Source organism: Micromys minutus (assembly GCF_963924665.1).
Source record: "Micromys minutus genome assembly, chromosome: 25".
NCBI classification, from domain to species: Eukaryota; Metazoa; Chordata; class Mammalia; order Rodentia; family Muridae; genus Micromys; species Micromys minutus.
The window spans coordinates 35,643,319-35,787,497 of record NC_137960.1 but is presented as its reverse complement, the minus strand read 5'-3'; the positions used below and the strand labels follow the sequence as shown (position 1 = coordinate 35,787,497).

The 144,179-nt window shown below is 39.4% G+C and overlaps 1 protein-coding gene and 2 pseudogenes across 4 annotated transcripts; 2 read left to right on the top strand and 1 right to left on the bottom strand.

The window, feature by feature from the left end:
* Positions 1 to 32,836: 32,836 nt before the first annotated feature.
* On the top strand, positions 32,837 to 140,136 carry HACE1 (HECT domain and ankyrin repeat containing E3 ubiquitin protein ligase 1). Of its 2 annotated transcripts, none has more exons than XM_080937617.1 (24): positions 32,837 to 33,140; positions 40,134 to 40,188; positions 40,398 to 40,487; positions 41,139 to 41,243; positions 53,521 to 53,596; positions 63,141 to 63,272; positions 80,817 to 80,899; positions 88,111 to 88,207; positions 88,371 to 88,472; positions 89,396 to 89,502; positions 91,735 to 91,885; positions 102,299 to 102,633; positions 103,076 to 103,144; positions 103,390 to 103,477; positions 105,812 to 105,923; positions 106,013 to 106,110; positions 106,257 to 106,344; positions 108,743 to 108,892; positions 109,438 to 109,634; positions 114,814 to 114,945; positions 122,967 to 123,065; positions 123,344 to 123,414; positions 137,892 to 138,005; positions 139,374 to 140,136. In XM_080937617.1, exons 1-24 carry the CDS (start codon positions 33,065 to 33,067, stop codon positions 139,474 to 139,476), a joined length of 2,730 nt encoding a protein of 909 aa, XP_080793743.1. In that variant the 5' UTR covers positions 32,837 to 33,064; the 3' UTR covers positions 139,477 to 140,136. The 2 variants fall into 2 exon arrangements, with proteins under 2 accessions (XP_080793743.1, XP_080793744.1); XM_080937618.1 differs by lacking the exon at positions 139,374 to 140,136 and adding an exon at positions 138,277 to 138,391.
* Positions 45,977 to 46,400, top strand: LOC308436693 (ubiquitin-conjugating enzyme E2 D3-like; annotated as a pseudogene). Its single transcript has one exon. The product of its transcript is annotated as a ubiquitin-conjugating enzyme E2 D3-like (transcript).
* Positions 48,226 to 49,253, bottom strand: LOC308437109 (hsc70-interacting protein-like; annotated as a pseudogene). Its single transcript has one exon. The product of its transcript is annotated as a hsc70-interacting protein-like (transcript).
* Positions 140,137 to 144,179: the final 4,043 nt, after the last annotated feature.

The following is a 144,179-nucleotide window of genomic DNA, read 5'->3' as shown; positions in this document are numbered from 1 at the left end:
GGAGAGGGAGAGAGAGACTGGGCTACCTTACTCAGGATGATATTTTCTAGATCCATCTATTTGCCTAAGAATTTCATGAAGTCATTTTAAATAGCTGAGTAGTACTCCACTGTGTTAATGTAACACATTTTCTGTATCCATTCCTCTGTTGAAGGACATCTGGGTTCTTTCCAGCTTATGGCTATTGTAAATAAGGCTGCTATGAACATAGTGAAGCATGTGTCCTTGTTGTATGTTTGAGTAACTTTTGGGCATATGCCCAGGAGTTATATAGTCCTCATGTAGTACTATGTCCAGTTTTCTGAAGAACCACCAGACTGATTTCCAGAGTGGTCATATCAACTTCCAATTCCACCAACAATGGATGAGTGTTTCTCTTTCTCCAAATCTTCGCCAGAATCTGTGGTTTCCTGAGTTTTTGAACTTGGCCATTCTGACTGGTGTGAGGTAGAATCTCAGGGTTCCTTTGATTTGCATTTCCTTGATGACTAGGGATGTTGAATATTTCTTTAGGTCCTTCTTGGCCATTCAGTATTCCTCAGTTGAAAATTTTTTTGTTTAGCTCTGTCCTCCATTTTTCAATAGAATTATTTGATTCTCTTGGGTCTAACTTTGTGAGTTCTTTGTATATATTGGATATTAGTCCTCTATCAGACATAGGATTGGCAAAGATCCTTTCTCGATCTGTTGGTTGCTATTTTGTCCTAATAACAATTTTTTTTTTTTTTTTACAAAAGCTTTGCTTTTACATAAGCTTTGCAATTTTATAAGGTCTTATTTGGTGATTCTCGATCTTAGAGCATAAGCCATTGTTCTCTTCAGGAAAATTTCCCCTGTGCCCATGTGCTCAAGGCTTTTCCCCACTTTCTCTTCTATTAGATTCTGTGTATCTGGTTTGCTGTGCAGGTGTTTGATTTATTTGGACTTGAGTTCTGTACAAGGAGATAAAGATAGATCAATTTGCATTCTTCTACATGCAGACTGACAGTTGGACCAGCACCATTTGTTGAAAATGCTGTCTTTTTTTTTAACTGGATGGTTTTAGCTTCTTTGTCAAATATCAGGTGACCATAGGTATATGAGTTCATTTCTGGATCTTCAATTCTATTTTATTGATTTACCTTCCTGTTCCTGTACCAATACCATACAATTTCTATCACTATTTCTTTGTAGTACAGCTGGAGGTCAGGGATCACGATTCTCCCAGAAGTTCTTTTTTTTTTTTTTTTTTTTTTTTTTTTTTTTTTTTTTTTTCTTAACGACTTTATTTTGCAAAACAAAGATACATGTAAAGATTTTAAACATTTTTTGCTTAAAATTATACATTTTTGTCAGTACTGTTTTTTCAGACATTAAAATAAATTTTACATAAAACCATGTGAATATGTTTTTTAGTCAGTACTTGATTTTTTTCAAGGGCTTGACAGTATGCATTGAAAACGTACTAGTTGCAATAAGCGTAAAGTACATGCAAAACAAAACGCAACATGGAAATAGTCAAAGTCTTCTTGTTTTGTGAATATATGTATATTTTTTTGTTTTCTTTATTTCTTGGACTTCATACAGTCTGAGAGTTGTTTCTGGGGGAGTGCAAGCCTCTGGGGTTAGCATCCCACTATCAGTGACTGCATATTATGTCTGTTCTTTTGTGACTGGGTTATCTCACTCAGGATGATCTTCTCTAGATGCAGCCATTTTCTTAAGAATTTGGTTAAGTCATTGTTTCTGGTGGCTGAGTAGTATTCCATTGTGTATATGTACCACAATTTTTGTATCCATTCGTCTTCTGAAGGACATCTGGGTTCCTTCCAGCTTCTGGCTATTATAAATAGAGCCGCTATGAACATTGTGGTGCATATATCCTTGTTGTGTATTAAAGTGTCTCTGGGGTATATGCCCAGAAGTGGAATAGCTGGGTCTTCAGGTAGTACTATATCCAATTTTCTGAGGTATTACCAGACAGATTTCCAGAGTGGTTGTATTAGCTTGCAACCCCACCAACAGTGGAGAAGTGTTCCTATTTCTCCGCAGCCTCGCCAGCATCTGCTGTCATCTGAGTTTTGGATCTTGGCCAATCTGACTGGTGTGAGGTGGAATCTTAGGGTTGTTTTGATTTGCATTTCCCTGATGGCTAAGGATGTCGAGCACTTCCTGAGATGTTTTTCGGCCATTCGGTGTTCCTCAACTGAAAATGATTTGTTTAGCTCTGTACCCCATTTTTTAATAGGGTTATTTGATTCTCTGGTGTCTAGCTTTTTGAGTTCTTTGTACACCTTGGATATTAGGCCTCTATCTGATGTGGTGTTGGTAAAGATCTTTTCCCATTCTGTTGGTTGCCGTTTTGTTTTCTTGACGATGTCCTTAGCCTTACAGAAACTTTGCAATCTCATTAAGTGCCATTTGTTAATCTTTGACCTTAGAGCTTGAGCCATTGGTGTTTTGTTCAGGAAATTTTCTCCTGTGCCTATGTGTTCTAAGGTTTTCCCTACTATCTCATCTAATAGTTCCAGTGTATCTGGTTTAATGTGGAGATCTTTAATCCACTTACACTTGAGCTTTGTACAAGGAGATAAGAACGGGTCTATTTTCATTCTTTTGCATGTTGAGTGCCAGTTGGACCAGCACCATTTGTTGAATAGGCTGTCCTTTTTCCATTGAATGTTTACTGCTCCTTTGTCAAAAATCAGGTGACCATATACATGAGGGCTCATTTCTGGATCTTCTATTCTATTCCATTGATCCACTTGCCTATTTCTGTACCAGTACCATGCAGTTTTCAGCACAATTGCCTTGTAATATAGCTTGAGGTCAGGGATAGTGATTCCCGCAGATGTTTTTTTGTTGTTGAGGATGGATTTCGCTATTCTAGGTCTTTTGTTATTCCATATGAAATTGCACATTGATCTTTCCAATTCCATGAAGAACTGGGTTGGAATTTTGATGGGGATTGCATTGAATCTGTAGATTGCTTTTGGTAATATGGCCATTTTTAAGATGTTGATCTTTCCAATCCATGAGCATGGGAGATCTTTTTATTTTCTGAGATCCTCCTCAATTTCTTTCTTTAGAGGTTTGAAGTTCTTGTCATACAGGTCCTTCACTTCCTTAGTTAGAGTCACACCAAGGTATTTCATAGTTTTTGTAACGATTGTGAAGGGTACCTTTTCCCTAATTTCTTTCTCCACATGTTTGTCCTTTGAGTATAGGAAGGCTACTGATTTGTTTGAGTTAATTTTGTATCCGGCCACTTTGCTGAACTTGTTTATCAGCTGTAGGAGTTCTCTGGTGGAATTTTTGGGGTCACTCAAGTACACTATCATGTCATCGGCAAAGAGTGATGTTTTTATCTCTTCCTTTCCGATTTGTATCCCCTTGATCTCCTTTTGCTGTCTAATTGCTCCAGCCAGGACTTCCAGTACTATGTTGAATAGGTAGGGAGAGAGTGGGCAGCCTTGTCGAGTCCCTGATTTTAGTAGGATTGCTTCAAGTTTTTCGCCATTAAGTTTGATGTTGGCTGTTGGTTTGCTGTATATTGCTTTTATTATGTTTAAATATGGGCCTTGGATTCCTGTTCTTTCCAGGACTTTTAACATGAAGGGGTGTTGGATTTTGTTGAATGCTTTCTCAGCGTCTAGTGAGATGACCATATGAGTTTGGTCTTTAAGTTTGTTTATATGGTGGATTACATTGATGGATTTCCTTATGTTAAACCATCCCTGCATCCCAGGGATGAAGCCTACTTGGTCATGATGAATGATGGTTTTGATGTGTTCTTGGATTCGGTTTGCAAGGATTTTGTTGAGTATTTTTGCATCAATGTTCATAAGTGAGATTGGTCTGAAGTTCTCTTTCCTTGTAGGGTCTTTGTGTGGCTTAGGTACGAGGGTTATTGTAGCCTCAAAAAATGAGTTGGGTAATATTCCATCTGATTCTATCTTTTGGAATAGTTTGGCGAATATTGGTGTTATATCCCCAATAAATGTCTGATAAAATTCTGCACTGAACCCCTCTGGACCTGGGCTTTTTTTGGTTGGGAGGCTTTTGATGACTTCTTCTATTTCTTTAGGTGTTATAGGGTTATTTAGATGGTTTACTTGGTCCTGGTTAAACTTTGGGACCTTGTATCTGTCTAGGAATTCGTCCATTTCCTCCAGATTTTCCAATTTTGTGGAGTATAAGTTTTTGTAGTAGGATCTGATGATTTCTTGAATTTCCTTAGTTTCAGTTGTTATGTCACCACTTTCCTTTCTGATTTTGTTAATTTGGATACTCTCTCTTTGCCCTTTAGTTAGTCTGGCTAGGGGTTTATCAATCTTGTTGATTTTCTCAAAGAACCAACTCTTTGTTTTGTTGATTTTTTCAATGTTTTTTTTGGTTTCTATTTGGTCTATTTCTGCCCTAATTTTGATTATTTCTTGCTGTCTACTCTTTTTGGGTATATCTGCTTCCTTTTGTTCTAGGGCTTTTAGCTGTGCTGTCAGGTTGCTGATGTGAGCTCTCTCCAGTTTCTTCTTGGAAGCACTTAGGGCAATGAGTTTTCCTCTCAATACTGCTTTCATTGCATCCCATAGGTTTGGGTATGTTGTGTTATTATTTTCGTTGAATTCTAGAAAGTCCTTAATTTCTTTCTTTATTTCTTCTTTGACCCTGCTATCCTTTAACAGAGCGTTGTTTAGTTTTCATGTGTATGTGGGCATTTTGTTGTCTTTGTTGTTGTTAAAGACCAGCCGTAGACCATGGTGATCTGAGAGGATGCACGGGAGTATTTCAATCTTCTTATATCGATGAAGGCTCGTTCTGTGTCCAATTATGTGGTCAATTTTCGAGAAGGTGCCATGGGGTGGTGAGAAGAAGGTGTATTCTTTTACTTTAGGATAGTATGTTCTGTATATATCTATTAATTCTAGTTGGTTCAAAGTCTCTGTTAGTTTTGCAGTGTCCTTGTTCAGTTTCTGTTTCCCTGATCTGTCCATTGGTGAGAGTGGGGTGTTAAAGTCTCCCACTATTATTGTGTGGGGTGAAATGTATTTTTTGAGCTTTCGTAGAGTTTCTTTTATGAATGTGGGTGATTTTTTATTTGGAGCATATATGTTAAGGATTGAGAGTTCCTCCTGACAGATTTCCCCGGTAATGAGTAAAAAGTGTCCTTCTTTATCTTTTTTGATAACTTTTGGTTGGAAGTTTACTTTATTCGATATTAGAATAGCCACTCCAGCTTGTTTTTTGGAGCTGTTTGCTTGGAAGTTTTTTTCCCACCCTTTTACTCTGAGATAGTGTCTGTCTCTGTCTCTGAGATGAGTTTCCTGTATGCAGCAAAAGGCTGGATTTTGTTTATGTATCCAGTCTGATAGTCTATGTCTCTTTATTGGGGAGTTGAGACCATTTATGTTAATAGATATCAAGGAATAATTGTTTCTGTTTCCTGCCATTTTTGCTTTTTTGGGTTGAGTTGTGTCTGTGTTTTTTTCTTCTTTTAGTTTTCTTGTTTAGGAGTTTTCTTGTTTTTACTAGGCTGTATTTTCCCTCCTTGTATTGGGTTTTCCACCTATAATTCGTTGTAGTGCTGGGTTTGTGGTCAGATATTGTGTGAATTTTGATTTGTCTTGAAATATCTTTGTCTCTCCATCGATGGTGATTGATAGTTTTGCTGGGTATAGCAGCTTGGGCTGGCACTTGTGCTCTCTTAAGGAGTGCATGATGTCTGTCCAGGCTCTTCTAGCTTTCATAGTCTCTGTTGAGAAATCGGGTGTGAGTCTGATTGGTCTGCCTTTATATGTTACCTGACCTTTTTCCCTTACTGCTTTTAGTATTCTTTCTTTACTTTGGGCACTTGATGTTTTTACTATTATGTGTCGGGAGGTATTTCTTTTCTGGTCCAACCTATTTGGAGTTCTGAAGGCTTCTTTTATGCTCGTGGTCATCTCATTCTTGAGGGTAGGCAAGTTTTCTTCTATGATTTTGTTGAAGATATTTACTGTGCCTCTTAGTTGATACTCTTCTCCCTCTTCTATTCCTATTATCCTTAGTTTCAGTCTTCTCATTGTGTCTTGTATTTCCTGGAGATTTTGGGTTAGGAGCTTTTTGTTTTTTGCATCTTCTCTGGCTGTTTTGTCTGTGTTTGCAATGTTGTCTTCTGCCCCCGAGATTCTCTCCTCGATCTCTTGTAATCTGTTGGAAATGCTTGCTTCTGTGACTCCTGATTTATTTTTTTGGTGTTCTGAGTCTAGGGTTATCTCCTTTAGCACTTTCTTTATTGTGTCAATTTCTGTTTTAATTTCCCTCTTCCATTCCTTTATTTTTTTGGTTCTGTTTTCGTCTCGTTCTTTGAGTTCTTTGAGTGTTTTTCTTGTTTCTTCTTTAAAAGCTTCTGAATCTTTTTGCTTTTCCTCCCTTTCTTGTTTAAGTAACTCTATCAGCGTCTTGAGGCATGATTTCAGGTCTGTGTCTTCTTTCTCTGGAGTGTTTGGAATTCCGATGTTTGCTACTATCGAAGAGCTGGTTTGTGGTGTTGCTAGATTGTCTTCGTTTCCTTGGGATATACTCTTTCTCTTTCCTCTTGCCATTTTGTTGTCAGTGATATGTTCTTGCCTTTCCCTTGTATCTGGTCTGTGTCCCTGGTACACTTTCCGTGTGCACTCCGCAGAGATCTCTCTACTCCCCAGCAGCCCAGGTTCCGGGTGGCAGCTGGGCCAGGCTCCGCTCTGCGTCCTGAAGTCACCTCCGGGTGGGAACAGACGTTCCCAAGATCTGTTCCTGGTCACAGATGCTCAGCCTCTTCGAGCCACCTTTCCGGCTGGCAGGTGGGCCAGGCTCTGCTCTGTGTCCTGAAGTCGTCTCCGGGTGGGAACAGAAGTTCCTAAGATCTGTTCCCGGTCACTGGATCGGGGAGTACAGGGCAGGTCAGGGTAGGGGGTGCCCTTTCCGTGTGCACTCCGCAGAGATCCCTCTGCTCCCCCGCAGCCTAGGTCTCCCACTCACCAGTTGCTCAGCCTGTTCGAGCCGCCTTTCCGGCTGGCTGTTGGGCCAGGCTCTGCTCTGTGTCCTGAAGTCGTCTCCGGGTGGGAACAGAAGTTCCTAAGATCTGTTCCCAGTCACAGTTGCTCAGTCTGTTCGAGCTGCCTTTCCGGCTGGCAGTTGGGCCAGGCTCTGCTCTGCGTCCTGAAGTCGTCTCCGGGTGGGAACAGAAGTTCCTAAAATCTGTTCCAGGTCGCAGTTTCTCAGCCTGTACGAGCCGCCTTTCCGGCTGGCAGTTGGGCCAGGCTCTGCTCTGCGTCCTGAAGTCGTCTCCGGGTGGGAACAGAAGTTCCTAAGATCTGTTCCAGGTCGCAGTTTCTCACCCTGTTCGAGCCGCCTTTCCGGCTGGCTGTTGGGCCAGGCTCTGCTCTGTGTCCTGAAGTCGTCTCAGGGTGGGAACAGAAGTTCCTAAGATCTGTTCTCAGTCACTGGATCGGGGAGGACAGGGCAGGTCAGGGCAGGGGGTGCCCTTTCTGTGTGCACTCCGCAGAGATCCCTCTGCTCCCCCGCAGCCTAGGTCTCCCACCCACCAGTTGCTCAGCCTGTTCGAGCCGCCTTTCTGGCTGGCTGTCCAGAAGTTCTTTTATTGTTGAGAATTGTTTTCGCTATCCTGGGGTTTTGGCATTGATCCTTCTGACAGCGTTTCCGAGCACATTTTCTTTTATTTTTTGTTTTTGCACTCACAACCTACAGACAGCTGCTGTTTAGGTTTCCTGAACATTCCAACTATACTATGAGATAATTACAAATTCTATCTTTTCTACCAAAAACACTTTTCATCTTCATCCTGCTACATATTTAGACATTATTTTGGATGATTTTACTGTGTACACTGCAAGAAACAAGTTTTACACAGAGTTACTAGATTAGTGCCTGCCTCATGTTTTGCTGTATGATGGGAAAGTCTTTCTTGATATTCTCTTTTGGTTACAGAATGCTTTTCTATCATTGAGCATTCATTTTTAACTTTAATGATATAAGTTTAATTATTTTGAAATGTTTAAGAAATCTTTGTGGTTGCTGGAGGTGTTGCTACATACATGTGATCCCATGATCCCAGCCCTGGGGAGGCAGAGACAAGGGGGTTACATAGGAAGTTCATGTCAGCACTCACTGCAAAGCAAGACCCATGTCCAAAACTAAAAAATATGAGGCTAGAGCAATAGCCAAATGGTTAAGAGCCCTTCAGAGGACGCAGGTTTGAGTTCCAGCACCCACATGACAACTCATTCACAATCTTCCAGTCCTAGGGGATCCAGTATTCTCTTCTGTTCTCCAAGGACACTGTACACATGTGGTGTACAGACACACTGCAAAGAAAACAGTCATCAACATACAGTAGTAATGAAGGCTAAACAGACACTAAAAAAATCTAGAGGAAAGACAGAAATAGATAGACATTCATTATCTGTCTATCAGAATCTCTGAGCCAAATGCCCAGTCAGGAAATGAAAGGGCTTTAAAAGCTTAGCAATCATTCTAATGATTTTTCAATAGATCTGTCGACCAGGCAGGTAGCTCAGTTTGTAGAATGGTTGCCTAATATGCACAAAGCTCTGGGTTCAACTTTTAGCACTTAATAAACTGTGACTAGTGGCACGAGCCTTTAATCTTAGCACTCAAAACTCTGAGCAAAAATATTAGAAGTTCAAGGTCATTTGGAAGTTTAAGTGAGTTTGAAGCCAGCCCTCATTATAAAAGACCCCCGTTACAAACAGATGAAGAATATCAATTGGTGATTGGAACTGGACCTCGGGGACTCTGATAATGAGTCAGTGTTACCTAGGGAAATACTTAGGTAATTTAAACAACGATTCCAAAACTACCCATTTTGATGATTTTTTCCCCTCTTGGTTTACCTTTTCCAGAACTATTACTGTTAACATTGTGCTGGATATTTAACCACAAACCCTGAGCATTTTAAGCATGTGCTGTGCTCCTCATCTCTGTTTTAGTTCTTTAACCCGACTCATGTTTCTACTTAGAGAAGGAGTTTGTTAAAGCTGCCCAGATACCCAGCACAGACAGATCACAAATATCTACTCAATTCACGGATTCCAGCGATCTCATGTTTTAGTATAGTGGCTTTGAGATTTAAAGCAGCACTCCAAAAATACAAATAAAGAATCCCAAACTCTGCTGCTCAGAGAAAACTTGGCCACGGAGTTGAGTGAGAGCTGTGGCTGCCTCTCTTGTCTCAGGGTTTCTCCTGGTCGCAGTGTACCCTACCTGACTTGTAGTTTACAAGCCCATAGACTGCCTTGGTTTCTTTTGATAGCTGCCTTTGTGCAGGGTCCCTCATACCCTTATCTATTTTTGGCTGTTTGCCTTCTCACTGAAGCTGTTCATAAGAGAACTATCATCCTGTACATTCCTATAAACATAAGCTATATCCACTTTATTAAGTGAAGTAGGTGTGCACTTATACTCTTGGATGAGGTCTGCTGTTGACTAGTTTGAATGTTGTCTTTTTCTGCTAGGTTTATCAGTTTCAGATCGAAAAGTGTAAAAATTCTCCATGGTGGAGATATAAAATTTCTTCCTGTAATTTACCTAGTGAAGTTTTATTTTTACTCTTTGTTGTTAGTTACAGGTTCATATTATCAACTCCTTAGTGATTATCTAATAAACACTTTTCGCTTTAAAGTTTAATTTGTTCATACTGATATTATTTGTGGTAGTTAATGTTATGTGTCAACTGGTTTGTTTTTGGTTTTGCTTTTTTTTTTGTTTGTTTTTGCAATCAGTTAACATTGAAAATTTTGTTCTCATGTTTAGTTTTTGCGTATGTGCACTTAAGAAAACATGAGTGGATACATTCATGCCACAACATGTTTATAAAAGACAAAACACAATTTGTGGAAGGGAATGGGTTTTCCTCTACCATCATATGTGTCTTGGAGGTCAAATTCAGGCTTTAGGATGGGTGGGAAGTGTCCCAGCTTGCTGACCCAAAGTTATCATTTAAATGTGTGAAACACTGGCAAAGTGGTTGAGTTCCACAGTGTAGAACTTGTCTAGGTAGTTGAAGACCGGAGTAAAACTACAAGACCAGGGCAAGAAGATATTCTTCGGTGACCTACTTCCAACTCGATCTGTAGCAGAAGCTGTCCTGGGACTCCAGCTTTTGATTTGGAACTGTCATCATAGACACTGGAATCATAAACTTCCATAATCATGTGGGCCAATTTCTTGTATAAATCTCCTATGAAATAAACTTGTATACACATATTGTATTGGTTGTTTTTCTGGACATATTGCGATAATATGTGACTGTCTTTGCTAATATTTCTCAGGCTTTTTTTTTTTTTTTAATTTTCTCTTGAAAACAATGGGAACAGAAAGACTCTAAGGAACAGTTCATTGAGACAGGCTGGGCTGATTCCATGACAGGCTTCACATTTGCACTTCAGGAGAGACTAGATGTAAATCTGTTTCCAAGAACTGGACAAGCCCAGGCAAGCCCAGGCAAGTTAGTTACTCAAAAAATCCCCAGGCTTTAGGCAGCTAGTCAGAGTGCCCTGATCTCAGAAGCTGCCCTGCCATCTGGCCTGAGGCAAGGGCAATGGGTCAGCAACAGTTTCCAGACTTCCTCAGCAATAGTTTTCAGAGGTTCCTAGAAACAATTTCCAGCCCCCACACCTCAGTAAATATTCTGGAATTTTCTTGAGATAAAGCCAACAGATAAAGATAGAGGTCACCTACCCCTCACCCCTGAAATTTACTTAATGTGCCTTAAATTGGGCCTGTGAGCTCACTTGGGCATCTCCATTTTAGTAATGGAGATCCCAGGGTGCTGAACTTTTGCAAAATAAAACATTCCTTATTTTTACATATTATTTGAGTTTGGGGTATCATTCTTTAGCAAACCATGAACCCTTACATTTAGCTGTTTTGTTTTTATATTTTTGTGCATAAAATAAAATTTTATTATATGTATATTTTATATGCTGATCTTGAACCAGTAGGCAAAGAATCTCTCACTAAGTTACAGAAAACTATGAAGAAGAATTATATATATATATATATATATATATATATATATATATATATATATATGTACACTTTGTGTGATGGGCTGCTATTTTTTTAGGGCAGTTATTTAAGCCTGTGTTTCTGTAGCAAATTGGTTTAATTTCATTCGTAAGAATGTAAGGCTGAAGGAAGCAGGTAGGCTCAGTGCAATCTTCACCTTTTCCTCCTCTCTTCAAGGACCAATTCCTCAGTTTTATCCTCAGCCCTGTAGCAGATCACCTGCAGCAGCCTCCCTTCCCCCATCCTGCCCTCATCTCCAGTCAGTCATCTGGTCTACCCTTCTAAACTTCTTTCCCTCACCCATTGTTTTACCCCAACTCTAACTCTGCAGCAGATCGCCTGCTCTGGCCTTTCCTCACTCTGCCCCCATTCTCACAGGACTAAGCAGATCCTGGTGGAATACCCTGCTTTCCTCCCTCCTATGTACACCCTCACCCTCTTCTCCTAGCCCATCCCCATTCTTAAGTGTCAGCCCCCAATACCTAGAAACACATTTATCCTGGAAATGTCCACTCCTTTTGGCCACACCTATCAGGATCCCGGAAGAATTTCCTACCAGGCAACACACAGCACTTAGAATTACTCTCTTTCCAAACCCAGATGCTTAAACTTCAGTATGAAAACATAATCAAAAACAGCCCGGACAATATGTCTTTACCTCCACCCCAGAATCTGCGAAAAGAATAACAGCCTAAATAGAAAACCATCAAAGAGAACTCTTAAAAAGTGTGATAAGGATGTTGAAATGTAGCTTTTCACAACTGACTTCTGGCAGGGAGGGGAAGGACTCAGTTTATTTAAGAGGCAGACCACAGAGAGTTTGAGTGTGTTCCAGGGAGTAAATAGATAACACAAATTGGATTTACTTTTAATTTTATTCTAATCTTAAAATTGTTTTGAGGGAAGATCACAAGGATTTGTAAGACCCAAAGTGAGTCTTATCTATTTGATGCTCTTATGAATGATACGAGTGATCAGGGATTGATGCAAAAGCAAGAAGTTTATTTGTGCAGTGCACTGGGATGGCCTACATCTAGAGGAGAGGTGACCCTGAAAGGCTGTTACAAGCAGTTTTTATACTCTTTAGGGGTACAGGTAACATTAGCAAGGTTAAAATTTAAATTCATTGGCTAAGTATATTAATTAGCCTTTGAATCTATTGGCTAGCAAGCATGTGACAGGCCATGGGATCAGAAGGTAGGTGACTCTCAATCAGTACGTTCTGTGGGTTTTCAAGAATGTTCCTGCTCCTCAAGAACTGTGGGTGGAGAATGGAACTTGGCTTAGCCTTGACCTGAGGCAGTGGGTGTAAGGCTGTTGAAAGCCCCTAGGGTTCTTCAGGTTGGGGGGCAGACATGAAAGGATTGAGAAGTGAATGAGATTGGGGTGCATATGTGAAATTCCCAAAGAATACATAAAAATATTATGTAAAAGAAAATGACTCTTATCAATTTGCCGAGAGTGCCATTATTGGAGTTGTGGACTTTTTGGAGTAGGTGAGGCCTTGTCGGGAGGAAGTGTGTTGCTGGGTAGACTTTGAGAAGCTCGTGTCTGGTCCAGTGTCACTTTCTCTTCCTGCCACTCTGTATGTAGAACTCTCAGATACTTCTCTATAACCATGTCTGCTGACATGCTGCCGTACTTCCTGCCATGAGGATGGCTAAACCACTGAACTATAAGCCAACCTAAATTAAACAGTTTTCTTTGTAAGATTTATGGTGGTCATGATGTCTCTTCACAGCAATAAAAGCCCTAACTAACATAGGCAAGGATGTTGAACATTTCTTCAAATGTTTTTCAGGCATTTGAGATTCCTCTGTCCAGAATTTTCTGATTAGACTTGTGCCCCATTTTTAAATTATATTAATTTTGGGGTTTTTGACATCTAGTTTTTTGAGTTCTATATATGTTTTGGGTATTAAACTTCTATTAGATATAATATTTGTAAAAGAATTTTCTCATTCTCTAGGCTGCTGCTCTGGTTGACTAATGGTCTTCACTTTACAGAAACATTTCAGCTTCATGAGCTTCCATTTATTAGTTATTGATCTTAGTGCCTGTGATATTGGTGTGCTGTTCAGAAAGTTGTTTCCTGTGCCAATGTTTCAATGTTATTCCGTAGTTTCTCTTCTATTAGATTAAAAAAAAAAAAAAAAAGAAAAGAAAAGAAGAAGAAGTACTCGTACCCAAAAGGAGTAGCAACAAGAAATAATCAAATTCTGGGCTGAAAACAATAAAGTAGAAACAGACAAACAAAAACAACACAAAAAGTTTATTCTTTTATGCAGTCACTGATAATGGGATTCTAACCCCAGAAAGCTCTGAACACCCCAGAAACAACTCACAGACTGCGTGAAGTTCAAGAAAAAAAAATTATGCTCAATTCGTACACACCAAGAAAACTTTGACTAGTTTCGGGTACATCCTGTTTTACATGTACTTTTTGCTCATTGTAATTAGTAAGATCTTAATGCATACTATCAAACCTTTTGGAAAAAAAAAAGCCAAGCACTAACAAAAATGTATTCGTATACTTTTTTGTTATGCAAAAATGCTTAAAATTTGTTCATTTATCTTTGTTTTTTTTAAAATAAAGTTGTTCAAAATTTTTTTAAAGTTTATTCTTTGAGAATATCAACAAGATAAACAAACCTTTGTATAAAGAACAAACAAATAGAGAATATTCAAACTAACAGAAACAAACAAACAAAAAAGGTACATAACAAGAGCTGTCAAAGAAATCTGGAGAATTATAAAGACATAATTTTAAAACCTGTACTCCACCAAATTTCACAATCTAAAAGGAAATGAACACCTTTCTTAGGAGGTAACACCAAAGTCCAATCAAGATTAGATAAACAATTTTAATACTTCTATAACCCTCAGTGAAATAGAAGTAGCCATTAAAAATTCCCCCACACCCCTCACCCAAAAGCCTGGGGTCACATACTTTTAGTGTAGAATTCTACCAGACTTTCTTTGAAGAGCTAATACCAAGAGTCCTTCAATTATTTCACAAAATAGAAACAGAAGGAACATCACCTAATTCATTGAATGAGGCCAAAGTCACCCTATTACATAAAGATCCAACAAAGAAAGAGAATTACAGACTAATTGTCCTTATGAACATAGACACAAACATGCTAAATAAAATACTTGCATACCAAATTCAACAACAAAAAATATCATCCATCATAATGTAGGCTTTATTCTAGTGATGAAAGAATGGTTTAACAAATAAAAATCAGTAAATGTAATCCACAACATAAGTAAACTGAAAGAAAACACACACACACACACACACACACACACACACACACACACACACACACTCACACACACACACATACACACACACACACACACACACACACACCACATGCACACTCATGATCACCTCATTAGCTGCCAAAAAGGTCTTTGATAAGAAAATACAATATCCCTTCATGATAGATAGAAAATACAAAGGACATAGCTAAAGATAATACAGGCAATTTTCAGCAAGCCTATAGCTAACATCAAATTAAATAAAGAAAAAAAAAAAAGCAAGGAATCCCAGTAAATTGGGAATAAAGCAAGGTTGTTCATTTTCTTTATATATATTCAACATTGTACTTCAAGTTTTAGCTAGAGTAACAAAATAACTGAAGCAGATAGAGGGGATATAAACAGAAAGGAAGAAGTAAAATTATTATTTGCAGATGATATGATAATGTATCTGGTGGTTTAAATAAAAATGACCCCACTTGTCCATAGGGAGAGGCACTGTTAGGAGGTGTAGCCTTGTTGGAGTAGACAAGGCTTTTTTGAAGGAGTTGGGTCATTGAGGGTGGTCTTTGAGGTCTCAGAAGCTCATTTCAGGCCCAATGGCTTACTGTCTCTTCTGGAAGCCTACAGGTCCAGATGTAGAACTCTCAGCTACCTTTCAAGCACCACATCTGCCTGTATAATATACTTCCCTCCATAATGATAATAGACTAAACCTCTAAACTTCAAGACAGCTCCAAGTAATTTTTTTCTTTTTATAAGAGTTGCTGAAAGAGTCCCTATTTTCAGTTATACTACAGAGCTATAGTAAAAAGAACTACATGATTTTGCAGAAACCTAGACATGTTGATCAAGACAATCAAGACCAAGCAAAAACCCACACTCCCACTAACACCTAATTTTTGGTAAATAATCTAGAATTATGTAGTAGATTAAAGAAAGCATCTTCATTAAATAGTATTGGCTGGATCCACACAGAAGAGTGTAAATAGATTCATATTCATCACCCTGCACAAAAAAAAAAAAAAAAAAAAAAAAAAAAGCAAACCTTGAAATGAATCAAAGACCTCAACATAAAAGCAAATACACTGGCCCTGATAGAGTAGAGAGGAGGAATCAGCCTTGAACTCATTGATACAGAAAAGGGGTTTCTGAATAGAATAAAGTTGTGGGTCTGCATTCTGCCTCACTGCTGGGATGTGTGAAGGCCACTTGGGTAGATGAAATGAGAAGTTTTAGGTTACTTACATAGCTTAAGATGGGGGCCCCAGCATGGGTAAGAAACAAGGCAGAATGAAGCTAAAGAGGCAGGGGTTCTCAAACTCTCAGGAATCCAGGCTGCTACTGAGAACCTCATGGGAACTTTGGGTTAGCTCAGGGAGTGAGTATAGAAGTCCAGAGGGCAGAAGGAACTTCTGTGGGAAACTTAGGCATGTGCAGCTCTGTATGACAAAGGCTTCCCCCGTGGTGGTTCTTGTTTATCCATACTGTTTATTCATTGCTTATCACAGAAAATGGGTACATATACCTAATTCAGGGTGAACCAGAGATTAAATACCTTTTACAGGAAGGAATGACCAGGAAGGGAAGCTTATGGCTAAACTCGTGGGACTGGCCCATCTAGATACCTCATTAGCATGGAGAACTCTGTTCTTGGCGACTAGTGGTCATGATCATCATGTGGGATGTCATGGTCACATGTTCCAGGATAGGAACACGATCAAGAGTAGATGAAACTCCTACCATTCTCAAATATGAGAAACACCAGGGTTTCTGAATCCACTCAACCTTTCCAGTTTTTGTTTGGTGACATAGTTCCACTTGCCCCACATAAGGTTAGGGCAGAAACTAACACAATCTCTTAATAAATGGGACCTCACAATACTGAGAAGCTCCTGAACAGCAAAGGACACCATCGTTCAGACAAAGAGGCAGCCTACAGAATAATAACAGATTTTTTTTATCACCCATTTACCCTAAAGAAGGCTAATAGCCTATATATATCTCAAAACACTATATGTCAGGAAAACAAAGAATCTAATTAAAATATGGAGTGCAGATGTAAAAAAGAGAATTCTCGAAAGAGGAAGCTCCAATGGCTGAGAAAACTCAAGTTGCTGAAGTAGCATCTATACAACTTATTGATCATGAGGAAGTTGAGATGATGCCTACATAGAGCATTCACACCTTTGTTCTATGGTCTTTGGTTCCAGAAGGTTCTGTACATGATGCCAAAAGACAAATGTATTCTCTGACCTACAGTGGTGTCCAGGCAGGATACACTAGTGTAAAGGCAACAGAAAGCTTGTAGGACTTTCTGACCTATGGTCTGTCTGACCTATGGTCTGTCTGACCTATGGTCTGACTTGACTTAAGGCCCACTTCATGAGACGACACTCATACTTTACATTGCTTTGGTGACCAAGAACCTGAAACTAGGTAGCCCAGAGTCCTAAGGAAAACAAAGCCCTACACCTCAAAAAAAAAAAAAAAAAAGCAAATAAAAAATATAGGAATACAATAATTTCTAATAACATTCTGCTATACTCATAGATCAGTGCCTTGCTCAGCCCTCGTCAGAGAAGCTTTCTTCTGCAGCAGATGGGAATGCACACACAGACCCACAGCCAGGCATTATGCAAAGAAGGAGAACCTCTGAACACATAGCCTGGGATGTCTCCATGAAGTTCCTTCCCCCAGAGCTTAAGGAGCCACATGGTAGAGGAGGTGGAAAGAATCTAAGAGCCAGAGGAGATGTAGAACACTGAGGTAGCTCAGCACTTAAGAGCACGGGCTGCTCTTCCTGAGATCTTCAGCTCAATTTTCAGCAACCACATTGATAGCTCTGAACTATTTTGTAGTACTTTTCTTTAGTGAGAGACAGAAAAGGAGTGGATTTAGTTGGAAGGGGCGGTATGGAGTAATGGGAGAAGTACAGAGATGGGAAATCATAATCAGGATATATTGTGTGTGGAAAAATGTATTTTCAATAAAAGGAAAAGTTAAATAGCAATAGTCTCCAAGAAAGAATGTAAAACTCATTTTTTATGCTTACAATTAGAGATCACCTTTCTACTAAGGAAGATGGTGTAGAGTTCTAATACAGGGTAACAGGTAGCCTTGGATACATCTAAATGGGACCGCCATCTCAATTTCTTTTTCTTTCATACATGTAATCTAAGACTTCTTTGTTTATTTACTTGTTTGTTTAAAAATAGGGTCTCATTTAACCCAGGTTGGCCTGGGCTCCCTGTGTAGACAAAAATGACTGGCCTTCTGGTCTTTCTGCCATCACGATCTGAGATTTCAGAATTACAGCATTCTGCTTTCTCTACATTCTGTGAATTGCATGGCATCTCTATATACTGTGTTCTAATCGTCGAGTTTACTCAATGGAGTTTGAATACATTTGGATGAATTCATACTATCTTAATTTGGAATTTATTTTACAATTCTTTTGGTCTTTGTTGAACTGACTACTTTCCTCTTATTTTAGGAGAAATTTAAGCTTGAGTCCTTCTAATATAGCAAATTTCAGGGTGGTAGGGAAAGAAGGTGAAACCAGAAACAAGAAAAAGATGTTCAAATCTGCTGAACCACAGAAGAACGTGGATTTTTAAAAATTCTTTTTAAATATATGATTTTTGTTTAATTTTTCATGTGTAAGAGTGTGATGGTTTGTATATGCTTGGCTCAGGGAGTGGCAAAATTTGGAAGGGTGGTCTTGTTAGAGCAGATATGTCCTTGTTGGAGTAGGAGTATCACTCTGGGCATAATAAGAATATCAAAATACTCCCATGCATCCTATCAGATCACCATGGACTAAGGCTGGTCTTTAATGACAACAAAAGCAAAAACAAAACAAAACAAAACAAAACAAACAAACAAACAAACAAACAAAAAAAAAAACTCCACATACACATGGAAGCTGAACAATGCTCTACTCAATGATAACATGGTCAAGGAAGAAATAAAGAAAGAAATTAATGTTTGTTTGTTTGTTTTTTTTTAGAATTTAATGAAGATAAAAGCACAACATACCCAAACCAATGGGATGCAATGAAAACAGTACTAAGAGGGAACTCATAGTTCTGAGTGCTTCCAAAAAAGAAACTGGAGAGAGCATATACTACCAGCTTGACAGCACAGTTGAAAGCTCTAGAACAAAAGGAAGCAGATACACCCAAGATGAGTAGACAGCAGGAAATAGTCAAACTCAGAGCAGAAATCAACCAAGTACCATATAAAGAATTAACAAAACCAGGAGCTGGTTCTTTGAGAAAATTAACAAGATCGACAAACCCTTGGCCAGACTAATGAGAGGGCACAGAGAGTATCCAAATTAACAAAATCAGAAATGAAAGGGAGACATAACAACAGAAACTGAGGATATTCAAAAACATCAGATCCTACTACAAAAACCTATATTCAATAAAACTAGAAAATCTATAGGAAATGGACAAATTTCTAGACAGATACCAGGTATCAAAGTTAAGTCAGGATCAGATAAACCATCTAAACCGTCTCACAACATCTAAAGAAACAGAAGCAGTCATCAAAAGCCTCCCAAACAATAAAAACCCAGGACCAGATTTATATCTGGTTTCAGTGCAGAATTATATCAGACTTTTATACAAGACCTAATACCAATACTCTCCAAGCTATTCCACAAACTAGAAACAGAAAAAACACTACCCACCACATTCTTCAAAGCCACAGTTATGCTCATACCTAAAACAACACAAAGAACCTACAAAAAAAGAGAAGTTCAGACCAATTTCCCTCATGAACATTGAACAAAAATACTCAATAAAATTCTTGCAAACTGAATCCAAGAATACATCAAAATAATCATTCACCATGATCAAGTAGGCTTCATCCCCATGATGAAGTGATGGTTTAATAATATACAGAAATCCATCAACATAATCCACCATATAAGCACACTCAAAGGAAAAACAAAACACATGATCATATCACTAGATGATAAGAAAGCATTTGACAAAATTCAACACCCCTTCATGTTAAAAGTCTTGGAAAGAGCAGGAATCCAAGGCCCATACCTAAACATAATAAAAGCAATATACAGCAAACCAATAGCCAACATCAAACTTAATGGTGGGAAACTTGAAGCAATCCCACTAAAATCAGGGACTAGACAAGGCTGCCCACTCTCCCCCTACCTATTCAACATAGTACTGGAAGTCCTAGCCAGAGCCATTAGACAGCAAAAGGAAATCAAAGGGATACAAATTGGAAAGGAAGAAGTAAAAACATCATGGTTTGCAGATAACATGATAGTGTACTTAAGTGACCCCAAAAATTCCACCAGAAAAATCCTACAGATGATAAACAAGTTCAGCAAAGTGGCTGCTTATAAAATCAACTCAAACAAATTAGTAGCCTTCCTCTACTCAAAGGATAAACATGCCGGAAAAGAAATTAGGGAAAAGATACCCTTCACAATAGTCACAAAAACTATAAAATACCTTGGTGTGACTCTAACTAAGCAAGTGAAGGACCTGTATGACAAGAACTTCAAATCCCTGAAGAAGAAAACTGAATCTTAGAAGATGGAAAGATCTCCCATGCTCATGGATTGGAAAGATCAACATTGTAAAAATGGTCATCTTTCCAAAAGCAATCTACAGATTCAATGCAATCCTCATCAAAATTTCAACTCAATTCTTCATAGAGTTAGAAAGAGCAATTTGCAAATTCATCTGGAATAATAAAAACACTTAGGACAGGAAAATCTATTTTCAACAACAAAAAAACTTCCACAGGAATCACTATCCCTGACCTCAAGCTATATTACAAAGCAATCATGATAAAAATCGCACGGTATTGGTACAGACATAGGCAGGTACATAAATGGAACATAATTGAAGACTCAGAAATGAATTCTCACACCTATGGTCACTTGATCTTTGTCAAAGGAGCTGAAAACATTCAATGAAAAACAGACAGCTTCTTCAACAAATGGTGCTGGTTCAACTGGCAGTCAGCATGCAGAAGAATGCAAATTGGCCCTTTCTTATCTCCTTCAACAAAGCTCGAGTCCAAGTGAACCAGAGACCTTCAAATAAAACCAGGTACACTGAAACTATTAGAAGAGAAAGTGGGGAAGAGCTTAGATCACATAGGTATAGGGGAAAATTTTCTGAACAGAACACCAATGGCCTATGCCCTAAGATCAAGACTAGCAAATGGGACAAAGAACTCAAGTAGTTAGACTCTAGAGATTAAAATAATCCTAGAAAAATGGGGTACAGAGCTAAATAAAGAATTCTCAACTGGAGGATACCGAATGGCTGAGAAACATCTAAGGAAGTGCTCAACATACTTAGTCATCAGGGAAATGCAAATCAAAGCAACCCTGAGATTCCACCTCACACCAGTCACAATGGCTAAGATAAAAAACTCAGATGACATTGCCAGCCCTTGGGACAAGGAGACCGTGGTCACAGACAAGGTGGCTCTGTTTCAGCCATGCCTTCTGGGTTTTCTTCCAGCTGATGACAGGGCACTTAAGGAGTCACAGAGCAGAGTGTGTGTGTGTTTATTTTTTAATTCCTCGTTCCATTCTGATCAACTAATGGAAAATAGACTAAGGCGTCCACCTCGAATAAGCAGTGACCTCAGGGTCAGAGAGGCAGGAAAGTGCTGTCCTGCCCTGGTCCCCGGGACAGGCTTGGACACTGGTGCCGGCAAGGGTCCGGTTGCTGCCTGCCTGGACACAGGGGCGCAGCCAGGACTCTCCGATAGTGTTTTTAATGGAGTCAAATCCACATGGTTTGTATATTTTTCCTTTAATCTTGGGCATTTTGTTTCTCTTTCTGAGAACGTAACTTGAAACACTACAGAGCCAATAATCCTATAGAGTGTATCCACAAACTTGTAAGTTTTATATACATTCACAATGTACTTTTGCTGCCTTCTAGATAATTTATTTTGCAACACATTACTGCACAGTTGTAAATAACTTATGTACTGTAACATCACTTTCAGTTATGTATTAATTAATTAATTAATTAATTAATCAAAATGTTAAAAAAAATCTCAGATGACAGCAGATGCTGGTGAGGATGTGAAGAAAGAGAAACACTCCTCCACTGCTGGTGGAGTTGTAAGCCACTCTGGAAATCAGTCTGGCAGTTCCTCAGAAAATTGGACATAGTACTACTTGAATACCCAGCTATTCTACTTCTGGGCATATACCCTAAAGATGTTCCAACATATAACAAGGACACACTCCACAATGTTCATAGCAGCCTTATTTATAATAGCCAGAAGCTGGAAAAAACCTAGATGCCCTTTAACAGAGGGATGGATTCAGAAAATGTGGTACATTTACAAAATGGACTACCACTCAGCTATTAGAAACAATAACTTTATGAAATTCCTAGGCAAATAAATGGAACTAGGGAATATCATCCCAAGTGAGGTAACCCAGTCACAAAAGAACACACATGGTATGCAGTCACTGAAAATTGGATACTAGCCCCAGAAATCTCTGAATACCCAAGAAACAATTCACAGACCTTTTGAAGCTCAAAAAGAAGGAAGGCCAAAATGTTGAAGCTTCAATTCTTCTTAGAAATGAGAAGAAAAAAAAAAAAAAACACTCACAGGAGGAGGTACAGGATCATGTGGAAGAACTTGGATTAAAGAGGGGATTTTTCAGGGGCTTCATTGCCTGGAGATCCACCCCATGTGCAGCCACCGGGCCCAAACACTATCTTTGGTTCTAGGAGCTGCTTGCCTCCTAAGGGGTTCTGTCAAAATCATTTAGCTGAGCAGACTTGCAACTAACAATTAGACCAAGTAAGGGAATCCTGATGAGGGTGCTGGGGTTAGGGGGAGAATGAAGGAGCTGAAGGGGGTTGTGGTCTCATAGGAAGAATAACACTGTCGACCAACCAAATTCTCCATAGCTCCATGGACTAGATCACCAACCACTGAGAACACATTGAGTGGCCCATGGCTTCAGTTTCATAGGTAGGGAAGAATAGTAGTGTCTGGCATCAATGTGAGAAGAGACCTTTGATCCAGTGAGGGCATGTTTTCTCAATGTAGGGGAATGCCAAGGTATTGAGGTGGAGAATGTGATTGGGAGCTAGTGCACCTTGAAGACAAGGAGGGGGGAGGGGAGCCAATGGGCAAAGGGGATAACATTTCAAATGTAAATACAGAGAGTATTGAATTAAAAATTATTATTTCCTTTATAAATTATTGAAAGCTTATAGGGTTATTGCAGAAAGATGTCATGCTAAACTACCTTTGGAAGAAAAGTGGAGGATTCGAGATTTGGGCCTTCAGCATACAGATCATGTCTTTAGATTCAATACTGTACATGAAGTGTGGAATGATGGGGATGTAGATAAAGGTGAAAATGTGGGTAAGCTTACACACATCCATTTCAATAACTCAGTAGACCATGGTAGAGCCAGTGCCAGAGAGAGGAAATATAATAATTTAGGTGGAAAATCCAGGGGCTGCACCCTCATTATGAAGTACTTTCTGTCTGTGACATCTGTGGTAATGCACCCCATCCTTTCCTCATTTGCTCCACCCATTTTTCTGAGGCACCCAAGGTCAATGACTACTCTGGTTTGCTGATTCTTGAGGAACAGCTGAATCAAGACACTTGATCTCTTTTTGAAGAAACGTCCTCTCTTCTTTGAGTTTGAGAACTTTTTAAAAATATAGTTAGAGATAGTTCATGATCTTTAACATGACACTTTCCCCAGACTCATGAACACAGACAGTTCCTGTTCGAAGAATCCTGGGGATATCTATAAGCCAGAGGAGATGTCCAAGTCCTTCAAGGATATTTACAAATACTTCTCTGAGGAAGAATGGGCCAACATGACCAAATGGCAGAAAAGTGCCTAAGTGTTTATGAAAAGAAACTACATCAGAATGATAGAGCTAGGAGTCACAGTCAACCAACCAGCGTTCATGCGTGGGAAGGATCAGATCACAGAATCCCAACTGCAGTTGTCCGATGAAAGTCATGGCCATGAAAATGAAGGTGGAAATTCTAAGTGGACATTTGGCATGTTACATACAAAAATCCCGAGGGCCCAGAGGGAGGCAGCATGGGAAGTAAATTGCATAAAGCATGCCAGGTTCACATGGCTCAGGAAGGGCTCAGAGATGCCTGCATGCCCAAGCCAAAGCAAGTGTCTTTCAGAGACACAGTGAGATGGCAACAGGCCCTAAGTGGAGTCATGAGAGTGCCAGCAAACAAAGATCTCAGAAAAGAAAGCATGTCCTAATGTGTAATGTGAACAGCCACAATGAAGAAAATTACTAGCTTGGAAAAGCTGGCGAGAAGAGTTTGATGATCATTCAGAATCATGGATGCAACTCTGGTATCCTAACTATCAAATGAAAGGAAAATTTCCCACAGTGAAGAGATAGTGTCAGTATTCTTACTCTGGGCAAAACACCCTCTGAAGCCTCTTCTCAGTTTGTTTGTCTATCTGTCTGTCTGTCTGTTCGTCTGTCTGTGGATTTGGGTAAGATTTATTTGTAGTTTTATTTAGAAGATTGCATGTGGTTACCTGTGCAAGTGCATAACACCTAGGTTTAGATACCTGTAGATGGAGTTAGGGGTGGTTTTGAGCTGCCCAATGTGGGTGCTGAGACCCCAACTTAGGTCCTTCAAAAATGCAGCAAGTACTTTTCACTGTTGAGACATCTCTGTAGCTACCAAAGCCTGGTGATTACACTGTGCCAAGTTGGTTAATGTTTTTTGACCTCATTGGAAACACTGCCTCATCATTGCCCCCATTTTGGGCTATTTGGTAAGCCTTGTTCCAACCATTTGTGGAGCACTCTATTAGCACTGCTCTCACTGAGTGACAAGCTAGCATTTTTCATGACCGCTGTCAAACACTGTTCCGACTGGTTAGCATTATGTGATGAATATGTTAGACACCTGTATTTCATTGAGCAGGGAGTAAATCTAAAGTATGTTAAGTGTTGTCCTGAAAAGAAAAAAAAAAAAAAGGAAATAAAGACATTGTACAGGAAACAACAACAACAACACAGACACACACACACAAAACCTATGAACAAAATTGGAAACTGTAGTATACAAAAAAAAAACCAGTAAAGCAAAGCAAATGCTTAAAGTCATATGAAACAAAATGTCTACAAAAGTACCCTTGTGTAGGTTGATGTAAATATGCAGGTGAGGGCTGGCACTAGTTAGGTCAGGATGATACATGATTGGATGGTAGAGAGTGGGGTGGGGGCAACATTTTTGTAAGGCGGGAGAGAAGACGAAGGAGAGAAAATAAAAATGAAGCCAGAGAAGGATGATCTAGATCCAAGTGGTCTTAACTGGCCCTACGTAGATATGAATACTTTTAAGGGATTCTATAGGTCAATTTGTCTTATCTAGGTGGGTGGTTTATATCTTTGTCAACTGGCTGTGAGTTTATTGTGGATTGAGAATTTAACATATAAATCTGATTGATAAATTACAAGCTTCTGGAGCTTTGATTTTACCAGGCTGCAGGGAATATGAGCAGAGTTCCTGGCTGGCAGATGGACAGCTGGGAGAGGGCAGCTAGACAGTACCTGGGGCTAGCATGTCAATGTGTATGTTAGGTGTGGTAACAACTGAACAAGGTGACAATGAGTGAACTCACCGTGGCAGAGAAGCAGCCATGGCACATGGCTCTTGGCTCTGTGGCCTATGAACCACGCAGCTCAGCATGGAGTGAGAACACGTGGGAACCAGTAGCTGACACTATTTTTACTGCAACACCCTTGAGTTCATTTCGTGTTTGCTGTCTACTGTGGGGTGTGTGGTCCACCATTTAGTATGGTTAATATCCCCAGTGAGACTCTCATTGGAGAAAACTATTTTTTCCTTGGCAAATGGTTGTTAATGAGAGATAGCTTCTTGCTTAGAGATGGGAGCTCATGTCCACTCCCTCCCTTTCAGCACCGAGACCCCAACTAGCTTGAACCTGTACTAGCCATATATACAGCCTATCTGTGAGGTCACAGAAACATCAGTCTTGAAGTGTCTAGAAGACATTGTTTACTTGGTGTCATCCATCCTTTCTGACTCTTACAATCTTTCTGCCTCCTCTTGTGCTTTCTTCCTTGGGCCCTGAGAGGAGAGGGGTTTGATGAAAACATCTCATTTAGGGCTGAGTGTTTCAAGTTCTAAAACTCTCTGCACATTGTCCACTTGTGAGTTTCTGTGTTCCTATCTATTGTAAGAGAAAGCTTTGTTGATGATGTGTTAGCAAGGCAGTGATCTGAGTATAGCAGAATATTATTTGGAATCATTTAATTGTTACTCTTTAAACAAAATAATAGTATTTAGCTTCTCCCTAGACCTTTCTTTTTTCTAGTCTCAGGTTCTTGACCACCCGAGTGTTAGGCATGGCTTCAATCTCATGGTGTGCGCCTTAAATCCAATCAGATGGTAGTTGCTAACTCCCACAACTTTTGTGCCACCCCTGTATCAGCATATCATGTGGTCAGGTTACATTGTAGATTGCAGGGTTTGTAGCTGGGTTGGTGGTTACTTTTCTATTAATGTGAAGCATACTTTCTAACACCATGAATACTATTTAATAGGGATGAAGGTTCTAGGTAGGCACAAGCTCACCTTCTCCATGTTCAATAAGTTTTATAGGTGCTGTCTTCAACAATAGAGTCTAACCACCAGTTTGACAAGAGCAATCAATAGCTTTGGCAATAGCCTAAGTAGTTTGTGGTTTTTTATTGGATCTCTTTGGCCAAAGACTCAAGTAGATGTAAAGCATTCCTGGGGCTAGATGCTTCACTTGGTGGTGAAAGATAAAGACAACCACAGTTGGAACACAGTCTCTCCCATTATTTGGGCACTCCGTTTAGGTTTTGTTCATGGATACTCAAACGTTCTAAGAAATTTTACTGCTTCTTAGAGACATAGGTTTTCATTTAACCCCTCAAATATTTCTTAGTGTTAGTTGTCCTCTTGTTTTCCCTCCCTTACTCTTTTCTTTCTTCTCCCTGTTTAATCCCCTTGCTCTCTCCATAACTATATATTCCATTTCTCCTTCCTTAGAAGGCCCCCTCCCTACTAGTCCTTTATACCTAATTTATGAAGCTACCAAGATTGTAGGATATCTATCAAGGCTTAAGAACTAACATCCACATATAAGAGAGTGATATGATATTGGTCTTTTTGGATCTGGGTTACTTCTGTTGGAATTTGGTTCTAATGCTTTGTCTTAATTTGGATCCCAAAAGCTGTACTTTCAGGCACTTAGGGTCCCTGCCCCAAGCTTGTGTTGATTGAAAATGAAGAATTGCTGTACAGCCAATGGCTGGGCAGGGAGATTGAGGTGGGGCTTTTAGATTGAGAGGAAAAGAACTGCCATGGCAGGGGAGCAGGAGAACAGACTTAGAGGTCCTCCAACGTGTAGGATTCTGGAAAAGTGGCCCTAGAGTCTGGGGTATCAGAGATAAAATATAGATTTTAAAAGATGATAAGTCAGGATTACTAGAAGGGAGTATGTGCTGTCCTTGAGGAGGTTTAGAAGAACCCAGCCTTTGAGATAGTCAAGGCATTTTAAAATTAGCAGGTGTATGTGAGTCTTTCATTTGTGAATCCAGAACTCTTGGGCAGGTGCGGAGGAAATGCTTCTGACCTCTTGGGAACCAGGGGAGTTAACTATTTGCTGCTACATTTTTCATTCAGGACGATCTTTCTCTAGCTCCATTAATTTGTAAGTTTCATTATTTAATTTTTTGTCAAGCTGAATCATATTTCATGGTGTTAATGTACCATATTTTCATCTGTTAATGGACATCCACTCTGCTTCCAGTTTCTTGATATTATGAGTAGAACAGGTATGAACATGGATGAGCAAGTGCCTCTATAGTGGGCCAGAGTCCTTAGGGCATATGCTCAAGAGTGGGTCAGCTGGATATTGAGGTCAATCTGTTTCTAGCTTTTCAAGGAGCCATCACTCTGGTTATCATGATTACTCATGGTGACTGTATAAATAAGTCTGTACTCCCACCAGCAACGGGCAAGTATTTCCCTTACTCCATACTCTCATGGGCATGAGCTGTCACTTCTTTCTAAGCAGGTTGTTGTCCTTGGTCATGGCCCTTTCACCTTCATACACCTGGATGAGTACACCGGGCTGGTTGTCAGAGCAGGTGGTGAAAGCCAGTGTCTGCTTGGTGGGAGTGGTGGTATTGCACTTGATGAGGACAGTCATGACTCCATCAGCAGTTTCATAACCAAGGGAAAGAGGAGTGACATCCAAGAGCAGCAGATCCTGGACATTCTCAGACTTGTCTCCAGGTAGAATGACTGCTGGGACAGCTGCACTGTAGGCAACAGCTTCATCGGGGCAAATGCTCCTATTCAGACGTTGGCATCAAAACTGTGTCAGTGGATTCATTGCAAACTGATTCTTGGTCGCATCCCCAATTAATCGTTCTGTGTCAGTGAAAGCAACATAGCTTGGCATGGTGCAGGTACCCTGGTCATTAGCAATGATTTCCACCTTTTCATGCTGAAAGACACCCAAACGGGAGTACGTGGTGCCAAGATCAGTGCCACTACAGGTCCCTTAGACATGGTTGCTTGAAACATAGGCCTGGCTGTGCTGACAATGAGACCACACAAATGTCCAAGAGCTGGCTCCTTGTTTAATGAGACCGGCCTTTCTTTTGTGTTTAATTTTGGCGCATAGAAATGAAGAAATCAGCTATTGTCTTAGTTTGTTGCTGTGAAGAAACACCATGACCAAGGCAATTCTTATAAAGAAAAACATTTAATTGAGGCTGTCTTACAGTTTTAAAGGTTTATCATCATGGTGGGAAGCATGGCAGCATGGTGGCAGACATGATCTGGGAGGAACCAAGAGTTCTATATCTTAATCCAAAAGCATCAGAGAGAAACTGGATATGTCTCACACTGTGTGTATCTTGAGCATCTCAGAACTTAAAACCCCACCCCAACTGTGACACAATTCTTCCAATAAGGCCACATGTCCTAATAGTGGTACTTCTTATGGACAAGCATTCAAACTCACGAATCTATGAGGAATGTACCTATTCAGAGTGCCACAGGTAGTCTGGGAACTTATGTTTGGGTTTGGGTCTTCAGTTCGATTCTGTTTGTCAACATGTCTGTTTTTATGTCAATACCATGCTGTTTTTATTATTGTACAACTTAAATCAGAGATGGTGATAGCTTTGGTAGTTCTTTCATTTTTCAGGATTGTTTCTGATATCCCATGGTTGTGTGTGTGTGTGTGTGTGTGTGTGTGTATGTGTGTGTTTGTGTTTATGTGAAGTTAAAAATTATTTTTTCAATTTCTATTAGGTTGTGTTGGAAATTTGATGGGGATTATATTGAATCTGTAGATTGTTTTCTGGTAGGATGGCTGATTTCACAATATCAATCTCAGTTATCCATGATCATGAGAGATCTTTCTGTTTTCTGATGTCTTCCTTAACTTCTTTCTTCAATGTCTTAAAGTTTTTATTTAATTGTGGGTTTAAAATTCATTCCTGCCAGCCGCATTTCCAGTGTGTGGTAGCTATGTTTGGTAGTGCTTAGTGCTTTGAACTGTGCAGATTATAGAATATTTCTATCACTGTTGGATTCTCAACTGGATAAAAAGGAGATAAGCCTATTGCAATACTATTTATAACCCTGTTATAGTTTGTATATGCTGGGCCCAGGGAAATGGCACAGTCGGGAGGTGTGGCCTTGTTGGAGTAGGTGTGGCCTTGTTGGAGTAGGTGTGTCACTGACACAGGCAATATGACCCTCATCTTAGCTGCCTGGAAGCTAGTATTCTGCTAGCAGCCTTTAGATGAAGATGTAGAACTCTCAGCTCCTCCTGCTCCATCCCTGCCTGGATGCTGCCATGTTCCTGCCTTGATGATACTGGACTGAACCTCTGAGCCAGCCCCAATTAAATGTCCCTGATGAGAGTTGCCTTGGTCACAGTGTTTGTTCACAGCAGTAAAACCCTAACTAAGACACACCCCAAACTGAGCTATGTGGGAGACGGCTCTATATTATAGATTTTAGAATTACCAGTCTACTGTTATGTAAAGTTCTTCCTGTATGTCCCAATCATGTAATAAACAGTGACCAATTTGGGGAACAGTGTTCACAGTGAAGTGAACTTGGAGTCTACCCCTGTTCACATAATCTAGAGCTGAGCTTAATGCCTAGAGGACTTTGGAGGTGTTGTACACAGAGCCCAGGGAGCTATTGCATCTTGTCGGAGGTAAGTGCTGAGGTACTAACTTTGATGCAACAGTGAAATCCTTCCCTCTCACCTGTTGTTCTGAGACAGGCTTTCACTGCGTTGTCCAGACTGGCCTGGAGCCTCTGGACTCGTGCCAGTGCAGTGGGCCATGTTATATCAGACCAGGCACCAAAACAGGCTTTCCTTTCCTTTTACTTATTTTTTCAATTTATTTTATTTTATGCATTTTTTTTTTTTTGCACGGATGTGCACTGCCTGTGTGTCTGGAGCTCATGGAGTGTGCTGAATTCCCTGTAACTGGCGTAATGGATGATTGTGAGCCTCCCCGTGAATGCTGCATACTGAATCTAGGTTTTCTGCAAGGGTAGCAAGGGCTCTTAAGCACCGAGCCTTCTATCCTTCCGTGCGCGCGCGCGCGTGTGTGTGTGTGTGTGTGTGTGTGTGTGTGTGTGTGTGTGTGTGTGATGAGGACTAAGTCCCATGGGCCTTGAACATTCTAGGCTAGTGACCTACTGTAGATCTGTGGCCCCACCACAGGAAGCTGATTTTGGATGTTTTAAGGAGGATACACAGAGACAGAACATTCTCACTTGATACCACGTTGCAAAGTTTGAGCCCCACCCTGGCTGGCCTATTGCCTTTGTCCTTCTTTTGAAGCTTCCGGTTTTCCAACCTTCTTGCCGGACAGGTTTGGGTCTCACCCAAACTAACTGGTTAAGTGACGATGATGGACACCTGCCTTGAGCCTGTAGCACAAGTGACTGTCACTTGTAGGCTAAAACTGCACTGGGAGGGGACACCCATGCCAGTCACCCTCTTCCTTCTCACATCCTGCACTTGGGCTTAGCAAACGTCAGAGAGTGATTCCAGTTAATAGAGGAGGTGCCCAGGCAAGATTGGCTCTTACACCTGAAGAGCTCACTGCAAGGGAAGCTTTGGCCTCTTTAGAGACAAGTTGAGAGTTTCGCTTCCTTTTTTCTCACGTACTCCAGAGTCTCTCAGCACTGATGGAGATAGAAGAGCGGCCCCCTCCCTCAATTTTACACTTTCAGTAGTGTTGGCCTTCCTTACCTTCACCACAGATTGTGTCGATTCACATTTCAGATTTTTGAATGTTTGCCTGTTTGAATCTTTGGTTTATTACTTTTACTGCGCGTGTGCTCAGTTTGCTGCTAAGTGTACAATGTGCATGCAATGTCTGCAGAGGCCGGAAGAGATCGCCTGAGTTTCCGGAAGTAGACTGAGGACAGTTGAGTCACTATGGAGAGCAAGCTTGGGTCCTCTGCAAGCACCAGTGCTCTTAGTGGCTGAGCCGGCTCTTCAGCCCCTTAAACTATTTTAAGAAGAGATTTTGTTGTTGATTCTATATCCTCTGAGTGGGTTGGACACCTAAGTGTGTCTGATCCCGTAAAGCTGGACTACTAGAACTTTTGGGGTGCCAGGTGTGGGTGCTGGGAACCAAACTCTGCAAGAGCAGAACACGCTTTTAACCTCTGACCCACCTTTCCAGTCCTTGAGTCTTTTTTGTAAAGCTTTTGTGTATTTGCCTGCAGTCTGGCTGTGTACCAGTTGTAAGCAGTCCCAGAGGGAGGCAGGAGCAGAGCATCAGATCTCCTGGAACCCAGACGGCTGTGCACTGCCATGTGGAAAGCAAATCTGGTCCTCGGGAAGAGCAGCCGGTGCTTTCAGCCGCAGAGCCATTGCTCTAGCTACTGCTTAACTTTTATTAAACCAGTTTTGTTTTACCTAAGGTTTTGTGTCTATAAGGCCTGGTGGTGAGTGTAGGATAAAAGGGTGAAGAAAACCCACTAATCCCTGAGCAAGAAAATCTACCAATTCCTGACCAAGAAACACCACCAATCCCTGAGCAAGAAAACCTACCAATTCCTAAGCACGAAACCCCACCAATCTCTGAACAGGAAAACCTACCAATTCCTAAGCATGAAACCCTACCAATCCCTGATTAGAAAAACCCACTAATTCCTAAGCATGAAACCCCACCAATCCCTGATCAGGAAACCTACCAATTCCAGAGCTCACCCAAGCTCAGATGGAAAGCTCCACTCCCAACCGACACAAATCCTATATAAAATAGATAAATCCTATATAAGAAAAATCCTATATAAGCCCTGCCTTCTGCCCAGTTCCCTCCTGATTCTCACCGGAGCAGAGGCAGCCACTTCTCTGGGTTTCGCCCTCCTCATCTCTTGTTTGAGGTTTAGTTAGTGTATGGTGTGGCGTTGTATCCAGATTGCCAGGATTCCTCTCTAATAGAGCGGTAACACTTTCAGTTTGCTCCCGGAGCAGAGCTGTAGTAATGGGAGAGCTTCCCTCTCCTGCAGCTGGGAGCAGAGCTGGAACATTTCCCCTTCAGAGCTGCAATACAGATCCTAGCTCTTGGGAGGTACAAAGAATACAGCAGTTTTAGTTACATATCAAAATCAAAGCTAGCCTGGGCTACATGTGGGCTCAAAGCACATACCTCTGCCATCACACAACAGGGCTCTATCATGTGCACTCGCTAACCCCAAACTCAGGACCCACCTGCCTCTGCTTCCTGAGTGCTGGGATTACCTGTATGTATTACCATGTTTAACTTGGACACTTGTGTTTTTCTGTGACTTGGTATACTCATCAAGTCAGTGTCTTTGTATCGCCCATTGGGGCCCGTCATGGAAATTGAGACTACGTTTTACCAAATAAACACTTTCCCCCCTTTTTGTCACTTATATCTTTCTCAAAGTTTGGAGTTGGCATCATGTCCTGTGCTAAGTACAGGGATATGTAACAGGGCATAGGATAGATGTGTCCCTGTTCTTAGAAATGCCCTCGGCAAGAGAAACAAATAAATGAGGCATTGTTAAGTCACAATAAAGAAAAACAATCTACATATTTTACTTTCGAAGTCGAATTTATTTGCTTTTCAAAATTTACATATGTAAGCAGGATTGTTACGGGATTTGTTTCTAAGTGCATCTGTTTTAGCTTGGTAGTGTTGAATTTAGGGGTAACTGAGATTCTCTAATCTGCTATACTGGGTGTGTTAGAACCGAGGAAGGATGTTCTTGTACAACTTTGGAGGGAAGAACGAGACGGCGTGTGAAACCCCAGAAAGTATTTCCACAAATTGCTCAGCTTAATCTACAGATCACAGCTCAGAGTCCATAGAGGCGGGGCTCCGTCGGGGAGTGAGGTCCAGCCAGCTCGGAACTACAGTTCCCAGAAGGCTTCGCGAGCCCAGGAGGGAAGCGGGGCCGCGGCAGGAAAGGCGCGAGCAAGCGGAGGCGGTGGCTGGTGCCCACCCCGGGCGCGGTCTAGCTGCCTGCCGTCGGGGCCGCGGATGGCTTAGCACCCTAGCGTTCCCGAGCGCGGGCTGCGGCGAGCTCACTCCTTCGCCCGCGGGCCCGGCCTGTGCCGGGATGTAGGGCGCGGGTCGCGGAGGCCGCGGGCGCGGCGGGGGCTTCGCGGAGGCCGCGCTGAGGATGGAGAGAGCGATGGAGCAGCTCAACCGTCTGACGCGCTCGCTGCGCCGCGCGCGCACCGTGGAGCTGCCCGAGGGTGAGGCACCGGGAGAACGCGCGCTGCACTTTTCTGAGGCCGGCGGGCGGGCAGGGGGAGTGGGCCGATGGCGCGGCCGGCGGGGGCGGGGACGGGGACGGGCTGCCCCCGTGGGGTCTCGGAAATGTCCGCGGGGTCCGGCCCCGCGCCGGGAAAGGGTGCGGTGGCGCCTCGCTCGGGCGCGGGCAAGCTTCAGCTGCAGAGTGAGGTGGGCGGGCTAGGGTGTATTTTAAATACGGGGCGCCGCTCTGTTTTGGCAATAGACAAAGCCACCAGACCGGTATTTGTGAAGCTCTGCTGGTGTAGTAGGCGTTCTCTCCGTGTGTGTGAGTGTGTGTGTGTGTGTGAGAATGCACACAGGAATAAAAGCTCTGTTCTCAACTTTTGCTTTGGAAAACTCCAAATCAAGGAGATGGGGCGGGGGTGGGGGCGTTGTTGGTGCCTTGTGAAGTCAGACTAATTTTAGTGGTTGTGAGACGTGGCAGTTAGGCTTGTAACCCAGGCTGGCTGCAAACTTGAGAGCCTCCTGCCTCAGCCTTCCAAGAATTTGGATTCTAGGCATTAGCCTACCTTACTTCGTTTTAGTTAGCTAAGGAAAGTGATGGAAAGAAATGTGGAGTTGGTGAGTTGGGGGATTTTTTTTTTTTTAAGTTTTATTCTTTATGATTCTTAGTAGAGAAAATTTGTGGCAACTGTTTCTCAAAAATATTTTTGTATTTGTTACTTTGCTAGATCGAAGCAGTTAATTTAGAACAGTCCTGGTTTCAGGAAGTAAACGTCAGTTTCAGCTTTGTCCTCTGTTTCCATCTGTGAATCTTTCAGTAGGGGCTGCTCTCGTGTATTTTCTGACGTCATGCCGTCTATTGATAACAGCCGATGAAGGCTGTGCGTAGGTTATTGACATTGCTATGTATTACTAACGTGTATCCAGCATTTTGCATCAGTGTGATATAACAGACTTTGATAATATTTCCTGGTTTTAAATATTCATATATATATATATATTTTTAAAGATTTTATATGTATATGAATACACTGTTGGTATCTTCAGTCACACCAGGAGAGGGTATCTGATCCAATTACAGATGGTTGTGAGCCACCATATGGTTGCTGGGAATTGAACTCAGGATCTCTGGAAGAACAGCCAGTGCGCTTAACCGCTGAGCCATCTCTCCAGCCCATCCGTCATATATTTTAATTGTAGAAAAAATTGATAATAAAAATAAAGAAAAATCTATCATTCCCTTCTCAATAGTACAATGTTAACATTTTTACCTATCATATTTTATACAGTGTATTGTTTTGTGTTTAGAAAACATCATGGATGTGTATCCATAAATATATTTAATGATTTGGCAGGACTTGGTAGGATGAATGAAACAAAACTTGTTTTTTTTCCAATTAAAATTTTTTTTTTCTGATTTTATGAGGGGCAGCTTTGTCCTTAAGACTTAGTCTTCTGCTTCCTTAGGGTTTGTTCCTAGAAGATGAGCAGGATTTAATTATATAACTTTAATTACCAGTTTCTTAACCTGTGCTTTGTGAAGTTTTGGTCAGCAGTCTGAGTGCTTGGAGACTTGACTATTACAGTTATAAATAATGTCTCCTCTTGTTGCTAGGCAAAAATAGCATATTGCTTACATCTCTTTGATTACCAATCTTCATTTGATTACAGTGAATTGTTCATTTTATTCTTTGAATTAACCTTTGATTTGATGAATCTTTTTGAATTCTCTTAGCTTGGCTCTTTCAGGTTCATGTTCAGTGAATTCTAAAAATACAAATTATTGTGGTTGCATTTTAAGGCTGAACAGGGACTGGTGGGAGGGGTCGGTGTGTGAAGGGGCTTTCCTGGACCCCAGACATCTCTAGGTCAAAAGAGAGAACTGACTCCACAGAGTAGTCCTTTAGCTTCCATGAGTGTTCTTTGGAATGCACTGACAATATGACTGAACAGAAGCACTAAGGTCTTTCCAAAATCAAGTCAGATTTTTTTTGCTTTGTTAGAATTTAGCAGTCAGTAAATATCTAATTATAAAAGTGTGTTTCTAGTCAGCTTCACCCTCACATTGACTTTGCTGTATAGCAGAATATGCACATACGTGATATACTGACTGGGATACCGAGACCCCTTATATCAGCACTGAGTGATGGAGACTATGGGTGTGTCATCCCATGCAGGGATAACAGAGGGTGCTAGAAAAGGAGGGGCAGGCAGAGAAATCATGTCAGAGATAAGGCTTCTCTGAGCTTTACAAGGCTCACTTGTATTGTGCACTATGTGGAGAAAACTAAACTATTAGATTTACACTGTTTAACAGGATAGAATTTGAGTGCGTTTTAGCATATATTTTTGAATCATGGTTAGTTAGAATAATTGTCAGCTTTTAAAACAACAACAGCGGCTGCAACAACAACAACAATACATCTTTCTTCTTTTTCACTTTTCAGAGAGCTGAGACAGAAGTTCTGTCTGTGCCCATTTGAAGGGATGGTGAAGGTCAGGTTGTATGAGCAGATTGGTACAAGTAATCTTGGTCTACAGGAAGGAAGATGCCATCTCTGTGGTGCAATGAGGAAAGGCTAATGGCTCAGCTGCTTGTGCTCATCCAGCCCAGCAAGTTCTTGTTAGACACAGCCAGTGTGCTCTTTACACAATACCAAAAGGTCTACAAGACAAGTGTCTTCTTAACATATACACTATACTCTAATTGTTTTATCCCTTTTTTCAAAATGCTGATGGCACCTCAGTAAACTGTGGTCACTACCTACCAACTGGTCATCATCAAGACTGAAAATAATGTCCTACGTTTCTGCTGACATCATGGTACTCTTTCTCACATTACCCACTTGGAGCTTCTAAACCATGACAATTAAGTAACCTCATAACAAACTGTCAGAAACAGGTAATACCTGTACTTGTGAACCTAAATGTTTTAATCATGACAGTACAATGGCACACACCTACAAGTCTGCATTTGCCTTGAGTTTGAAACTAACCCTTGAATACCAGGCTGGCCAAGGCTACATAATGACTGTCTCAGGGAAACAGACAAAATTAAAGCATGCAACTTAAGTGAGCATTTGTGAGCATCAAAAGGTTTGTATTAATTATATTTATAAAGCTTCTATTTATATTAAAATTAGATATGGATCTTATATGTTTAAGTTACATCGACCTTATAAAGATACAGATCATAACCAGGCACGGTATCTCACACCTTTAATCCCATCCAGCACTAAGGAGAGAGAAGCAGATAAATATTTGTTGACATAGAGACCCAGGACATCCAGGGCTATATTTGGTGTCCCTATGTCTCTCAAAACAAGATAGATATGGACAGACAGATGACAGATCACAAACATTAAATGTAAGGATAATAAAAATAACAACTGTAATGTTAACAGAAGACTGTCAAAGGGCTGCTCTTTCAGAGGATGCAGGTTCAATTCCCAGCACCCACATGGTGGGTCACCCTATCTCTAACTCCAGTTCCTAGGGATCTGGCACACTCTTCAGCCCCCCACCAGCACAAAAGTGTAGAACATACATACATTTAGGCAAAAACACCAATATGCATACACTAATTTTTAATTAAAAATACTTAAGAGACTTAAGAAATAGTAGTCTAGGATTACTGTTCTCAGATACTTTCTTCTCCACATTCACAAAGATACTTTGAAAAGTAGAAATAGAACACTTTCTAAGGGATGAGAAAGTCAGATAGGTTGGTCACTTTTCTTACTAAGGTTTTAGAACTAAATTACTCAACAGAAAACCAATAACCAAAGTGTTCCTATTCACTGCCCTTTTATGTCCTCTTAAGTACAGGTATTACCTGTTTCTGACAGTTAGTTATGAGGTTACTTAATTGTCATGGTTTAGAAGCTCCAAGTGGGTAATGTGAGAAAGAGTACCATGATGTCAGCAGAAACGTAGGACATTATTTTCAGTCTTGATGATGACCAGTTGGTAGGTAGTGACCACAGTTTACTGAGGTGCCATCAGCATTTTGAAAAAAGGGATAAAACAATTAGAGTATAGTGTATATATTAAGAAGACACTTGTCTTGTAGACCTTTTGGTATTGTGTAAAGAGGACACTAGCTGTGTGTAATGTAACAACTGTTGGTGCCCTGGAATCAGTCATTTAAATGCCAACATTTGCACAGTTGGCCTTTTAGGGGCAAAAATAAGGATCATAGTGTTTATTTTATAAAGCAATTGTGATATAAACGATCTCTTATGTGGTGTTTAAAGTGATGCCTTGGTAGAGGCAGGAGGCTAACTTTGGTTACATAGAAAGAATTCAAGGACAGCTTGTTGAGATCCAATGTCACCCACATCCCCAGAAGAAAGATATGTTTTGATTATTAAATTATTTTTGTAGTTGAAGAATTAGATCCGTATACTGAACTTGGGGATGTTGACTAACAATTGGTTTTCATGTTTATACTTACAAATAGTAAAATAATATAGTGGTCATAAGTTTCTATATTCCCTATATTTCTTAATACATAGTCTTTAAACAGGATCATAATACCATTATCAGCATCATTAGAGTTAGCAGTCTTTTTTTTTTTTAATTGTTCTTAATCAGTGCACACTTATTTTTTCTCTTTTAAAAATGTGTGTTAGAGCTGGGAATCCAAGCCAGGGTCTCAGGGCTTCTCTCATGCTCTGTAAGCATTCTACCATGGCCAGCACCTCAGCTCTTACAGGTGGGCATGTTGAAGTCAGTGTTCATGGTCAGTATATTACGTCTATCTGATCCATCTCTCATGCCTTTAGTCCCAGTACTTGGGAGGTAGACACGGCTCTGTGAATTCACAGCCAGTCTGTCTACATAGAGAGTTCCAGGATAGCCAGGGCTGTTACACAGAGAAACCCTATCACAAACAAACAACAACAAAAAACAACAAAGCAAAACAAAACAAAATACAAAAGACTTAATATTTTTAAAAACTTCTAGAAATAGTTTGAACTCTGTTGTACAACCATGTGAACATTGTTACTAGTTATGAATTATTTACTGGAAATGGCTAATGTTATGTGTTTTTATCACAGAGAAAAATATGTAAACAAAAGTCACTTCTGGTTGTTTTAGGCTTATAGAAAATCCAGCTTTCCTTCCAGCATCCTGTACTACTGTAGTTCAGTTATCAAATGTAAGAAACTAACGTGCACAGTACCACTGTGAACTACACTGCAGATTCGATTGGTGTCTCCGCTTTCCCACTGTTGCCTATGTTAGCATGTCACACTTACTCTCCCTAACTCCCATCCTCCTCCAGTGCTGCTTCTGATCACTAAGGAGACTGCTCATGCATTTAGCAGTGTTGCTTGTTTTTGTCAGGTGTCTTCTGATGATCTGAGTGAGGTCACAAGGTTTGGGGAGAATGGCCTTTCTGTGGATTGTAGGAGTTATTTCTAATGATATTACTTATTATCAGTTCTTTAAAGTGTGAGGTGCTCCGGTATTTACTGTAAATTTATTCTTTTTCCATTGTAATTTTTGGGAGATACTTTGGTATAAGCCTCAGTACTTTAAAGGCTAAGTAAAATCTCTAATATGATACTGTTAGTAATGTAAGAGAAAAAATTCAAAACATTGACTGAAAAACATCTCAGATACTGACTGTGTGTGTGTGTGTGTGTGTGTGTGTGTGTGTGTGTGTGTGTGGTTAATGTGCACAGAGGCCACTGTCTTGCGCCCTGTTTCTGTGAGATAAGAGTCTCCCCTTGGACCTGGAGGCTAGGCTTGATGGGTAGACATTAAGTCTCAGTAACTGTATGTCTGGCAGTGCTGAGGGTTCCCGGTTCACTTTTATGTGGGTGTCAGGGCTCAGAACTCAGACTCCCATGCCTGTGCCACAGCTGCCTTCGCACACAGACATCTTTCCAGCCCCATAGAGGTTGGTTTTTAACTTTCGAGGCACAGTGTGTTTGCACTTTTATCTAGAAATGTATAAATATGTAAAATGTCTTAAAATGTAAAGCAGTAAGTATACATTTAAGGTTTCTTTTTTAGTAAGATATTTATTTGTCTTTCTTTTCGTCTGCCTGTGTCTGTGTGAGTGTGTGATTCTCTAAGTGTTTGAGTGGCTGCGAGGGTCAGAAGAAGAGGTCATATCACTTGGAGCTAGTGTAGCTGTGAGCTGCCTGACATGGGAATCAGGATCCAGATGCTGGTTCTTCCCTAGAGCATCAGACATTCTTTACCCTGAGACATCTTTCCACTCGTTCAGGTTTTATTCTATTTTCTCCATTTTCACACACACTTGGTTTTGTATGCTCCCCCCTTCCTCCCTGTCCCCATCTCCCTACTGTTTATCCTGGGAAGCCTGTCCTTCACCAGTGTTCCTCCTTCCCTTTTCCCATCGTATTTGTTCCTTTATCATCTCTACTCCTGGCTCTTAAAATACCAGTGTTTTTGGGGGGTGGTTGTGGGTGTGGGGAGGAGAAAAGGTGTTACACAGGCTGGCCTGGAACAGTGTGTAACAGTCCTTTTGCCTCCCCCTCTGGAGTGCTGCGATTATGGGTAGAGCCACCGAGCTTGGCATATAGTTAAGATTTTAGAATTATTTCAGCACATGCATATCTTTTAATGCCCTAATATTTAAAATTGGGTTGTTAAAATTTCCTAAATTTCTTAAAAATTTCTCTAATTATGCTTAAGCAATAAAACATGTCTAAAAACATGTCTCAAACCCCCATCTTTTTGGGAATAAAATGTCCCTTGGTAAAGTTACCGGAGATACTAGCCCTCCAATTTTGTTTTATACCACAAGCTAAGCTTTTCTGTGGCAGTGTAGGAGGCATAAACAGCGAAGGAGGTGAAGAGTTCTGTGGTGCCATCTGTAGTGTGTTTGGTGTTCTGCCTTGTTGGCTGTCTGCACTTCTGCGTACAGCTGGAAAGCTGGAATTGTTTACACCATCTATTGTAAAAGCAGGGCATGCTTGAATTCTTCTCTTGTTTATTCTTTTACTCAGATAGCGAGACTGCTGTTTACACATTAATGCCCATGGTGATGGCCGATCAGCACAGGTGAGGAGGCACTTGCTTCCTAGGTTTGTGCCGTCTTTCTTTGTTGATTTCTGAACCGTATTGTATTGATTGTTCTTAATCTAAAGAACTGTTGGGATTAATAACTGTTGTTAAAGAGCTCTTGCCTTGATTTACTACGTTTTAAAAATGTTTTTATTACTTATATATCACCAGTTCTTTTTACTTACTTACTTTTTATGGTTGTATAGGTCTGTTTCCGAACTCCTATCAAATTCAAAATTTGATGTCAATTATGCATTTGGACGTGTGAAGAGAAGCTTGCTTCACATTGCAGCAAAGTAAGCCTGAGATGTTTGGTGTTAAACTGGTCTAGAGTAGGGGTGGGGAAGGATGAGGGCTGGCAGCTAAGGGGCTGTGTCCTGTTCAGCCCTTGATATGCTGTGCTCTTCACATACTGTTCACCTTGGTATGGAATTCGCGTCTCAGGTTCATGTGCTTGTAGCTTACCTTAGGTGAGGCTTGGGGTTGTCTGGATATATGTAGAGTGTGTATTAACCAGCATTTCTTTTACCTTACCACTATAAGGGATAAAGGGGGCATGGCGGATGCCTGCTCACTCAGCGGTTTATACTGCTCATACCTAGGAGGGAGTACCTTCTTATCCACAATCTGACACCAGTCTCCTTTCAGGTTGTAGGTGGTAGTGTTGCAACTAATTGTTCATGATTAACTAGCTCAGGGAAAGCCAGGAAGTCAAGAGTATTGTTTTGTTTCCTTTAGAAACTAATTGTTAATTTTACTTTATTTGAACTTGCATTTATAGAAGAATGTAATATTTAGAAGGTGGAGGGTAATTCATTTTTGTTATGAGTTAAATGGTAGGTAAACTGGGACCTTAAAAATAGTGTTTGATAGATATTTGTTTATTTTAAGTTTCGTTAACTATGGCTGTTCATTGAATATACCTGATTGCCTTTTATATTTTTTAGCTGTGGATCTGTGGAGTGCTTGGTTCTTCTGTTAAAGAAAGGAGCAAACCCTAACTACCAAGATATTTCAGGCTGTACCCCCCTTCATCTTGCTGCTAGAAATGGGTGAGCTTTGTGTCCATAAAGATGCATCATCAGTCCAGGAAGTTGTCGAGGAACTCATTCTTGATTTCTTTTCTTCCCAGCGTTTATCTTGAGAAAAATTACAAAGATGTTGTTTGTATTTTTGTAACTATTTTTAGTTTTTTTAAAAGATTTTTGTTTATTTTTCTTAAAATTGGTCTCAGATAATTTTATTGAATTTGCAAATGATGATCATACTTGATAATTTGTTGAATTTTTCTGATAGTTTTCTTTTTGTAAATGGAGATTTATTATTATTTGGCTATAATGACATGACTGTCTATTTTATGTTTTTCTTGTTTCTTTCTTTGTTAATCTTTCTATTCCTTGGCATATAATATAACATATAATATATATAATATAATATGTAATGTAAGTTTATATTATATAATTAATCATATATAATATTTAATATATAACATCATATAATATTTAATGTATAATAATATGCAGTAATATAAAATATGTTACACATTTTATACAATATAAGCTGCTTATCTAGTTTATATTATTAGTGGACTTAATTTATTAGTATATTACATAGTTTCTAATTGTTTGAGAGTGAGTTGTATGATTAATTGTTCTAGTGAAAGGGAGCTCCTAATACTAAAGCTATTCTTTGTTTTAGTTAATTATTTATTGGCAGTGCTGGAGATTGTACACTGTATTTAATTGTCTAACTCCCACCTTGTTTCTCATTTAACTGATGTCTTGGTTGCTTTTCTTGTTGCCCTTATAAAGTGCTCTGGCAAAAGCAGTTTAAGGGAGAAAGGGCTTATTTTATTCACAGCTGGAGGAGGGGAGGTTCAGTTTATCATGGTGTGACAGTCAGGGTGTGGGAGGTAGAAGAAGCTGATGACATCACATTCATAGGCAGGTAGCAGGAGCGATGGGTGTGCGGCTGCTGCTCAGCTCTCTTTCTCTGCGTGGATTGGCCAGGATTTCAATCAGATTGGTGTTGGCCTGCCCACAGCAAGTAGTGAAATCAAGGTAATTCACCAAAGGCATGGCCAGAGCTTCTCAGATGATTTTAGATCTCACAGTCACAGTTGTGTGAAAAGCTTCCTAAGTCCATGTGGTTAGTGAAACAACCAAGCCAACACGATACTAGTTTCCTAAATGTGAAAATTTAGAAATGGCTTATTAGGTGTATTTGCCTATTCCTGATAATTCTGGTCGTTATTGATTAGTATCATTGTTATTGTGTGCTATTTTAAGCCCGTCTATGCTACTTATGGTGTTTCCTGTCTGTTTCTGCCACATATTTCAAATGTTACATCTCTTGGCCTTTATCCTGTGTGTTGGTTAGACCTTTGTCAGATTGACCCAGGTCGAGTCATTTGGGGAGAGAATGTCATTTAAGAAAATGCTTCAGTCATATTGACATGTAGGCAGGTCTGTGGGACATTTTCTTGGTTGGTGATTGTTGTAGTAGGAGCCATCCTGCTGTTGGTAGTGCCACCCCCGGGGCAGAGTGAGGTGGAAACTTTAGGGTTCTCGGGAAAGTCAGTCGTGTTGGACGGTGTTTTGCTGGAGCAGACACGTGAAGGAGTGTTTTCCTGAAGTGGACACAGGTGAAAGGCTAAGGCCGACTCATGAAGGAACGTTTTGGTGAAGCAGACACACGTGAAAGGATGTTCTAAAGCGTGTGAGAGGACACGTGATGAAGGAGTCTTCACTGATGACACACATGTATTGGTCCGCCTTACACTGTGTGGTTGAGCTCCATTGATCAAGACTCCACAGAGAAGAGAAAGGACTCGAAGGACAGTAATGGAGGTTGAGGCTGAGCTTGGCTTGCTGTTAGAGCTAGCTGTACAATGCTTATTGGTCTTGAGTCTTCACTGATCTTCCCTGAGAGAGGCCCATCCAAGAACTTTCCTGGCATTCCTCTTGGTTCTCGTCCCTCCCGCTGACTTGTGCTGAGTGGGAGGCCAGGCTGTCTTTGCTTGGTAGTGCCACTGCTGTGGTTCCTGTTTGCTATCCTGACACTGCCTAAGAGGACTGCTGGTGTGTCTGTGAAGTGTTTCCAGGTGGATTGAGCTGCCACTGCCAACCTGTGCACTGAATTGCTGATTTCTAGACAACACAGATGGGATCTGCTTCAGAGATCCTTTCTAAACAGGTCCACTCCGCTCCACCCCTATCCTTTTCCTATAGCTCTGGCGGGTGGTGGGCTAGAAGAGAGGTTAAGCATTTTAGAACTATCATTAAAAATAAGGTTTGAAGAAAATTAAGTTGCAGTGAATTGTCCTGGGTTGTATAAGATATAAGTGATACCAAAATAAACCATCATTTTGGTAGCATTTCCTAATCCAGAAGGATTTTAATAAGCATTTATCATTTGCTTATTAAGAAAATAAATCATTTCCAATAAAGTTTAAAATGATAATCAGTTTTTGATCTAGGATTTGAGGAATTCAGATTTATAAATGTTTTTCAAAGATTGTAAATTTTCTGTCAGTGTACTTCTCTGTTGTGTGTCTTTAATTAATCTTACAGTTATCTTTATGTTTTGGACAGACGCTATATTTAATTGATGTGGTTACATACATGAAATGGCTATGGAGATAAAATTATCTATTTCATTAGCTTGAGGTCAATGGTTTTGCATATAAGAATATATATTGACCAAGAAGATAATGAACCGTAATTGATCTAGGTTGGGTAGGAGAAGGCTGTAGTGTTTGGGCTGAAGTTTCTTTGATTGTTCCACTTAATGAGTGAGCCAGTTTAACTGTGCAATAATTGATAAATCACCAAGTACCAAGTAAGCAACTGTTTGAACATTAGCCATGTCGCTGTGTGTCACATTTGAAGACACAATTGTTAGTTACTTTTCAGATACACTGATGATATTGTCAGGATAATGACTGATCTTGTTTGAATGCTTACATATCTTACAATGCTTTTGAACAACTACAGAGGAAAGGAGAGCTTGGCACATGGTGGCACATGGGAGGGATTAAAAAGTTCTTTTAAACACAGTATGTGAGGACCAAGGTGTCAGACTCAAAAGACAGAAGGTCTTGTTCTTCTAGAAAGACTGTTCAAGTACAGTCCTTGTGAAATAAATAAAGGCCTTTTAAGTAGAGCATACAAAGTACTTTTGATCATTACTGTCGACAGTAATTGAAAAGACATTAGCACTTTAAAGATACAGAAGTAGGGCAGGTAATGCATAATTCACGTAGCAATCAGCAAGATGAAAAGGCGCAGACAGTGTATTTTCTTCTTAGATGCCTTTCTTACATCTACCAAGAATAAGTACATACATATTTTATCTTTTATTGCATATTGAATGGTTGCCTTGTACAATATGCAAGTCCTTACTAAGTGTTTGCTAAATGACTCAAGTATTCAATACTTCTGGAGCGATTAGTATTTTCAAAAATAGCTTTTTATGGGGCCTGCAAAGTGGCTCTTCGGGTAAAGGTGCTTATGATCAAGCCAGATGACCCAAGTTCAATCCTTGGTTCCTACCTGGTAGGAAGACAGAAGGGACTCTTACAAGTACTCCTCTAGCTTTCAGACACAGGCCATGGCATACACACATGGTAAATAAAAATGTAATAAAAGAAAAAGAGGTTTTCTCCTTTAATAACCAGACAGTGGCAGTGCACACTTTTAATTCTAGCACTTGGGAAGTGGAGGGAGGTGGATCTCTGAATTTTAGGACAGCCAGGTCTACAAATTGAGGTCTAGGACAGCAAGGGGTACACAGAGAAACCTTGTTTCAAGCAAAACAAAACAAAATACAACACAAAAGTATTTTTTCACTATAATTGAAGTATGAAATCAAATTTGTCCACACTGGAGGGTAAGTCATATGAGAATTTTATGCTTTTGTCTGGTTTAGTTTGGTTTCTTTTGCTTCCCTTAACTGACCCTGTCAGGGGGACAGTGTGTATCTGTTGGTCTGCTCTATCAGGGGGACAGTGTGTATCTGTTGGTCTGCTCTATCAGGTGGACAGTGTGTATAATTGTTGGTCTGCTCTATCAGGTGGACAGTGTGTATCTGTTGGTCTGCTCTATCAGGTGGGCAGTGTGTATCTGTTGGCCTGCTCTATCAGGTGGGCAGTGTGTATGGTGGGCGGTATGTATCTGTTGGCCTGCTTAGCTTTTGTATTTCTCATCACCATTCCTGTTATCTTTATTGCCCTTCCCCCAGCCACTTTTTAAAATATGCCTTTGAAGTCAAGCTGGGTTCACTTTCCAGGAATTCCCCTGCACCAGTCTTGTAAATGGTAGGATTGTAGCTGTGAGTCATCTTCCCAACACCCCCTTTCTGATATAAGCCTCATAAGCTTTCATAAGGTTCTGTGTCATTTAGGCCTCTGTAAGCATCGTTAAAGTAATGTGGGCATGGAAATAGTTGCTTTTTTGTGTAGGAGAGTTAGTCTTACTCTTGATTATATGAAATATTAAAAGGAAAGACTTAGAGATATAAATTATGAACTGGCAGTAGTTCTGTCAAAGCAGACATCGTGTGGTTGTGCCTTGTGAGTGAGCCCTGTAGGGTTGGGGAGGCACCAGCTGCCATGCTTAGAGGAGGCCTCATGCATCTTGAGGGAGTTCCCCTCCCCCGGCCATCCCCCTGCCTGTGTCTGGCAGAGCCAGTGTGGGCAGAAGAGACAATCTTTCCCACCACTGGGATAATCAAGAGTTTTGGCCAAATCTTTGAGTACACGTAGGGGTAGTGAGGAGCCCAGACTATGGCGCTGAAATGGACTAATAAGAAACTTAGTGATTTGGCCCTGACCCTCCAGCACGATGTTCTGCAGGTCCACTTGGAGATGACATGTTTCATTGGCAAGCCACATTATGGGATCCAGTGACAGCCCATATCAAGGTGCTGTATTCTTTTTGACAGTTCATTTTCCTATAGACTACCTTCTAACCACCTAAGGCATTTACAACAAGAATTTATCTTCCAGATAGTAACAGTAATGGCAGCATTTGTCTCGATATTCTAAGATCACAGTGTCTCCTGCTTTAACTGTTTCTAAAGTTCTTTTATCCATTTGTTCACTGCTAATGTGATCCAAACCCAGATGACCCCCTAGTGCCGGAGATGGCACGGATTTATAACACAGAGAAAAGTACAACGAAATACCTGGGGAGTGGACTCGGAAGTAAGCCACGTGACACTACCTTAAAGTCAGAGTAACCTGCATGGTAGCTGGAATACACTTTAAATTACTGTTCCTTATTTTGATTTTCTTATTCGGCTGCTCCCCTGTCAGACTTCATCCTTTTAAATTTTTTTTTTTCCAGTTTGAAACAGTATTTTATTTCAGCATATTTAGGAATATTAACCACATATCTTTAAGCAGAAATCCCCTTATCTTCTTAGATAATTTTTCTTATATTATCTTTAGTGAAAAAAAAATCAGTGTTTTTGGTGTAGAAGTGATACTGATTCTTTATTAAAAAATGTGAAGACTGTACTTTTTACTATCTGTGGAACTCAAGTCTAAAAGCACAGGACAGTTTTCAGAAGAGCAATTTCATCCAGTTATGGTAATATTTCCATATTATAATTAGGTCATGTTTAGTCAAGAGTACAAAAGAAACTGATCTTCAGTAAAGCACATGCACCATGGAAACTGTATGAACACACTTGGGACTAAGAACTGTGCAAAGTTCCAATTTAAGAATATGTGATAAAATATTTGTTAAGGACTTTAAACACATGCTCTGTTCAAATACAGCTTTTTCTTACATGTAACAAGATGCATCTATCTGTGCCTGCTATATGAAGCAGTTAAAACCTGTATAGACAAATGATTTCAGATATATGCTATTTTAATATGCACTCTGTGGATTGATCATTTTATCCTTGTAGCAGGAGAGAAAACAAAGCATTAAATACATCACAATATTTAAGAACTAAATGGGACAAACGAATCTTTACCAAATGTAAACAACTAAGACGCTTCCAAGTACAAAGATGTACACTTCACATAAACTCTAATAATTGTTTCTTAATTTCACAAGCATACCTAAAATCAAAGGGGATCCTTCCTTCCATTTGATATGACAGGAGTTCACGAGGGTAAAAGGCCAAGTGAGATACCAGCTATTGAGGTATGACCTACAATCGCCATATGTACTATATATGAAACTAAACTAGCAATGGATCTGCTTCCACAGTTGTGCTGTGAACGACAGAAGTGATGGTGTCACTGAAAAGACTAGCTTTAGCTCAAAAAGATTCTGAGGATGACAAGCAGAAAGGTCATTTTTGACAAAATCAGAAAGCACTTATTTTTCTCTAGGTGAGAATGCTATGGAACATTTATTTGAACAACAGACAACAGCAGAGATATGTAGTCTAACTCCCCTGTAACACTTAGCAAAAGGGACACCAAAGCAGTTTAAGACTAAAATGCAACCTACACAGGTCAAAAAACAGACTGCTGCTGCTCTGCCCAACACTCCAGTCCCACCAAGGCCAGATCCAAATACTGGTGGTCCCAAGAGATTTAGTGAAATAGATCATTCTGAAACAAAACATTAAAAAAGACAAATCAAGATGCTTCAGTAACCGTACGTCCAACTCAGTCAACTTAAATGTGTTTTATTTGCTTCCCGTTAACAAATTTTTATTTCATTCATGAGAGCCATAAATCATTCACATTCACCTTCCTTACCCAGTAATTCAAAAGAAAAAAACCCAAAAAGATTAGTAAAGAAAAATGTAGGAAATGACATTCCCTAAATTTTTAAAAAATATGTTTAAGGTTGAAAAATGTTTTAAGTTTGTAATTCCTAGTAGGAAAACATTATCTGAACTCGAACTCTAATGGCAAAGCACTGTAAAATGCCTCAGCCACATTTGATGCAGAGGGTAGGGAATATCTTCGAAGCACCCCAGCTCTCCCAGGGAGGTCAGAGGTTGTATTATTGCAACATCCAGTAAGTGAGCTAAGCTGTTCTTCATTCAGCAAGGGCTCTGACATTATGATTGACCTCCAAACTTGGCTGACAATTTACTGATGAGATTCATAGCCTTTGGGTTGCTCTGATATTTTGACATATTTAATGGGTTTTGAGCCACATCCTGGAAAGCTACCATGACTTCTGGATCCTGCATGGCTGGCTGCAAGAGCCTCCGGATCACTGAGGATTTCATTGAGTCCAGGCATTCCTGCCATTCCTGCCCTTCCTGGCATGGCCCCTCCCATTCCAGGCATTCCCCCAGGAAAACCACCTGGGAAAGAGCCATACTGAGATCCGGATTGTCTTCTAGCTTCTTCTTCCCTTTGGGCTCTTTCATGTTCTTCTCGAGCCTTCATCGCCCTTTCTCTTCGTTCTTTTATCTCTCGCTCCTCACGTTTTCACCCATACTTTCTCCAATGTTCAGCAATGTTTTGAGCCCGAGGTTGAACTTGTTTCAGCATTGCCCTGGCATCCTCGTCATAATCCAGTTTACAGGCAAGGGCAAGATCATGAGCTCCTTCTTCCCAGTGACCCAGGAGTCTGTGCGCTTTCCCTCGCCATTTGTACGGCTGAGCTGAATCAGGGTTTATCTCAATAGCTCTGTCACAGTCTCTGATGGCAGCATTTGGCTTCTGTAATTTGAGGAAGACACTGGCTCTCTTAGCATAAAGAATAGCCAAGCTCGGATTCAGCTTGATGGCATCTGTGAACAAGTCAATGGCTTTCTGGAGTTCACCATCATTTAGAGCGTCAATGGCGGCTCCTTTTCATTTGCTTCATCCATCATCTCTTCAGTTATCTCCGCATTTTCTTCTCCCATTTTCTGAGGAGCATCAGTGTCTGGTTCAATTACACCTTCATTGTCAATTTCTAGATCGCTCTCCTCACTCGATGGCTCCTCTGTCTTTATGCTTTCCTCTGTTGTCGTGTCTCCTTTTTCTTCCTTGGTATTTTCTTCTGACTTAGGTTTATGAGTAGCAGGTGGTACGTTACCTCCCATGCTCTCCACCCACTCCCTCAGGAAGCGCATTTCCTAGGTGTGCAGGACGCTCGGGTCCTGCCTACACATCTTCACGAAGGTCCAAAGCTCGTTCACTTTGCGGGGATCCATGGGGAGGCTGGAAGCTGCAGGCGGTGGGCGGCTGAGGAGGCCTGATGCCAGGCCCGGGAGCGGCTCAACGTGACCAAGGAAGGGGGCGACTCCATCTTTTTTAATTTTATTTTTTGTTTTCCCTTCTCCATTCATTCACATGCTCATCTAAGAAGACTTAAGTTCTTCCAGATTTGGACAACAGCTGCTTTTAGAAACGGTAATTACAAGAGGACAGTTGCCCAGGATTCAGAATTTTTTTTAAACTGGAGCATGTGTATTATGTGTCCAATGTGTTCACTCTAACTTGGTCATGAGACTAAACACTGCTCTACCTGTGGGAGGGATGCTCAGCCATCACATCAAAGGAAGCATTCCAGCGTGTCTGTCCATTCTTGTTACACCTTCCACTGTTAGGAATTTGAGGTTACACTTTATATCTCTATGCTTGTAGCTGCTGTGGCTGGAGAATTGGTATTGAATTATAGCATCAGCAGAACAGACAGTGTGATGTGTTCTCTGGGTGTCAGTAAAGGAATGACCTGACCTTGTTCTACAGAGTACAGAACCCTTTGCATTCCAAAACAGGGTCTCAAAACATTTTCTAATTTTCATTTAGATTGCTAGGAGGCTTGGAGCTATTAGTTAATCTACCTTCTAATACTGTTTAATACAGCACTGAATAAATGATGTGAGTTGTCAATGGATGAGTGATCAACTAATAGCTTTCCTAGTAATTGATTTATTTTCCTTTAATAAAGTTGCATAAACCAAAAAATTATAAATTATCATTTATCTGTAGGTTACAGATTGGTCAAGTTTGAAACAAGAGTTTAGAAATATTTGGAGGGTAAATTATGAGTTCATAAAAAGCAAAACTAGCCTCGATATTTTAGCAGTGAATCCCAGCAACATTGCTGCTCAGTTGTTGGGTTATTTTGCCTGAGATTGTGGAAAGTTGTAGTGCCTGTGAAATAAGAAAGGTAGGATAAGAACAGACATAATATGCAGTCACTGATAATGGAATGCTAACCCCAGAGGCTCGCACTGCCCCAGAAACAACTCACAGACTGTATGAAGTCCAAGAAATAAAGAAAAGAAAACAAAACAAAACAAAAAAATCTTTATACAACAAGAAAACTTTGACTATTTCCATGTTACATTTTGTTTTACATGTACTTTATGCTCATTGTAACTATTAAGTTTTCAATGCATACTATCAAACCTTTAAAAAAATCAAGTACTGACTAACAAATATATTCATACAGTTTTATGTAAAAATTATTTTAAAATCTGAAAAAAAAGTACTGACAAAAATGTATTGTATAATTTTATGCAAAAAATGCTTAAAATCTGTACATTTATCTTTGTTTTGTAAAATAAAGTTGTTAAAAAAAAAAAGAAAGGTAGGATAGTTTTCTCTTCGGTCTTGCCTTGTACCAATTGCTGTTTGTTTTTTGAAGGGAGAGCATTGCATGTGTACTTTTCTTCAAGCAGCCCCACCTTAAAGTTTTTCAGGTCTGCTTCCCTGTCTCATTTCCACCTGACCACTTATTTTGGAGCTTGGCCAGTGGTCTATGTCAGATTCTGAATAGTCTTAAAACTATCTGTATTGACACCATCACAGGCCCACCTTTGGAAGAGTATATTTAGAATTTAATAATTTTATTATTTTGAGAATTTCATATCTGAGTACTGTACCTTCATCATTCCCACTTCTTTTCCCCTCCAACTCTTTCCGGTCCTCTTGCCAAGTTCATGAGCCTTTAATTATTGTTACATGTATATACTAAGTATGTCTAATACATATATATGTACATGTACATGTGTATACTAGGATCTAGGACTGGATCAGCCTTAAGGGAAGTTTTGTGAGCAGACTCAGGTTATTGACTTCATTTGGTTTTGCTGTATGTTTGTTCAGTGCTGACCACTTGTGATCTGTGTGAGCTCATCTCTTTAGGAGACTGATTCGCTCAGCAGGCATTGACCACCTGAAGCTCTTCATCTAAGGCTGAGACTGTTTGGAATCCCTGATCCATTGTCATGTCAACTGGTGTTGGCACTGTGCTGTTCTTCTTTAGGCAACTATGGATGTATCTTTCTTGTTATATGTGGAAGACATAGTCACACAGCAAATGTTCTGGTCTTAAGGCTTATACAGTTTTTCTGTCCCTGATGGATGTTTTTCCTAACTCTGAGATATTGCCTATGTATCCACTGGAGTTGGGTATTAGTCACTTAATAGAGCTGTCAGGTGCATTTCTTATGATTGTCTTTATTACCAATTTCTAAGATCTTCACTATTACAGTGGTTTAGATAAAGAAATTTTGTAAATATTGAACTTCAACATTTATTCTCAGTTTTATATTTCATTTCTTTGAGTGTAATTAGGATTTTAAATAAGATTTAACCTTGTTTCAAGTACAAAAATTAAAGTGAGAAAAGCCGTTGTTTTGTAGTGCTAGTTATTTATTTACTCACAAGTTGAGTGTTTGTTAATCAGTTGATAAAGTTGTATTTAGAACTCCTGTGCAACTGGCTATGCTTGTCACTCACTTGATTAAACAATCATATAATGCATGACACAAAACACTGTTGAACTAGTTGATTAAATATGTTATGTACTCTATACCATATACTGTGTTAGGTATACTACTGTATATATTATATAATATATACATGATATACTTTATTATGCTTTAGTCAGTTATTAGTAACTTCATGTCAGGTTTCATCATCAATTTTATACTGAATATATATATACATATATATATATATGTTTCTGTCTGTCTCATAATTTGATTGCCATATGAGGGATACCAGTAGAAAATGAATCTTTATTAGCTTTCAGGAATCTTAAACAGGTATTATCAGTAAAGATGAATTTTAGATAAATACTGGATAGTAGCTAGGAATGGATCAAATTGGAAGGGTGTTTTATGAACAAAATGAAATGTGTAGGCAGTTCCGAAATACACAGAAGACTTGTTTGAATAGACAGCTCAGCACCATGGGTTAGAAAGCAGCCCAGGTTACCAGCTCTACTAGAAAACAATGACTGTCAGAAACCACGAACTCAAAACAATGCCTGGTCTGGGATGTGGGGAACTTGGAACACATGTAGGCAACACCGTGAAGAACTGTGTGCTTGTGCCTCAGGCAGTGCAGCACCACCTAGCCCTTTCTGTGTTTTTACACTCAGATGAGTCAAAAGCAAGGTGGGAAAGTACTTGTTGTTACGTGTATATCAGCATTGTGGCTACTGGTAGGGTGTGGGAGTAGCCAGGCCCATCACCTGATGAATGCATGGGTAGAATTTGGTATATGCAAATAACACAATAGTTTTCAGTCCTATGAGGAAACAATTTCTGATGTGCCAAAACCTAGACAAGTTTTGAAGACTTTGTGACAAGTAAAATACTATATAGATCTTAAGGTGAGCATGCCTTTAGTCTGTACTTCAGAGGCAGAAGCAGGAGATTTTCAAGAGTTTGAGGCTAACCTGGTCTTCATAGTGAATTCCAGACCAGCCAGCCTGGGCTGTGTGTTGAGATGCTGTTTTAGAGAATCAATCAATCCACTAAACAAAAATGGTTTAAGATGATACATTTTATGTTAGATATATCTTACCATATAATGTAATTAAAAAAAATGTGGGCAGAGAGGGGTACATATATATGCAGTGTACAATTCTCCGATTATGTGTTTTAATCTTACTGGAGATTGAACCCAGGGTCTCAGCCATGTTAAGCACGTGCTTTGTCACCATGTTATTCTCCCAACCTTGTTTGTGTTACAGCATTTTTACCATTTTAAACATTTTGTAGTGAACAGGGTGGAGCTACAACATTGTGGTGTTTGCTGTGTCTGTTGCTTATCCATTAAATGTATGTGTTTAAATTTCAAATGAAGATTGCTATTCAATTTAGTTAGCCAAAGCTAGACATTTCTAGTAATTTGATTTACTTGGTAAAGACTGAAAATTCCTCAACTGTCTGAATGATAAATTTGTCCCTGTGAAATGGATTGGGTCATAAAGACAGTTTTGTATTTTATTTCAAGACTATTTATATGCTGCAGCTACTTTGGAATTTTAGAGAGTACTATTATCTAATATTGATGTTTGTAGTTTAATGTTGGTTCTGTTTAGTGTTTCAGTGAGATAGTTGTGGTTGTACATATCCTATCATAGTTACTGTTGCTGTCTTTTTTCTTTTCAGACAGAAGAAATGCATGAGTAAATTACTGGAGTACAGTGCGGATGTCAACATTTGTAATAATGAAGGCCTTACAGCAGTACGTGCTATCAGTTTTATTTTCGATTATAAGGACACTCTGGGAAGAATGGTGAATGTGCTGCAGATGAAAATTATAATCCCAGTGGTTTTCTGAGTTACGCGTGTGCAGTGCTTGTGAGGTGTACAGTGAGTTCAGTAAGAAAAGTGATGTCCATGTTCATCTCATCTCCTTAGCTTCATAACTTTCATTTATTTCGAAGCCTTATTCTTGTTTTTGTCAGTGACTTTCAAGGGAGCTTTCCTGTTAAAGTGTATTACCAGCAGGGCTGGGCATGGTGGCCTGTGCCTTTAATCCCAGCACTTGGCGGGTGGTGGCTGAAGTGGCTGCAGTAGTGATGGCTTTGGCATTGGTTGTGGTGGCAGGGGGAGGGGCGGGGCCTTTCAGGGTTATTTTATTGTATTTTAAACTAGTAATTTTTAAAACTGTTTTGCTCTTACCATTTTTCCATGCAGAAATAAGTTAGTATACTTTTGATTTACATATTGGGAAATGGTAATGGATATTGCTGAAGGGATTGTTAAAAAAAATCTCAAAATTTTAATCGAATAATTATAATTTATTTGAGAGTCTATTTGAAGTAGAGATAAAATAGAGTAATGTGTTTACTGAGCAGTTGTTTTGACATAACAGAAGCTTAGCAGATGTAATTTGTTAAATTGAATTTAACCTTCCCTTGGTAACACTTGCAGATTCTTATTTTTTTAATAGTTATCTCATTAAGTAGCCTTAACTCTTCTAGAAGTTTCTGTATAGACCCTGCTGGCCTTGAACTCAGAGATCTGCCTGCTGTTTCTCAAGTTCTAGGTTAAAAGTGTGTACCTTTGCCTGACTCTTTACTTTTGTGAATAAAGAATATTGAATATCTGCTTATCAAACTGGCTTTCAAGACATTTTTAATTAAAATTTCTTTTGATTTTTTGAAATAAGACATTGTGTGGTCCCAGCTGGCACTGAACTATGACAGTATCCTTGCCTCAGCTTCTGAGTGCTGGGAGTGCAAGTACATCTCACTCTGAGTGCTGGGAGTGCAAGTACATCTCACCCTGAGTGCTGGGAGTGCAAGTACATCTCACCCTGAGTGCTGGGAGTGCAAGTACATCTCACCATGCTGCCTCTTAGGATGTGTGGGCTTTGGTTTTGATTTTGTTGATATGGGGCATAAGAGAGTTTCCCTTAGTTTTCAAGAGTTCTGCTTAGTATAGAGCAGACTCAACCAGATTTCGTATATATTGGCAGTATGATGGTACTTACACTGTAAGGTAATCTTGAGTTTAGAATTCAGGATGCATTGAGACGCAGGATGTACAGCGTTAGTAAACCCGAGACCTGGCACAGATCTTTCTTTGGTTCAGCAAGCTGAGGCACGGGAACATGTTTGCTGCCGTCATATTTTAATTGCATCATTTTGTGTCTGTCAACTTTTCTTCATTCCTGAGCTTCAAGGAAGATAGAGCAGAAACTATTTTAGTGTCTTTTATGTAAAAAGAAAATAGTGATTTTGCAAGGCCTGTGTGCTCTTGGCCTCCTGCCCCTTAAGTTCCCACTTCAAGCCTCCGGTCTTCTTTCAGTTTTTAGTAGATCTAGAAGTTATATGCCACTGTAATTGAATATTGCATGGTAGAGACCTGTTTGGTTTTAGATGCTACCACATTACATTTTGGAGCTGAATCGATTCCTGTTTTACTCTTTCCACTGTTTCTTCATGTGTAAGCACATTTCTCATGTGTGTCCAATACAGTCCTTGTAATTTTAGTTAACTTTTCAAAGTCTAGTTTTGACTGAATGTGATTCATATCTACTCCAAAGATTTGCTGCAGTTACTTCTTTTCTTTGCACAACATTTTGTTCTATAATTGCCCGTAAAAGATCGAGGTAATTGTAGACTAGACTTGCAATAGATAATATGCAAAAATCCTTTGCACATCTTCATCAGTTTTCCTGAGCATTTTATAAAACATATTAAAAAAGTATGATCCTCAGCCAGGATATGGGTACAGTTTATCTTAATGAGGTTTCTCTAGTTTTATTTACACACGTTTGTGTGAACTAAATTCTGTGCAGTACTACCTGTGTGTTCATGTGATTAACACCACAGTCTTAGTTTGCAGATTTCTAGTAACAAAGTTTTTTGCCATCTCCTTCCTGTGCCATGCTCAACTTTTGGCAGCCCAGTCTCTCCGTTTCTAAATTCTGCCATTTCAAGGATATTCATTAGACAGACCCTACTATACTGAAGTCTTCAGGCTTGGCTTCTGTGCTTATTTCCTGGACATCCATCTGGGTTGGTTGTATATCAAGAGTGTGTTCCTTTATAATGGTGGATGGAATTGCATGGTACATATGTGCCCTTCAACCGTCTCAACTGTTAAAAGACATTTGAGTCCTCTGTGTTTTGGGTTGTAAGAGTAGAGCTAATATAAACATATGGTAAGGTATAGGTTTTATTTCCTTAGGATAAATACTTGGGAATGCAGTTGCTATGTTTCGTGCTTGCTTTTAAAGCACACTACCTAGCCATTGCCTGTAGAGGTCATATCATTGCTTGCATTGAGTATCTTTTCATAAGCTTATTTTGCATGTACCTTACACCTGCCCTGTCCTGGTATCTTCAAGATAGGGTTTCTCTGTGTCGTCCTGGCTGTACTGGAATTAACTGTAGACCAGACCAGTCTGGCCTTGAACTTAGAGATCCCCTTACCTTTGCCTCTTGGGTTCTGGGACTAATGGAATGTGCTACCATGGATGGTTCTCTTATATGAGATGGAATACCAGTTCATATGTGTCTTAGCTGGGGTTTTATTGCTGTGAAGAGACACTATGACCTTCTTATACGGAAACCATTTAATTGCGGTTGGCTTATAGTTTCAGAAGTTAGTCCATGATGGTTAGCAGGAGCAGGCAGACATGCTGCTAGAGAAGAAACTAAGACTTCTACATCTTGATCCACAGGCAGCAGAAGGAGACTGTGCCACAGTGGACATAGCTTGAGCACATGAGACCTCAAAGCCCAACCCCACAATGACACACTTCCTCCAGCAAGGGCACACTACTCGCACAAGACCACACCTTGTAATAGTGCCACTTTCTGTGGGCCTATGGGAATTACAGTGATATTAATTACAGTCAGACTACCACAATATTCTTTGTCTATTTTCTAATTTTAATTATTAGTGTTCAAGAATGTTTTATTGGTTTATTTATTTTTGTTATTTTTTGTGAATACCATGCACAATCAAGTCTCAAGAAGTCAGAAGTCAGAAGAGGGCACTGAATCCCCAGTTTCTGAAGTTAGAGACAGTTGTTGCTGTCATGCGGTTGGTGGGAATCAAACCTGGGACCTCTGGAAGGGCAGCCAGTGCTCATAAGCATTGAGCCATCTTTCCAGCTCTGAGAGTAGTGCTTTATTATATACTTAATTTGCAAGTATGTTTTTTCAAATCTTTGGTTTGTCTTTCTAAATACTTAATAGGGTCTTCTTTTAGAGACAGTCTCATGATGTAGTCTAGGTTGTCCCCAAACTCAAAATATTTTTGCCTCAACCTCCCAGGTGCTGAGATGACAGGTGTGTGACATCAGGCTGGGCTACCAGGGTGATATAAATAGTAAAAAGTTTTAGTTTTGACATGTTTTCCAATTTATACACCATATTAGAAACTTGTTTCCTAGTCCTAAGTATTGAAGGTTTTCTTTTTTTGCCCCAAAGTATTAATAATTACAGTTTTTCTACATTTTCAGTTTCATTTGGTATTTTTATGAGTTGTGATGCTTAGGTTGCGGCTCACTATTTTTGCCTGTGAGTGAATTTAGTTCCACTAGAACCTTTTGGTGAAAGGTTATAATCTGTTTGTAATCTATGTATTTGTAACTGGGAGTGGTGGCACGTGCCTTTAATCCTAGCACTCAGGAGGCAGTGGTGAGTGGATCTCTGAGTTCAAGGCCAGCCTGGTCTACAGAGTTCCAGGCCAGCCAGGACTACAGAGAGGAACCTTGTCTTACAAATATAAAATCTATGTTGTTTGTTCCTTTGTGAAGTTGGTTTTGTGTCTTTCTGAAAAGATGAGTGGGGTGTTTGTGTGGTCATCTTCTGGCTTTCTATTCATTCCCTTGATGGTCCCCTGGGCTTCATATTTGTTCTGTTGATGTAAGCACGTGCTTCTTTGCCTGTAACACTCAGGCTTAAGTATTGTGGTAGGTATATAGTGCGTCTTGGTATTAGAGGAGTAACCCCTCCCATTTTATGCTGCTTTATGAAGACTGCGGCTTGTGCCTGGAGCAGTAGGGGCTGGGATATCGACTGGAATTACACTCAGCCATGTGCTCACTCATGTAGGTCTTTGGTTTCTCTCATTAGCATTTTATACTGCTCAGCACAGGGGCTTTGTGTGCCCTGTTAGGCATATAATATTTCATTTTCTTCAGGGCAGTTCTAAGTGCTACCATTTCTCTTTCCTTTCCTTTTTCCTTTCCTTTCCTTTTCCTTTTCCTTTTCCTTTTCCTTTTCCTTTTCCTTTTCCTTTTCCTTTCCTTTCCGTTCCTTCCCCTTCCCCTTTCCCTTCCCCTTGGATTTGTGCAAAAATTAGGAAAAAAAAGCTTTGTGTATGTGCACACACGAATCTGAATTGTATGTGTGGACGCATAGGCACACACATGGAACATGGCATGTATGTATGTCAGAGAACAGTTTTTGGGAATTGGTTCCTGCCCTCTACTTTTGAGGTAGTGCCTCTTGTCTCTGCTACTTTGCAGCATGCGCCAAGGTTGCTTGTGAGCCTCCAGATTTGTTGTCTCTGCCTCCCATTTTTTAGGAGTGCTAGGATTATAAATGTGTATCACCGCATTTGTCTTCTGTGGACCACACTCATGGTCTTAAACTGTCACAGCAAGTGTTTTCACTCCTTAACTTCTTGGCTTTAACTCTTGACTTCTGCAAAGATGTGTGTCCGCGTGTGTGTGTGTGTGTGTGTGTGTGTGTGTGTGTGTGTGTGTGTTATTATATTCTACAACCTTGCTGAAATCTTAATAGTTTTTTCTACATAGATAATATAACCTGTATGTACAGATAATTTTCTTTAAAAATCTCAAATTTTATTTAATTTTTTGAGGTCTGTCAGCATTTTGATGCTGTTTGTTATTTATCACTGGTCACCCTTTGCTACTTTCCAGTCCCTCTTCTTTTCACCCTTTACCCCAGTCTCACCCCATGACTAGATAGGGAGAGAAAGATGGACAGAGGGTAGAAGATAGATATAGAGAGATCCCTGAATCTAATTTCTTTCTCAACTGTTCCTTCCCGTTTCCAGCCCAGTCCCTTCAGTGTTTCCCCAGCCCTTCCTCCCTCAGTCCCCAACAGTCTGTTTAATCTGTCCCTTCTCCCAGGTTTCCCAGTACTGGCCTCTCCAAACTATAGCAGCTGTTCTAGCCTCTGCTCAGTCAGTTCCTCCTGGCTCAGCTGTCTCCTAACAACATCTTCTGTACTCACTGACTTCTCATGCTGTTAATTTAATTCACTTCCAGCTGATTTCTCTTCTCACTCTACTAGTCCACTTCCTATCTTTACCTTAGCTGACTTAAAAAAAAAAAAAGCTATTCCCAGTAATCCAAGAATCAACCAACACTGAAGGTCATAGGGTCAAGCGGTTCTATCAGCTAAGAATTCTTTAAAGGACCAGTTGATGAGCACCTGGGGAATCCTTTAAAAGATCAGGCACACAAGATAAATCATGCAATGATTATTCATTCATTTATCTGTGTATTTATTTATTTTTGAGATGATCACTCTGTAGATAGACTTTTGGCTACTTTGTGCTACTTTGTGGGTTCTCTTTTTCGTCTTTTCTCTACTTCCTTTTTCTTTTCAACCCCCTAATGATGAGAGAAAGGACAGAGGGGTGAGAGAGAGAAAGAAACCCATGAATAAAGTCAGTGGTAGGAAAGGGGGTAACAATATCATTTGACTGCTTCCTGCAAATTAGAGGCATTGAGTTCCTTGGGACAAGTTTGATTTTTTTTTTTTTTTTTTTTTGTCTCTTTGCACATGACTACTTGACAAACTACAACCAACAGTAACCATTATCATCCAATCATCAGCTGGCCAACCAGCTCCCACTATTGGGGTTCTAGCATTTATATGTCCTCTGAAAAGTCCTTAGAATCCCAAATGTCACACACTTGCAAAACTATCTGCAGCTGGTAAATCCGTGCTGTGTTAGAGCACCAGGCAAGTTATAAATATAGTGTCATAGCATTTCTGTTCTAAAAGAAACCAAAATTCTGTTTCTTCCCTTCCCTCTCTCTGGCCTGTTTTTATTTATCTTCCTAAAATGCTTTCAGTGTCTTTTATGTTTTTACTGACGTCCTGAGGGAGTGTCTTATAGAAATCTGTGTCTTCTGTATGCTGAGTTAATTTGGTTCTAGGTCCCCTGCTGGTATTCAGAGTGTTTCTTATTCCTGCTCCTCCTTCTCACTGTAGAGACTTCCATCTTCCTTCCTGTATGTATGTTTGTGTGAGGGTGTTGATCCTCTGGGACTGGAGTTATAGTTGTGAGCTGCCATGTGGGTGCTCAGAATTGAACCGGGTTGTTTGGAAAACAGGCTCTTTACCATCAAGACATCTCTCTAGCCCAGGAGCATGTCTTTTGATAGTTTACTGAGGAAATCATTGAGTGGTAAGTTTTTTGCTATTCTGTATATCTGAATATAAATTTGTTATTTGACTGATAATTCACAATAAAATTCTAGGTTGGATATAATAGTTTTTCCTTAGTATGTTCAGAGTGTTGCTTTGCCGTGTTCTGGCTTTCTGTTTTTAAGTTGGGTGCCATTTTGTTTCTTGATTTTTTTTTTTTTTTAATGTGAAACCTGTTTTTTTTTTTCTCCTAAAAACATATGTAATCTAATATGTTCTGAGCATTCTAAAATTTCATGATATGTCTTATTTCTATGTTTTATCTTTTTGCTTTATAATTCCTAAACAGTATTAACATAGCAACCCATGAAATGGGAACTCAGGACAATGTTAAATTGATTTTGATTTGATGATTTCTTCATCCCTGTCTGTAACTCTTACTGTTTGGATATTAAACCTCTCATATTGGTCAATTTTAGTAAAGTACCACTTTCTTTTCTATAGTTTCTCCACTTTCTGTGCTTTTGTGAGACTTCTTCAATATGTTTTTCTGAATTTACTTTTGTTCTTTTTATGTCCCTGTCACAATATTTCTGAAAAATATTTTTTGCACTTTCCTTTGCAAAAATTAGTATAACATTCTTTTTTAAAGGGTACACTCGTTTGTTTTCTCTCTGAAAGTATTAAAACACGTTTTTCAATATTCATAGTGACATTTTCCTTTTCCTTTTAGGCTTTGCTTTTGCTTGTGTTATATGCTGTCTTTCAAATCAGATGCATAAGGAAGCAGTTTGAAAGCCCTGTCTGCATCATGTCTGTTTACTGGAGGCCCAGAGCAGGACGGTCTGTGTGGACATCTGCTGTGAAAGCTTCCCTTGCTGTTGCTGCTTGCCTTAGGTTGTTAACTTTTGAGCCAGAAGCTATCAGGAAGATGTTAGCACTCTAGGTGCTGGCTAGAGAAGAATGTAAGAGTCTCAGTATTTAGGATGGAAACTTGTTTTTAATCTTCTTTTAAAGATTTATTTATTGTATATATGTAAGTACATTGTAGCTGTCTTCAGACACACCAGAAGAGGGCATCAGATCCCATTACAGTTGATTGTGAGCCACCATGTGGTTGCTGGGAATTGAACTCAGAACTTCTGGAAAAGCAGTCAGTGCTCTTAACCACCGAGCCATCTCTCCAGCCCATGTTATAGATTCTTGATTCCATGTGCTTAGTATCTGTAATTTACAGATCTTTTAGTTTTCAAGTCTCTTTTTTATATTTTGTTATATTAATGAGGGGTTTTCCTGTCTTTGTAAAGCTGGTAAGCGATAGGGATCCAAGAGTCTTAAGTTGTATTAAACAACTGATGATTTTCAACTGATGGGTTTTTATTTCCATCTTTTAATTCAAGAGGTCCATACTAATTACCAATTCTGGAGCCCTTTGAGGATTTCTGTGGTCTAAATCAAATGCTATCTTTTTAAAATTTTTATTTTTAAAGATTTGTTTGTTTTTAAACTATACCTATTGTATGTTTTACCTGCATGTATGTCTGTGCACCATACGTATGCCTGGTCCTATCGGAGGCCAGAAGATAGAATTGGATCCACTGGAGCTGGAGTTAGGGATGGTTCTGAGCCACATGTGGCTGCTTGGAACTGACTCTAGAGCCTCTGCAGCAGCAGTGTGCTCTCAACCCCAGCCGCCGCTAGCTGCTCACATGCCGCCTACTTTGCTGACATGAAACAGCTATCATCTGGCAAGATGAAATGTAATACCCCTTTCTAGCTTCCAGAACTTCCATGGGATGGGCAGGTTCTTTAAAACTGCTTTCTTACTGCCGCTTCAGTGGGGTTGCAGCTGAGCGGCAGATAAATGTAGTCAGTCTGCTCTTTAAGATAAGCCAATGTGTCTTAATGTCTGTAATGGAAAAAGCCAAGAGAAAAATACATAGAACATTTAGTCTGAAATTGTTTGCTCCTCATCTCATTTTTTATAAACCTTTTTATTGGTTCTTTACCCCTCTCCTCTTACCTGCCCTCCACCTTGCATCCTCCTCCACAACAGAAGAAAGAAAAATCTCACTGTGGAAGCTGTACTGTGTCACAGTGTGTCCCACAGTAGCTGTTTGGCTTGCAAATGTTCATTGCAATGACTCCTTGGTCTGATGGGAGACCTCTGGCTTCTGTTACTCTATCAATCTTGGAACCTCACTGGGGCTCCTCAGATACCACGCGTCATAGAGATCTTGTTGTTTTGGGTCTGCAGGACCAGCCCCTTCATGCACTCCAGCAGTTCATTCCTTTCTCCCCCTGAACCAGGGATCTGAGGTGTGTTCTTGACACTGGGATTCCTGTCACTTAGGCTAGACTCACATGTACTGGGTAGCTAAGGTTGGTCTTGAATTCCTGATCTGCCTGTTCCTACCAGGTGCTAGGATTACAGGTTTGTTCCATCCAGCTTCCTCTGTGTTTTCTAGTTGTAAATTTCTAATATCTTTTAGTAGTATAGGTTTTAATATTTCTTTTAAAAAATATGACATATTTTATTATTAATCTAGGATGCTATATTTGATGTTTCTAACTACAAGAACTGTTTTATTTATATATTTGTTTGCTTCTGGGAAAGGACGAGCACTAGCCTATTTTCTCTTAGCAGTAAGCTGTTAGAGGCCAGTGCCTTCTAGGCAGAGTATCTGGTGACCTAAGCCAGGATCCTTACTGTCTTGAGCCTTTCAGTTCTTGGTTTTATAATGTATGCTGGTGTAGCTCACATCTTGATGCATGTGTTTTTCTCACTTAAAAGCAGGGAAGAGCTATTAGAGTGTCTTTTGTTTGAATGCTGGACTCAGTAGAGAAGTAGCACTCCCCATATCCTGACTTTTAGTGAGACTCTTGCACAAGTCTAATGACAAAATGGTTTTGCAGATCCACTGGCTGGCTGTGAATGGGAGGACGGAGCTACTCCATGACCTTGTGCAGCACGTCACAGATGTGGATGTGGAGGACGCCATGGGGCAGACAGCCTTACACGTGGCCTGCCAGAACGGGCACAAGACGGTAAATGTCTCCATGACGATATGAAGGGAGTGCATGTATTGCTTTAAAACTGAATTCATAAGAAGGTTTCATTTTGTGTTTTTGGGAATATGATGCACTATAGCAAAATACCGTTGTCTATTTTGTGTGGACTTCTGATTAACATTCTATCTGGGCAGAGGGAATAATAAATAGTGCTTTTGCCTTTGTTCAAAGTATTATAATTTTGATGTTATTACTGATTCTATTTTAAATAAATGACTACTAAAATTTTAAATCAGTGTCTTTACATGTATTTTAAGCAATTATGCTTAATCTCAGTTTTACCAAGTACCAAAACATTTTTATTAAGTATCAGTTATGCAATTAGTGTGTAAGGTGAATATTACTGGTCTTGCTTTTTAATATTTTTAGTTGATTATCATAGTTCTGCTTTCTCACATGATGGAAGTAACTTTCTGTTGGCATATTTCTTTAGCAATTTTTTTGGGCTTTTATTCCTTTACCTCCCTTCCAACCCTTATTTCTCCTTAATCCCAACTCCCCAACACTAGGTAGGAGAGAAAGGAGGTTAGAGGGAAAAGGGGTTGTAGATTCTGTCAGCCAACAAAATAGACGACTTCCTGCTGAATGGAGAGTTAGGTTCCTTGGGGCAGGTCTAGTCTTTGTCTCCAGGGTATCTCCAGCTTCCTTCTTCTGTCAGACTGCAGCAGCAGCAACGGAGCTGCAGGGCATTAGTGTTATAGGCTCTAGGGCTCTCTCATACTCTCTCCAGGGTCCTCAGAACTTCACAGTCTGCAGCCGGCAAAAAATCACACCCTTCGAGTGACCTAGTGCATGATGCAAGTCATACCCACCTGCTGTGATGCAGCCTTTTTCCTACACAAGATTAAAACTAAATCATATTCATAGAGTATTACTGGGTTTTTAGAAGAACCACAGTTGTCAGTACTTCTGTAACCCTGCATTTGTCCTGAGGTGATTCTTCACTGTCACTGTCCTGCAGACAGTTAACTGTCAATAGCTTTTCTATTAGAGACTACTGCTCTGTTTAAAGGTGGAGAGCGTCAGGTTCTAGATTGCCCTTCTGATTTACTGTATGTCCTTTCTGTTTATGCTGGATTTTCTTTCACATTTAACTTGATGATAGAATATAATCTCTTTATTTGCTAACTAACTAACAGTACCAAAATCAGCTGAAAACATAAGTCATTACCAGTAACAAAGAAGCGTTTATTTGTACATCTGCATATAGGTGCATACTTTTAGTTTTTGAGACAGGGACTCTTGTTGGAAAATAGTATTAGGATTTAGATTCCATTTCTGTATGTGTGTGTATGTGCGTGCGCACGTGTGTGTGTGTGTGTGTGTGTGTGTGTGTGTGTCTGTGTCTGTGTGTTTCATTGGCGCACACCTTTGAGTGTTATTCCTTATGGTACTGTCCTCTACTTTCTTTCATTGGCTTGGAGTTCATAAGAATGGCTGGCCTTTGAGCCCAAGTGATCTCCCTGTTCCTGTTTCCCAAGACCTAGGATTGCAGGCTGTGTCACCACACCTATCTGTTTATCAGAGGATACTGGCCTTCTTTAAGGTGGTGAAGCCCAGGTTAATTTGTATTTTAGTAAGGGCTGGAGGAAAAGAGGGATTTAAGATCTTTTCTCTTTCTTGGAATGCCTCCTGAATATCCCCTTTCTGCTGAAGACTTTGTTTTCATCATCTGAAAGATATTCAGGCATTTCCTTTTCTAGTTCTTGTTTTCTCAAGACAGGCTTCTCTGTATAGCCCTGGCTGTCCTGAAATTCAGTGTACAGACCAAGCTGGCCTCTGACTCAGAGATTTGCCTGCTTCTGCCTCCCGAGTGCTAGGGCTGAGATGTGTACCACCACCTCCTGGCCCAAGCATTTTCAGGTAACATTTCTTCTACTAGTTTATCATTTCTTTTATTCTTTTGTCAATATTATTGGACTTTAAAAATAGTATATATGAATAAAATGAAGTGTTGTGATTTGAGTGACTCAGCTTTCTCCCCTTTCTTTGTGGGACCAGAGATCAAATATATGCAGCTAGGGCTCATTGCCTGAGCTGTATGCCCAGTCACAGTGAGCTAGGATTTAGAGGAACCTACTGCATATTAGAAAATGAGTTAGTTGCTGATAACTCCCAAGGGATAGGAAAAAGATAAATGGAATGTCACTTGCTAAGACTTACAGTTCTTATATTTGCATAGGAACCACAGTTTAAAATTGGAAATAATCACAGAAGCTAACTAGCTGTTTGAAGCTAGTATAAAACAAAGTTTAAAAAGAAAACTTTGGTGGCTGTCCTGGAACTTGCTTTGTAACCAGGCTGGCCTTGAACACACAAAGGTCTGCATGCCTCTGCCTCAACAGCACTGGTATTAAAGGCCTGTACCACTAAACATGGCTATTGTGTTTGTATTTATAAAACAAAATATAAAACTTTAAGAGGAGAAAGAAACTGTATTAAATATCTTTAAGAATCTTACCAGCTATTTCAAATTAAAGACACCAAAATAATAATTTAAAGAAAGCCATTAAAATTGGCTGTAATTTATTTTAGAGTAAATCTCAGGAGCTTATAAAAAGATTTTGAAGAAATGCCCAAGACCTCTAAAGCTTTGTGGAATTTACAAATAAATATACACTCTTGCCTTTTCGTCAAGAAATACCGTTAAAGATCCATACTACTTTTTTAAATCTTAAAAAAATTGGAAAATAGATTCTTTCTTTTTATGATTAAAGAATTATTTAAAGAATTTGGTTTGGGGTTGAGGAGTTGGCTCAGTGGGCAGGCGCAAAACCTTGGATTTAATTCTTAGCTCCAAGGGGGCAAAAAAAAAAAAAAAAAAAAAAAAATTGGGTGTAGTTTATTATGGTTGCCTGTATAGCTGCCTTACTAGGGTAGCTATTGAAGTCTCTGTCTGAGTAGAAGAGTGTGCTTGGAGTCAGTGTATTTTGTATTTTGATTTTTCTTGTTTGCTTATTAATTTCATTTTTAGAAATGATAGTAAGACCCTTGTCCACACACACACAGTTCACTGAGATTTTTTTGTCCAAGAACAGAACTTACTTTTTTGGTTCATTTTTTTCTTGTCATCTTTATGATTTACAAATGTGCAGAAGTGCCATAAGTAATAGAGTGGATAAACTTGGATTCAGAAAGCTCATGAACTGTCCGTCTAAATGTACATGTTCGATTACATAGAGGGTTAAACTATAACTTATTTCAAAATAAATTCTACTTTTAAAAGAGTACGTTTTAATCCCTAAAATACAGCAATCTAAGATGTAACCTAATATGTGAACATACAACCAAATAATGTGAAGGTTCCCAAGCATGATAAAACTGCAGTTGAACATGTGTTTGTGTAGATTTATATTACATCTTAAAAGCACTGTGTGATGCGGCTGTGCATGGATGCACTCACAGACTTACTAGGAGTAATGGCCACTTATATTCTGTTTGTTCTCTTGGTATCTTAATTTCGCTTCAAGCTTTTCCTCCAGAGTTACCTACACACATGTAAAACATTAAGCTAGTTGTGCCTTGAGGCATATTGGTAAGACATATGGTAGACAGATGTTTCAGAATATAATTTTATGATCAGAGTGATTTTATTTATTCTAGTGCTTCTGGAAAATGCAACCAGATAATAAAATTTCATCTGGATCATTTTTTTTTCCTAGCACCACTGAACAGTAATCAGTTTTGTTGGCTCTCACATGACGGGTCAAAGGGTCAGAGGTTAGGCTTGTAAGGAGGCTGTGCAACTCATCTCAGCAATCTTTCTTAGCATATAAAGTACTTTTCTTTGCTGTAATTCATCTTTAGAACTATTTACTAAAAAAGGATGCTTCTGCTGGGTGGTGGTAGCTCACACCTTTAATCCTAGCAGATTAAAGATGTTAGGATGCAGAGACGTTGGGGTCTAGGAGTTACCCCACAAACCACTTGTATACTGGTCTCAGTCAGACAGGGATAGTTTATTTAACAATCACCACAGGACTGACTGATCAGGGCCATAGACCAAACTTAGGAATTGATTGTGATCACGAGCCAGAATCCTGCAGAGCTTTAAAGCCTGAAATCCACAAACATCATGCCAAGTTATTCCACCAATCAGGGTTGAGGGATGGGGGACTTCCTTAGGGACATGTCTTTGTTGTATATTCATCCTGTTCCCATTGGTGGAGGTATTCAGCTCTGGCGGGGGACTGGCCTTGCCGACCATTTCAGTTTTAAGTTGCCAACCAGGATGTCACTTACCCAAGTACAGGAGTCTTTCTGCCAAGTAGGATGTTAGTTCCCAGGGACGTCTTGGGAACTTAAAACTTTACTCTATCCATACTTAGAATAGAAGTGTTATTCCAAATGGCTTCTTATATTGGTGCAGGTGTCTCTCTTATGCTGGGCTCCATCCCAGGGGCAGCTTATAAAAGCAAAAACCATATAAGCTTAAGCATAAGAAGTTCTGCGGGTGGTTGCTTCAGGTCCAAGCTTATGGTGGGTACCTGTACACAGCAGTTCTAACTGACCTCTTGTGATTGGTTTCCAAGAGCACCAGAGAGCAGAACATAACACACAATCGACGAGGGCATGAGAAAGTCTCCTAGTAAAAGTTTATAGAAAGTTGTAAATTGCTACTTGGGTGCAGGGAATCACAGTCAGGACCTTTGGAAAACCAGCTAGTGATCTGAGTCAGAGAGCCATATCTCTTCCAGTTCATTTCCGTGTGTGTTTGTATGTGTATGTATTCATGTCAGCAACTCCCAAGACCAGTGTAATCCAAAATACCACAAATTTTCCATCCTGAGGAATGGTTCTAAGATAATATCAAGATATTAAATCTTCGTTTTTCATAATAAAACTATCATTTCTAAAGAATAGGAAATTTTGCGTGTTCAGTAAGAACACTTGAGTAGTTCATAACAGAATTATTTTGAATCTGAGCCAAATTGGCCAAGCCAGAGTTGTGTCTTAGGTGGTGTAATGGCCCGTGCAGTGTATGGTGTGTGCTCAGAACCAAGGCTGCCAACGTGTTTGATGCAAGTACCTGTGCTTCTAGGAGCAGTTCAAGTTTGCTACACATTTGGTTTGGAATTAATATTCAGTCAGTGCACACTCACAGAACCTTTTGTTGTTGGCAGAGTTTCATAATTCCCTACTTTCAGTGAATTAGCTGTTATCAAGAGTTTGGTTGTTGAAGATGGGATTTGGGAGAAGGCGTTCCGAGTAGCCGGGGAGCAGAGAGATCTCTGCCCAGCACGCAGAAAGCGCGCCCCCCTCTTGGTCAGGGAACGAGGAACCTTGCTTTGGGCTGTCTGTTATCAGCTGGTGGCCCGTGAGTACAGAATAGACGCTCAGGCCATCTGCCACCAGGAACACACGGAGATCCAGGGACACAGGCCAGGTACAAGGGAGAGGAGAGAACCAATCACTGACAAGACCATGTACAAAAACAGACAACAAGATGGCAAGAGGAAAGCAAAAAAATGTTCCCCAGGGAAACTAAGACAACCTGGCAACAGCAGAATCCAGCTCCTCCATCACAACAAACAGCAGAATGCCAAACACTCCAGAAAAAGAAGACTCAGAACCGAAATCATACCTCAAGATGATGAAAGAGATCCTTAAACAAGAACAGGAGGAAAAGCATAAAGAATTAGAAGCTTTTAAATAAGAAACAAGAAAAACACTCAAAGAACTCAAAGAACTAGAGGAAAACAGAACAAAAGAGATGAAGAAATGGAAGAAGGAATTTAAAACGAAACTAGACAAAATAAAGAAAACACTAAAAGACACAACCCTAGAAATAGAAAACCTAAAACAGATGTAAGTATTTCCAATAGACTACAAGAGATGGAAGAGAGAATCTCAGGGGCCGAAGACAACATTGTAAACATAGACAAAACAGTCAGAGAAGATGCAAAAACCAAAAAGCTCCTAACCCAAAATGTCTAGGTGATCCAAAACAATGAGAAGACTAAACCTAAGGATAATAGGAGTAAAAGAGGGCGAAGAATATCAACTAAGAGGTACCGTAAACACCTTCAACAAAATCGTAGAAGAAAACTTCCCTACCCTTAAGAATGAGATGACCATGAGCATAAAACAAGTCTACAGAACTCCAAATAGGCTGGACCAGAAAAGAAAGTCCTTCCGACACTTAATAGTCAAAACGCCAAGTGCCGAAAGCAAAGAAAGAATACTAAAAGCAGTAAGGGAAAAAGGTCAGGTAACATATAAAGGCAGGCCAATCAGACTCACACCGATTTCTCAACAGAGACTATGAAAGCTAGAAGAGCCTGGACAGACATCATGAAGACCCTAAGAGAGCACAAGTGTCAGCCCAAGCTGCTATACCCAGCAAAACTGTCAATTACCATAGATGGAGAGACAAAGATATTCCAAGACAAAACTAAATTTACACAATATCTGACCACAAACCCAGCACTACAACGAATTATATGTGGAAAACCCAATACAACCAGGGGAACTACATCCTAATAAAAACAAGAAAACTCCTAAGCAAGAAAACCAAAAGAAGAAAGACACAAAGGCACAATTCTACCTCCAAAAGCAAAAATAGCAGGAAACAGCAACCACTCTTCCTTTATATCTGCTAACATAAATTGACTCAATTCCCCAATAAAAAGATATAGGCTATCAGATTGGATACATAAAGAGAACCCAGCATTTTGCTGCATACAGGAAACTCATTTCAGAGACAAAGACAGACACTATCTTAGAGTAAAAGGTTGGGAAAAAAAAAACTTCCAAGCAAATGTCCCCAAGAAACAAGGTGGAGTGGCCATTCTAATATCAAATAAAGTAGATTTTTTAACCAAAAGTTATCAAAAATGATAAGGAAGGACACTTTTTACTGATTACAGGGAAAATTTGTCAGGAGAAACTCTCAATCCTTAACATATATGCTCCAAATATAAAAGCACCCATATTTATAAAAGAAACCCTACTAAAGCTCAAAAATTACATTTCACCCCACACAATAATAGTGGGAGACCTTAACCCCCCACTCTCACCAATGGACAGATCATGGAAACAGAAACTGAACAAGGACACAGTAAAACTAACAGAGGTTATGACCCAGCTGGAATTAATAGATATCTATAGAACATATCATCCTAAAACAAAAGAATACACCTTCTTCTCAGCACCTCACGGCACCTTCTCGAAAATTGACCACATAATTGGTCACAAAACGAGCCTCAATAGATACAACAAGATTGAAATACTCCCATGCATCCTTTCAGATCACATGGTCTAAGGCTGATGCAAAAATACTCAACAAAATCCTTGCAAACAGAATCCAAGAACACATCAAAACGATCATTCATAATGATCAAGTAGGCTTCATCCCCAGGATGCAGGGATGGTTTAATATACGGAAATCTATCAATGTAATTCACCGTATAAACAAACTCAAAGAAAAAAACCACATGGTCATCTCACTAGATACTGAGAAAGCATTTGACAAAATTCAACACTCCTTCATGTTAAAAGTCTTGGAAAGAACAGGAATCCAAGGCCCACACCTAAACATAATAAAAGCAATATACATCAAACTTAACAGTGGGAAACATGAAACAATCCCCCTAAAATCAGGGACTAGACAAGGTTGCCCATTTGCCCCTTACCTATTCAACATAGTACTGGAAGTCCTGGGCAGAGCAATTAGACAGCAAAAGGAAATCAAAGGGATACAAATTGGGAAGGAAGACTTAATACATCACTATTTGCAGATGACATGATAGTGTACTTATGTGACCCCAAAAACTTCTGTGTCTGGCTATAAAATTAACTCAAACAAACCAGTAGCCTTCCTCTACTCAAAGGACAAACATTTGGAGAAAGAAATTAGGGAAAAGATACCGTTCACAATAGTCACAAAAAATATGAAATACCTTGGTGTGACTCTTAACTAAGCAAGTGAAGGACCTGTATGACAAGAACTTCAAACCTCTAAAGTAGGAAATCGAGGAATATCTCAGAAAATGGAAAGATCTCTCATGCTCATGGATTGGAAGGATCAACATTGTAAAAGTGGCCATCTTACCAAAAGCAATCTACAGATTCAATGCAATCCCCATCAAAATACCAACCCAGTTCTTCATAGAGTTGGAAAGAGCAATGTGCAATTTCATTTGGAATAACAAAAGACCTAGAATAGCGAAATCCATCTTCAACAACAAGAAAACATCTGCAGGAATCACTATCCCTGACCTCAAGCTATATTACAAGGCATTGTGCTGAAAACTGCATGGTACTGGTACAGAAATAGGCACATGGATCAATGGAATAGAAGATCCAGAAATGAGCCCTCACATATATGGTCACCTGATTTTTGACAAAGGAGCTGTAAACATTCGATGGTAAAAGGACAGTCTATTCAACAGATGGTGTTGGTCCAACTGGCACTCAGCATGTAGATGAATGAAAAAACCCTTTTTTATCTCTTTGTAACAAAGCTCAAGTGCAAGTGGATCAAAGATCTCCACATTAAACCAGGTACACTGAAACTATTAGATGAGAAAGTAGGGAAAACCTTAGAACACATAGGCACAGGAGAAAATTTCCTGAAGAGAACACCAGTGGCTCAAGCTCTAAGGTCAAAGATTAACAAATGGGACTTAATGAGTTTGCAAAGTTTCTGTAAGGCTAAGGACACTGTCAAGAAAACAAAACGGCAGCCAACAGAATGGGAAAAGATCTTTACCATCTCCTTATCGGATAGAGGCCTTATGTTCAAAGTATACAAGGAACTCAAGAAGCTAGACACCAGAGAACCAAACAACCCTATTAAAAATAGTGTACAGAGATAAACAAAATGTTCTCAATTGAGGAATATCGAATGACTGAGAAATATCTAAGGAAGTTCTCTACAGCCTTAGCCATCAGGGAAATGCAAATCAGAACAACCCTGAGATTCCACCTCACACCAGTCAGATTGGCCAAGATCAAAAATTCAGATGACAGCAGATGCTGCAGAGGATGTGGAGAAAGAGGAACACTTCTCCACTCTTGGTGGGGTTGTAAACTGATACAACCACTCTGGAAATATGTCTGGCGATTCCTAAGAAAATTGGACATAATACTACCTGAAGACCCAGTTATTCCACTTCTGGGCATATTCCCCAGAGAAGCTCCAACATACAACAAAGACACATGTACCACAATGTTCATAGCAGCTCTATTTATAATAGCCAGAAGCTGGAAAGAACCCAGATGTCCTTCAGTAGATGAATGGATACAAACATTGTGGTACATTTACACAGTGGAGTACTACTCAGCTATCAGATACAAAGACTTTATGAAATTCTTAATTAAATGGATGCATCTAGAGAATATCATCTTGAGTGAGATAACTCAGTCACAAAAGAACAGACATAATGTGCAGTCACTGATATTTGGATACTAACCCCAGAAAGCTCTGAACACCCCAGAAACAACTCACAGACTATATGAAGTTCAAGAAAAGAAAAAGAAAAAAGAAAAAGTCATTATATTTAATCTTTACACACCAAGAAAACTGACTAATTCTAGATTGTATCCTGTTTTACATGTAGTTTATGCTCATTGTAAGGAGTAAGATCTTAATGCAGAGTATCAAACTGAAAAAAAAAACAAGCACTGACAAAATTGTATTTGTATACTTTTATGCAAAAATGCTTAAAATTTTTACATTTATCTGTGTTTTTTAAAATAACGTGGTTAAAATTAAAAAGAAAAAAAAGTGGGATTTGAATGAGTGCGTTTGTCCACTGTTCCCACTGTGTTGTATTTGTCATTTTCTCCCTCTGCATCTTTAAGTGGAGTGTGCATATATTGTTAGCTCGATTTTTACTAATAATTATATCTGATTTACTTGTCTGCTTAAAATCACAGTTTAAGAATACATAGGAATTCATAAAATTGAATCAGAACATTATTCTTATTAATTATGTAGTGTTATATTGGTATGACTGAAAATCTTTAAATTGCATTGCTTCAAGACCATAGATGTATTAATTAATTAAGTAAATGCTCAGAGAACTTTTTTCCCCACCTGAGTTTCATCCATATGCGCACACTAGCACCTTTTACAAAGTTGGAAACATTTGTTAATCTTTAGTATTTCTCAGACTGCATACCATCTTGAACCTAGTGTTGGAAAGTCCAGACAGCAAATTCCTCAGTGTAATTTTATGTAGTTTTCATTTCCCATCATATTTCACTTCTAGATCATGATAGATCATGATAGTCTTTATTGGATATTCTCTGTATTTACATTTCAAATGTTATCCCCTTGCCCCCCATTTTCCTTTTGCTACCCCTACCCCTTGCCTCCATGAAGATGCTCCCTCTCTCAACCATCCTCTCCCACCTCAGTGCCTTGGCATTTTCTACACTGAAAATAGAGAGCCTTCACTGGACCAAAGGGCTCTTTTTCCATTGATGCCAGACAATACTATTCTCTGCTACATAAGCAACTGGATCCATAGGTCTTTCCATGTGTACTTATTGGTTGGTGTTTTAGTCCTTGGGAATTGTGGAGGGTTTTGTTGGTTGATAATGTTGTTCTTCCCATGGGGTTGCAAATCCTTTATAGCTCCTTCAGTCCTTTTTCTAGCTCCTTCATTGGGGTCCTCATGTTCAGTCCCATGGTTAGCTGCAAGCATCTTCCTCTGTATCAGTATGGTTCTGGCAGAGCCTCTGAGGAGGCATTTATATCTGGCTCTTATCAGTAAGTACTTCTTGGCATCAATCAGCAATAGTGCATGGGTTTAATGGCTGCATATAGGCTGGATCCCCAGGTGAGGCAGTCTCTGGATGATTTCTTCTTCAATCTCTGCTCCTCTATTTGTCCCTTTATTTCCTCCTGGGAGTGTTTTGTTCTTCCTTCTAAGATGGACTGAGGCATCCACAGTTTGTCCTTCTTTCTTTTTGAGCTTCATAAGGTCTGTGAATTGTTTCTTGGGTATTCAGAGCTTTTTGGGCTAGTATCCACTTATCAGTGAGTGCATACTATGTGTGTTCTATTGTAACTGGGTTACCTTACTCAGGATGATAGCTTCTAGTTCCATCTATTTGCGTAGGAATTTCGTGAAGTCATTGTTTCTAATAGCTGACTAGTACTCCATTGTGAAAATGTGCCACAATTTCTGTATCCATTCCTCTTTCGAAGGACATCTGGGTTCTTTCCAGCTTCTGGCTATTATAAATAAGGCTGATATGAGTATGGTGGAGCATGTGTCCTTGCTAATTATATGTTGGAGCATCTTTTGGATATATGCCTAGGAGTGGTTTTATTTTGTTTTTATTTTATTTTTTCAAGCAAGAGAACAGTTTGTTGTTGCAAGCAGGTCTTCTGCTTTACTATTGACTTTTTATTGGTGCTTTGGATCATCTGGGAGTGACTCGGCTTTGTGTATTGAAGGCATGGCTAAGGCCCCACAGGAACTGCTAGAATCAGGAGGTGAGGGTGGTGAGGGGAGTGAGGGGAGCTGTGTCTGCTGCCTTTGTTGTCAGAGTACTTCTTCACTCTCTTAAGAGCTGTGACTGGACTCTTACAGAAACACTGTGACTACAGTTGCCTGTCCTTTCCTGCTGCTTTCCCTATGGCAGTGTAGAATCAACAGTGGAATAAGTTTTACCTGTCATTTCGCTTCCAGTTTTAAAACTTTCATAAAAGGGTATCAGCTTACAATTAAAAGATTCAGTGGTTGATGACTTTTCTTTTTTTTTTCTCCTCACCCCCCAGGGTTTCTCTTTGTAGCCCAAGTTGTTCTAGAACTTGCTCTGTAGACCAGGCTGGGCTTAAACAAACAGAAACCCACCTGCTTCTGCCTCCCAGTGCTGGGGCTAAAGGTATGCATTTTTAATGGAATTTAATATAGTTACAAAGGGAATGTTTTTATCTTCAGCTTCTTAGCTGTACATTGTTTGCATTCCCATTAGAGCAAGCATTTCTCCTGTTCTTCTGCAGGCAACATTTGCCTATAAGTGAAATTCTAAAATACCTTAATCATTGCATAGATTGAGGATAAAAGAAAAAGCCTTATGGTTTTGACTGCCTGCTGTGGGCGGGAAGTGAATGGGGAGGAGCAGCAACTGTTCTTAGCCACTGTGCCATCTCTCCGGTCTTTACTGGGGATTTTAATTGGGATAGTGTTGTGAAAACAGGAAAAAGCACCTACCTGGAAGGAAAAGAAAAAGACTCAGCCGTTGCCACTACCTTATCAAGTGTGTTTCGTCAGTGTCTGTTAGGTCGCAGGCACATGACAAGTGTATAAAGAGAATTTTTAATGTCTGCAAGATTTATGAGGCTATGACAGGAGCATCGACAGTTCATATTTATTCTTCTTTGCTGTGATTTCCTTGGAGTTAGTCTGATCCCTTTCTTGAAAATAAAAAAGGAATATTTGGTTTCTGCTTAAATTAGCTTTATCTTGAAAGCTCTACAGTATGATTGAAAATACAGAAGCAGTGTAGAAAGTGGAATGCTTTTCAAAATGGCATGATTTAAAAACCAAACAAGCAGCTGTTTAGGCTTTCGTTGGCTGCTTTATAGATGCTGGTAAGGGTCAGGGCACCAGTCCCCTCTCCTTTAGTTAGACCTGACAGAAGCACCCGAAGGGAGCACGTGGTCCATTCAGTTCACAAGCCCAGGTTGTGCTGATTGCCCCGGGGAGGACCCAGCAGCAGGAGCTGGAGCAGAGCGGTGCACCAGGTGCTTGTCAGCTGGGCCCAGCCATGACATCCCATCCAGCACAGACATTTCCACAGAAGAGTCTCTTCTCAGTTGTGCCAAGTTGTCATTGAAAAGTAAATGTTCTATAATTAATGTAGTTTATGAAGATAAAACTTGAGTAATGTGAATTCATAAAAATTCGAATTTCTGCTTTATGGAGAAAAGATTAATTACTTTGATCACGGGCTTAGTTTTTTTTTAATATCTGTATTTTTGTGCATTGGAGTATAAATTATTTGACCTTTTTGGAATTCAATATTGTGCTTACAGAAGTGGAGATATTAAATGAATTGATAGGTGCTTATCAGCACACTATCTGGATACATGTTAAGATTATTCATATTATTACACTATTATGTGCTTTAACTATAATGTGTGTGTGGAGTATATTTTAATACTTTAGCTTTTATATTGTCAGGTTTGAGCTACATATGAAATTCTTCATTCTGTATGGGATTTTGCCTGCATATACATCTATGTGCCTTGTGCATACCTGGTGCACGTTGTTGTCCAAGGGACTGGACCTAGAGATGGTTGTGAGCTGCCGTGTAGGTGCTGGGAATGGAACGTGGGTTCTTTGGAAAAGCAGCCAGATCTGAACCACTGAGCCATGTCTCTGTCCCCTGAAAATGTGTTTTCATTGTACTTGCTTTTATCACTCCTGAATGTTCTGGGAGGTTCAAGCTCATTGTCTATACATTCTGTAGGTAGCCGTGAGCACTAATTACTGGCCATCTCACTCCTGCTTTGAGACCAGATGCAGCTAACATTTGGGGGCAGAAGTCTGAAAGGTGAAGTCTGGATCAAAATCTCCATATTAGCCTTTGCTTGGAAAACAGGGGTCCAAATAGTCATTCTTAGGGGTACTCACCCAAGCTCATGTGCAGGCCAGAGGAGGCTGGGTAGTCACTTCTTACTCCTTTGCATTTCTGTGAGGCAGAGTGCCTTCCGTTGAGTTTGATACTCAGCATCTGTTCAGCTAAGCTGGCTGGCCACTTCAGCACTGGGTTACTTCCTGCGTGTGCTGCCATGTCTACTTGTATGTGAGTACTGAGGATTGGAACTCCTGTCTTCTTGCTTTCACAGTAAGCCCCTTTACTCACTGAGCCATCTCCCTGGTCCTGCTTGCCTCGATAGAAGGAAACTGGATAGGAGATACCATGGTTTTCTACAATCTTTTGTTTTTGCTGATGGGGATTGAACCTAGGTTCTTGGATATACTAAGCACACACCTAAAGCTACAAAACAAAACAACCAGCCCTACCCAAGTGGTGTTTTCTCTTCTGTCATCAGGCATTTTTCCAAATTTCCCTTAATCTGTGTTTGCTTGCTCCAAAAAAAAAAAAAAAAAAAAACCTACAACCGAGCTAAAGTGTTTAGATTTTAGAATTTATGTTGAGATACTAGCACTGTATCGTTAAGTCTTTTATCAGAATCTATTAATAAGATGTGACAGTCTGTTAAACCTATTTCTTTTAAGCCAAGATAATCTGAAGTGATAATGTTCAAGTGTTAAGCTTTTGTTTGGTGTATGTCTTCAAATAGTAAGTTATGATGACTGTTTTTCAGTCTGTGACACTTGAATATTGTTTCTTTATGGATTTATCCATTCAGGCAATATTTATATATAGTTAAGTACTTTTTTAAAAACTGATGAGTCAAGTTGTAAACATATTTTAAAAATATATTTTTTATTTGAAAAAGTTTTTCATAGAAATGATCCTTTCCCCCTTTCCAGCCCCTCCCATTCCTTCCCATTTCTTCATATTCTTTCTTTTTAGAAAACAAAGGGGCAAACAAAGAATAAAACATTGAAAAACAACAAACACAGAAGAAACACATACATACCCATATCCATAAAAACGTAAAATTAGAAACTGTCATGTAGAAGCAAAAGCCCAGTAAGACAAGACAAAACAAAACGATGCCCACACAAAACAGTGTGAGACTAAAAATCTGCAAAATTACCAGGAGTTCACTCTGTGTTGGCCGTCTTCCACTGACATGGGGCCTGCCTCAAGTGTGTTCGAATCCTCAGTGAGAATCCTTGGAGAAAACTGTTTTTATTTATTTATTTCACGAAGTTGTCAGTGGAAGGTAGCTTCCGAGTTAGGGGAGGAAGCCTGTGTCCACTTTCCCAGCTTAGTGCTGGGACCCCATCTACTTTGAGCCTCACAGACCCAATGTGGTACTGCTATAATCTCATGAGTTTGTATGTACTTCAGTCCTGGTGTGTATGGAAGTCACTGTTTCCTTGCTGTCCTCCATCTCCTCTGACTCAGTCTCTCTACCTCCTCTCTCTGAATGCTGGGGGAAGGTTTGATAAAGGCATCTCATTGGATTGAGCAGTCAACACTCTAGTTTTTTTGTTTGTTTTTGTTTTTGTTTTTTTTGGTTTCTGGTTTTTGTTTTGTTTTTGGTGTTTGTGCGATGTGTTGTGTGGAATGTTATGGGTGTGTAGGTATACCACCATGTACACGTGGAACCAGAAGAGAAGTTTGTGGAGTCCTCTATTTCCTGTACCAAGTAGGCCTGGGCATTGAGGTTGGACCGTCAGGGCCGAGCCGCTGGGTGAGCTCCAGGTTTTCCGTTTCCTGTGTGGATCAGCAGTTCCCTATCCGTCCCTCATGGCACCACAGCGCTCTCGTCCGCAGAGACAGCCTGTGAGGTAGACTGCCGGTTCTGCTTTTCTTCCCTCACTCTGACTCATTCTCAGTGTCTTATGGTTGTATTTCTTATATTTTGGCTTCTGTATCATCTCTTTTTTTGTTTTAATTCATTTTGGAGGGGGGAGCAAAGGTTCTCCTAATTTCTACTTTTGACAAAGGATATTTCAGAAAGTAAAAAAAGTACATTTTGATTATGTATTTGAGTAGTAGCATGAATGACTAGAGATTTATACTTTGAAGTAATTAAAAAACTTGAAGGCTTTAAAAATGATTTAGATTCTAATGTTAAACTTATGAAGTTCAATATTTGTCTGATTCCCGCCATCTCTGAGATCTTACATCCTTCCTCTGTACTGAGGCTGGGTACATGGTGAGCTGTTCTGGTCTCACTGCTGCTACTGCTCAGTTCGGGGCAGCCTGGGGATCATCTGCTGTCTGCAATGCCACGTCTGTCTGCTTGCAGTGAGTTTTCTCATTTGATTCACTGGTCTTCTCATCTTATTTTCTGTTTATTGGCTTTTTCTGTCTTGTTGAGGTCTCAAATATTATCTTGCTAAATGTTAGATTCTTATTTCTATTGTAGAATTCTAAATTTTCTCATTTTCCAAATATCAAGCCCCCCCCTCCGGTTTCCATGGTTAAAATAATCTTCTCCCTTTTAAGGCATTGTCCCTGCCTCCCTCCTTCCTTGTCTCCCTTTCTCTTTGTCTCCCTTGTCTCTGTCTTCCTTGTCTCCCTTGTGTCCTAGAGACAAGGTTTTATTATGTAGATGAGGCTGACCTCCAGCTTGCTTTGTAGCCCAGGCCGTCCTTACACTTGGAATACTTGAGTTAGCCCCCTGAGAGTTGAGGTTACAGGCAGGTACTCACCTTCCCTGATACTGTTGTTATGTTTTTGTATGGCTCCCTTTATCTTCTGTGTTACTTTGAGTTCTGTTTGATTTGGTTTTTGTCTCCCTGATAGAGGTTTGCTTTAGTTGTATCTTGAATATTGTCTGTTCACTCATTGACTGATGAGGTGGTAAGGGGCATCGGCTGGGAACACTGTAGTGGGCGAATGACTGGCTTAGCTGTCCACCAAGGTTTGTAAAGGCACTGTCTGTTTTGGATGGGAACATGGGAATGCACATGATATAATTTCTGTATTCTGATCTTTGTTCTGTAACTAAGCATCCTCTCTTCCCTAGTCACAAAAATCTGAAACTGTCCTGGCATTGCCAAATGCTCCTTGTGGAGAACTTACCTGACGTAGTCACCTGACGTAGTCAGTGTGGTCTTGGACCCTTCTTTCTGTGGGTGGGCATTGTGAGCTTGTTATTGTCCTGGGACTGAGGTCTAGAGCTCCAGTGTGTGCAGTTGATCCAGAAGTAATACTAACACCAATTAATTCCAAAGCTGGTTTCTTTTTAATGTCTTCATATACTTTCTTCATTTTTTTTTTAAAGGAGGTCAAATGAAGACCATAGGGATAAAACATTGTTTTTGAGTTTTTCAGGTGGGCTTTGTTCAAGTGTATTTTTAGGCTTTTATGTGAACGCAATTTTGGTATGAAACAGATGTCTACAGGGGACAGAGTTCAGTGTCAGAGAATGTGAGCCAGCGTGGGCTTTTGTTGACTGGAAAAGGTCTTCTTAGCTTTTACATGTTAATACTTCAACATTTACACGCTGGCTTTTGGAGAAGTACAGCTCTGGGGTCTAAGTTTTATTTTTCAAGAAGTAAAATGTTTTAGTATTAAAATTTAGGTACCTAGAAGTAATACTGTCCAGTTTGCTAGTCCTTTGTAGCTATGCAACTTTAAATAATTATAATTAAAAGAGTCAGTGTCTTGGTTTCATTAACCACATTTCATGTCTTGAGTAGTCGTGCTTTTGACTGCCCTGTGATTGATGGCTCTCCCAGGGAAGTACACTTCCTATTACAATGACAGCTGCACAGAGGTCACGGTGTACCTGAGTAGTCACAGAGCTTTGTATGTTCACTGTCACAATCATCATGAGCCTGCACACCCATTTCCTTTCTTATGCCTGATTGTGGGGAGAATTCTTCTTATATGGATTGAAGTTCTAATAACTGTACCTTTTGTTTGCCTTTTTTGGTTTTAATGTTTTAATTTTTTCCCCAGACAGTGCAGTGCTTGCTAGACAGCGGTGCTGATATTAACAGGCCGAATGTATCAGGAGCCACGCCACTGTACTTTGCTTGCAGGTACCAAACTTTGTATTTTCAGATGTGCTTCCGTTAAAGAATGTTATGTTTCCACTATATTTTCATATATAAAGACTTGTGTATGTTTTTAAAGCTCTGTTTTTCTACAGATGCTTTTCTTTTATGTAGCACAATAAATACCATTATGTTAATTGCAGGAGAGAAAGCATTTTCTATTAATGTTATTGTTATTTGAGATAAGATCTTCATCTGTAGCACAGGGTTGCTTAGAACACGCAGTGTAGCTCCTGGCTGGCATCAAACTTGAGGTCCTCCTCCTTCAGCCTCCTGAATGCTGGGGTTGTAAGTATAACAGTCACACTAAGCATTTCATCTAATTGCCAGGGTTCTTACCAGTGGGGCTGTTTTATTTACTGGACTACTTCAGTTTTAGGCAAAGCAGTAATTCAGTGAGTTCTGTAGTTTATTTAAAGTACCTAGGCCTGTTCTCTTGAGATGAACTATTGAGTGTGCCTTGGTTCAGAGCCAAGTCTTTTCTTTACTTATATAACTTTAAAAAGTGTTGAAACGTAAGTTTGTGTTCTGAATTCTGTTTTTGCACTCCTGTCTCAGTTCTTTTTCTTGACTTGTTCTTTTGTTTTCTAACTCTTGTGAGCAGCAGATACTTAGCTTACTTCTTCACCGTATCACGTACACATGTAAGAATTAGTAAGCAATGATAAACAAGGACAGGGTTTACTAGTGGACTTGCCTAGCCATATGGTAAAGGTTCTTCTTCCATCCCTAGCACCAGGGCAGTGAAAAAAGCCAATCACAGCATCGACAACATCAAAAACCCTGAAGTGTAATGTATGAATTATACTTACACTCGTATCTATATAATATACCTATAAGTATTTGTAATGTGTCACACAGAGGGCGTTTGCAGTTGTTTTTTTTTTTTTTTTTTTTATAGTCGTATAGTTGTCCCTTGGTATCCTTCGGTATTGGTTCTAGAACAGCTTTTCACCCCTGATGGATATCCACCTCTAATGTAAAGTCCCCAATGTAAGATGCCCAAGTATTTATAAGCAAATTTTAAACGTCTTTCTGTATAGCTTCATCATTGCTTGCATCTAGTATAAATGCTATGCAGATACTTGTTGTACCATATTGTCTAATGATAAGAGGAAAAGTCTGTACGTACTCGGTACAGGTCCAACAGTTGTACACCTGACTATTTGACTCCATATGGAACCCATAGGTGTTGATGGCTGGTTGTATGTCACTTGTATTCATTTGTTCATTAGATTTTTTTAAGAGATTCTAGAAACTTATCCTGTTCTTTTATATTATTTAAAAATTACTTATTTTGATTTTATGCATATGGGTTGTACATATGTACATCATATGCATGTCTAGTACCTGTGAAGCCCAGAAGAGTGTGTCTGTCTGATTTCCTGGACCTGGAATCACAGGTAGTTGTTAGCTGCCATCTGGATGCTGTGAATTTAACCTGCATTCTTTACAAGAGCAGCCAGCACTCTTAGGCACTGAGCAGTCTCTTCAGCCCTATTTTATACCATTTTACTAGCGATTTATTTTCAGCAGAAAGATGGGCCTTTTTTCTTGTTTTGGTTGTCATTGGTGCCTCTGATACTAACTTGATCAGACTGATCTAGGCCATTTATTAATTTTAAAAGTTTCAGTGTTAATTATGTGTATGTGTGTCTTTTGGAGGTATGTGTACATAGTTAAAGATGCCTTTGGAGGCCGGGAGAAGGTATCAGATGTCAAATGCCCTGGTGCTGGACTTAGAGGTGATTGTAACTGACTTAGATCCTCTGTAAGAACAACATACTTTTAACTAGTGAGCTTTCTCGCCAACCTTCTTAAATCCTTTATTTGTGGCAGTTTACAAAACATTGTAGATGTATGTGTGTGTGTATATATGTATGTATGTATCTAATGTATTATTTTTAAAATTTATAATCACATCTTTTCATCCCCTTCCATGCAACACCATTTGTCCTCTCTCAAAATTCATGGCTTCTTTTTTTTTTTTTTTTTGTATTTGTTGTTACACACACACACACACACACACACACACACATACACACACACACACACACACACACCCCTAAGCATGTAGACATAACCCATGTTGATATGATATTTTTAATTTAAATTATGTGAGTTATAAAACTGAGTTAAGCTGTTATATTCAAGGGGCGTTTACATACTACAGCATTTTGAGTTTCAGTCTTATAGTTCATATCCAAATTCAGTGATTGGTTGGTAAATGTAAAGGAATTCTAACCCAGCAGCACGGTTGCTCTGGCAAGGGATCACACTTAAAACCCTGCTGGAATGTAGACGTGCCACACACCTCTGATCCCTGTGGCTGAAATAGACACGCCCTCAGCACACACCATTGATCCCAAACAGTGATGTCTAATTTCGAGGCAGCTAAAGTGATGAGTCAGAGAAAGATTTGACAGAATGAGTCAGAGCTAGAATATGCCCAACTCTCATGAGAACAGGAAAGAGAGGCTACTTAAAGAGTAGTGAGGGGTAGAGAATTCAGTTCAATTCAGTTCACTTGTGTTCAGTTCAGTTCATGGAGTTCAAGAGGCAGTGTTTCCGAGCAGAACAATTCAGAGAGAAGCTGAGAGGAGCCTGTTTGAGGAGTTTGAGTCAGAACAGCTGAGTTGATCCAACCAGCCAGAGTTCAGAAAGAGCTAGAAAGTCTGAATTTATCAGCAGTAAGTCTTGGGAGCTGAAATGTTCTAGGTCTAGACTAGCAGATGGGGGCTAGATGCTGAAGCTGGTGCAGGCTTGTAGAAGATTGTGTGGGAGCTAGAAGCTTCCAGGTCTAGGCCTAGGGATCGTTAGATAGAATCTAGGTATGTGGCCTCAGCCCAAGCCATGTATTTGAAAAGCTTGGGAATGGCTCTTGCTACTTTCTTTGAGAAAATAAAAACAGAATTCACATTTACAGATAACCAATTTCCTTTATGTCATGAATTTATGAAAAATATTTGCTTGAGTTCTTTTAAAATTAAGTTTTTAATTAATTAAGACTTCATGATGCAGGGAATTGAACCTCATTCCTTTGGAAGAGCAGCCAGTGCTTTTAAGTGCTGAATCATTTCTTCAGCCCATTTACTTCAATGTTTTCTCTTTATTATATCTTTGGCATTTAGTTTTAGATTAGAAATTTTTTTGGGTTACCAGTTGGTTGCATTAACATAGAAAATCTCAGATTTGAACATGTCCAGAGTACATGTTATTTTCCTCTTCATATCTATCCTTCATGTGCATCTTGTCTTCCTGTTTGTTTAATGCAGAAGTTGGGTCATTATTACTTTTTGACTCTGCATTTGGAACCTATTACTGTTAGTAAAGTCTTTAAAGTCTTCCTTCAGAACATTCTCTGCATCTACAGACTCTCTAAAGCTACTTGGAAGTCGTTACTTTTGGAGGACCGCTGAACCCACCTGTTCGCCGGACTCCACTCTTGCTTCCGTCTAATAAATTCTTTCCTCAGCAAAGCGGCCCTTTAAAAACAAAAACCAATAAATAAAAAAATAAATAATAAAATAAAGGAAGATGTTCTGGTGCGTCATTGGCTCAGTCACACAGGCCTAGCCAGCTTCCCTTGGCCGTGAGCCCGCAGTGCTCACTGTGTTTGAGCCATGCCTGCCTCTCTCTCTAAGTGAATGTCCACTGTGCCTTTCTCCATGGTGCTTCCCCTCTGCGTTTTCTTAGGCATTCTGTGTGGCTTTAACTTGACCTGACACCTGCCGGCTGCTTTTGGTTGAGATAGGAGTGTAATCCAACCTTGTGGTCCTCCTGCCTCTGCATTCCCTGTGCATGTGTGTCTTGTGTCGTAGTCTGCTTTTGCTGCCGTGACAAGACACTGACCAAGAGCAGCGTGGGGAAGAAAGGGTTTATCTGATTTACATATGCCTGGTCACACAGATCACTGAGGAAAGCCAAGACAAGCAGTTCAAGACAGGAGCCTGGTGGCAGGCTCTGAGGCAGGGACTGTGGCGGCTTAGCCTGATGCCTTTGCCATCTACGATTACCACTCCAGGGGTAGCACCGATGCAGTGAACTGCCCAGTTCAGTCCCATGTAAGCAAAGTAGGCTACGCAATGGAGTCAGTTATTTAGTCGAGGCCTCTCTTCCCTGGTAACTCTAGCTTATGTCAAGTTAAACAAACAAACGAACAACCCAACAACCTGGCTTTAGCTTGCTTTTTAGAAACACAGTTCTGACCAATTTAAAATCTCTCCTCAGGTTTCCTACTCTGCTCTCCCAGCATGGCCGCCTTAGTACTTTGTGCCCCCTCCTTTGCTATCTGCTTATTTCTACTGCGCATTTACTAGTGTGTAGCCTGTCTCAGCTCAGTGAAAGCGAATGAATGCTTGTTTTTGCTGCTTTCTAGCTAACGTTTGTACAATACTTTGTGCTTAGGTGTTTAGTGAGTACTTGTAAGGGAGTGAATCACTGTAGTTCCAAACAAAACAACGGCATTAAAACATTATGCAGACCTGGACTATTCCTATAGCGTATCTGAATATAAGAATATGGTTAAGTGACTGTTTTAAAAGTATTTATTCTTTGTTCTATATTCATACCGAAGATTTCTTTAGAACTCGAGTGTGTGTCTATGTATGTGGTGCTAGGAATTAAACACAGGGACACTGTGCTGTGCTCAGCTGTTCTTAAGTTTTATTTTAGAGATGCTGTTCTAGTCCAGTCTCACTTGTTACTATATGGACAAGGCTGGCCTAGAACTCACGACAGTCCTTTCTCCTCAGCCAAATGTTCAGCACCATGGCATGACCACTGAGCTGGCTATTAAGTTTACGTTAGCAACCTTTGGATCTTTTTGAGAAAAGGAAGTAAGAAGTGAAACAGAATAAATTTCTCATTGTAGGAGAATGGTATATTGGGCACTGTTCATTTTATTTTTAAACTGTCTTAATTTGTGTGTTGGCATCTGATTGTATGTGCAACCGCATGCACATGTAAAGGCCAGAGAAGAACATTACTGTTCAATAAGCTCCAGAGATCCTTCTGTCTCAGCTCCTCCCACAGTGCTGGGTGGGCTTACAGGTGTCTGGGCCTGGCTGCTTACATAGGTGCTGGGAATTTCAAATCAGTTCCATACTCTCCCAGTGCACACTGTAAACTCACTGATGGAAACTCACCGAGCCGCCTCTGCAGCCCTCACGGCACGTCTTTAATTGCACTGTGGTTTCTAGAGTCTCAGGTATTGTCTCTATTTATAGATAAGTATAAGCTTCAGAGCACAGTGTCACTCTTGCCAAACAATTCTTTTCAGCTACAAAGCTCAGAACAAAACAGTATGTAAAATAACCTTTAAATTTAATTGCACAAACTCGTAAAACAGTAAAATAGTTTCTGTTTATAATGAATGAAAAGTGTTACAGGTTTAGTTCCCGTTATTTTAAGTACCAGTGGAGGTTCTTAGACATTTATGTCTGAAAGAGGCCAAGTTAGAAAGCTGAGTTGGGGAAAGTTCTATTTTCATAAACTACGTTATGACCTTGGAAAGATATTATCAATATAAAAATCAGTCTTTCTAGGGACAGGAGAAGTCTGTTTCTTTTAAAGTGTGGCCTGGTGGGGTGACTACACTCTACTGGATGCCCTGCACCCGGAGTTCTAGGAAACACATCTGAATATTATGAACTACATGCTCTTACTTGCTTATTTACTGTTGTATAGGAGCTGAAGCACAGGGACATCTTTTAGGCTAATGGTTTCCTGTTTATTTAACAGCTCATGTAACACAACTGTCACAGTTTCATCCCTGATGACGAAAGGACTAAGATAATGTTTGTCACCTATTAGATTCTAGGAAATTTGTTAGGCTTCTACTGGTTATTTTTTTAATCCATTCTGTAATGCTTTATCAAGTGTATGAAATATGTTAAAGCTTAGAGTATAGTTTATGAGATGTGGTGTGTATGTGTTATGTACCGTAGAATACATCTACTATTTAGATATTGGCAGTTTAGGGGCTGGAGAGATGACACAGCTGCTAAGGGACTTGTTATTGTGGAGGACCAGTGTTCAGTTCCCAGCCTTTAAATGGAGACTGACCACCATCTATAGCGCAGTTCTAAAGGATCTGACTCCCTCTTTTGACCTCTGAGGGCATCAGGCAGATACATGGTGCATACCTACCCATGTAGGGAAGACATACATATAAAATAAATAAAGATATAAAATTAGAAAGTGGACAATTTCAATGGAAATACTGAAAATATGGACATAAGCAACTGTAAATGAGTTACTAAATTGGGCAGTTTTTTACAAAAGCTCTAGATTATTGACTTCTAGCACTGGTGCCACCGTGTTCTGACATTAAGTTCGTCTTGGTGACTTTTCAGTTGATAGGGACCAGCCTAGCGCAGGGTGACGAATCAGCCACTGTTGGAATGGTTGTGCAGTGCCTCGGCCGGCACCACCAGCATAACCGCATGACGCCCAAGGAAGACGCTGAGCCTTCGGCTTTATGTCCGTATCAGCAGCTGTGTGGCTGAGGCAGAGTTGCCCTGAGTTTGGGGCCAGCCTGCACTACAGAGTGAGATTTCTTACTGAATATTAACAATGCTCATTACTGCTGTTTCAGAGAAACAATCTACTGGTTTGTTTTTTTGCTGGCAAAATTTGGCTACTATTGAATTTGTTTATTTAATGTGTGTGTCTTGCCTGAGCCTATGTCTGTCTGTACACCGCTTGTGTGCTTGTTGCCTGCAGAGGACAGAAGAGGACACTCAGTCTCTTGGAACTTGAAACTGGAGTCACACCCAGTTGTGAGCTTCCATGTAGGTACTGGGAATTGAACCCTGGCCCCTGGAAGAGCAGAGGCCATCTTTCCAGCCCCTAGCTTATTCTTAAGTTAGTTCTGGTCAGTTGGTATATGCATCAAGGACAGTGATTACTGTTGTCATAAATTATGAACAGAATGATAAAACCTATTATAATTGCTCACCAAATTCATAGCAGGGCACTAGGAATGTTTAACTCAAACTGGCTGTAAATTATAGTTATATAGTGCCATTTGGCTGAAGTACAAAGAGCCTGTTTGTAATTTGTTTCTGCCTCTGGAAAATCTGCGTGCTCTTTAGAGCTGGGAGGTGACGTGGCTCTGTAGAGGACACTAGTGTTCTAATTTATAGAGAAAAGTCAACAGATTAGCCTTTTAATTTGGTTCTATTTCTGAACAGTCATGGCCAGAGAGATACTGCACAGATTCTTCTATTACGAGGAGCCAAATATTTACCAGATAAAAATGGAGTAACCCCTCTAGATCTGTGTGTGCAGGTATGCTTTTAATATATTATTTCAAACCCACTTATGATAGAAGTTATAAATATAAAATCATGTTTTTTGTACAAAGGGTGTAAAGATGTTTAGTCTGTGAAAAGTATCATCTTTAAATGTCTCTTTGTTTTGAAATGTGAATAATTGTAAATTTTGTTTTTAGGGTGGCTATGGACAAACCTGTGAAGTGTTAATTCAGTATCATCCGAGGCTTTTCCAGACTATTGTTCAAATGACGCAGAATGAAGACCTTCGGGAAAACATGGTAGCATAAGCTTGCTAATAGGTTGTAAATGAATAATAATTAAAATTCTGTTATGTTTATTTTAGTAACTTGATTGGTTGTACATTATATGAGTTATAGTTAGCCCTTGATATATGGGGATTCTGCAGCTGAAAAACCAGTTGTTGATAAAAGCACTATGATTAAGCATAGTCAGACTTGTCATTATTCCCTAAAATACTGTTTACATGGTACTTCCATTTTATTGGCATGACAGATAATATGAAGATGACTTTACGTTTATGAGAAGCTGCGCAGTGAATGTATTCAGTTGCTATATCTTATAAAAACGTTTGAACATCTAGAGGTTTTAGGTACTTAGGGTCAAGTTGGAGTTACCAAGAATATTATAGTGTAATTATACATAATGACATACCTCATCTGATATTGACCCTGTGAATCATCTGAGTTGCTCCTTGGTCTCTTCTTACAATGGCTCTTCCTCATGGATAGAGGACAAGAATGTGAAGGAGTACTTTGTAATGACTGGTGATCACTGAGCTCCTGTTCCCGTTGGTTTGTTTGGCTACACTGTAAACCTGGGGCCTCATGCCTGCTGAGCTATGTCTCCAGCCCCAAGCTCAGTATTTGTGATAACGATAGTCTTGGAAAAATTGTAGAGTTGGAAACCTTAAGAAGTTGCTTCAGAAGTTTAGAATTCAATTTTTACATGCAAACTTGATTTCCTCTGTATTTTTTAAATGGATAATTTTGAAGCAAGATTGGTTTTCATCTTTTTCTATATTGGCTTTTAAGTTTATATAAGGTATAATAATTGTAAAGTTTTTGATTTTAGCTAACTGCTTTCAAGGCATTTATTAAACAAATACATGTGTATATATTGATAGAATTTAATGGGTTGATTACTATGTAATCACTTTTATTTTTAATTTATATAAAACCAGTTACGGCAAGTTCTGCAGCATTTGTCTCAGCAAAGTGAAAGCCAGTACCTGAAGATCCTGACAGGCCTTGCTGAAGTTGCTACAACAAATGGCCATAAACTGCTTAGGTAAGCATTCCAGGGACTCGGTAATGTCCACACAAGCATTCCAGTGAGTCCGTACATAGTGGTGTCTGTCCTCTTCCTCTCCTCAATAATTACCTGTCTTTTGTCATTGATGAGCTGTACTTTTCTAGACTGTGATAAGACACCGTGTCTTTGGCAACTTAGAGAAGGGTTTTTTTGACTTAAGTTTGTAGAGTGCATCATGGCAGGGAATTGTGGCAGCAAGCAGCAGGTGAGGCAGGTGGAGCAGGAGCTAAGGGTTCACAGTTTGACTCAAACAGGAAGCAGAGAGCAGGCTCTCAAAGCCCGTCCAGCTCAGTAACTTACTTCAGTAACAGTAAGGCAGTACCTCCAACTTCACACCAGGCATGCGATTGGGATGTAGGGATCTCGTTCAAACCATCACATTTATAGTTTGCCATTTTGTTTAAGGAGCCCTGGCTGTTCAGCTTGTTCAAGAGACTTTATAAAGAAACCTAGAGCATATTAATGTGAATTTGGGCATATGTGTATGGAATTTTGTAAAATGATTACTTAAGATTAGTCCTGTAAGTAAATGTGTGTGAAGAAGACATTGCTATCTTAGGTGTGGTCATACTTCCTTTCAGTCCAGGCAGTTGGGACCAAAAATAGGAGGACCAGGAGTTCAAGGTCATCCTCAGCTACATAGGGGGTTTGTGACCAGCCAGGGCTATATGAAAAGATAGTTTAGGAATTCTGATTTATAGAGTTGGCTAAGTTTGCCACTCGTTAAATGCTTGGTTCCTGTATGATTCATTATAAAGTTTTTTCTGTACTGCCTCTCTCCCTGGTTCAGCTTTCAATTTTTTTTTTGATTATATGGTTTTAATAACTCAGTGTTAGGTCTAAGGCACTGAGCTTTATATTACTTACTTTTATGTACAGCTTATAGATATGCTGTACTTCTTTGTATATGATTAGCCACTCCTATAAGGAGAGTAGGCAGCTATTACCAGGTACTTAACATGTTACTATTTCTTCCAGATTTGACCCTCTTCTGATTTGCATGCATTCTTCTTTGTATTACTCTCTCACTAATTATTTCTACAGTGACAGTTTGTGATAACCCACCATGCAGAGTCTATAAAAATATGAATAGGAGGCTACATTGTCAGACTTACTGTTATTCCTATGGACGTCATTCTGCCCCAGTACTTGCCCTCTCTTTCCCATCAGGGTCTTGCTGTATAGCTCAGCTTGGCTTTGAAGTCGTTGAGTGTCTTGCTATGTAGTTCAGGCTGTCTTTGAACTTACCTTCCTGTTTCATGCTCTGATGTGGGAATACATTTATGAGCTACTTATTCTTGGCTGCTTTCTGTGCTCCTGTACTCTTTACTTGAAAGGTCTTCTGCTAATTAAGTCTAGTATCACCTTCTTACTGTGTTCTTTTTCCTAATTTACTTGTGATGTTCTCTGTGGAAACACTTTTAGATTCTTTTGTCTTTAAGACTCACTGGAGTTGAGGTTCCTATAATGTACTGCTTTCACTGTTCTTTAGTCATTCCCAGTAATTCATGTGTTGGCTGGAACTTAGGACTTAGATAGGCTAATTAAAACATTGCAGGAACGAAGTGGGGCATGAATGGATACTGTATTTGATCAAAACGAATTATATGCATATGTCAAATGCTGAATTAGAAGCATATGCATAGTTATTTCCATTCAGCTCCTTTATAATACAGTGAGGGATAATTTGTGACTTTAAAATTGTATGTTAATAAACAAAAAATGAACAACAAAAAAACCCCCATGGGCTATGGGCTTTGGAGTCATGCAGATTCAGTTGTAAGTTCACTCACTGGTTACTAATTTGTCACACACCAGCTTTGACATCCAGGGTAAACTGAGGCAGGGTGTAGAGTCGGTAATCAGTAAGCATACTTTTGAAAGTAAATAAATTGCCTTAAAGTTTGTATCTCAAGGTAATAGTCTTCATAATTTGTGCTATATAGGTGGTATATTCATTGGTTATATTCTGGGTGCTTACAAATTAGAAATCCATTGGTCAATAAAAATAATAAATTTAATAGTACATATTAATATATAATAATTTCTGTTCAACAAACTGTTCTCCTAGAATGGTAAGAAATTATTTTACCACAGATAATTCATGGGACAGTTTGTTAGTAGACTAAATATGTTTTAAAATTAATATTTGAAGATGAATTTGTTTGGTTTCACCTAATCTGCTCACATTTTCATTTTTTATTTCAGCTTATCAAGCAATTATGATGCGCAGATGAAGAGCCTTTTGAGGATTGTGAGGATCTTTTGTCATGTCTTTCGGATTGGTCCCTCATCTCCCAGTAATGGAATTGATATGGGCTACAATGGGAATAAAACACCAAGAAGCCAGGTGTTCAAGGTCAGAAACCTTGTTGCTAGGAGGTAGCCATAATAACACAGCATACATTCATAAAAACCATGAGCAGGGTCTAAGTTTGGTTCATAACTTGGCTACATATTTTCCCTTTCAGTTTTTGTCTAATAAACAAGATTTAATTGGTAAGCTTCCTAAGTTTTTCTTACACATAATCGATCCCATTTGTGGTTTTCAGAATAGAGATATTTGGTATTAAAGTAATTGAACTGAATAACTGGTTTGCTTATTTATTTTATGCATTATTAGATGTTGAAACCAGGACCATCTACGTGCAGTGTAAGCATTTGACCTAAGTTAACCCTAACTCCCTTTTTACTTTGAGACAAGATCTCATTAAGTTGGTCAAACTGACCTATTTATTAGTCCTTGTTTGGTAGCTGAGGCAAGCCTTGAATTTCCATCATTCTGCCCCCCTTAAGTAGCTGAGATTACAAATGTTAGCCATTGGGTCCAGCTTTAGTAAGCCAGTGTATTAAAAGTGTTTTACTAGAAGATAAAATAATCCAGTTTCGTTCATTACATACAGTTTCGTTTGTATTACATATGTGCTGTGTGTTTGTCCCTGTGTTATGTTTTTAGAAGAAAGACGACTCTTGCTTAATAGTTCTATTAACAGTTCTTGGGATTATTTTAATGAAGAGAATTTGGGACTTTAAAAAAAAACTACTTTGCATTACTTTGGCTGCCTTTCCTAACACATATCATTGTTACTACCCATGTCAAATTATATGTTTATGAACTAGCTATGCCTCTGCTGATATTCATGGTTTTTGTTCTGTCCTTAATGTGGTTTTGCTCTTCAGCACAGCATGAATGAAGCAGTAACAGCAAGCATGTCCGTGCACAGTGAATGTCGGATTTGTAGGTCACACTTGGAGCAGTTTGTTGTGTGTACTCTTTAAGGGTAATGAGAGGTTTCTGTGTTACAAAACTTACTTTTGATGTTCACAAGACATTATTTCTTGCAACAATCCTTAGTTATAGCTCCAAGTAAGAAAACTATTTTTTATGTAGTATCACTTACTTGAAGATATTTACTGTTTATAAAACTTGAGTCTAAGTTAATGTTACATGTTAAGTAATTCTGGTTATTATTTCTAAATCTATCTTATCTGAAACTTTTGGCATACTTAACAGATAAATGGCTTACAAGCATTTGAAACTATGTTTCAAATGATTTGTGTATTATTATTGGGAGTGATGTGTGTATTTGAATGCAGGCTTGTGGAGATCACAGGCCAACTTGTGGGAGTTGGTTGTCTCCTTTCTGCCTTTCTGTAGGGCCTGGGTATTGAGCTCATGTAGCGAGCAGTACCTGCTGAGTCACTGTGCTCACCAGCACTGGAGTTTGAATCCAGGAATAGGTGTGAAGCCCTTAGAAAGGGGCCTGTTTATCCACGTCCCCCCCCCCCCCCATCAGTACAGGAAAGAATATATATTTTCAGCTATACGTATTTGTTTCTTCTTACTTCTTTTCACCTCTTCTGCCACCTTCTGGAACAAGAAAATCACGCATTTTTTCAATCAGATTTGGTTCCATGTCCTGCTTTCTTTAGTTAGGATTGGCAGTTTCCTACTGCTGGACGGTTTGTGTCTAGGCAGCCAGGATGCTCCTCTGTCAGTGCTTCTCTCAGTGAGGTGTGCTCTGTTAGGACGACTCCCTGGATTTTACTTCCTACTCGTCTGTAATGATAAGTAGAAAGTGGTAGTAGGTATGGGCAGTGGTCACGGTTTCATTCTTCTTGAAATCTGAATCTGTTTTGCTAATGGGCTCCATGTAAACATATAACAGTTGGTTTAATGTTAATTCTATATAATCAGTACAGGCTTGACTGTAGAAAAATATATCAACAATACTGTTTTCTGTGTCCTCCCGTTGTGTTTTTTCAGTGTTGTACCTTAAATATAAGTTCTTACATATGCTAGGTGACATGTTTTTCTTTGTTTAATGAAATTCTGACTTTGTATTTTATCATATAGTTATAGGTTTTCTTTCCTTTTATTTTTTGCTGTACTGGGAAATAAACCCAGGACCTCATATATTTTAGGCAGGTGCTCTGTTATTATGCTATATTCTGACTATTTAATAATTTAATTAAAAATTATTTATACCATGTTTTTTTGATCAAGTTGTTCCCCAACTCCTCTGAGATCCCCTACCGCCCTGCCCACCAAACTTCTTGTCTTTCCTTCCCTTCTTTCCACCCTTTCTGTTTCTCTCAATCAAATGAAAATCAACATAACAATAAGAAAAACAAAATAAAACAAAACAAAAAGTCATTCTGCCCCCCAGCCTCCTCCAGAAATAAAACAAATATCCTTTGTGTTGGCCAACTACTCGTGGTCACAGGGCCTGCTCAGTGCATGGTTGATACACCCACTGTCATTCCATCGTAGAAAACTGTTCCATTTCACAGCAGGTGTCAGTTGCAAATGGCTTCTTGGTTAGGGGTGGGACTCCATGTCCACTTACCCTCTCAGTGATAGGACCCTTCTGGCCTGTCCCTGTGCATGGCTTGTCTGTGCTTCCACAGTCTGTAAGTTAACGTGCATATTAGTCCCGTTGTGTCTAGAAAACAGTTTCCTTAGGTCGTCTGTCACTATTGGCTCTGAAAGTATTTCCACCCCCTCTTTTGGATAGTTCCCTGAACCTTGAGGGAGGGGTTTGATGAAGACATCTGTCTTAGCTAGGGTTTCCATTGCTGTGAACAGACACTGTGACCAAGGCAACTCTTATCAGGGACAACATTTACTTAGAGCAGGCTTACAGGTTCGGAGGTTCTGTCTGTGGTCACGTGCGTGGCAGCATGGAGGTGGACACAGTCCGGAGAAGGAGCTGAGGGTTCTACATCTTGATCTGAAGGCATTCAGGAGAAGACTGGCTTCTGCAAGCAGCAAGAAACAAGAAACATGAGCATAGGATCTCAAAGGCTACCCCACAGTGACCGCTTCCTCTAACAAGGCTGTACCTCCTACCAGGGCCATTTCCCACGGGCCAAGCATATTCCAACCCCCACAACATCCAGTTAAGACGGAGCGCTCCAAAGTCTCCTGCTCTGTGCAGTGTCCAGTTGTGAGTCTCTGTGCTAATTCCCATCTGTTGAGAGAAGTTTCTCTGATGAGTGTTGAGCACAGCACTGAATCTATGGGTATTCCTTTTAATTAGTTAATTTTAGCTTGTTTTTTCCTTTTATGAAAATACTTTTTCCTATATAACATATATGGATTGTGGTTTCCTCTTCCTCTACCCCTAGCTCCCGCCAGCCTCCCCTTCCATTCATATCCACCCTTTTGTCTCTTACTAGAAAACATATGGATTTCTGTGGGACAATAATGAAATAAAATAGGATAAAAGAAAAACTAGCATCAGAATAGGACAAAAAGAAACAAAAGGAAAGAGGCCCTAGGAAGGTGCAAGAAACAGATCCCTTGTTTGCATTCATGAATCCTCAAATAAACACTAAACTGAAAGCCCTGACGTATGCTCAAAGGACCTGGTGTAGATGCAGGCCCTGAGCATGCCGCCTCAGTCTTTGTGATGCAAGTGACCTTTGGTCATCTCCGTCTTGTCTTCCGTCTCCCATTTCCTCCAGCCCTTACACTCTTCCTGCCTCTTCTCGCTGATCCCTGAGGGGAAGGATTTGATGGGTGCATCCTGTTTAAGGACTGAGTGATCAAGAGCTCTCATTCTTTGCATAATATCTGCCTGTGGGTTTCTATGTTTTTTTCCAAATGCTGCAGGAGGAAACTTCTCTGATGATGGTCAAGCCCTTGCTGATCTGTGAGTATAGGAGAATCCCTCCAGGAGTCATTTATTGCCATATTTTCCTTTTCTTATTTTTGTTGCCCCCCCCCCCCCCCTTAAGGCCAGTGTTGTTTGGTCTTACTCTAGGTCCCTGGACTGTGTAGTCTTAGGTTCCTGGTTGATGACTTGCACAGGCTTTGTGCCACCATTGCCATCATGTATTCTGCAAGCAGGTCACCATATAGATCAGAGTTTGTGTCGTAGTTGACACTAATATTTCTGGTTGAATGTAGAGTACCTTTCTGTACCACACAGCTGTGAAGATGAGATAGGTGCCTATTCTAGGTATGTACCAGCTCAGCTTTTCCATGGTCAGTGAGTTGTGTAGGCTTTGTCTCCATCACTGATGCGTTGCTGTCAGTATGTGGGAAGTGACCTACAATTTTGCCACCAGCCTGGTTTGTTTAGGGGGTGGAGGTAGGGTTCTACGGGACTTCTTTGGTCACCAACACAATTAGATGTATCTCATTTTCAATATTGGATTTTCATTTGTGACAAGAGATGACTAGTTGGGCTTTGACTCCCCCATTATTTGGCAGTTTTATTTAGAGCTCCATCATATATGCTTGTATTTTCGGAAGATTCTACTGGGATAGGTTTCTGTAATACTCCTCAAATGTTACTTAATTTTAACTGTCTCCGTTCCCTCCCTCATCCCCTGTTCCCTCCCCTTCTTTACTCTGTCCTCCTATACCATTCTCCCCCTCCCTCTATTCCTCATAACTATTATTCTGCTTCCCTTTCCTAGGGAGCTAGATCTGTTCTTAGCACTGGAGTCCCTTACTGTATGCCTACCCTCTGGCTGTATGGACTATAGCTTGGTTATCATTGACTTAACAGCCAGCATCCACACTTGGTTTGGATTACTTCACTGAGGGTAATAGGTTTTACTTTCTTTTATTTACCTGCGAGTTTTATGGCTTTAAAAAAATGACTGAATGTAAATTGTACCATTTGTAAACATACTATAATTTCTTTATTCATCTGATGTTCACAGTTTCTGGCTGTATGACAAGCAGTGGCATGGTTGAACAGGCGTCTCTGTGGTAGGATGAAGCATCCTTTGGGTACAGGGCCAAGAGTGGCATAGCTGGATCTTGAAGTCCATCAATTTACATCTTTCTAAGAAACTAGCACATTGATTTCTATAGTGGCTGTACAGGTTTGCACTCCATCAGTAATGGATGAGTGTTCCCCTTGGCCACATCCTCACTAGTGCTTTTATTATTCAGGATTGTTTAAGCTATTCTGGGGGTTTTGTTTTGTTTTGTTTTTTCATATTAAGGTGAAAATTATCCTTTCAAGATCCATGAAGAATTATGTTGGAGGTTTGGTGGTGATTGTATTGAGTCTGTAAATTTGCTTTTTGTAGAATGGCCATTTTACTATGTGAATCCTACTGATCCATGAGCATGGGTGATCTTCCCATCTTCTGAGATCTTCAGTTTTTTACTTCAGTGACTTGATTTTAATTAGTCTTGTGTTTACAGATATCCCAAGACCTTTCCTGTTATGTGAAGCTTTTGTGAAAAGTGTTGATTCTTTCTCAGACCCTTTGCCATCTGCATGTAGGAAGGCTCCTGATCTTTGTGAGTTAATTTTGTATTCAGCTATTTTGCTGAATGTAGGCATTTCCTGATGGAATTATTTGGGTCATTTATGTTTACTATTATATTATCTTTAAGTAAATATACCTTGATTTTTTTTTTCTAGTTTGTATCCCTTTGATCTCCTTTAGCTGTCTTACTCTTCTAGCTGAGACTTCAAGACTGTTTTGAATAGGTTTAGAGAGAGTGGGCAACCTCGTCTTGTTCCTGGTTTTATGGAAACTGCTTTGAGTTTCTCTGCTTTTAAGTTGATGTGGCTATGGGCTTGCTGTAAACTGCTGTCATCATGTTTCGACGTGTCCCCTATACTCCTGAGCCCTCCAGGACTGACATAATGAAGGACTGTTGGACTTTGTGGAAGGCTTTTCTGCATCCAATGAGATGATGTGGGTTTTGTTTCTCTGTTTGTGTAAATGATGGATTACATTTATCAATTTATATATGTTGAACTATCTATCCCCCGAGTCTCTGGGAAGACAACTTGATCATGGTGGGTGATGTTTTTGTGTACTCTTGGGTTTGATTTGCAAGTATTTTACAAGTTGACTAAAAAATAAAACGTTACAGAAATTAAGTATTGTCTTAGTCAGGGTTTCTATTCCTGCGCAAACATCATGACCAAGAAGCAAGTTGGGGAGGAAAGGGTTTATTCAGTTTACACTTCCCTATCACTGTTCATCACCAGAGGAAGTCAGGACTGGAACTCAAGCAGGTCAGGAAGCAGGAGCTGAAGCAGAGGCCATGGAGGGATGTCACATACTGCCTTGCTTCCCCTGGCTTGCTCAGCCTGCTTTTTATAGAACCCAGGTCTACCAGCCCAGGGATGGCACCACCCACAATGGGCTGGGCCCTTTCCCCTTGATCACTAGTTGAGAATATGCCTTATAGCTGAATCTCATGGAGGCATTTTTTCAACTGAGGCTCCTTTCTCTGTGATAACTCCAGTTTGTGTCAACTCGACACAAAACCAGCCAGTACAAGTATTAACTGTTAAAGTTTCTGTTAGTCTCTTTCTAGCTTTTTAAATTAAATATGACATATTTGAATGATGGGGAAACCATCTTGTATGTAAAGACAAATTAGAGACTGTTGCTATGCATTCTCGTTAAGTTCATTGTGGGGTGGTTAAGTTGTAAACTCCTGGACTTTTTGCTGTAATGTTGGACTGAAAATCCATTTCCTTTTACCACATTTTAAGGCAGCAGCTGATTCCTACTTACCATCTCATTAACTCTGTGCTACAGCATGTCACTTTATTGTTAGGATTACCTAATGGGCCTTCTATTAGAGTTGAGTGTGTTTATAGGCCATTTGGTTTTAGTAGGTGAAATAGTTTAACATCCTGTTATTAGAGGTTTCTGATTTCTTTGAGGTCCTTTAAGTTAATCATGACATTTCACCACTACTTCAGTGTCAGAGAATTTCCTCTAGTGTCTAGCAGCTTTGCAGTATTTGAAGGAGTATACTTGATATTGGATATTTGATATTGGATCGGTGAGCATGATGCATGGTGATACACCTTTTCTTTCTAATAGTAAGCTGTTTCTTGTAGTAGGTTCATAGAAATGTAATTTGGAAAAAGTTTTTCAGAAGCCAAGAAAGAGTTGAGAAATTTAGCTTAACAGTCTTTTTGAGGGGAGTGGGTCCCGGGATATTATCTGGTTGAGAAGAACAGGATTTGAAAGTGCTATGAAATTTGTGAACTTAAGTTGGCTTTTCTGTCAGATTTTGATTTCACTTCAGAATATCTTGAGATTTTAAAAAAGTTTTCCAGAAAGCTTAGGGTTATGTATGTGTTTCTCTCTCTCTCTCTCTCTCTCTCTCTCTCTCTCTCTCTCTCACACACACACACACACACACACACACGTGTCTTAGAGTATAACTTCAGGTTGTTTGTGAACACAGTTATTACTTTGTTTAGAAATATAATTTTGTGGTCTTGATCACTCAGTTTATGAAATGAAGCAGTTATTTTGGTACTGTCAAGGGCCACATTTAACATATTAACAGATTTCCTATTAGTATTGATTCTTTTTTCTTCTTAGTTATTTTATGTGTATGGTTATTTTGTCTGCATATATGTCTGTGTACCACACATATGCCTGATACCCAAGAATCCACAAAAAGTTTTTGGATTCCCTGGGCTTGGAGGTGGAGATGTTTGTGAGCCATCATGTGGGTGCCAGGAATTGAACCTGGACCTTGAGGCTCTCTTAGTATTACCAAGCCACCCAGTCTCTAGCTCATCTGTTTCAGTAGCAGTTGGTATATGTTTTGTCTCCAGTATATTTTGTTATCCATAAATAAATACTGCAAGCACCATAATCATGACATGCAATAGTTTGTTTGACTTTATGCTCAGAATCAAGCCTGGAGCCCTGGCACCTACTAGACACCCGGTGTGTCACAGAGCCTCACCTGGCTCTTTACTTCTCATTTTCCTCTTACTCTTTTTTTTTTTTTCTTTTTTGTTTTGTTTTGTCTGTGGCTAGTTATTATTGTTAGAGTCTGCTATTTCTACAGTGCTCCCTTCTGTAACCAACAAATATCTCTCTTATTACATACTCAGGGAGGTTATTCCTTAGGCAAAGTCTTACCCAGTTTGGAATTTGGCTTTAGTGAATATGTCTAAAAAATAAGAAAATACAAACGAGGAAAAGCAAAACAACAAAAAATGATTTTATTTTTCCTCCAGTTTCTTTTAATCTTTCCTGGAACACTTTATTTCAATCTGTAGTTTCTCTATATTTTTGTCATAGTCATTTTTATTTAGAGGCCCGTTATTCTTCTGTTCCATGCAGGCAGATGTGCCTGGAAGTTTACTTCTGAAGTTTGCTGGCATACGGAGATTAAAAGAACGAACGTGTGTTTAATGTTTGGGTCATGAAGAATCCTTGGATTGTGATTCAAGTAGTAAGGCACTGCCAGCAGCGCTCTCCTGTGGATGTTGGTGTCTGCTGGTTCTTTCTACAGTATCAGCTATTGTAAATCTTGATCATAAGGGCTAACTATTGAAAGACCCTCTCTCTAGGTTGAGACAGGGTCAACTTTATTGAAGATAAACTTAATTTCATTAAAAAGAGCACGTTTTGGCTCTGGTTTCCTATATACCTTGAACATAGCATTTATTGAGTTGGAAGGAGGCTTCTGTTCAGTGTAGTTGTGATTCATTTAATTTTGCTCTCTTGCTTAATGTATAAAATGTATAAATGTAAAAAATAGGGATGAATTGTTTGCAAATTCAGTGTGTAAAATTCTTAGATTTATAGAAAGCTGAAGTAAAGTGAAAGAAGGGATGTGGTGAAGATATTGTTATTAATTAGATGGATGAAGATATTCCTGGCAGAGCAGGTTATTTGTACAGTTTTAAAGTTGCAAATATGGCTGTATAGTCACTTTCCATGATGGTTAATCAAATCAAGATGACATAGCTTTTATTTGAAGGTTTTTCTTAACTGCTTGGTTCAATTTATAGTATCTGTAATTATTTAGCATTTATAAAAAAAGATTAACTATTCACTGGAAGGAGGACAGCTAATTCTTAATAGGAATATTTTAAATTGTATAACGTGAAGGGACATTTAATCTGTCAGTTCAGTAGTTGGGCATGATAATTTTTGTGCTCTTTGTAAAGTAGTTGCTATAGGTCATTTATATTTCATCTCTGATACTTGGTTTGTGATGGTGTGGATAAATCAATAAGATGCAATGCATAATTATATCAGAGAAGACATTTCATTCTTCTCAGCAGGGATATTCAATATTCAGAAGTAAGGTTCAGATATGTCCAGCTACCTGTTATCTGCGACCTTAGCCCTTGAGGAGTGGATGCAAGAGAGTCTGGAGTTTAGAGTTGTCTTGGCTACTATGTAGCATGAAGCTGTCTTAGGCTACTCAACTGCAGTAATAGTCATTTTCTCAACTAGGTAGAGGTGCAGAGTAGTACATGCATGCTTGGCATGCTTGAGGTCCTGGGTTTATTCTGAAACTGGGGGAGGGGACCCCACAGTATTCTAGTTCATTTTTTTTAAGTTGAATACTTATTTTAAAAATTTTATTACTTTTTAAAATTGTGTGTTTGTCTGCACGTGTGCATGTATCTATGCCTTAGTGCCAAGGTATGTGTGTAGAAATAAGAAGACAGCCTTGGGAGTCTATTTTCTCCTTCATAAGTGTCCTGGGGCTAAAAGAATGCATGTTGTCATGGTTGGCAGCAGAAGCCTTCATTCTCTGAGCCACCTCACTGTACTGCAAGTCTGTAGTTTGATAATCTAGTCATTATATTTCTTGGCTTAAAAATTACTGGTTATTGGTGCTAGAAACTCAGCAGTTCAAAGCACTGGTGCTTCTAGGTTCAATTTCTACTCAAATTCATCTGTAATTCCATGGCCAGGGGATCTGATGACCTCTGCTGGCTTCATTGGGCACTGCACATACATGGTACACAGCTATGGATATAGATAAAACACCCACACAATAATAAAATAACCCTAAAAATTATGAATTATTAGAAATGAATTGTATAAGTATATTTTAACATATATATCCACATTATGCCCCACTTTATAATTTCATATTATAAATTATAGAAATGGTACGAATGCTTTTTAAGAAGCACTGTACACTAAACAGTTTGGTCATATTTTTAGCAGTTTTCAGAATTTTAAATAAAAAGTATTTCTGGTTGAAAGTAGTTGACATGATGATGATGAATCTTAGGGCATTAAAAAGGCAGTAAGTGGTTTAAAAGTACTTTATGAAAATGAACGATTGCTTAAAATTTTTGTTAGATTTTATTTTTTAACATTTGTATACTTTTATTATCTATAAGCTTTACTAAGACTTGGAAAGATAAAATGATGAGAATAAATTCTTTATACTTTACATCTGTAAGTAAGGTTTTAGTTTTGTCTTTTCATTTTCTTTAAAAAAATAATGTACTTTAAGAATTTTGTTTTAAAAGCCCATTTCTTTTCTCTTTAGCCTTTGGAATTGCTTTGGCACTCATTGGATGAATGGTTAGTTTTAATAGCCACAGAATTAATGAAAAACAAAGAGGACTCAACGGATATCACTTCCATTTTACTGAAACAAAAAGGCCAGGATCAGGAGGCCACTCCTCTCTCACCGTTTGAGCCACCGGGGCATGCGAGCTATGAACGCCTGTCTGCTGCTCCCGGGGAACCCAGACCAGACGTGCTTGAAGGGAAACAGGAAGCCAGTTCGGATTGTCAGGATGTCATTTCTGTGACAGCCAACCGGCTAAGTGCTGTCATTCAAGCCTTTTACATGTGCTGTTCCTGTCAGATGCCTCCAGGGTAAGAAAGTTTGACTTACTATAATTTTCTTTGGCAAATGAAGAGAAGCTGCAATATTTTTATAATTTCAGAAAAGACAAATATAATTTTTAAAAGTTTTTCTTAAAGGTTCTATTCACATTTGTCTTAGGATACTCATTGTACTAATACACATCTGGTAAAAGTATTTACATTCTGTAAAAGTATATACATTTATTTTTATGTAAATTGGTGAATGCTACTTCATAAAGAGCTACACTAAATTTTATAATTTTAGTAGTCACTTGTTAATAACAAGTTACATGTATTATTTCATTGTACAGACTGCCTAAGTTATAATGAGGATGTATGTATATCTTAAGTTCTTTCTTTTGGTCTAGAAGCCAGTTCTACTTAATTTATTAGATTTGCATACTGTCTCACCAGCTTTGTATGTTCTGATTGCTTTCCCCTCCCCCCTCAGAATGACTTCACCTCGTTTCATTGAATTTGTCTGCAAGCATGATGAAGTGTTAAAATGTTTTGTGAATAGGTAAGGCTTTATGAGTAAGGTAAGGACTATGGTAGGCTTGGACTGTCTTGGCAGCCTTTTCTCTACGTATATATTTTCATTTAAACAGATACAATTAATTCCATTGCTATTGAAAATAGTAATCTGTCATTAACAAAAGTATAGCAGGTAGAGATTAATATGTTTTTCTTTGACTTCAGCATTGTATATCTAAATTAGCATTTCACTCAGTGATAATTATTGTTTGTTTTAATTTTTTTTTTTAGAAATCCCAAAATTATATTTGACCATTTTCACTTTCTTCTTGAATGTCCTGAATTGATGTCAAGATTCATGCATATTATAAAAGCACAGGTACAGATTTTATTCATCTTTACTTGTTAATTCAGGGAAATAGGATATTTAAAAAATTATTTAATTTGTAATTTTTTAAATTTAAGAATTTTGTCATTTAAAAACTATTATTTTATTATATTTGTGCATATGGGTATCTTATCTGGCTGTATGTTTGTGAGCCACGAACATGGCTGCTATCTGTGTAGGCCAGAAGAGGATATCAGCCCCTGAAGAGGAGCTGTAGACCTTCACGTCTCTGCTGGGAACCCTGGTCCTCTCAACTTCTGAGCCATTTTTCCAGCTCTCTAAAATAATTTCTATACTTTGAATTTTGTTCGGTAATTTTACTTTAAAATTAATGTGTGAAAGATGGAAATCCATGGTAGTTTTGTATGAGAAATGCATTTTCTTCTTCCAGGAATGCATATTGAGTACTTATTAATATACAAAGGCATGCACAGAGATAGCAGAATATATTTTAAAATTAGTTTAAGAAGTTTTATAAGATCTTTGAAGATTTCCATGTTACGTTATGTTTTACATATACTTTAATGATCTTTGTAAATAGTAAGATTTCAGTGTATATTATCAAACCTTTAAAAAAATCAAGTACTGTGAAAAATATATTCATATATATTTATGCTAAAATGCTTTTAATAATCTGTATATGTATTCTTGTTTGTTTTTTTTTTTAATAAAGTTGATAAAAAGATCTTTGAGGAAAGAATTTTCTTCCCAGATACATTTAGGAAATACCACCTATGTCGCTTAGGAAGTTATAAAACAAATCAATAGTATGTTAAGGACTACTAAATCCTTTTGTAAAAATAGTGATTTAACTTGACAGTTCTCCAAATATACTTGATTTGACAACCTTTTATCTACTAGGCATCGTCTGTGTTTCATGAAATATTTGAGGGAAAGCTTGTTTTGCTCTGTGTTAGTTATTTGATTTGGCTACATTTCTTAACATTTTTTACCCTTGATTTTTTTTATATCAATTAAAACTTTATGAGACAGGTTCTTAGGCAGACTAGCTCTACCTCACATCCATGGTATAACTTCTGGTCTCCCACCTTTCCTTCTAAGTGCTTAATTTATAGGCATATTTCACCACACCTGACTTACGTGGTTAGGATTAAACGAAGTTGTTGTGCAGGCCAGAACCAAATAGGGTTCTAGACTGAAGTGTCCCCTACACCCGATTGTCTCAGTTCCTGTATCTTCTATATGGCTCTCTATATCCTTAAGTATGTACTCAGGGACTTTGACAGTCATTCCTCCTCCAACATGTTAGGAGACAGCTCCAGTTATGCCAGTATCTTCGCAGCATCTTCCAGAAGGATCCAGTTTCACCTGCTTTGCTTTTCTCCTTGTCACCCTTAAGTTGATTTGGCTGTTTTTCTGCCTCCTGGCAAGTTCTAGTCAACTTAAAGTCCTAGTTCAAAGTGTGATCCTGCAAAGCCATTGTTCCCAGCTTTTGTATAGTTTCTTAGTCTTTAGTGAGCTTGTCACTGCTGAGAATTCGGCATTGTATCCATAGTGTATTATTCTGTATTACCTCAACCTTATAACTGTGTAAAGCAATTTTCATCTTAAATTAAAATTTTTACTATTTTTATGTACTCAATATGTAGTATTTGCATATACTATATCTTTAATATTAATTTCTAAACAATCATAAACGTTAGGGATTGTTTTAGTTTGCCTTCCCTTGCGGATGAGTAAAACAGAATGCTTTGCTCCACTTTTCAAGAGTGTGTAATTTTCTATTTTAACGTAAAGGAAGGCTGTCTATTCTCAGTTCCTAAGAAGAGGAACATGAATGAAGTATGCATAAAAGAATAGTTTAAATACTTTAGTTTTAGTAATGTGTACACACACATGTATGCGTGCTGTTATTTGCATGTAAGAACAGGTGCCTGTGAAGCCAAAAGAGGGCAGTGAATCCCCAGATCCGGTGACTGGTGTTGTGAGCTGCCTGGCATGGGTGCTGGGGACCTAACGGCCTCTGCAAGACTGTGCTCTTAACTACGGAGCCACTTTAAGCTCAAAAGCTAACCTTTTGGACAACTAAATGATGTAGTCAATATAATGCTTCTGGATCTGAAAATGGATTTACATAAACATTAGATTTAAAAGAAATTTAGAATATTTTGTTACATATCTATAATAAGGTTTTTGGTATAATTTGTCAGTTTTTGTTAAAAACAGGAATTATAAGTACATCAGTTAAAATATTTTCATTAAGATATATATATATATTTTTGCAAATGTTTATTGAAAATTTTCAGCATTAATGATTGTGGCTTAAACACTGATATCATTTTTACCGTCATTTTTTTGGGGTAGCCATTTAAAGATCGCTGTGAATGGTTCTATGAGCATTTGCACTCAGGACAGCCGGACTCAGACATGGTACACAGACCAGTGAATGAGAACGACGTCCTGCTGGTTCACAGAGGTACGGTACAAACACTGATAGCTGGGGAAGCCGCTACTGCTGCTACTGTGAGTTTACTGGATCAACATTAACCAGCACTACATATTTAGATTCTATTTTTAGGAGTAGCTGTGAAATTGTTTCAAAAGCCAACTGTGCAAAGCTGAAGCAGGGGATTGCTGTGCGGTTTCACGGAGAGGAAGGCATGGTGGGTGTGTAAAATATAACACTTCAGAATGAACATTCACCTGCTGAATGAAGCAGTTAGATGTCATTCAAATCGTTACTGTTTAAGATAAAAGACTAAGTATAGTATGTTTCTATTGTTGCTAAATTTTATTTTCTTGAATTCAGGGTCAAGGTGTTGTACGTGAATGGTTTGATATTCTATCTAATGAGATAGTGAATCCTGATTATGCACTGTTTACCCAGTCAGCAGATGGTAAGTTATGTAGTCCAGAGCTTTTCTGCGACTGTCATATTCCTCAAATGGTATCAGAGAATTTGATCTTTGGTCCCTGTAACAGTCCTGGTGTCTGCGTGGGTGTTCCCGTGTCACAGAGGAGAAACTGAAGTCAGAGTTGGTGCTCACATTCGTAGCTTTCCTCGAATCAGTCTGTCTCCAAATGCTTGTCTCCCCCTGAAAGTTCTCTTGAGAACCTTAAAATCCATTCACACTCAGATTGCCTGTTTCTGTGTGTGACCGCCTTACTGTGTCATTCTTAGTTCACATCTTTGTTTATAAAAGGGGCTTTAAATACATCTTTATTTGGAACCAGAATTTTGTTAGCCCTGTTTGCATTTGTCATAAGATCTATTTATCATGAGGATCAAAGTCTATCAATTGTGATATTCCATCTTACTGGCTTTATTTTTAGTTCTTTCAAGAGATCAAAATGGGGGAACTGAGCATGTACTTAACCATATGATAGATGAACCCTTGTGAAAATGGTTCTTGCAACCCATATGAGGATATGATTTGATATTGTAAACTAAATACTAGTGGTTTCAGCTCATTCAGAGTTGTCTTTGAGAATCATCTAACCTAATAACACATGTTAAAAGTGAGGATGGGGTTGAAAATAGTATTTTCCCAGTGTTTGAAAGAAGAGATTATCTTTTTAATTATAACTTCTGACTGCTGCAGCCGAAGTAGCATCCCATGCCTGTTTAAGGAGAGAATTTTGGAGGAATGAGGGCAGCCCAGGCTGTGGGCAACAGCCGGGCACACCTGCAGCAATTAAAGTTACTCAGGGATGTGGGACTCCTGCTTCAACCTGTAACCTTTGATCGTGTGTTTCGGGTCGAATTTGGTGTTTGTGATTTTTATGACAAGCTTAATAAAACAGCAAGCTTAATTACATAGACCTATATTTTTAAAAGCTAGATTCAGTGTATTATAGTCTTACTTTTTTGCTCTGTACTTCCTTACTCTGAGTCAGTTTTACTTACATATATGGAGCCCTTAGGTGTACTTCCTAACGGTGCAGGCGGCAGCTGTTTGTGGACTCATACAGACTAAGGTGTTGATTTGTTATTTCTGTAGCTCATGTGAGTCTTCTTGGCGGTGGCGGGCAGGGGGCATCCCAGGGTTAGGAACTTACAACTCAGTGAACTTGTCCCTGTTACAGGTTTGATTGTCATGAAGGGATGAGATTTAGGACTTAAGAATTCGTGATGTGGGGAATGTTAGATAAACCCAATATTTATAGTGTTGTAAAATTATTTTCTTGTCAGACTAAGATCAAGGCATAGTGTAGTTTGGTGGTTAAGAGTTTGGATTTTGCAATGATGGTAGGTGTGAATCCTGGCTCTGGACTTTTCTTTCTACGAATATTGGGCCAGGAACTTAACCTTTCAGAGTTTCAGATTTCTCACTTAATGATGACGATAATCTGTGATTTAGAATAAGAATTTAGTTAGTTGGTACATGAACACAGTTTAGTCCCTGGCACATGGAAAACGTGAAGTAAATTTTAGATGTTCTTTTTTTTTTTTTTTTTTTTTTGAAGTATTTTCTTATGTAGTAGGATTTTTCCCCCTGAAATAATGTTCACTGTTTCTTGAAAACATTTTAACAAACCTTTTTTAACTTGAAAAATAATCAGTTTTAAATTTTTTTAGATCTAACAAAATGATTCTTAATTATGTGTGTGTGTGGGTATGTTCATGCACGTGGAGGTGGTTCTGGAGGCAGAGGCATGGATTCCCGGGAGCTGGAGTTACAGGCATCTGTGAGCTGCCAGACACAAGTGCTGGAAACTGAGCTCTGACCCAACGTGACCCAGTGTTTACACTGATCCTCCGATTGCTGTTTTTATTTTCACACCACTAGTAACTGTTTAAACTTGATTATTTGCCTTTTGAAAGAATAGGATGAGTTTTAAGTAGGCAGGTTTTCCAATCATTAATTGGCATTAGGAGGCATCTCATTCAGTAATTAGATTACTTAAGAATGGTTATTTTCATAGTTTGTATATCTTAATATGCAAAATCTGTTGAGTACTGGGCATGTCCAGATAAAGGGAGCAATGTGTGCCAGGTTTATAGTTGAATAGTTACTGCCACAGTTTCTAGAAAAATGTTAGCATCTGTGTCTGAGCTTTTGTTATATTTGCCAGGGTCTCTTTGGTGTCAGTCAGAAGTCTTTTATAACTTTCACATTATCCTGAGAAGTGTGAACTGATGATTGTCTTTTATACCCTTAATTCTACTGTAGATTACACAAAGAACTGCATGATGTAACTGTAGCCATGCTGAGTTACACGTGAATAAATTTACCTGCATTGCAATGTTCTCTCCTGCATATAGATCTTACTGTTATGTATTTATTTCAATAGGAACAACTTTTCAGCCCAATAGCAACTCCTATGTCAATCCTGATCACTTGAACTATTTCCGGTTTGCTGGACAGATCTTGGGATTAGCTCTGAATCACAGGCAGTTGGTCAATATTTACTTCACACGATCATTCTACAAACACATTCTTGGTATGGACTTACTCTCACTACTGAAGATATTTATATTGTTTTTCTTGCAGCTTTTAGAGAGAACTTGGATAAGTAGTACCAATATTGCCATTTTTGTTGATATAATTACTGATCTGATTAGCGACCATCTGTGTTTCTAAGGTATCTGGGGGCTAGAGGGAGAGAAAAATGGTTCACTTTTTTTTTGTTTGTTTGTTTAAATTACCTTTAGATTTTTTTGCACTTTCATTTTAGTTTGTTATGTGCTTATTCAAAGCATCCATTTTTGTACACCTAAAGTAACTGGCAATTCTGAAGCTTATAACAGCTTCCTAAATAGCTTTTTCAAAGAAAGACAGCATTATAAAGATGAAGAAGGAACAGCAGCTTAATTTAATGGACTTCTAAATTTAGAAATTAGCATCCATTTAAAACAAGCTGCCAATTTGATTATATTTTGTGGTTTTTCAGAGTATCTGTAGAGGGCAGCATTTCTCCATTACATAGGTGAAGGAAAGTCAGAAGTGCCCATATTGTAACTGTCATCTTTGCTATTTTCTTTTTAGGTATTCCTGTAAATTACCAAGATGTAGCATCTATTGATCCAGAATATGCCAAAAATTTGCAATGGATTTTGGATAATGATATCAGTGACCTGGGCCTAGAACTGACTTTTTCTGTTGAGACTGATGTGTTTGGAGCTATGGAAGAGGTGCCTTTAAAGCCTGGGGGTGGAAGTATTCTCGTGACACAGAATAACAAAGTGGGTATCCAGACTCTGGCCTCTGGCTGCTTCAGAATGGCTGATGCCAGTTTCTCTAACTTATTCCAGTGCTGTGATGTGTTGGATATTAGCATAACTTAGACTCCTGTTTAGCTGATTGTATACATCAAGCATGTATATTTTGAAAAAGTTGGTTGGAAATGTAAACTAAGTGATGGTAACATGGACAGTAATCAGTATTGTATATTTTAAAAGTTAGATATTACAGAACGTTTTATTTGTATGTTTGTATGTGGCATCTGCATGTGTGTGAGCAGGTGTGTCTACAGTACAGATGCATGTGGAAGCCAGGTGTTGGCAGTGGGTTAGTTTTCTCAGTTGTTTCTTTACCTTTATGGCTGGGGGCAGTTTAACAGTGTTTACTGGCAGTTAGTGTAACTATATGCTTTGGTGTGACAGTTGTCTTAAAAACTTACCCTCTGTGGACACTTGTATAAGTGCAGCTGTGTGTAAAAGTTCTCCACACAAGTGAGTGTGACCTGAGAGGCAGGTTACATACTGCAGTGACTGTGTGACATACCTCTAGCCTACTTTCTAGAATACACTACTAAGGGAGACAGTGAGTGTCCGGGAATGTGTGGAGTGAAGCTCTGGGTGTGCATTTCCTTACTCATATCTGCAGACACCTACAGGCCGGCCCCCAGTGACACAGGGAAGATCTTCAAAGAGCTAGGCATGGCTGAGAGGACCGCCACTTTTATCCTTCCTGTCTCTGAGTATTGACTCAGTACTGGTTTTACGTGTTTGGCCTTGTTTTTCCACGAGAGGCAGTACCTCTCAGAACATGAAACTCACCACTTTGGCTACACTGTCTGGCCGGTGACTAAAAGTCAGTCACGTCAAAGGCTGGGGTCACAGATGCACACCTCTGTTCCTGGCTTTCACGTGGGTTCCAGGGATCTGAAGCTTATGATGTAGCAAATACTTTACTCACCAAACTGTCTTCTCTGCACCGGGTTAAAGAGTTTTAACACAGAAAAAAACCTCAGTGTTTAAACTTCGTATATGCCTTTAGGTTATGACTTGTTTTTTTATTATTCTATGTCATCTATACACGGTATTCTAAAATTGCCTTAAAAATCAATGACATTTAATATTTTATATTGTTGTACATAGTAAAATTTTGCAGACTATAGATTTTTAAAAATGTGTACTGTTTGTAAAAGGCTCAAAGACGTCACGTTTTTTTAAAAGTATCTTTATTCTTTGAGAATTTTATGTGGCATATTTTGATCATATTTTCCCGCTCTAGTCCTCCCAGATCCACTCCTCCCTCCCCTGTCATCAGTTTTCTGCCCCCTCCTTCGTTTTTAAATAAATAAATCACTAAGATGAGTTCTGCCATCTATTTACTCCTTTACTTGAGGGTGTGGGCCGTCTAGTGGAGTGTGGCCCACCCATCAGCAGTCATATCCGTAAGGAAAACTGGTTGCTCCCACCTCACCCCAGTCCCCAGAAGCCATCAAGCTACAGTAGCTCCTCAGCTAGGTGGCTCATAAACCCCATCTGTACAAGGACATTGACTTGGTCTTGGACAAGTCTGCAGGCAGACACAACTGCTATGAATTCCCGACTACTGTGGTCCTGTCCTGTCCCGAAGAAGTGGGTTTGATTCGATTATACCCACTCTATGGCTCTTACAATCTTTCTGCCTCCTGTGCTCTAGATGTCCCATTTACGGCTGAGCACTCCATGTACCCTAGCTGAGCACCAGTTATGAAGTTCTGTGTTCACCACCAGCCACTGAACAAAGACATTTCTCTAATGAGGTGTTAAGAGCTGCATTAGTCTATAGGTAGAGAGTGGTGCAGAAGTTAGAGGGCAGTTTGATACTGTATCCATTTGGCAAAATAATGTAGTAGGTACATTCACGGGACCTGTGAGCTCCCCAGAGATGGGTCCTTTGCCAGGTTTACAGTACCAGGCATGTGTACATTTTGTGGAGTGGACGTTAATTGCAAGCAGAAAGTGGTTGGTTGCTCCCATGACATCTGTCCTAGTATTGGACGTGTGAGCAGATCTTGTCATCCTGGTCATTATTGTAGTTTGCAACAAGGTTCATAGCTGAGAAAGACTTACTGACTCATGTCTCAGGAACACCTTCCACTTAGTACCTTCTAGATTTGTAAAAGCTAATCAACAATAAGGGATCAGCATGAACTTGATTTCTCCATGTCCTGTGATCAATGTATATAGCACCTTTTGCAGTAGAGGCTTAGATAAAACCAAGAGCAATTGCAGAAGTCTGTATTGAAAACAGGTCTCGAGCATATTTGACCCTAACTTGAAGGAAAGTATCCAGGTCCCTACATTGAGCTCTTTGTCAGTCATGGTCACATTTTAAAACTCATCAACATCAGTATTCTGCCCTATGATAAACCCTTGTTATTGAAAAACAATTCACAATGGTTTTCCCTGGTGTGAATGCTTTATGATTTAATATGGTCTCAAACAATAGATATCAAATAATACTTTTAAGATTACAAAATCAAAACCTTAACAAGAAAGTAATTCTTGCTTAGGGAAAGAAAAGAGGATCTTATATAGCTCCTTAAGCATATTTCTTTTTTCACACAGTATATTCTGATTACATTTTTCTCTCTCTCTACTCCTCCCATTTCCTTCTCACTTCCCCTCCCTTGCTGATGGATTCCTCTTCTTTCTCTTATTAGAAAAGAACAGGATTTTAAGAGGTAACAATAAAATATACCAAAATAAGAGATAAAACAAACACTATCACATTGAATTTAGACAAATCAAACCAACATAAGGAAAAGAGCCCCATCAGCAGGCACAAGAATCAGAGACTCACTCATTCACACACCCAGGAGTCCCATAAAACCCTAAACTGAAAGCTATAGTATATGCGCAGAGAACCTGGCACAGACCCGGGCAGGCCTGCCTGGTTCCTGTTGCCCCAGTCTCTGTGAGTTCACATGAGCTCTGCTCAGTTGATTCAGAGGGCCTGGTTCTCTTAGTATCCTCCATCCCTTCTGGCTCTCACACTCTTTCTGCTGCCTCGTCCCCAGGGTTCTCTGTACCTTAAGCATATTAATGGTATGAATAGTGAATGGGGCTGGAACATGATAGTGCATCCAGTGAACAGTGTTGGTGAGAGTAGACATGTACTACTGATAGTTGGATGCTAGTGATAAATTGGCAGTTCTGCTGTTGTCACTGACAGGTGTTAGTATGTATGTATATGTGCATACTTTCCTAGGTAAAATCCTGGAGATTTGGTATTTATTACTGTTTGATTGTTTGGGACACACGCCTGTCTCTTAAATAGTGGCCTGAATATAATCGGTAATAACTGGTTAGTTACTGTATAATACTTTGTGTAGTGGGCAAGTAGGAGTCAGGGATGGTGGTAGAATGAAAATGGAAGTAGCTGCTTTTCTTGAGCCAGTTGCATAAGATGCCAAATGTGGTTTAGAAGGATAATGAAAAATCAATCTACTCTTGACACTTCCGTAGTCTCCGAGTTGTGGAAAGTTCATAGTCTTCAGTCATATATTATCATACTAGCTCAGTGCCTTCAAAAGGAAGTATTAGATTAGTGCCGGAAAAGTAGAAGGAAACTGAAGGAGATGTCCTGGTTTGCTTCCTGTTACCGAGGTAAAAACCAAAATAAACTTGGAGAGGAAAAGGTTTATTTTATTTTCCTCACAGGCTGTTGTTGAGGGAAATCAGACAGGAGCTCGAGGCAGGAGCCGATGCAGACCACAGAGGAACACTGCTTACTGGCTTGCTCGGTCTGCTCCTTAGATAGCGTAGGACAGCATTCCCAGAGGTGGTACCAATCAAGCCTCCGGACTTCTGTGGGCCTGTCTGATGGCACTGTTTTCTCAGTCAGGTTCCCTCTTCCCAGGCGACTGGCTTGTGTCAAGTTGACAGACGCCTAATCACTATTATAGCAGGATTCATTGTGTGGGTAGAGTAATCATTTCTGGTTGGTGAGAAGTGTATATAGTATTTGTATCATAATTTTAAATGCAAAAAATCTGATTGAGAAACACTTTTTAAAAAAACACATATGTGACCTAATATCAGAGTTTGTGTACATATATGATATTTTTGTACCACTTTTTTTTTACTTGCTAAATCTTAAGTGATTCTGCTTCCTATGAGAAAAATGCGGTTTAAAAAAATGCCTTATAATTCTAATGTTAGGAAATTGAGGCAGGAGGATTGTAGATTTAAGAAAATCCTAGACTGAGACCAATTTCAAAAGAAAAAGAAAATATTAAAAAGTAGATAAAATAAGCTTTTTTGTTTTGATTTTGGCTTTTAGGACAGGGTTTAGCTATGTAGCCCTGGAAACTCCTCTGTAGATCAGGCTGGCCTTGAACTCAGATTTCTACCTGCCTCTGCCTCCAGGTGCTGGGATTAAAGGCATGTGCCAGTTTAAAGTAAGCTGTTTTAAGTCAGAATTGAGTTGGCTCTAATAAAATTAGCCACATTCAGAGTATGCACCAACTGTATTTTGGTGAATGTATGCATTTGTTTTATAGCATTCAACACAAGGTAGCAGCTCTTTTTTCTTTTTTTTCTTTTTTGTTTTTTGCATTTGGTATATTGCATGCTGATAAAGAAAGCCTTGCCTTCAAAGATACTAATTACACTTGAAGTATTTTGTTCAAAAAGAACTGGAGGTTTAAAGACATTAGGGCCAAAGCAGGGTTGGATTCGGAGAGTAACCGTAAGGCCAAGGAAATTAAAATGGAAGGGGAGGGGATACTGTTAGCAAAAAGTAGAGGCCACGTTACTGCAGGCCTTAAAGATTAAAAGTAGAGCTGTATTTGGATTTTATTTTCACCTCTGAGGAAGTCAGGAAGGAGAGGAGTGGTATGACCTTAGTGTGTGAGTCCCTGTGACTGCTGTGGAGACCAGCAGTTGAGAGGTGCACTTGGGAACAGGGACCACATGTGCCGTGATCCAGGTGCTGTGCCAGAGTGGACCGAGAGCGCACAGCGTGCCCTACATGGTATGCAGGAAGTCAGATAGGGCTTGATGGCTTAGAGAGTGCTGACTGGTTTGCTGAGGTGTGAGTGTTGGGCAGGTTCTACCCTTTGTGTCTTACTTGAGAAGCAGACACATTCATTCTCACGTACCTGTGAGATTTCAATGTAATCATCAAAAACTTCCTTCTTTATAGGCGGAGTACGTCCAGCTTGTCACTGAACTTCGGATGACAAGAGCCATCCAGCCTCAGATCAACGCATTTTTACAGGGCTTTCATATGTTCATCCCACCTTCCCTCATACAACTGTTCGATGAGTATGAATTGGTAAGGGAGAACACGTTCTTTCTTGTTACACTAGAGCGCGACTCCATCTGTGGTCATTCAGAAATGCATTGAGAGCCAAGGGTGGTGCTTAGTAGTGCAACACGGGCCTTAGGTTTAGCACACAGAAGGAAGGGTCAGGGTTTACATCCCTGAGCCGTAAAACATAAAGGCGGTAGGTAGTAAGTACTTCCGGAGTACTGAAGGGGACATTCTTATTGAAGCATTATTGTTTAGAATTATGCATAGACGTTTATAAGCAGACATGTGGTTTCATTTCTCTTAACTGAATAACCTTATTAACAGTTCCCTTAGTGAAATGTCTAGGTGGGATATTGCAAAGTTAAATAAACTTTTTATTGGCTTTGACATGGAAGATGTTGAAGTCCTGTCTTTCCAGAAGCAATGTATTCTACAGTGTTTCTGAAATTGTAACTTGGTTACGTGAAGGTAAAGGATGCCTGTACCTAAAGAATTAAGAAGGGCTTTTCTTGTTGTATTTATGTATCTTTTCCCATTTTTGTTTTAGTGTGTGTGTGTGTGTGTCTGCTGTATGTAATTTTTTTATAATTCTCTATTTCCATGCTTTGTGTAGTCTACTTTGTTTGTTGAAGTGCCTAGTGAATGTTTTGTTCTGTTCTTCGATTTGCCTGCCTTTTACAGTGACCTAAGAGAATGTTTGCTGTTATATTAATGTCTATTTTTGGCTGTTTATTTTTTCTTATCATTAATAAATTATTTTCAAACTAAGACACAGTATTTTACTTTTCTTATTTCTGTGAGAAGTACCTGACAAATGGGAGCTTAAGGGAGTAAGGGTGCATATAATTGGATCATGGTTTGAAGAGTTCATTATGGTGGGCAAGGCATAGAGGAGGGCTGCTCCTCGCTGTGGTCTCAGGAAGATTTAAGAATGCATGCTCACATCTTGGCAGACCAGGAAGGAAAACAATTAGTGACAGATTGGGCTGAAAGTAGGGGCCTTATCATAATGCCAAAGCTTGCTTCCAGCTGCCCCCTCTCTCCAGCTGTACACTTCTTAAAGGTCTTAAACTCCCTGAACTGCCACCAGCTGGGAACAAAGTGTAAACACAGTCTGTAGAGGGCATTTTAAAGTCAAGCCAAAGTACTTTCTTATTTAAAAAATAATAATTCAAAACAATTCTACATAATGAAAAAATGTAACATAGTATAGAAATAACGTTTTCTAATTAATACTGTTTTGAAGTCCATTGTGACTCAGTTTTATTGAATTTTAAGTTTTGAAGGTTTTTTATTGTTTTGGTTTATTTTAGCTATAAGATTATTGTTTTCTTTTGACATAGTTTTTTCCTTTTTTAAAGATTAATGTCATCATTAGCATTTGAAAACAGGAATAGTTAGTTACTTGAGAAGCAGAGGCAGGCGAATCTCTGTGAGTTTGAGGCCAACCTGGTTTTCAGAGAAAGCCTCAGGACACCAAAGGCTCCACTGAGAAACTACAAAACAAAATCAGAAATAGTTAAGAATTGTTTGTAGACATGATTAGAAGCTGAATTTTGCTATATTATATACTTCAACTAAATTAGCTTTGTGTCATTCAAGACAGAATGTTAGTTCTGGTGTCTGTCTATGTGAACAAAATAAATTGCAACAGCAGAAATAATTGATATGAGTTGCCTGGTAATTTACTGATATTCATAGACTCTGAGAGCTTGTAGTTTAATTATATATATGTTAGTGAATTAACAAACCTGTCAAACCAGCAGCCAGATAAAGTAATAAAAACCCTACCACTCTAAGATATCCTTTTGTCTTCTCCTAGTTACTGTCCCCCATGAAGACAATTACTCCCTGAGTCCTAAGGTCATAGCTTTAACTATTTGTAAAAGAAAATACTGATTAGCATAGTATTGGGTTTCATCTTATTTTCATACATGCACGTTGTATGTTTTGATCACACCCCCCATTATCCTTTCTTAGCCCCCTCACACTTCTGTTTTCCCCTTTCTCCCCAACTGCCCCTGCTCTTTTGGGATCTATTGAGTTTTCTTAAGGCTGCTTGCAGGTGCACAGGCATTTACCAGTAGCTACACCCTGCTGCTAACTACAGGTACATTCCAAGGAAGATGTGGGGTTTGGCTCCAGGAGTCCCTCCACACTCCAGGACAGGGTTTGGGATGGCACAACCACATGCAGGTCTTGTGTAGGCAGTGATTCCTCTCCATGAGTTTGACAGTATTGTCCACAGCACTACTCGCTCCATTCTCGGGCTCGTACATACCTTCTACCCCTTTTGTCTTGTTTCCCTGTTGATTGGAAGGGGAGACGACGATGTTCCATTTATGGTTAGACATGTAATAGTCATTCATGGATCTCTGCAGCCATTGTTGATGAAGCTTCTCACACTGAGGTTGGCAGTAGCACTAATCTTATGGGCATAAACATAGTTACTTAGAAGGCAGTGTGATGGATGGTGGAGTGGTTTATAGTACAAAATGTGAATTCCTTTTTGAGGCATGGGCAGCAAACCCAATCAAAAATTGGTTAGGTGTTCCTGTGGAGTCCTTGCTACTCTTAGGATATTTATGCCACAGGGTCAGTGTAGAGGCCAGAGGACAACTTGTGAGAATTGGTTTTCTCCCGCCTGTCTGGGTTCCAGGCTTGATTGCAGGTTATCAGGCCTGGCAGCAGGTACTTTAACCTGATGAGATATCTCTCTAGCCTTTGACATTTCCTTACTCTGTGTGTCTATGTGTTATTGATATCAGGATAATACAGCTCTGTAAGTTTGAAAGTGCCTCCCCCTTTCCTATTTTATGGAATAGTCTGAGAAGGGTTAGTGTTAGATCTTTAAAGGATGGTAGAATTCTGTAGTGGACCCATCTGGGTGTAGACCATTTTTTTTTTTTAACTTGTAAGATTTTTAATTACTGCTTTCATCTTGATCCTTGTTACAGATCTGTTATATTCTTCATCTCATCTTAGTTTAACTTTGGCATGTTGTATGTGTCTCCATTTCTTCTAGATTATCCAACCTAGTGTAATACGTTTTAAAGGTATGTCTATGATTTTCTGGATTTTATTGGTGACTACTGTAATCCCTTCCTTTTCATCTTGGATTTTACAGCTTGCATCTTCTCTTAGTTTTGCCAAAGGTTTCTTTATTTTGTTTTTATTTACAAAGAATTGACTCTTTGTTTCATTGATTCTTTGTATTTTTTAAAATTTCTATTTGAATAATTTCTGCCATGATTAGGGACCTTATTTTTTATTATTCTTAACCTTAAAAATTGTGTGTTTGTGTGTGTAAGTATGTGTGCACGTGTGTGCATATAGAGGTCAGAACATTTTGTGAGAGTTCTCTCCTTTTACCATGTGGGCTCCTGGGATCCAGTTGGATTTTAAGGTGTGGTGGCAGGTAGTTTTACCTCCTCAGCTGTCTCTCCAAATTTATTTTCTCAATGTATGTTTTTATAGCTGTGAGTTCTCTTAGGACTGCTTTCATTGTATCCTGTAAATTTTGAAATGCTGTGTGTTCATTTTCTTTGAACTTTAGGGAATTTTTTATTTCTTTCTTGATTACATTAGTGATTCATTCATTATTTAGTAGTGTATTGTTTAATGTCCATGAGTTTGTGTATCTTCTGTAGTTTCCCTTGCAGCTTTATTCTGTTGTGGTCAGACAGAATGCAGGAAGTTATTTCAGTTTTGTGTGTGTGTGTGTGTGTGTGTGTGTGTGTGTATTTATTGAGACTTGCTTTGTGTTCTAACATATGATCTATCTTAGAGACAATTCTGTGGACTGCTGAGACTGTGTAAGCTTCAGTGTTTGGAAAGATGCTCTGTAGGCCACTTGATCTAGGATGTCATAATTCTGATGCTTTTGTTCTGTTGATTGCCAGTGCTAAGCAGCCGGCCCAAGGGGAAAGTTTTAGTTCCTTTTCTGCTAGTGTCTGATGCCCTGAGTGTGGCTTTTTTTTTTTAAAGCTGTCTGGAATGTCCCTTGCTATTCTAATACCTCCTCTATACCCTGGCTTTCCCCAGCTTATTTTCTTGAGACTTTGGCCAAGTATACATGTATGTTGCCTGCTATGTTATATTTAGCAGGTTTATCTATTTTGAAAATAAATGTGAATGAAAAAATTTTTTGTGACTATTATACATATTGTTGTCCATAATTATAATTCACAGAATAGTATTTTCTTGTGTCTCTTTCCCCTTGTCTTTTACACTCTTGAACATTGACAGGGTTCTTAACAGTTCAAAGCTATTTAAATTAGTGCTGTCATGTTTCTTCATGAAAATATATGCATATGTTTTATGTTCATGGAGTTACAGAACAGGGACATGCTACATCGAGAAAGAAAACTTCTTGCAATTTTGTGTACATACTTAAGGATTCAGGTTTGATTCTAGAGTTTTAATGAGGAGAAAGCGTTTAGCAGCTCCAGGATCCTGTCACTGGTTTCGGTGGATAGAGACCTCAAGAAGTGGCAAAGGTTACCCTAAGACATGTAAACAATGACACTTAGAGGCTGGTGCCAAGTGTCCGAGAGGTTATCCTCCCATAGTGTGCTGTGTCTGTGGTGCCAGGATGTCAAAACTCCAAGTCGTGTGGATCCTAGTCATTCTAATTTCTGTGACTCCTGTTCTATCAGTGTGGCCTTTCTAAGGTTTACATTTCGTGTGCATCTGAGTATACACGTTTGTAGTTTTTATTTGTGTTTCGAGGTAGAGTTTCAGATAGCCCAGCTTGGTCCCATACTTGCTGTGCAGCTGAAGAGGACTTGAACTTCTAAGTCACCCTCTGTCACCTCCCAAAAGCTGAGATGACAGGTGTGCGCACCATGCCTGGTACTTTGTTATATCTTAAGATTGTATTAAGAATAAATTTTTGTCTAGGTGTGGTGGTGCATGCCTTTTAATTCTAGCTTTCAGGAAGCAGAAGCTGACACATGTCTGTGAGTTCAAGGCCAGTTAGAGCTACACAGTCAGACCCTGTCTTATTCCCCCCTCAACCCTGCCCCCCAAAATGAAAAGACATAAATTACTGGAATTTGGAATTTGATAATATTTTTGCTATATGTACTTTTTATTTTGAATTTCCCTTTTGTTTGTGATCTTAGTAACTTTAATCATTAAATGTCACTTCTCTAGTGGTGGTAGGACCTGGGGGAATGGAGCCCATAAATGAGGTGAACTAAAGTTTCATATAAAGTTCCATGTTTTTCAGAGCATCAGGCAATTTACACTCAAAGAGTTAAGACATGAATAAAGTTTATAAAGGGCAAGTCACACATGGCAGTCAAGCCTCATGTGACAAAATGCTTTTCCATAGAAGCATGTAAACCAGTAACAATAGCCAGTTGTAGTGAATAATCTGGATTAACTCAGTCCTTCTCACTACACCTAGGAGGAGCATGGAAACACATTCAATGTAAACAGTTTTAGAAACACAGAACAATTCTGTATTTTACAAGAAACTGAGGTCACAAGACTCCTGCCTTGGTTTCTTGGATTTTTCTTAGAAGCACTCAGTAGTTTCCTTATACAGTTCCCTTCTGGGTCATGTTCTGACAATAAAATAGTGTACAATGTTTATTAAGTATGTAATAAAACAACAGCAACAACAAAAAAACCTAAACAAGTTTGTTGGTACTTGCTGCCCTTAATTTTTGCCTAGAGGCAGAGGTAATGCTAATCATATTTCTGTGAGTTCTAGGCCTGTAGTCCACACAGTGAGACTGTTTCCAAAACAAAAACAACCCCCAAAAAACCATTCTTTTCCTTTTCCTTAAATTATAACAAATGTGATAGTCATAAAATAGTTAAAAATTTTGAGATTGCAGTTGCAATATCATTGTTCTATAATTATTAATTATGAAATAATATTAAAAGCTTACCTTCACTTTAATACTAAAAGCTTATCTTTAGTCTGAGACTTGGATTAACCTCAGGAACTGTGAGAAACATGTAAAATCCACCCAGGTGCATATTGGCAGATCTGTGTCTGGGTCCCACAGGGGAACAGAGTTTTCTCAGGTTGTTAAGGAGGCCTTAACAAAGGGACTATTAAAGCAGTGATTTTAAGGAATAAAGAAGATCTGGCGGCTCCAGGTGCATGTGTAGCAGAAGATAGTGGTGTCTGGCATCGATGTGAGAAGAGGCTTTTGGTCCAGTGAGAATGTGTTTTCCCAGTGTAGAGTAATGCCAAGGCAATGGGGTGGAGAGGGTAATTGGGAGAGGGAGCATCTTCATAGAAGCAATGGGGGGGGGAGGGAAGATGGGAGCAGGGTGGGGAAAGGGGATAACCTTTGAAATGTAAAGACAGAGTATCTAATTAAAAAAAAAGATCTGGCTAAAGCGACTATGACAGCAACGTTTACAAAGCATAAAGAAGATCTGGCTAAAGCAGGAAGCCTTTGTTGTGGCTACTACAGGTAGAAGAATTGTAGTGAAGGTCCTGTGAGAGAGAAGTACCAAGGAGATGTCCTATGGTACTAGTCACTACTGTGAGAGAGTTGCCAAGGAGATGCTCTGTGACTAGTCACTACCAAACATCAGTGTAGAAACCTCAAGGGAGAAGTCTCCTTACCTGTGGGCTCTACCTGTGCTTCTCAGTGACCAAAGTCTTACCTAGAGAGTAAGCAAGAAAGCTAGTCTGCAGAGAGGCGTGCAGAGTGTGTCAGGGGCTAAGAGTCCGGAGACGGCCAGGCATGAGGCTAGCAAGGACTGGGATATACTCATGTAGACCATTATACCAATGGATATTTGCTGTATCTGAAATTAAATTAGAAAGGAGATTGCTTTGCTTTATGTTTTTTTCTTTTGTGTTAATGTAAATGACATTTAGAAGTAAAAGCAAATCCAAGAATAGATCAAAAATACTGAGAAAGATAACAGTGTTTTTGCAGATTTGGGATGGCTGACTGGATAAGCCATTGGGTTCTCATATCTGCCACTGTGTATGATCAGATGCACTTCATCATTTGGCTGAAGTGTATGAAGAAAATCCAATTTCATATGGAAAATGGAGAAGGGAGACTAACACTGACCTAGTGAATAGATTTCAAAACTCCTCAAAGTTCTCAGACACTGCCTAGCGTTACTTTTGCTCGAGCATATACTCCCTAGTTAGGTACATGTTCATAATCATGAAGTATGTTCTCAGTCCCTGTTAAAAGAAATGCATCATTCATTTCCTCAGCTCACTGCAGGGTTTCCATCTGGGAAGGTGGGAAAGGTGGGCCGATTCAGAGGTACAGACACGCTTTTCAAAGCTTCTCTCTCCCCTTGAAACCACCTGATGATGAACATTTTGGCTTTTATGATGTAACTTTTTGTTATATGATATAGAATTGTGTGTTTGATGATCTTGGACAAAAGCCAGTCATGTATTTAGAAGAACTAACGATGTTGCTTAGTGGTTGTGCACTCGCCGAGTTCTATACGAGAACCCTGGGACCCGGGCCTGGCACAGCAGACAGAACCACTAGAACATAGTGTTGTCATTATTATTACCTTGGAGAAGATCGACTTCAAAAGTTCTGAATTACTCCAGTATAAAATTCATATGGGGCTGAATCCTTTTTTAAAATACAGAAAAAATTATTTTAATGAGATTTCCATTTGCATAATATTTAGGCTTTTATGTCATTTTCATGTTGAGAATAGGACCTGGTGGGATTTAACACATTAATAAAGAATATTAAAATAAAAATAAACAGAACCAGAGGGAATACTTAGAAAATTGCTACATAGAAATCTTTGTTGCATATGCTTATTGTAAATATAGACGGTACCATTCTTTGTATATTTTAGACTGTATCACAGTGGGTCCATCCCCTCATGCCACATTTAAAATGTCACCACGGCAGGCTCTTCCTTACGTAGCACTTATTATTGGTGACAAGTAGAAACTGTCAGAGACATAAACCGGTTTTATATGGGATTAGTTTCTAATTAAGGCAAATTTACTATTTAAATGTAATGGCTTTTTTTCCCAAGGAAGATTAATGAAATATTTTTCTTTTTCCCCAAAGGAGCTACTGCTTTCTGGCATGCCGGAAATTGATGTGAATGATTGGATCAGAAATACAGAATACACAAGTGGCTATGAAAGAGAAGATCCAGTCATTCAGGTAAAATCTCTCTGGAGCTTAGAATCAAGTTAAGTTTGCTACTTAATGTTGTAAGCCTTTCAGCTCTATTGGATGGAAGTCTTCATCCATTAACAAAGTAAAGATTTTGCATAACTTCTTCTTTGGGGATATTGCATCTGAAAGCCTTTTGTGAAATCATCTTTGATAAATGAGTTTCAGAGAATAACGTGTGCTTTATGAATATTGCATGGTCTCTGGGTCTCAAAAGTCTAAGACTTGCTCTGAAGTGTGAGCTCAATTGCTGTTATTCTTGGTAGTGGTTCTGGGAAGTTGTGGAAGACATTACTCAAGAAGAGAGAGTTCTTCTCTTGCAGTTTGTTACCGGCAGGTAAGAAGTGCTTTTTGATATCATTCAAAGAATTTATTGTATTTCATTTCTAATGACCAAGACTGTAATCACAGAGAAAAACAACCAAAATGAAGAGTCATTACTCTGTCCATATTTTAGGTATTAAACAAATTATTATTTAGATGTTGAAGACACAATATTTATAGCAGTGCTAAATCTATAATATATTTCAGAAACCTGAATTTTTAATATCTTTTATCTTTTTTGTTTGGTTTAACAGTAAAGCCACTCAGTTTGTATGGTTGAACACACACACACACACACACACACACACACACACAGAGAGAGAGAGAGAGAGAGAGAGAGAGAGAGGCAGACTCACACGCGCGCGCGCGCACACACACACACACACACAATTTTTGTCTCTCACATAGTTTTAGTTTGGGTTTCTGTTTACAATGACCAAAAAGCAAGTGTGGGAGGAAAGGGCTTATTTGACCTATACTTCCAAATTGTGGTCCATCATTGAAAGAAGTCAGGACAGGAATTCACACAGGGCAGGAACCTGGAAGCAGAAGCTGGTGCCAAGGCCATGAAGTCTTGCTCCCCATGGCTTACTTGTCCTGCTTTCTTAGAGAACCCAGGACCATCAACACAGGGATAACACTATGCAAATGTGCTGGAACCTCCCACATAAATCACCAACCAAGAAAATACCCTACAAGTGTGTCTGCAGCCCAGACTTATGGAGGTATTTTCTTAATTGAGGTTCCCTACCCTCAGATGACTTTAACTGGTGTCAAGGTGACATAAAACCATCCAGCAAACACACACACACACACACACACACACACACACACACACACACACACACACTTGTATACATTGTGTGCACATAGCATTTTTCTCCAGTTCTTACTGATTTTTTTAAAATGTTAAAATTTATAACCTGTATTTGGGTGGCATATTTTTATGTATTTAAGAATTCCAATTATATGACATCAAATACAGTAGATGATAGTAAACTAGTTGACTTATGCCCTTCTATATTTATAAAATATATCTCAAAACATTTTATAATATAATTTTATTTATTTCTGTTTATGAAAATGTAGTTCAGCTATTTTGATATGAATGTAATGTTTATTTCAAAAGTTAGGAAACAGAAGATTATTCCACTACTTCCTCAGCAGTAGCTATTGGATACAAATATTAGTGTATTTACTTCTTATTATTTCTTGTGTCTTGTTGTTTTCTTTTATAATAAAAACATCCCACCTCCCTCCCAGCTCATTGCTCTGCAGTTTCTGGTTGTTTGTGTTGGCAGCAGGCAGCTGTGGTTTCCTTTTGCCATGAGGACTTCCAACAGCCTTGTATAGTATGTCCGTGAGATAACGCACTGGAAACTGCCAGAGCAGTGCAGATAAGAGAACCCAGCAGTTATAAGATTTCCTCTGACTTGTTTCTCTGTTGTTAAAACAAACATTAAAAACTAGAAACAAGTATCATGAGTATTGTTTTTGTTTGCTTTCTGTTGCTGTGATAAAATGCCGACAAGCCACTTGGGGAGGAAAAGATGTATTTGGCTCACTGGTTACAGTCTATCATCAAGGGTACCTAAGAGACCATGGAGGAATGTTGCTTACTGGTTTCTTCTCCACGGCTTGCTCAGCCTGATCTCCTGTACAGCCCAACACACAACAAAGATACATGCACCACAATGTTCATAGCAGCTCTATTTATAACAGCCAGAAGCTGGAAAGAACCCAGATGTCCTTCAGTAGATGAATGAATACAAAAATTGTGGTACATTTACACAATGGAGTACTACTCAGCTATTAGAAACAATGATTTAATGAAATTCTTAAGAAAATGGATGCATCTAGAGAATATCATCCTGAGTGACATAACCCAGTCACAAAAGAACAGACATAATATGCAGTCACTGATAATGGGATACTAACCCCAGAACCAACTCACAGACTGTGTGAAGTTCAACAACAACAACAAAAAGAATATATTTTAATTAAAATAGAACTGTATCACATCCCTATTTCCTCCCCCCAGCCCTTCCTAGTTTCTTTCCTATCCCCTCAAATTAATTGCCTCTTTTCCTATATTATTGTTACATATATACATGTGTGTATGTATATGTACCCACAAATACTTAATTACAACCTTAAAAAATGTATCCGAAACAAACAAACAAACAAATAAACAAAAATAATTAATGCTTGTTAATTTGAACTTCTTATTTGTGCACTTTTTTGTGTAATTAAAATTTTTTTATTATTGTAGTCATTTAAAAAATTAGTGTTAAGCACTCTTTTTAGTATATTGACATTAATTCTACATCTATTTTTGCCAGTTTATTACTTTTCTTTTTACTTTAATATATGGAGTTTTAAATAATTTACATTTACAAACTGATTTTAGCAAAAGAAAATCAGTACTTTATATAAATCTTGTATTCTCAAGTATACATTTTAAAAATGTGTGTGTGTCTGTGTAGTGTCTCTGTGTGTGTGTAGTGTCCGTGTAGTGTCTCTCTGTGTGTGTAGTTTCCGTGTAGTGTCTCTCTGTGTGTGTAGTGTCGGTGTAGTGTCTCTCTGTGTGTGTAGTTTCCGTGTAGTGTCTCTGTGTGTGTGTAGTGTCCGTGTAGTGTCTCTGTGTGTGTGTATGTCTGTGTAGTGTCTCTGTGTGTGTGTAGTGTCTGTGTAGTGTCTCTGTGTGTGTGTAGTGTCTGTGTAGTGTCTCTCTGTGTGTGTAGTGTCCGTGTAGTGTCTCTCTGTGTGTGTAGTTTCCGTGTAGTGTCTCTCTGTGTGTGTAGTGTCCGTGTAGTGTTTCTGTGTGTGTGTAGTTTCCGTGTAGTGAGCTTTGTGTGCTCTGATGTGTGCAGGCACACTTTTTGGAGATCAGAAGTCAGCAGGAGGTGCTCACTTTTAGGTTTTTCACACGCTTTCTCAGTGAGCCCAGAGGTCATTGGTTGACAGTGAGCTGGGGGAGGGGGTTGGTTCTGTCTGCCCAGGGATCTGCCACGGTGTTAAGGTTACAGAACTGCTGCCCTGCTTTATGAGGGTGCTGGGAATCTGGACTTCAGTCTTCAAGTTCAGGCAGTAGTTTCCCAACTCACCCACCTCCCAATCCATCTACTGTTTTGTTTGGTTTTTAATTTCCACATTCCCCCCTTAAGTCCCGTGGTTTAGTTATATATTGGAATTATTTCTTATAATTCCACTATAAAGTGGCTTATTCCTCATTATTCCTCAGACCACTGGATGAATAATTACATTTTCTTTGTGATTTGGTTGTTATAGATCCTTAGGCAAAATAACTCAGTTTCTCAAATACTGAAAGATGTAAGGTTGCTCCTTACATTGTTTGTTTGTTTGTTTGTTTGAAGCTTGGTAGTGCTCAGTATACGTTCCACTTAAGTGTAGAATTTAGTTAATTTAAAAATATGGAGAATTGAATTTGATCTGTGGTGATGGGTGGGACTGAAGGAGAGCAGCCAGGGAGTGGAGAGCAAACGCACGGTTGAGCTTTAGTAATTCTTCTAAAGACCCTTTTCAGTACTTATTCAAGTCCTTTGCTGAGAAGCCCAGCAGAGTAACTCTTAAGTTCGTTCCGTTCTTAGCTTGCCTTGTACGTGAGACTCCTAATTCGTACTATTTGTACAGTATTTATCCTTTTAAACCCCAAGTGTGCATTCTTTTCCTATTGGACTTTACGGAAAATCTGATCATACTGAAGTACATTTTGCTAAGTTCATAGTATAATTTGCCACAGCCTTATTGGAAATAAAATCGGATATGTTTTGAGTGTAACTTAAGTTAGCATAAAAAGTGAGATCTTGAGAAACATTTTCATATGTAGACCAGGCTGGCCTCCAACTCCCCGAGACCCATTTATGGGGTGGTGTCCTATGGAATGGGATTAAAGGTATGTGCCACTATGTCTGGCAGTGCTCTTTGTTATATAAGACTGTCTATCTTAAATGTCTTCATGTTATATTATTGCTCCATAGGATAAATAAAATGAAATTTGATGTTTTATTTTTTCTTTATTAATTAATTAGCTTACATCCCAAATGCTGTACCCTTCTAGATTCCCTTCCTATCCCCCTCCCTTTCTCCTATGAGAAGGTGGGGTCCCCCATGGGTATTCACTCACCCTGGCGCATCAAGAGTCTGAGGGATTAGATGCATCCTCTCCCACTGAGGCCAGACTAGGTAGCCATGGAGACTGAGCTGCATGTCTGCTACATATGTGCCCAGAGTCTCATTCCAGCCAGTATATGCTCTTCAGCTGCTGGTTCAAGCTCTGAAAGCTCCCAGGGGTCCAGGGTAGTTCACTCTCTTGCTCTTCCTGTGAAGTTCCTATATCCTTCAGAGCCTTCAATTCTTTCTCCATCTCGTCCAAGAGTCCTCTAACTCCATCCAGTGTTTGACTGTGGGTCTCTGCATCTGTTTTAGTCAGCTGCTGGGAAGAGCCTCTCAATGGACTGTTATGCGAGGCTCTGGTCTGTAAGCATAACAGTATCATTAATAGTGTCAGTGATTGGTGCTTGCCCCTCAGATGGGTCTCAAGTAGGGCTGTTTTTTTGGTTGGCTATTCCTTTAGGCTCTGACCTTAGACGAGGCAAATTTTGTGTCGAAAGTTTTGAGGTTGAGTTAGTGTCCTTATCCCTCCACTGGGAGGCCTGCCTGGCTATGGAAGTGGACTTTTGTGGTTCCATGTCACCACTATTAGACATCTCAGCTAAGGTCACCCACATTGGGAGTCAGCCCCATCCTGGGTCTCTGGGACTTCCTAGAGATTCCCACTCCTACCCCTGAAGATTTCTATTCATTCTTTGGGTCTTCTAGCCCTCTCTCCTGTCTCTGCCCATACTTGATCCTGACTCACACCCCATTCCCTCCCCCTCTCATCCAGTTCCCTCCCTCTCTCAGCTTCCTTTGATTATTTATTCCCCCGTTCTAAATGAAATTCAAGCATCCTCCCTTGTGCCTTCTTGTTTAGCTTCTTTGGGTATCTGTGGGAATGTATCATGGGTGTTCTGTACTTTATGGCTAATATCCACTTATCCATGCATGTCCTTTACTGGTTTACCTCACTTAAGGATATTTTGTAGTTTATTCTTTTGCCTGTAAAATTCACGATGTCCTTGTTTTTAATAGGTGAATAGTATTCCATTGTGCAAATGAATGACATTTTCTATATCCATTCTTCAGTTGAAGGACATATGGATTGTTATTAGTTTCCAACTATTATGAATAAAGCCTAGGAGTGGTATAGCTGGGTCCTCAGTTAGTGTGATGTCCAATTTTCTGAGGAATCTCCAGACTGATTTCCAGAGTGGTTGTATCAATTTACAGTCCCACCAACAGTGGAGAAGTGTTCTTCTTTCTTCACATCCTCGCCAGCATCTGCTGTTCTTTGAATTTTTTTTATATTAGCCATTCTGATTGCTATAAGAAGGAATTTCAGGGTCGTTTTGATTTGCATTTCCCTGCTGACTAAGGATGTTGAACATCTTTTAAAGTGCTTCTCAGCCACTCAATTTCCCTGTTGAAAATTTGCTGTTTAAATCAGACCCCATTTTTTAAAAAATTTAATTTAATTTTTTATCTATTGATTTTACATCTGACTCATTGTCCCCTTCCTGGCCACTCCCCCCTTCTTCTCTGAGGTGGTGGAGGCCCTCTTGGGTATTTCTTCACTCTGGTAGTTCTTAAGACTCTGCGAGGCTAGGTGCATACTCTTTTACCATGGCCAGCAAAGCAGCCCAGCTAGAAGAACATACCTCAGTACAACTTTTGGGATAGCCCTTGCTCCAATTGTTCAGGACGCACATGAAGACCAAGGTGCATATGTACAGGGAGGCGTGGGTCCAACCCATGTATGTTCTTTGGTTGGTGGTTCAGTCTTCAAGTGCCCCAAGGATCTAGGTTTGTTAACTCTGTGGATCGTCCTGTGGAGTTCCTATCCCCTTTGGGGCCCTCAGTTCTTCCTCCTGTTCTTCCATAAGAGTTCCTAAGCTCCATTCACTGTTCAGTTGTGGCAAACCCTGTTTTTTAATTGGGTTATTTGGTTTTTTGTTTGTTTGTTTGAGTATAAGGTCTTTACATATTTTGGATATTAGTTTTCTGTTGGATGAAGGGTTCGTGAAGACCTTTTCCCAATGTGTAGGCTTTGTTTTGTCCTTATTGATAGTGTCTTTTGCCTTACAAAAACTTTTCAATTTCATGGAGACCTGTGTATAAATAGATTTTAGAAACTTCTTCCTTTCTAATTTCTATCTCCTTGATCTTCTTTTGTTGTCTTATTGATCTAGTTAAGACTTCAAGTGCTGTATTTGATTGATAGGGCATCCTTGTCTTTACTCTGATTTTAGTGGGATTACTTCCAAGTTTCTCTTCGTTTCATTTTACGTTGGCTATTGGCTTGCTGTATGTTGCTTTTATTATGCTTAGCTGTTAACCTTGTATCCCTGATCTCTCCAAGACTTTTAACATGAAGTGGTGTTGGATTTTGTCAAAGGCCTTTTCAGGATCTAATGAGATAATCATCCGATTTTTTTTTTCTTTCAGTTTTTTTATGTGGTAGATTTTTGTATATTGAACCATCCCTGCATCCCTGGGATGAAGCCTACTTGATCATGTTAAATGACTTTCTTTTTTCCCCCAAGTGTATTCTTGGAGTTGGTTTGTGAAAATTTTATTGAATTTGTTTGTGTTGATGTTCATAATCGAAATTGGTCTGAAATTCTTTCTTTGTTTGAGTCTTTGTGTGGTTTAGGTATCAGTGTGACGGTGGCCTCATGGAATGAATTTGACCATGTTCCTTCTGTTTCTATTTTGTGTAGTAGTTTGAGGAGTATTGACATGAGTTCTTTTTTTAGAGTCTGGTAGAATTAGGCACTGAAATTATCTGGCCCTGGACTTCTTTTGGTAGGGAGACTTTTAATGACCGCTTTTTTAAGGGTGTTGGGTTTTTTTTTTTTTTTTTTTTTTTTGGTAGTTTACCTGATCTTGTTTAAACTTTGGTGAGTGGCATTTGTTTAGAAAATCATTCATTTCCTTTATATTTTCCAGTTTTGTGGAATACAGTCTTTTGAAGTAAGACCTAATGATTTTTTAAATTTCCTCAGTTTCTGTTATGTCTCCCATTCTTTTCTGATTTTGTCAATTTGGATGGGGGCACTATGCCTTTTAGTTATGCTGGATAATGGTTGTTTGTCTTGTTGACTTTCTGAAAGAACCAGATCACACTTTTATTGATTCTTTGTTTGTTCTCTTTGTTTCTAATTGATTGATATCAGTCCTGAGTTTTGACTATTTTCTGTCATCTACTCCTCTTGGTTGTGTTTGCTTCTTTTTGTTCTAGGGCTTTTGGGTGTGCTGTTGAGATCTCCCCAATTTCTTTAGGAATGTAACTAATGCTGTGAACTTTCCTCTTAGCACTTCCTTTATTGTGTCCCATAAGTTTGGTTATTTTGTGTCTTCATTTTCATTGAATTCTAAACAGTTTTTAATATTTTTATTTCTTCTCTGACCATTTGACCATTATTAAGTAGAGAGTTGTTAAGTTTTCATGAGTATGTGGACTTTCTGTGGTTTCTGTTATTGTTGAAGTCTGGACTTAATCCATGCTGATCTGATAAAATGGAAGGGGCTATTTCAGTCTTCTTATATGTATTGAGAATTACTTTGTGCCTGACTCTATGGTCAGTTTTGGAAAAGGTGCAGTGAAGTGCTGAGAAGATGGCATATTGGGGTTTTGATTTTGTTTTGTTTTGTTTTTGTTTGTCTGTTTTGTTTGTTTTTGCTGTGGGTGAAATGTTCTGTAAATATCTGTTAGATCCATTTGGTTCATAACATGTTAGTTTCACTGTGTCTCTGTTTAGTTTCTGTTTCAATGATCTGTTCATTGGTAAAAATGGGGTGTTGTAGTCTCCCACTATTATTGTCTGAGGTTCAATGTGTGATTTGAACTTTAGTAAAATCTCTTTTACACATGTGGGTGCCCTTGCATTCGGGTCATAGATGTTCAGAATATTGATGAATTTTTGCTGTGATGAGTATGAAGTGTTCTCCCTTATCTCCTTTGATAAATTTTGGTCAGTAGTCTATTTTATTAGATATTAGAATGGCTTCTCATCTGTTTCTTGGGTTTGTTTGCTTGGAAAACCTTTTTGTATTCCTTTATGTTGATGCAATGTCTTTCTTTGTTTCTGAGGTGTGTTTCTTATCTACAGCAGAATGATGGATCCTTTTTATGCATACAGTTTGTTAGCTTATATCTTTTTATTGACAGGTTGAGTCCATCGATTTGGAGATCTATTAGTGACCAATGATTATTAGTTTCTGTTAGTTTAATGTAGGTGGTATTGCGTGTGTGTGTGTGTGTGTGTGTGTGTGTGTGTGTGTGTGCGTGTGCGCGTGCGCGTGCACGCGCGCGCTTCTCTTCATTTGTTTTCTGTGAGATGGTGAATTTCTTGTCTTTTTTAGGGTGTAGTTATTACCTTCCTTGGGTGGGAATTTTCCTTGTAGGGCTGGATTAGTAGAAAGATATTGTTTAAATTTGGCTTTTGTTATGGAATATCCTAGTTTTTCCATCTGTGGTGATTGGGAGTTTTGCTGGGCATAGTGGCCTGGGCTGGCATCTGTTTGTCTCTTAGGGTCTGTAAGACATTTGTCCAGGATCTTTTTGGCTTTTAGAATTTCTTGAAAACTCAGGTATATATATATTTTTTTATGTCTGCCTTTTTATGTTACTTGGCTTCTTTCTCTTGCAGCTTTTAATATTCTTTCTTTGTTCTCTAAATTTAGTGTTTTGATTATCATATGGTTGGAGGATTTTTACAAATAAGTACACTGTAGTTATTTTCAGACATGCCAGAAAAGGGCCTCTGATATCATTACAGATGGTTGTTGAGCCACCATGAGGTTGCTGAGATTGGAACTCAGGACCTCTGGAAGAGCAGTCAGTGCTCTGAACAACTGAGCCATCTCATCAGCCCAAGATTTTATTTTCTGATCTAATGTATTTGCTGTTCTGTAAGCTTCTTGTACATTTATGGCCATCTCTTAAGGTTAGAGAAGTTTTCTTTTATGATTTTGTTGAAGATATTTTCTGGCCCTTTGAGTTGGGGATCTTTTCTTCTATTTCTATCATTTTTAGGTTTGGTCTTTTTGTGGTGTCCCAAATTTCATAGATGTTTTGAGTTAGGAAGTTTTTACATTTGGTATTTTCTTTTACGACGTGTCAATATCTTCTATGGTATCTTCTATGCCTGATATCCTTTCTTCCATCTCTTATATATTTTCTTGGTGATTCTTGTGTCTGTAGTTTCTGTTCTCTTTGTTTTCCATCTCCTCTGTTTGTATTTTTTTTTAATTACTTCTGTTTCCATTTTTTAGGTCCTTGTCAGTTTTATTCACTTTCTTTATCTTTTTGTTTCTATTTTCCTGTATTTCTTTAAGGGATTTATTTGTTTCCTCTTTAAGGGCTTTTACTGGTTGATTATGCTTTTTTTTTTTTTTTTTTTTTTTTTTTTTTTTGTATTTCTTCAAGGGGTTTAGTTATATCCTCTTTAAAGGCTTTGTCATCTTCAGGAGATGGGACTTAAGGTCACAGTTATATTCTCATGTGTGTTAAGTTGTCCAGGGGCTTGTGTAGAAGAAGAGCTGGGTTCTCATGGGGTCATAGTGCATTGATGTCTGTTGATTATGTCCTTGAGCTTGCCTTTTGCTATCTGTTTGTCTTTGGTATTGACTGGCCTGATAGTTTCTGGGTGTCCTGGGTTGGAGCAATCCTCCCAGGAGGCAGGCAGAGCTGTGGGTGTGGAAGGGTGTGCTGATTCTGGATTGAAGGTAGAAGTGTAGGGAAGGGCAGAGCTCAGGGCTGCTGGGTTTGCTAGGATCCCAGCAGCTGGGGGGATTGGGGCCTGGGCATCTTAGCTATGTATGTCTAGGTTGAAGTAGGCCTCCTGGGAGAAGGATGGAGTTGTGGGGTGGGGTCAGTGTGCAGATCTACAATTGCAGGTGGAGTTGTGGAATTTTGATGTTTTCTAGTGTACAAGATTAACTGAGTAAGTGTGAGCCCTAACTACAGCTGTTCATGGTGCACAGAAGAGCAAGGCTTCAGGGCTGTTCATATGGTAAAGCCTCCTTTTAGCTTAGAATGATGAATTTTAGCTTCGGTGTTAGCAATAGTGAATATTTTCATGCTTATCCATTCATGCAGGGTTTTTTTGTTTTTGTTTTTGTTTTTTTTTTTTGTTTGTTTTTGTTTTTTGTTTAACTTGTCTTTCAGTTGTGTGAAGGACATTAATTAGATTTTTTATCCAGATACTGAAACATCATGGTACAGTTTGTGGAAAGGTTGGTGAGAGCACTTAGGTTCTCATCTTGTCTTAGTAAAGTCCTCATCAGAGTTTTGCTTCAATGAATAATCAGGGCAATTTAACTTTTTATTCCTGGTCACTTAGTTAATTTTACAGGTAAAAGTGAAAACACATAGATTAATACATTTTACAAATAGGTATATTCCTGGCCTTTGTTGGTGGCAACTTTTTGTTTATTTGTTTTGCTATCCTTGTGCATTTGTGATTTATTAAAATGGTTCAGAATTTTTGTTTCCTGAATGGCTGGAGATTGAACCTAGGGCCTTATGTGTGCTAAGCCAAGTGCATTACCACTGAGCCACATCCTTTTATCCTTTTATTGTATTTTTTCCCTTGAAAACAGTTTTAAAAAAATGTAATGTAGTTTCCCTGCCCCCAGTCCTTCCTAGATCCTACCCACCTACCCAAACCCACACCTCTTATTTCTCTCATTAGAAAACAAAAGAGTATCTAAAAAAGAAAGAATACAAGATAAAAATAACTTAAGTAGGATAAAACAAGTGAACAGAAAGAAAAAAGTGCAAAGAAAAGGCACAAGGAACACAAATATGTTCAGACATTCACATTCCCCCCACAGAACAGCCATACAAACAAAACTGGAAACAGGAATACGTACAAAGGACCTGTGAGGTTAAAAGTAAAATAAAAGACCTGATAATATAAGAGAAAGAACTTACACATATCATTGGGTGGGTATGTGATATACTTAAGTGTGGCTTGTGTAGCCAGTGAGACTCCTTTAGAGAAAACTAATTTTGTCTTTCAAAGTGGTTGTGAATTGGAGGTAGCTTCTGGGTTCGGGATTAGGTATCGTGTCTATTTCCTCAGCACTGGGACCCCATCTAGCTTAGACTTGTGCAGACCTTGTACATGCAGCAACAGTCTCTGAGGTCATATGTATGTTCTTAGAAGTTCTTTAGGTATTCTGGATATCAGTTCTTACCTGTTCTTAATCCCAGAAAGTGTTTTTCTATATTTTCTTCATGTGTTTTATAGTTCTAATTCTAACAGTGTTTATTTAAATTTTTTGATCTGTCTTTAGTTTATCTTTGTATATGGTACAAGGTAATGGTCCAACTTCATTTAAAATTTTATAGCAGATAATCCAGCTTTCCCAACACATCTTGTTGAATGAGCACTTTTCCCCATGGAATATTGTTTGATATGGGGAGGAGGTGTGGGGCAGTAAGACAAGTTCTCATGAAGACCAGGCTGCCTGTGACCTCACTGTGTAGCTATGAATGACCTTGGGTTTCCTGGTTTTGGGATCTCAGGCATGGGTACTATGCCTAGTTATATACACAGTACTCAGGCTTCAACAAGGGCCTCCCACATGCTAGGCTACCAGTGCACTGGATCTCCAGCACCTGCTGCATATTTTTTGTACTTTTTCAAAAATAGATGATGTTTGGAGAGGCACTTTTGGGTTGTTTTCTTTGTTGATCTGTATGTGTGTCACAGAACTCTTACGACTGTACTTCTGTAGTGAAAGTAAAGTCACATGGTGTGCATCTTCCCATTCCTCCCAGGACTGTTTGGGCTATTGTAGTCAACATGGTTTTCAAAATGTGTTAAAGTACATCGGTACCTGTAGGTGAGACTGATTTTGAATTTAAGTTTCTTATGCCTTATGTCCCTGAGGAGGACAGAATCAACAGCACTTACAGCCACCTGCATGCTATGATTTCTCTATCAGAAAATCGTTTAAGTCTGGTCACATTTGTCCCATCCTAAATTTCATTAAAAACCAATTAAGAAATTATGCATGTGTTTGCCTAAAATGAAATTTTGCTCAGCTGTAAAGAATAAAAGTAAGCCAGAGTCAGAATGAAAATTTCACGTCTTCTATCATGCAGACTCCAGATTAAAATTTGTGTATAAACATGTATGTGTGCTGGCCATGGAAGTAAGAAGAGTACCACGGGGAGGGGAGGAGGTCCGCAAGGAAGGGACATGGAGGCAAGAGAAGGCAATCAGATTTATACATAACATGAAAATGGGAGGAAGGACCGTTGGGAACATGAGGGGATCATCAAGGAGAGGTGTACAGGGCAAAGAACTTTAGGGAGGGTGAGGAAGAACAAAACAATGACATGTGCCCGGAATGCTGTGGCGGAGCCCAGGTACTTGGCATGGTAACAGTTAAACGATGTGAAGAAGCACACATTTAGTGTCTGTGCATTCAGTGAGTGCCAGTACTCTCGCTTATCCTAGAGACACTAGATGTCGTAATGGAGTCTTTTTCTATTAATGTTTTGTGTGGTCTTACATGCTTGTGCTTACTGAGCAAGTACACTTCTATTGGGCAACAGCCTCTGTTCACAGCAATCTATCCCCCCAGGATTTGTTTAATCATGCCCCATTCGCAGACTAATTTGAAATATTAATTTAAAATGTATAGAACTTGTAAAGTTATAATTATATTTTGTATAGTTGTGTGCTGGGATTAAAGTCTTCAGTTAATGCATTGTATTTTAGCCTTTTTGTGGTCTTAATTTTTTTACACAACAGTTACAGTATTTGAGAGAGGGGAAGATAGTGTGTAACAACTGTTGCTGTATAAGTGTGAGCACCGAGTTGGGATCCCTAGAAATTATGTAAAAGCTGGGTATGCTAGTGTGTGCATAGAACCCAGTATCAGGACAGAGGCAGTGAGAGACACTGTTTCAAAGAACAAGGTAGGGAACAAAAGAGGAGTTGCCTGACGTCACCTCTGTACATATATGCACAAGGTGAGCACACACATGCAAACCACAGATAGTATATGTTTGCTTTCTCCATATCTGGAAAGATAAATGTAAATACTTTTTACTGATGTTTTCTCACTGAACAACAACATAGAGGAGATATTTTTCATAAAGAAAGAAATCATTGTATTACAACACAGAAGGAGAACGGCTATATTGTGTCTCATAGTTCCAGGGCAGATGTAGTCCATCAAGGTTGGGAAGATGTTTGTGGCAGCAAACGGACATCACCTGGACCGGAGCAGGAACTACAGCCCGGTTATAAACACCAAGACTGACCCTCACTGACATACTTTTCTCAGCAAGGCTCTACCTCCTAACAGTGGTTCTCAATCTACCTAATGCTGCCATACTTTAATACAGTTCCTCATGGTGTGGTGCGCCCTAATTATAAAATTATTTTCATTGCTGCCACTTCAATATCTCTAATTTTGCTACTGTTATGAATCATAATGTAAATATCTATGTTTTCCAGTGGCCTTCGGTGGCCCTTGTGAAAGGGTCATTTGATCCCCAAAGGAGTGGTGACCCACAGGTTGAGAACCACTGTCCTAAAGATTCTACAACCCTCCAAAACAGGGGCCATACAGTGACCAAGTATTCAAACTCATGAGTTTATGGAGGACATTCCTTTCTTGAAACAACCACAATCTATTTATTCAGCAAACGTTAACAACTTTAGTTAGTTGTCAGGCAGTTTTGCTAATCCCAAGGATAGCAATCCCAGTGATACAAACGTAAAATAGGGCCTGGTTTGAGAGGCACACAATTGTCTTAGAGTTCTTATTGCTGTGACAAGTCACCATGACCTTATATAACTCTGGAGGGGAAAAGGTTTATTTTGATTAGAGTCTGGCAGCAAAGCAGGAACCTGGAGGCAAGAGCTAATACAGAGACCACAGAGGAGCGCTGCTTAGCCTGCTTTCATACAGCACCCAGTACCTCCAGCCTAGGGATGACACTGTCCACAGTGGGCTGGGCCCTCCCACATTAGTCATTAATCAAGAAAATGCACCACAAGCTTGACTACTGGCCGGTATGATGGGAACAGTTTCTCAAGATCCTTCCAAAAAGACTAGCTGTGTCAAGTTGACACAAAACTAGCCAGCACATTGTTGTAAACACATCATGTAGCCAGTTGAAATGATAGTTTAGCTGACGGAAACAGAGGTTTCTTCTTGGAAACTGCTAACTGACTCAAGCAACAGACAGGAATGAGTTGGAAGTTTGAGACTCAAATGTGTCATTCTGTCATTTTAGAGTTGAATGTATTCTTATCCTAACTTAGAACTTAAAATGTGTCTGTCAGACTGAGATTTCTTTCTTTCCTGATCACAGCTAATGATACAGATTCTTAGTTCCAGGGTCCCACACGGCGGCTTTGCCAATATTATGGGTGGAAGTGGTTTGCAAAACTTTACAATTGCTGCTGTGCCATACACTCCAAATCTCTTACCAACTTCCAGCACATGGTAAGTTAAACTTAACTTATTCAAATGAGATTTGGAATATTTTTATTAATCTTAAATCATCAGAAGTAATTGTTATATTTCCTGTTCGATAGTTAAAATGTCAAATTTTATGTATATTTTACTATAACAGGGAAAAAACCTTCAATAGTTACATTCCATTGCTTTGTTATGGTGTTATTATCTTTGTGATGATATTTTTTTTTGTTAAATACATTCATTAAAATACAAAATACATAATTTTTCTCTTCCTCCCATATACTACTCCTTCCAGATTCACAGTCTTCTTTAATGTTGCTATATACACATCAATGAATAAATACAAGAATACGACCAGCTACTGGATCTTGTCAGTATAGGTTTTATGTATGTTAATAGGGTGACTGTTGGTGTGGAAAGCAGTCAGGGAGCTCATCCTGGGGGAGGACCAATTTTTCCTCAGCTCTTGTTGCTTATAGCTCTCCATCCTAGAGGTAAGGTCCTGAGAGATTTCCTTATCTGCTGCATATTGTTGGGTATGTCAGGTCCTCTTTAGGGAGCCATATTGTTGGGGTTTTATGACAGGCTACTTCCTGTTAATAGCTAGATGTCACAGTATCACCGTAGACCTCTTGGTCCTCTGTCCTGTAAAATCTTTCCACCCCTCTTGTTGATGCCCCTGAGTCTTAGGTGCTGGAGTTGTGCCGTAGATGTATTATTGGAGACGGGGGTCCAGTAGCCAGGCATCTTCTATACTGTGACTAGAGGCTTCCTGTAAAAAGCTGCTTCCTTGACGAGGGTTGAGGTGGACTGCACACTTACTTAGGTCTGTGCCACGTGTTGGCTGTGGTTCCTGGTAGGACAACAGTCTAGGGTTGCTGTAAGACCCAAGGAAAGGAGATGGGATAAGAGGGCCTGCTCCCGGCAGATGTCCTGAACGGCTGGAACCTTGTCTGCCTGACAGTTGTGGTCTGCTGTGTTTCTGTCATGAAAGGAGCTGTCCTCAGAATTCTGGAACTACAGATGGATTAGTGGTTGCAAGTTTGGGTTGTCTTTCAGTACAAAAAACTCGGGAGCATGCACAAATCACCTAAAACATAATTGGTTCTTGCTAATGTTAGAATGCTGTGGTGCCTTTCAGCTGCACCAACACTTTCATGTGAATCACCCTGTAACTCGGTTTTAATCTGGAAATTTATTTTCATCCGCTCATTTGCATTCTGGGAGGAGCTGAAGTTCTTTAGCATCACTTGAGGGCTTTCCAATTTCAATGCAAATTTGAGAGAATGGTTTTATGTTAATTATGAGCAGTGTTTTTACTGCTAGATAAAACAAGAAATTTCAGAGATTCTCTGTTTAATGGTTTTTTTTTTTTTTTTTTTTTTTTTAAAGCATCAACATGCTCAAGTTACCTGAATACCCAAGTAAAGAAATCCTCAAGGACCGACTGCTCGTAGCGCTCCACTGTGGCAGCTATGGTTACACAATGGCATAGTGTCGCCTGGAAAACCTCTGAGGACTGCTGTCACCCACCAGCAGAGCGCCTGTTTCAAATTCAGAACCAATCAGGTTTCCTACTTTACCTTTCTTTTCCATGTTTTGTTTTTCTTTATATTAGAACATACAAAATCATAGTAGAATTCATTTTTAAAAATGCTAATTGGAAGTAGACACTGTCTTTTTTTTTTTTTTTTTAAGTTTCTTTAATCTTATCCAAAACTGTGTTAAGGCAAAATCTTTTTCTGCATTCCTCCCCTGCTGTGAACCTTTAAAGGGTATTTTCTGTAAATTGTATGAGGACATCCAGCTGGTATGTTCTATTGCATGTAAAGTACCATTTATATTTTGAAAAAATGTATAGAATGGATTAATTTAGATTGTGTAAAGCCATAAATATGTATTTTCCCAAGTTATATTGCAATGGGTTTTATTTTTTTGTTGTTTAGCTTTTTAGTATTTTGATACATGGTATAATGTTTAGACTGGTATGATCGACAATGGGTAAAATGACCTCTAATTTATATATTAAAGCTCATGTTATGTGAATTATTTGCAGCTTGCTGTGCTCGGTTTCATGTGTGTATATACTGTGTGGTCTCAGTTTTTCTTATGCCTTAATTTATACTGGAAATAAAACTTAAATATATTTATCTTATATTTCATTATTTGATCTGAGCTTGATGACACTTGAAGAAGTAGTATCATCTGCAGATTAAATATGTAATGTTTTAGTAGGTTTGCTTATTTAATTAAAATGCTGTTTTAAGTGGTATATGCTTTATAGAAAGCATTGGATGAACATCTTGGAGAAGACACACTGGAGCAGTCACAGCATGAGTCGTTATAGCCTGGCTTTAAGGGGACGAAGGAGTGCACACACAGCATGGAGGAGTGCACACACACACAGGACGGAGGAGTACAAACAGACAGGATGGAGGAGTGTACACACAGGATGGAGGAGTGCACACAGACAGGACAGAGGAGTGCACACACACATACAGAATGGAGGAGTGCACACACAGGACGGAGAAGTGCATACACACAGGATGGAGGAGTGCACACAGATAGGATGGAGGAGTACTCGAGCACGTGCGCGCACACACACACATACACACAGGCTGGGAAAGCCTTTCTGACATTTAGAACTTTGTCACTGAGAGCAAGTGAAAGATCTGCTTTTGGGTAGAATGACACACATGGCGTTTCTCATGTGAGCAGTGGACTATTTATTTGAGCAGTGGCATTTTAGAAAGACACACACTGAAAGTAGCGAATTAGAACCCAAAATACACACAGCTGTATCTTTTGGGGGTCTTGTTTTATTGCTTATTTTTTAATATAAAGAAATATTACATGAAAAAATAACTAACTCTAACATGAAGATTCAAGTTACTACCTTGTTCAAACAACATTACAGAATCCTGGCTTTTGACTTTATAACTGACTTGTTTATGATTCTAGAATCTGGCAGTCTCAGCACCAGGACAGATTCCATCAACGGGGTGTGGCCTCTGCACGATACTCGGGTTAGAAGCAGGGATGAGGTAGAAGCCTTACGGCCAGCGTTTGTCATGTCAGATAGTAAACATGTGGCTGCCTCTCTGCTGTGTTGGCCGAGTCTTAGCCCTGCTGCAGGCGTGAGCTCCTCAGCTTGGGTTTTGTTGTTGGCTCTTTTCTCCCACAGAGTCTCACCTCACACTTCTGCCCAGTTAATTGGCCATCAGATTTTTTATTAAGCCAATCAAAGATTGCCTTAGGTGAGGAAGGACAGAGAAACAATTTCATGTAGCATACCCCAACAATAGACGATTCAATAGTATTTGAATCCATCCACTGAGTACAGAGTGTGTTGGTTTATGGTAAAAACAGATCTTTGGACTATTGGATTAAAATGCTGAGTTCTGGAATGCTGTGGGGGTAAATCAGAGTCCTTGCAGCTGGATATGAGAGAACATGGCTGAACAGGTCAGAAAAAGCAAGCCCTTCTTGTCAGGTTCCAGCTGTCTCCCATGAAGCCCCTCTTGAGAAGCACAGGGAAGACATTGCTGTTTACATTCTCTCAGTTGTGAGTAAAATTGGCAGGAGACCACCTTAGACTGCCCTCAGACAGAGCGCCATCCTAGTAGTGTTGGGAAGAGCAGTGCACATAGTGGATGGTACATGCAAGTTGGCCTCTAGTCTAGTTAACAGCTGGCAGATCTGCCAGGGTTGAAGACCAGCAACCCAGCAAGGCCAGCCACTGACAACAGCACCAAGATAGCCATAAACACCCCTTAAGGGGACATGTCGGTAGCATATGGACCCCCGTTGGCTTGACCCATAGCATGTCCAGTTTCTGCAATAAGTCGCATAAAAAGCCTCTAGACAAACAATGGCAGTTCCCTCCCAGGCAGCTCTCCCATTATATCCTGGAGTCTTTAATCTGTTCTGCATCTCTCCTGCTGTTGGGGAGCTCTGCTCATTTTCTGCAGTAATTCCTCTTTTAACCTTATGTTAAAAAAAATAAAATAAAATAAAAAAAAAAAACAACTCTGAGTTTATCTTCAAAGGCTGATTCATGCAATCCAGTTGAGTGATCTTTGCCCAGAGATAATTATATTTGTAATAATTAGCTATTTGATAACTAGCGAAATGATGGCCTCTATTGTGGTTCTGAGGAGAATGCTAAGTAACCCTTATGTTGCTGTTGTAGCATTGAGAAGACCAGGCTGACTCCAGGGCAGGCTGAATTTGTAGTTCAGGACTCAGCAAGTCCAGGCCTCAGAAGCAAGGACAGTGGGTCAGCAGCAGTTTCCAGACTTTAGCAACAGTTTCCAGACCTCAGTTTCCAGCCCCCACACTCCACTGATGGAATGTCCCTGTGGAGCAAGATAAAAGTCACCTACCCTGCAATCCCCTAGCATGCTTTAAATCAGACCTGAAGCTCACTGAATTGTCTTTCTATCTTGGTAATGGGAGAGTCCGGCATCAACATAGAGAATAAAACACCCCGTGTGTTGTTTCCATACTATTTGAGTCCAGGGTATTATTCTTCCGTGAATCCTGGACCCCTACAGCATGAAACTTTTGCACAAGAAAGTTGTTGGCTGATCAGAAAATGTGCACTAAAGGTAAAACAACCCACCAGATTAGAAATTTACTTAACCGTTGTCTGCCCAAGATTATAGGTTGGACAGGCCAAGCAGTGGGCATAAATCTTTTTTATTCTTTTTAGAAGTCACCACACCATTTTGTTGTTTTTGTGTGTTCCGTCTTAAACATTTTGGGCCATTTTATCTCTTCCCTGAGTCTTGAGTGAAGAGCTCTGTTAAAGTTGGACACTTATGGGGTCAGGAAGGGTCAGGCAGCTGCTCTCATTCTCAAGGATGCCTGGATCAGTAGTGGGTTTAAATCTCAAATTCAGATAAGGATGCCTGGATCAGTAGTGGGTTTAAATCTCAAACTCAGATAAGGATGCCTGGATCAGTAGTGGGTTTAAATCTCAAACACAGATCACTTCAGGTGCATGGGACTTTATTAAATCTTTGGTAATTTGACTTGGATTGGTTTTACAAAGTTCATTCAAATTGCTTATCTTTTTTTTCCCAACATAATATTTTTATTGATTCTTTGGGAATTTCATATCACGCATCCTGATCACACTCATGTCCCAGTTCTTTCAGGTCTCCCCGCACACACAATTCTTGTGGCTCACTCCCCACAAAATTTAACAAAAGAAAAACCCAAACAAGTCAAATTAGTGTTGTCTATGGAACATGGTCAAACACTTAGTGTCTTGCCCTATAAGTAGATGGTAGCTGTTCCCCTCTGGCACCCCTGCTATAAGCCAGCAATTGTGGAAAGCTAATTTCAGCATCTCTATATCACATTCAAAGAGTTTTCTTTAGTGGTTTCCTGTTTAGCCTGCAAAACCTGCAGGGGTAGGGCTTGTCACAAAAGCCTTCCATGTTCCTCTTTCTGAGCTGTGCATCTGCAGTCAATACTACTACAAAATGATATTCCTGTACAGTCAGTGGGAGCACGGATCATGGGCTTCCACATGGTTCCTGGTGACAACACATACCAAGAACATGGCCTCCGCAGCAACACAGGCCATGGACATCAGCACAGACCCTGGCTGCTGTAGGACCTTGGACTCAGATATGGCCCTCAGTGGCAGTAGGGACCCGGATATGGTCTCAGCTGGCAGTGCAGAACCCTCAAATCAGCCTGGTCCTACCTGCTGTCTCATCCTTAGTCCCACTCTCTCCACAGTGCTTGTACTGTTATTTTTTATATCTTTTCCATCTCCCCATCACATACTAGTTCATCACAGTAGCCTGTGTCGCTTGGTGGAGTGGCCTGGCTGTCTTCTGTCACCTACACCTCAAGGTGGGGTGGTCTTGCAGATTGTATATTTTTTGAGATTAAGTTAGTTCGTTGAAGACTTTACATGTGCATATTATATAATTATTATTTCAGGACAAAATTTATTCATAATAAAACCATAAATTTTATTAAAAATATTACTTTTAGTACCTATAGGTAATTTCCCAAATATTAAATGGAATTTAATCCTTGCTAATCTTAATTTATACTGAAAACTTAGAAAGTAATTTTGAAAATGTCATTCAAAGTGTGGGTGTTTTGCCTGTATATATGCCTGTGCACCACATGTGTGCCTGGCATCTGAGAAGCTAACAGACAGCATTGGATCCC

Bases quoted from the DNA above. Each gene is read 5' to 3' on its own strand.
- HACE1 (XM_080937617.1), top strand. From the start codon at position 33,065: ATGGAGAGAGCGATGGAGCAGCTCAACCGTCTGACGCGCTCGCTGCGC. The intron at 40,488-41,138 runs GTAAGCCTGAGA...TATATTTTTTAG, and splicing joins TTGCTTCACATTGCAGCAAA to CTGTGGATCTGTGGAGTGCT. The intron at 123,415-137,891 runs GTAAGAAGTGCT...ACAGATTCTTAG, and splicing joins TTGCAGTTTGTTACCGGCAG to TTCCAGGGTCCCACACGGCG.